This window comes from Malania oleifera, chromosome 13 (genome assembly GCF_029873635.1).
Source record: "Malania oleifera isolate guangnan ecotype guangnan chromosome 13, ASM2987363v1, whole genome shotgun sequence".
Lineage (NCBI taxonomy): Eukaryota > Viridiplantae > Streptophyta > Magnoliopsida > Santalales > Ximeniaceae > Malania > Malania oleifera.
Window position 1 is genome coordinate 75,480,996 of NC_080429.1, and position 144,179 is coordinate 75,625,174.

Here is a 144,179-nt window from a genome sequence, read left to right on the forward strand (position 1 = left end):
TCAATTATATCATGCATGTTTGAGGGTGAGGTTCTATATATTTTACTTAATTAACTTTGTTTGTCTGTTATATTTAAGGAGAATTATTGAAAGTCATTAACATTTTTTGTGGATGATATTTCGTTTCTCTGTAAAGATATGAAGACTTGTATGTTCTTTTATGTTAACAAAGAATTAGGCATGTGAACATAGTATGAACAATTGTGATGAACAAATCATGTAAACAAAGTGCATGTGCAGCCTAAAAGCTGTTGCTACAACCGACATTTGATAAAGTAGGGCATGGATTTGATGTTTTGTTAGACCATCAATTCTCCATTCATGAATTTCATTTCCTTGAAACACCTTTTGTGGTAGTATATCATTTGATTCTTCAAACAAGAGACTTGAAGGTGTTAATTTCTTGTAATAAGTCCTTTGACTTTGATTTCTCCAGTTCTTAATTTTATTTACTTCTAGGTCTTCATTATCTTTAAAATTTGATTCAAGGGAATTAATAGCTTCTTCTTTTGATAGCATATTGATTTTTAGCTTTTTAGTTTTATTGATAAGTTCATCAATTTTTTGAGTAAGTAATTCATTTTGCTTTTCAAATTTAAAATTTTAAGCTTTTATCTAAAGTATTTATTGGTATTGGTTTTTCTAATTTGAGTTTTGTTTTGCTAGATTCTCCAATCTCATAAGTGCTATTATTTTTTATTTCTGAAAGATTTTCTAAATGATTTTCAATTCTTGTTGATTGATCCACCATTGTTCGAAGTATTTGATTTGTATAGTTGTTTTGACTAATTAATTGATCAACTTCTGAGTTTCCTTTAGTTTCTTTGAATGGTGAAGCTGTAACTTTTAATCCTTTATAATGAATTTTAAAAGAGTTTTCAGGAGGATGTGTTGATGAAACTAAATTATTATCTATTAATTTCCAATTTCTCTTTTGATTATTAATAACATTAACTGATTGTTTTTGTTTGACAAAATTGAAAAACGGAATTTCTCTTCTTAATCGTTGCATTTCTTTAAACCATTCATTTTTAAATTTTTCTCTTTCTTCTTCATTGTAGTCTTCAAAAAATTTGTCTCTATTGTTTTTATTGAGTTCATCTTCTTTCTTAATTTTTCTAGTTTTGTAGGTTTTTTCTCTACTAATCAGGAAACACCATCGGGACCACCCTAAACGCTCTCTCGACTTGGCGGGTTGACCAACGGATTTTCACTAGCTTACCGACGCTTAGTGGAAATCAAACATGCAATTTTTGAAAATTTTTTGAAAGATCAATGAAAAAACATGGCTCTGATACCATTCATGCAGGATCGCAATTAAAAATGATAAACAGTATGAATCATCAAGATTAACTGAAGGATCCCATCACAACTTCATTCTACCCGATGTTATCCTAACGCCACCACAACAATGTGACTGGCCAGATTACCATTCATGTGGGATCGCAATTAAAGAATGATAACTAGTGTGAATCATCAAGATTAACTGAAGGATCCCATCACAACTTCGTTCTACCCGATGTTAGCCTAATGCCACCACAACAATGTGACTAGGCAGATTACTGGTTTTCGTTGTGAAGTGACTTTTAAAAAAAAAAAAATTTAAAGCAAGTTTTTGATGCAGAAGATCATCCGATGGACCAATTGCAGAGCATACTTATTTCTTACAAAATGTTTGAATAAAAGACAACTTTTATTAAGACTTACTTGATTTACACTTCGATAGAAATTCCTAAGGACGAATGAGAGAGAGAGAGAGAAGAGGGAGAAGAGAGAATTTAGGTGGAGCTCAAAACGTCTTAGGTCTTCTCTAGAAAACCCCTGAATTGGTGCGAGGAGTTACAGAACAAGAGACTCTTATTTATAATCAAGGGGGCTCGGACTTCAAATGGTTTGGAATCCGGGGTGAATTAGTGCCGGTGCTCATTGGGCCCCATCGATCACTAAATTCAACTTTGGATTCTTACAAGATAAGTCAGCTGACATAAAATACAAAAGATTAAAGTAAAGGTGATAGCACATGGACAGCTGCATTTGTGTGGGGATCCACCACCTTTAACTTTAAATAAAAGGATAAAATTACAACCTTGGCCGAAAGGTGGACAGGTGTAAAATAATTACAAACACAAAATTACAAGCTGGGCCAAATGGTTGCCAACTGCAAAACTTCTTGAGTAAACTTTGAATAAGGACAAGATGGCCTGTCAAATCTTGAGGGATGACCGAAGCCTTTGAAGCGGTAGCCGCAGTTTTTGACTTTGAGGGCAAAGGAATCATCTCCTTTTCTTTGCCTTCCCTTTTGCAGAGCTGGATTTTGGATCTTCTTGAATAAACTGATAGAAGTATGAACCGAGATCAAGATCAACGGTTCTATTTGAATCAATGCTATCAATTGAATATGAATCGTCTGATTCTTCAAGCTGTTTGATGAGTTTGATCAAATGGGGCCTTCATTTTTCCTAACTTGAAGGATTTTGACTTTCTTGAAGAGATTGATATAGTGTCATCATCTTCAAAGGCCTTTAAACTTTCTTTTGATTTTAATAATGATCCTCGCGAATTTGAAGGATGACAAACTTGTTGAACAAGCCATGAACGAACCTTCAAGCAAAAGATCTGACAAGAAAGAATTACAAATCTCTTTAGGAAAGATTGAAAGAAGACTAGCAAATTGGAATGGTAAGGACATACCGAATCAAGATTTAAACAAAATTTGGAAAATGTCTAAGACAAAAAGTCAAATTATCAAACAAAAAGGATCAATTGAAAATAATGAAGAATACTTTATCAAAGTTATTAACAAATCAATTTCTTTAACCACAAACGAAGCAAGACAACAAAAAAGTCTTTTAGACATTGAAGATCTGGAGTCCCTTAGTTCAAAATATGATAGAATTCATCTTGGAATGGTCCAAGTAGGACTATTTCCTCTTACAAGAGCAGGATTAAACAAACCAGTATGTGTTATCCTTTGTGATGCTAGGCATCATGAATTCAATGATTCCCTACTCGGGATGTTAGAATCAAACATAGCAGAAGGCCCAATATATTTTGAATGTTATCCAAACATAAGAGCGAATCTTCAAGATAAATCATTATATAAACTTTTAACTCTTGATATTCAAACCAAAGGTTATGATATGGATTCAAGGAGTTCAAATTTAGAAATGATTTACTATGTTTATTATAAAGTAACAACTTCAACAGTTCTTCCAAACTCTCTTCAAACCAGGGAGAAAGGTGAAACAATCATGCTTCAAGCAAACTTTAACAGACAATCACTTGTATGTCATCCCAAGAAACTCCTATGGCATGAGATTCAAGCTGGGGGAGATTGGAAATTCAATAACTTAAACGAAACAGATCATGAGGTTATTCCAAATATTCAAAAAATAGCTACTACAAAAATTATTCAAGATGAAAGTGGAAACGTTAAAATTAACTTTCAATCATTATTACCAAGAAGTAGAAGCGTTGGTCAATCCTCAAAATAATCAATTGATTTAGGAAGAAAAAGTATTTTAAGCCTTTATACTTTTACAGAACCAAATAAACATCTCAAACTTAAGGGAGTTGATTTTGGTCCAGAAATCCCTCAAGGATATTATCAAGAAGTGTCTGAACCACCTTCTCCAATAGAATCTCAAATCTTAAAAGAAGAACATCAAAGGAAAAACCTAATGACTATCGACAAAGCTTTTGAACCAGATATGGAAAAAATTAGAAGAGACTACAAGCATGAACTCAATAAAAACAATAGAGACAAAATTTTTGAAGACTACAATGAAGAAGAAAGAGAAAAAATTAAAAATGAATGGTTTAAAGAAATGCAACGATTAAGAAGAGAAATTCCGTTTTTCAATTTTGTCAAACAAAAACAATCAGTTAATGTTATTAATAATCAAAAGAGAAATTGGAAATTAACAGATAATAATTTAGTTTCATCAACACATCCTCCTGAAAACTCTTTTAAAATTCATTATAAAGGATCAAAAGTTACAGCTCCACCATTCAAAGAAACTAAAGGAAACTCAGAAGTTGATCAATTAATTAGTCAAAACAACTATACAAATCAAATACTTCGAACAATGGCAAATCAATCAACAAGAATTGAAAATCATTTAGAAAATTTTTAAGAAATAAAAAATAATAGCACTTATGAGATTGGAGAATCTAGCAAAACAAAACTCAAAATAGAAAAACTCAAAAAACAAATGCTAAATTTGATAATAAGTAGTGAATCAGATAATTCAGAAGCTACTTCATTATCAAATACAAAAAATGAATTTGTCAATGAAATTCAAGCAAGTTCAAACTCCGAAGATCAAAGTAGTTCTGAAAAATCTTGTCAAGAAGATATTGGATTTTGTACATGCAATAAATGTTCTAAATCAATTAACGTAATTTCAAAAGAAAATGAAATTATCTTTGAAAGGATTGAACACATTAATGACCTGGAAATTAAAAAAAAATATTTACATCAATTAAGAAAGAACTTAGAAAAAGATAAAACTCCAAAAATCGACAAAGGATTTGATATAAACGAAATTATTAATAGATATAAAAACAAAGAATTTAAAACAAGTATTGAACCAAGTATTCAAGACTTACAAAGGGAAATAAATCAAACTAAAGAGGAAATTAAATCATTAAAAGAGAAAAATGAGAAATTTAAGCAAGATATGTTTCATATACAATCAAGAATTGATAAGATTGATATCAAAGGAAAATCAAAGATTGAAGAAATTATTGATCCACCTAGTCCTCTGCTATCGTTAGGTCAGGTCCTCCAGAGAATGTCGGAAGATGCATGCGTGTGAACCTCTCAATGGTGCACCTCGCAGCAGTAGGAGAGCGCTCGCGTCCCCTCACATTCCGTTCGATCTCCCGTAACACCTGCCTCGTCAAACCTCGAGGCACAGAAGGGAACTCATCACTCGCAGTCTCCTCGGAGCCTCTTCCTAGGTCCTTATCCTTAGGCTCCATTCTACAGCACAATAGGAATCTATCAGCATTCCTACAACACATACAGTTAACACAATAATCAACACTAATCGTGTTAACTACTCTTTGCCAGGTCCAGGTCTATCCTATCGCACTAACACGAAAGTCATCAATGATCTGCCCTGCTTTTACTGGAATTATCATCCTAAGAAAAACACAGAATACCATCGACAAATCCCAGTATAGCAATCGAACAATCGTCAACCAACTCTACCCATATCCAACATCCTATACTCTGGTATGTACTCACAGCTAAGCCTAACCAAGTCTACAAGACCTAACAACCTGGTTAGCTCTGATACCAAGCTGTCACGCCTCGAACCCGAAAATGGGACCCAGAGGTGAAAATGTAAACCAATCAGTCCCTATATCATACAAAACATCCAAAGATACAGGACAAAAGATGAGGGTCCGACCCCGTAGGGTTCCCAGGCACCCTATGCACATCCAAACATAATAAAATATACGCAGCGAAATAAGGTCATTCTATATACATATGCAGTACCATACCAGAGTCTTTGCAAGAGTAGAAACAAGCTCTAACATACAACATACAACTGGGAGTCCAACACATCCCAAAATGGCAACCCATTAAAACACAGTCCTAGCACTTACCCAAGCGCTAACCGCAGTACACCGGCCACTACGCTCCCTACACCAAGACGCTAGTTTCGATTACTCGAAGGACCTGTAAAAATGTACGTACAGTAGGGGTGAGACACCTCTTAGTAAGAAAGAATACAGGTTATATCGGTGTGTGGCATTTGAGTGTTATCATAATGCAACATACACGCAGTTAAATGCAATTCAAGTACTAATTTTACACAGTGCATACACATACACACACACATGATCAGCAATCCCATTGTCGTCACACCCTTAGGCCCGAAGTCGGCTAGCGACATACGGTGTTGGCCCATAGCCAACCCGCGTAACATGGCGCCATCGGCACATGGTAAGTCCTCGAATCTTATCGCATCGTACCGGCGCTAACCGGTGGATCCGCACCCTTCGGCCTGATCTGCCAGAATAAGCTCACACCCTCAGATATAGAGTCAGACACTCCTCGTCAATGAGCCTCTGAACTTCGTCGACGAGAGATACAAGGCCTTCGTCAACGAACTCTGGCTTCATCTACTAAGCCTGTTCAAATACTAATTTTACCCCTCTCTTATTTATTTAAACCCATTTATCACGATTTGGGTTCTTACAGTAGCAGATTCTAGCGCATTTCTATGTGGAAACTAACTGATGATGGCTAAAGACCAGCTGTCGTATGAAGTAATGAAATGAAATGTTATGCAATAAAATGACGATGAAATGAAATGACAAATGTGAACAATGTAAATGGGAAAGAGTCACTTAAAGTGAAACGAAATGCAAAGTTAAGTTACGAACATGGATGAATGTGTATGAATGTATAATGATAGAAAGAAATGATGTATTATGATATTAGAAGTATGTATGTACGTAGAATCTATTACGATTGGGCAAGGCAAAACTCTTAACCTGAGGGCTTGCTGAGAAACACGAGTGCACTAGTAGCTTCAGATGTGGCAGTAGCTGCATAATGTACTAGGGTAGAGGGAACCTATTTGTGTGAGCAGGTAGATTTCCCTATCCTTAGGGCCTTTATCGGTAAACTATTGTTGAATGCGTGAGTACGAGATTAATCTAACACTTGAGGGCTTACTGAGTAAGGTAAGTGCCTTGGTATGCTTTAGTTGTGACCTTAGGGTTGCCTGAGTATCAAAGCAGAGGGGTGCTACTTGTATAGGTGGGTAATCACCCCTATTATTGAGTAATCTCGTGGGTTAAACCTTTGCATGTGATTGTTTAGGTTCAGAAAACGATTTCAGAGTTATGTTATTGATTTGAAAATGTATTAAAATGATATCTATATACCTCACGTTAACCAAATAGTGTTTTAATATGTATATTTCTTCCCTTACTGAGATGTGTCTCACTCGAATATGAATATTTTTTTTTCAGGACATCCTCGAGGTCGGGCCTAGAGAGCTCGAGGGTTTTTAGCATTTTTTAGGATTGTAGTAGAGAAAGGGTATATTATGATAAACTTTGGGGATGTAAATATTCTATGATTTACGTTTTATATTTAAAGGTTTTTTAGTAGAGAATCGAATGATTGTGAATACACTGGAATGTTTTGGAGAAGTATGTATCTATGGAAAATGCAAGTGATGGATAAATTTTATGGATTTTAGTTAGGATATAGAAAACTCTAGTATATTACGGTTTTATAGTATTATGTTTATGGAGATTATGGTTATGTTTTTCGTTGCAAATGTATGTAAGGATTTATGTTTTATCAGGTTATTATTAGGTATAACGCACCAGACCCGAGTTTAGGGGTTCGAGGCGTTACATCCAAGACCCATAATTTCTAAATCAATAATTATACGCTCAAATATAGTCAATTTACTCATTCTTTCCAAATCTACTCTCGCTTTGGAATGGGGCCTAGAAAACCCCAATTGGAAATTTACTCACACCAAAATGATGACAATCGCGACTAGGACCACGTGGTGGTGCTCGATCGTCTATTTAGCGGCAGATTTAAAGCAAAATTGAGAAATTAAGAAAAAAATTGCCTTACCCCAAGAATAGTGCCTAAGCCACTTCCACGACAAATCCACTCCAATAGAAATGTCGATAGCGAAACTAGGAATCTAATGACACCCTCCGTTTCCCGATCTGCTGCAAATCCGTCGAGAAAATGAGAGAGAGGGAGACAGAGACAGAGGGAAGCTGGAAAATTTTAGGGGGGGATGCAGTCTTCTCTGGATCTCCTGAAGGTTTAACCTTCAGGAGCTTTACACATATCCTTATATATATATATATATATATATATATATATATTTGTATTATATTATATTATATTTTTTAATTAATAATAAATAAATAAATAAATAATTTTTAATTTTTTTAAAAAATTTTAATTTAATTTATTTATTTATTTATTTTTAATAATAATAATTATTATTTTTTTCGGATCACTACACTTGATCCTCGCAGTAACGTCGGATCATCGATTCTAACAACGAATAGGGAAAAAATCTAAAGAGAGAGAGTGGAGCTCCGAGTTCTAGAGAGAGGGAGAGAATTTTGATAACTTAGCCAAGAAGCATAGGAAATGGATATTTATAGAGCCTTTGACTTGGCCAACCTCATCGACGAAGCAACGTCTTCATTGATGAGCTAGTGAAGGAAATTCGTCGACGTCGCGGTGGCCTCATTGACGAGCCTGAGATTTTAGGATTTCCCAAAATCTCTCGACTTCTCCTCATCGACGAACCTCTGCATTTCGTCACCGAATAATAGAAAGGCCCTCGTCGACGAAGTTTGCTCAAATTACTATTTTACCCTTTTCTTATTTATTTATTCCATATCTCACGGGTCGGGTTTTTACAACCTCCCCTCCTTACAAAATTTCATCTTCGAAATTTGTAATCTCTTATTTACGAACTCATCTACACAACTGAATACACATATCCGACTCTAGGAAGAGCCGACAACCACTTTTAACATAGCCCCGTCACAATACATACATACCTTCACTTATGGCGGAGGAATATCGTGGTTACATACATACATCAGCTCGGGAGATCACAATAACTCACACACTCCTAGAGACTAACCACATATCACAATACAATAGCAGAGTAATACACTCATACTCAACTGACTCTACTATCAAAACTACAACTTAGAACAACTATGGATACTTTCGGCATATCTTTGCTACCAATTCCCAAAAAGCTTCCTCAACCTCGTGATTCCTCCACAATACCTTCACTAACGGTATATCCTTGGTACATAGCTTCTGAACTTTACAGTCCAGAACCTAAATGGGTACCTCCTCATACGCTAAAGCTTCCCCAATTTCTAAGTTCTCCTAACCAACAACATGTGATAGATTCGTCACGTACCTTCTTAACATGGATACGTGGAACACATCGTGGATCCTCGAAAGCACTTGGGTTAGTGCAATCCTATAGGCTATCGGACCCACTTGCTCAAGAGCCTTGAATGGTTCGATATACCTCGGGCTCAGCTTGCCCTTCTTCCCGAATCTCATCACCCCTTTCATTGGAGCGATTCTCAAGAATATCTTACCCCCCCACCTCGAATTACAACTCATGGCAGCGAACATCCGCATAACTCTTTTACCGACTCTGAGCCGATTTAATCCTATCTCGGATCAAACCCACCTTCTCAGATGCCTGTTGCACGAGTTCAAGTCCTAAAACCTGACGTTCACCAACCTCATCCCAATACAGAGGAGACCGACACCTCCGACCATACAGAGCCTTGAACGGGGCCATCCCAATACTAGCTTGGAAGCTATTGTTATAGGCAAACTCTACTAGTGGCAGAAACTACATCCAACCACCACCGAAGTCTAACACGCAAGCCCGTAACATATCCTCCAAGATCTGTATTGTTCTCTCCAACTATCCATCAGTCTAGGGGTGGAATGTTGTACTAAAAGTAAGCTTCGTCCCCAGTGCTTCCTGCAAGCTCTTCTAGAAATCAAGAGGTAAACCTGCAGTCTCGATCTGACACAATGGACACTAGTACCCCATGCATTCTGACTATCTTATGCACGTACAAGTCTTTTAGCCTACTCAAAGGGTAGCTAACCTTCATCGGTACAAAGTGAGTAGATTTCATCAACCTATCCATGATTACCCAGATGACATTCTGCCCGTGAAACGCTAATGTGCTCCCATTTCCACTCTGGAATAGCTAAGGGTTGTAATGGCCCTGTCGGCCTCTGATGTTCAGCTTTCACCTACTGACACGTCAGACACTATTTCAAGAACCAAGCAATCTCCCTTTTCATACTACTCCACCAGAAGGAATCGCGCAAATCCCAATACATCTTCATGCTACTAGGATGTACCAAATATAAAGAACAATGCGCTTCTTCCAGAATCGTACTTCTAATCTCGTCGTAGTTTGGAACACAGAGCCTGGTTCTAAACCTCAACACACCTCCCTTAGAAATGTTAAAATCAGCAACCAACCCCTGCTGCACTTTCTCCACCGTCTTAACTAACTCCGCATCACTAGCTTGCGTGACTTTAATACGCTCAAGTAAGGTCGTCTGGATCACCAAGCTAGCAACGAAAGCCTAATGATCACCAACCACCAACTCTATGCCAAGGCTTTCTAGATCCCGCCTGATATGATGCTGAGCTACAACTGCAAATGTTGCCGCATGCTTCGATTTCCGGTTCAACACATCTGCTACTACATTAGCTTTCCCCAGGTGATAACTGATGATGCAGTTGTATCAACTCAAGCCACCTTCTCTGCCTCATGTTCAACTCCTTCTGTGTGAAAAAGTACTTGAGGCTTGTGTGGCCAGTGAAAATCTCACACTGAACACCATACAGGTAGTGTCGCCAGATCTTCAGCACATAAACTACAGATGCTAATTCCAGATCACGCGTAGGGTAATTCTTCTCGAATTCCTTGAGTTTTCGAGCAGCATAAGCAATTACCTTACCCTGTTGCATAAGCACACATCCCAAACCCTTTAGAGATGCGTCGCTATAGATCAAAAAACTGTCATCCTCAGAAGGAATGGTCAAGACCGGAGCAGTAACTAGTCACCATTTCAACTCCTGGAAACATTGCTCGCAATCTTCAGTTCAGTCAAACTTCGCACCCTTCCTTGTCAACCATGTCAGAGGCCCAAACAACTTATAGAAACCCTCCACGAATCGACGATAATAACCCACCAGTTCTAGGAAATTCCAAACCTCCTACACACTTTTTGGTCTCACCCATTTGACCACAACTTCAATCTTGTTAGGATCAACTAAGATACCGCCCTTAGACACGACATGGCCTAAAAATGCGACCTGATTCAACCAGAACCCACATTTCTTCAACTTGGCATACAACTTCCCCTCTCGCAGAATCTGTAGCACCATCCTTAAATGGTTTTCATTCTCTTCCTGACCCCTCGAGTATACCAAAATATCATTGATAAACACCACTCTGGTTTAAGTACTCATGGAAAACCCTGTTTATCAAATCCATGAACACTGCCGGAGCATTAGTCAACCTGAAAAGCATTACTAAAAACTCGTAATAGCCGTATCTGGTTCGGAAAGCAGTCTTCGCAACATCCTCATATCTAACCCTCACCTGATGATACCCTAACCATAGGTCGATCTTCGAAAAGACCTGTGTCCCCTGTAGCTGGTCAAAGAGATCATCAATACGAGGCAATGGGTAATGGTTCTTCATAGTCGCCTTGTTGATCTCACGGTAATCAATGCACATGCGCATCGATCTGTCCTTCTTTTTCACGAACAAAACTAGAGCTCCCCAGGGCGAAACGCTTGGTCAGATAAAATCCTTGTCCAATAATTCCTACAATTGCTTCTTCAACTTCTGAAGTTATGTTGGAGCCATCCGGTATGGAGCTTTAGAGATCGGTGCCTTTCCAGGCAGGAACTCTATCGTAAAATCCACCTCACGATCCGGAAAATAAATTGGGTAAGTCTTCTAGAAACACATCCGGGAACTCGTTAACCACTCAAATATCCTTGAGCTTCAACTTATCCCGCGGTGGTTCCTTCATCAAGCTAGGTACCCCTGACATCCGTCCAAAAGTAACCTCCTTGCCTGTAATGCTGATAGAATCTGTGGCGTCGAACGCACACACGATCCCACAAACTCATACTCCCACTCCCTAGGAGGTTTAAACACTACTACCTTTCCATGAAAGTTGATCATAGCATAACTGGAGGATAACCAATCCATTCCCAGTATGATGTCAAAACAAGACATATCATACACCACAAGATTCACTGGTAGCATCCTTCCCTGAATTTCCACTGGGCAGCCTTTTAACATCCTCCTACAGGATGTTACACTCCCAGACGATGTAGCTATAGATAACCCCTCATTCATAACTTGGGTCTCAACCCCACACAGCTTTACAAAGCTTACAGATACAAAAGAATAGGTTGCACCTGAATTAAATAAAACAACAGCTCTATTTGAAAGCAATAACAAGGTACCTATCACTACATTCCCCGCACGGTCAGCATCCGCTGGAGTAAGAGAATATATCCTTGCTGGAGCTATATTTGCCTGGATGGTTCCCTGAGGTATTTGATTACTACCCTAGTTCACACTGGATGCAGACATCTCTCTCTTCGGTGCGCGACAGTCACGAGTCATGTGGCCTGATTTTCTACAACTGTAACAGTTACCCCCAAATGACTGGCACTCACCATCATGCCATCTGTGGCACCTGATACAACGATTGCGCGACTGCTCCACCTAAGAACCCTAATGCTTGGTATTCTGGAGATAGCCCGAGCCATTGTTCCTCTTCTTCCATGATCCCTGATGAGGAGTAGATGGCATTGGCCTTTTCTTCGGTTCCTGATCCACCTCATCCTCCTAGATTCTGGTCTCGATCAAAGTGGCCTTATCCACCAAAATTGAAAACTTACGGACCTGCAGCATACCTACTAATCTACAAATGTCTTTCCTTAGGCCCTTTCGAACCTCCGAGTCTTCTCGTACTCGTTTGAAACCAGGCACGGCGCGAAATAAGATAGCTCAATATACCGAAGAGGACACCACTGCATCGTCATATCACCCTGTGTCAGAACAGAGAACTCATTCGCCTTAACATCGTGTGTGGAGGCCGAGAAGTATCTCTTAAAGAACACTTCCTTTAAGCGGCTCCACGTCATCTCTATTGGACGGACTCTCTACTTCACCAGCAGACTCACTATAGTCCACCATCGCCCAGCCTCACTAGACAGTTGGAATGTAGCATAAAGGACTCTTTGCTTGTCTGTGCAATGTAGAACCTCCAGAATCCTTTCGGTCTTCTCGACCCAGTCCTCCGATATCATCAGATCGGGTCCTCCTGAAAACGTCGGAGGGCACATATGGGTGAACCTCTCGATGGTACACCCCATAGCGGTAGGAGAACACTCACAATCCCTAACTTTTCGTCCGATCTCCCACATCACTTGCCTCGTCAAACCCCGAGGCACAGAAGGGGACTCATCACTTGTAGTTCCCTCGGAACCGCTTTCTAAGTTGTTATCCTTAGGCTCCATTTTGAAAATACAATAGGAATCTATTAGAACTCTCACGTTATGTACAGTTAACACAATCATTGACACTAATCATGTTAACTACCTTCTCAAGGGTCCAGGTCTGCTCTATCACACTAACACGAAACCATCAATGATTTGTCGTGGTCTTACTAAAATCGTCATTCTAGGAAAAACACAGAATACCTTCAACAAATCCTTATCTAGCTACAAGACAACCCTCGACCTAACTCTACCTATTTCTTACATTCCCATACTTTGGTACATACACAATTTCACACCTAACCAAGTCTACAAGACCTAACAACTTGGTTAGCTCTGATACCAAGTTGTCACGCCCCGAACCCGACAATGGGCCCTAGGGTGTGATGTAGTAACCTAACTTGTCCTTGTATCATACAAAACACACATGATACTATAATGAATAAGGGTCTGACCCTATGAGGTTTCCGTACACCCTATATACATTCACATACACGACATATACGTAGTGGAAAAGTTCATTCCATAGATACATCGTACCATACCAAAGTCTATACAAACAGAGTCTAAACTCCATATTACAAAACATAACCCAGGGTGTTAGCAATACCCAAAACGACAACTCGGTTACGATCTAAGTACTTACACAAGTACTCTACACAGTAAACCGACCACCACGCTCCCAACATTAGGACGCTTGTCCCGATTACTCGAAGGACCTAAAAACATATATGTATGATAGGGGTGAGATACATCTTAGTAAGGTAGATTCATGTTATATCGGTGTGTGGCATATGAGTGTTATCATGACATAAAACATAACACAGTTCAGTTCCAGTATTTCCATAATACAGTTCCAGTATAGTTTTCAACGCACACATCATCAATCAACCCAATGTCATCACACTTTTAGTGTAGAGACCCGAATAATTATCATAATTTAATAATAGGAGGAGGAGAGGAAAAAAGGAATTTAAACAGGGTCTTGTCGACGAACATAGGGAGTTCGTTGACGAGCACACTTGAGGGGTTCATCGACGGGGGCATGTGTCTCGTCGACGAGAAGATACCGAGAGGCTAAATTTTTGTTCTAAATTTCATATACGAGGAGTACGCATTCGTCGACGAATTTCCTTATTAACCTCGTTGACGAAGTGACGTGTCTTGTCGACGAAAGCCAGTGTATGAATAGCCTAAACTCAGAATTTTCCTCAAAAATCACTCCAAAATCACTTTCCCTCTCTCTCTCTCTCTCTTTCTCTCTTTCCTGTTCATCCCTTCCCCCTTTCTCTCTAAAATTTCGGGCCAGATTCTTGCCGGTTTGATGATCCGAGGCCACCACGACACTATTAGGAAAGTTCTTTTCAAGTTTGCTGGAGTGGATTATTGGTGGGGTTGCTTTGGATTTCATCCCAAATTCAAGGTAAGATTTTTTATTCAATATTTGGCTTTTCCATAGTTATAAAAAATGTAGTACACGGATAAATACTGAAGTTTTGTTCTGGGAGATGTTTTCAGGGTGTTGAATGGGGAACCCTACGGGTGTAAGACTAGGTATTATAGGGATTTTTTAGAAGTCAGGTAAGGGAGTAAACTAAAGTAGTTATTTTCTATGAAAGTTAATATTACTTATTAGCAAATTAATTTTCAGGAAGCATGTATTATAGATATGAGCATATTGGTAAAAATGTATATTTGGAAAAATACTGCTGTTATACAGGAAATATGATTTTAGAATGGAATTTATGGTTTTATTCAGCATTGTGAGCGATGAATATTATTTTACTCAAATTGTATTATGTTAAATCAAGTTTACAAGAAAAGCATATTTGCAGTTATTTCACGAATAATAGTGTGATACAATACATTATGATTTTAGAATACATGATAAATAATACATTTATTCATATCAATATGTATGATATGTTTGGCACAAGGCCGTGATTGATAGCTAGCGCAAGCCCGTGGATTATGTATGTTTTTGGCGCAAGGCCGTAGTTATGAATGTTTTCGGCACAAGGCCGCAGTTATGAATGTAATCGACGCAAAGCCGCATTTATTTACGTTATTACAGTATTCAGAAAAATGCTATCAATCTATTTATGTTTAAACCGTATATTATCATGTATTATATGTTATCAGAACCTGGATGATAGTTCAGATTAGTTTCAGGAGCACGGTACCGTAACTATATAGTTCAGTTCAGACTTGTGCTAACTGCCCTTGCTAGTAGAGGGGGTGGGAGATAGATAGTCGATGTGGCTTTCAATGTAGAGTTGTAGACGTCCACCTGACAGTCCAGACCAGGGTGTGGAGGGCCCATCGTACTTACAGACATTTTTGACTCGGCAGTGATCAGCCAACCATTGTCGGGTCCCATCTTCGGGCTACACAACTCGTCATGGGGGTAATATATGACATCAGCTAGCTATTTATCCTGGGTAAATTTCAGAATTACTAGTTATATCAAACGATTTATGAACAGTATGATCTAGTAGAATTATGAAATTATATGTTTACTCAGTAATGCTATTAACGGTGTTTTCAAGTATGTGACATGTACTGTATATCTATTACAACACTAAATATTCATGTTGCCACACAACTGTATTTAGTTTATTTTCCTTACTGAGAGGTGTCTTACCCCTAGCTTAAACCCAGAGAGACAGACGGATCGAGGCTGCCATTAAGACAATTTGTACTACCCCACTAAGAGGGTAAGTTTTTTTAGCAAGGATCAACAGGTTTTCTTGAAGATCCTTGATGTATCTTTTGATGTTTAGAGAACGGTACATACACAGTATATGGTGGATTGTAGATAACTCTGGTATTATGCACTTTATGGTTTGGAGATTGTAATGTAATTTATTTTTACTGCTGCTTAGGTTTCCGCTATGTATAACAAGTGTATCCTCGCTACCCACAGGTTCAGATTGATTTTATTATATGACTAATTAGTGGTATTAGGGTGGTAAATGTGATTAATTATGTGGTAAATTAAGTGGGTCGTTACACTTTGGCACTAAGCCGGCCTGCATTACACGGCGTCCCCGGCACATGGTATAGCCCTAAGCTCCCATGGCATTGTCTGGTACATTTGGTGGATCCACACCCTTCGGTGATTAGTCGGTAAGAGGCGATATTTCACGCCCTTGGATATAGAGCCAAACACTCTTGCCACTGGTAGGTGATGTTTCACACCCTTAGATATAGAGCTGGACATTCTTTCACAACCTGAAACAATTCGGAACACACATTTCTATATCTCGTTTCAGCATATCACAACTCAATGCATATTCATATAACAATTCATTCCACACTTATTTGGTAATCACAAAATCATGATTTTCAAAATACAGTTTAAAACAAGTCAAGGCACGACCATCTCCATAACACAACTTATTCAACAATATATCCACGATTTTCCAACGAAACAAGAGATGCAACCCGATGCCCCCCTTTTCCCCAAAAATACAACTTGAAAACCACGAAATTTTTTACCCATTAGATTTCCCCAGATAAGCAGCCAAAATAATCACAAGATTGTGAACTACAGTTCTACCGAATCTGATTTAAAAAATAACCAATATAAACAGAATCCTCTTAGCTTAACCCAAAAACCAAACACAAACTTTACGGCTCATAAACAGCGAACCAAGTTCCAAAAACGTATAACGGCTCCTAAACAGGGAACCAAGTTCCAAAAACCTATAAATCATAGTACAATACATACTTACAATTCCATTCTCCACAGATCTACCAAAACAAAAAATGAAAATCGGGTCTTACCTCAATTTTGGGTCAAAACCCAAAAATCCTCAAAACGAAGATCCGTTCCACAGAACACGTAGATATTCCTTCCCTGATCCTCACAGTAATGTCGGATCATCGATTCTAATGACGAAAGGCGAAGAAATCTAAAGAGAGAGAGAGAGTGGAGCTTCGAGTTAGAGAGAGAGAGAGAGAGAGAATTTTGATAACTTAGCCAAGAAGCATAGGAAATGGATATTTATAGAGCCTTTGACCCAGCCAACCTCGTCGACGAGCCAGCGAAGGAAATTCATCGACGTCGCGGTGGCCTCGTCGACGAGCCTGAGATTTCAGGATTTCTCAAAATCTCTCAGCTTCTCTTCGTCGATGAACCTCTTCATTTTGTTGCCGAACAATAGAAGGGCCTTCGTCGATGAAAACACTAGCTTCGTCGACGAAGCCTGCTCAAATTACTATTTTACCCTTTTCTTATTTATTTTTTTTATATCTCACGAGTCGAGTTCTTACAGTCTTAGGGCGATTTTGAACCTTTCATGGGTTTGGTCGACCAAGATAAGGGACGGTCGACTACTCATCTAGGTTCGGTCGACCCAGGCTAAAATGAACTACACATTTGGTCGACCGAGCAGTTAGGGGTCAGAAACTTTATGATTCAATTGACCTAGACCAAGGCATTTATAATGTCAAGGGTTTGGTTGACCGAGGCTTAGTTAATATTTTGACTTTTTAGCGAACAGAGTTTTCGGTCGACCGAGCTGATTATTACTATAAGGGTTTGATCGACCAGGCCTATTCAAAAACATAATTTTCCCTAATTATGACCCTAATTTATTTTGAAAACTTTTGTATGAGTCTTACCTTTTAATAAAAAGGATTTGACTTTAGGTTGGGTCCCCTAAGGTCAGGTTTGGATCCCTACGATCAGACTATGGTCATTTTGAGCATAAACCTATCATGCATGAGCTGCAGTTATTATAAACCAAAAAATCAAATGCAATTACAATAAAAATTAACCATCTTCTTCTTTCTTCTTTTGCTCATATGTCATCCATTGAATATGCCACACGAAATAAGCTTTAAGATCCGTTTTGGCTTCCATTTCCTTATCCCTTATGTGTGATCTCAAATATGGACATGCTCACATGCGAAACACATACATAAGTTCACTATGTTTCGTCAGCATCAAAATAGAGATCGGACTCAAAAAGTCAACAAAACAAACTCCGCAACAACGTTATGATCAGCGAACAACGAAATGTAGAAGGTATATTCGAGTTTTTCTTTGTTTTTCCGAAAAGCGGCCAGGATTTGCAAGCAAATTGCAAGATTGGAACAATCAACGGAGCTTGGTGAATAGTGCTTAGAGAGGCGAACATCAACTTGCACATACGAATCGCGACGATCTAAGACAACTTTGGAAAGAAGAGAGTCACGCTTGGACGGATCAAGCTCGAAAGACAGAGAGGAATCAATGATTTATACGATCCAATTGCCGAGTTTAAGGAGCCGAAGGATGAGCGATCTTCCGATGAAGCCTCGACCTCCGAAGACAATGCAGGTCTTGTGGCGTTCATTCCCGGTGACGACGAACGGTTCGTCAATCGCCATTCGCAAGCGAAGAGAGAGAGAGAGAGAGAATGCTCCGATATCATGTTAAATAAATAAAATGTATATTCTGGAAATATATTCAAAGAGAAGATTACAAGGGTATATATACAATAACCTATAACTGAACTTAATAACTCAAGAATCAAATAACAACTTTAACTAAACAATTAACTAAACTGACAAGTAAATTATACACATCTTTTAACATTCATATTTAGAAAATACTAAAATGTTCTATTCTGGGTTTTGATCAATTATAGATGTGAAAGCACAATTGATGCTTGAACTAGTAACAAGATTTTAATAGTTCCCTGCAAATTCTTTGTTATGGGTTTTGATTAGTTATAGTCGTGAAAGCATAATTGATGCTTGAATTGGTATTGTTGAATTTATTATAAAATTTGTTAAGTAATTTGGATTATATTGAAATTGTGGGCTCGAATGTTATTTTATTCGGTCACGATCTCCATGAATGGGTAAGTGATTGAGAGAATAAGAACTTAAAGGAATATCCATTACCAAATTGGAAACGGGCGAAACTTGCGTCTCAAGTATTTAATTGATTGTTTCTTTTAATTTCAATTTAATTTTTCCGCGTTCCCTTTTAGTTATTTAGTTATTGGTAATTTTAGATCATTAGATTCATCAACATCTTCAAATCATATTTGTGCGTGAACCTCATTATTTTTATCTTTCGTTTTCTTGATTTTTGTTTTAACCTGTTAGTTAATTATTCGTTTTAGGAATCCCTGTCACCATAAATAATGAATTGATTTCTTAGGTTATAATTGAAAAGTTAATGCTTACATATTTCCCATTGTCCCCGTGAATTCGATCTGAGGACTCATCCTTGTATATTACTTTGACGGCTTCTGCGCTTGAAAGTCAAAAACAATAAAATTAGCTGATCAAGAAACAATAAAAGTTTGAATTAAATTGTTGCGGAGGTGATACATGGCTTGCATAGGAAGCTCATAATAGCAATGAAAGATGAAGAAAACTGTGTGGAATGACCCATGTAGAGGCTTTGATTCCAAGTTTAACAAAGAGTTTTAGACAAATTTTGACCATTTTTCATTATGAATTGTCAAGTCGTAAGGCATTTGAAATTTGGAATAAAAATTAAGGTTAACATTATACTAACAAATTCACACAAAAAAAAAAAAAAAAAAAAAAACAAAGCAACAAGTAGCCGTATCTTCAACATCTCTCTCTTTCTCTCTCACACACACATCCACACAAAAAATTTTGTCAATCAAGCTTAATGAGAGTAGGTAGACTTTAACACCTTACATTTTATTCAACTAGTAAAACGTCGGGATTTTAGATAGTTATAATGCAATTTGCTCAAATGAGTACATTATTCAAAAACTATTCATCATTTAATGACGTGATTGATTGTTTAAAATATGACATTGTTGGTTAATTTAATCTAACAATTTCTTAGAGTTTAATTTGATAGGTGTTAAGAAAGGTAACTTGTTAAAAATTACTTATAATTTTGGAATAAAAGATTACCAAATTTATATAAACTCATTATGGCACTACCCTGTACTAGTATAATGAGTTATGCTTATTTTACACTAAATAAAGCTACAATAAAATATTTTCAATCAACATATTTTATGTTGAATGAAGGTATTTCAATGTCAAATGTCCAAATAGAAAAATATATATAAAATATTAAAACTAAAGCACTATTTGGGATTATGAATTTCAAATCTTAAATCAATTAAATAGGTATAAAATAATTTATCTCTAAATCTGACTCAAGATTTTCATTCATAATTTCAAAAGTATTTTTTATTTACATTATCACTATTATACCTTATTTATTTTTAATACGAAGGAGGAGTAGTCATAAAATCATTTCAAAAATCTAAAAATAAGTAAAAAAATTGCGATAATATAGTATTAAAAACCAGTAAACTTAATAATTCTTTTTCATACCTAAAATGGACAAGGAAAACACACATAAAATGAATATTTCTTGAAATCTATAATGCATTGATAAAGTTTAGTATTTTTGATACATTTTTATTTGTGACCCCAACGTAACGAGTTCAATTCCTTCTCGAGACATAACATCGGTGAATTACTAGAGGTGCGTCAATAGGTGGATGACTTTCACCTCACGAGTTTAGTGCCGCACCATAGTGTTCAAAGTGGCACGATGGTGACAGAAGTACCTAGATTATAAAAAGAAAATTATTTTTTACATAAAAAACAGAATCTCTCACTAGTTAAAAGTTTCATTGGAATTAAAAATGAAAGACCAATAGGTTCATTAATTTGTACATAAATTTGGAAAAGACCAGAAAAACAGACATAAAATGAATGCAGCACAGAATCTGCAATGTATTAATTAAATTTAGTATATGTCTTGAATAAATGAAAAATTATATTCTTTCACATTGAATAAAACTAGGGATTCACATTGCTTGTTTTCATAGAAATGAGTGTGGAGGAGTTGGGTTGGCTGGTGATAAATGCAGTATGCAAATCACAAGTTCAGTTTTGGACTAATGGGGTCGCTGCCCTATTAAAGCGCCTGTGATCCACACGCACTTCATCTCCGCATTTTCCGTATAATTTCCTACTTTCTCTCCATACACACCCTTCTCTCTCTCTCTCATAAGCACCCTGCGTTTCCTCCGGACGTCTTTCTTTTTTCTTGCTTGGACAAACTTGGACTAGTCTTCTTCTCTCTTCTTGGTCTATGATGGACTGGGCAGCCATGCATCTGGGTAGGGCTGAATAAACCCTAGGCTTCGAAAATGGTGTTCAAGGGCAGGTTTTTTTCATCTAAGAAATCTGGGTCTTCGAGCCCAGATGCATCAAACAGCCCCAGATCGTTTGGATCGAATTCCCCTGTCAGATCTGAGAAGAAGAAGGTTAAATCCGCCAAAGATGAGTGTCAGATTGCTTCGTGTAGTGCCGTTGGCTTGGGGGGTGGTTCGTGCCGGCAAACGCAAGTTAAGGTTAGTCCCAAGAAGAAAGATGGGAAGAGCAAGGACTCCCAGAGTCAACAGGCTCAAATTCAAAATCAGTCTAAGCCCAACTCGTCGGCCGCATGTTCAAATTCGAGTTCAAATTTGAAACCGCGGAATTTTGGGGATGCGAAGGAGCCAGGGCCGTCGGCCACCGCGGCAGCAGCGGCAGCAGCAGCGTCGCCCATTCTGGCATCATCCCTGGGGTTGAATAAGATAAAGACGAGATCGGGTCCTCTACCGCAGGAGAGCTTCTTTGGGTTTCGAGCCGGTGGCGGCGGTGAGAAGGGGTCGGGGCTCGGCGCAAGCAATCTTTCGAGGCTAGGTGGTGATGGGTGTTCGAGTTCAGGGTCGGCCAGCGGCGGGAAGAGTAGTGGGAAAATGAAGGAGGGATTGAATGAGAGGAGGGCGAGTATGCAGGAGAATCCTGTGTGCAGGAATTGGGCTGATAATGGGAATAATTCAGATAGTATGTCGACTGGGAGTGCACCATCCAGGGACCAGAGCCCAATTGTTCAGGCCCCTTCCCGGCTGCAGAATGGTGAATCATCTTCCAATGCGGGTATAATCCTCTCCAGCACTTTTTGTATCAATATTTTGTCTTTTGTATATTTTAGCTATCCTCACTACTGGCTGGCAGTTCATCCATATCATGGAAACCCCCTTGAAAAATTTCCCAGGTTCTCTATCATAAGTCTTTTCTAAGTCAATAAAAACCATTTATAATATGTATGCTTCATATTTCGCGATATGGTGATAATATAGTGATTTTGAATAACTCGTTTGTATCTATATATAGTTATCGAAATGTTCTCCTTCCATTTATTATACTTGTTCTAAGTGTTTGTAGTTTTGTCAGTATAAACTAGACAACAACATTGCCCCCTTGCCTTCTGTTCAGTCTCAGGTCTGAAGAGGGATTCAATTTGGTCCTAAACATTTTCTTTCATTCTTAATATAGAAATAAAAAATTCGTTATGCCAAAGTTAGATAAAATTACTATTTGAAAGTTTATTCTTTATAAGGTAAGGTCTGAACCGACGAAAGACAGTCCATTTAGTTAACAAAATTAAAGATAACAATATCCTAAATGTGAAATAAAAAGTTATATTCCAAAAAGAAATTAGAGTAGGTAAACCTCTTTGCCATCTTCCAAAACTATTGTAAAATGTCTATCATTTAAATGAATAATAATGTGACTTCTAAAAGAAAATATTTTGAATAAAATGATGAACTTAGAAGCATAGTTGTTAGAATCTCATGATTCGTGACTCCAATATTGCTATTGTATCAATTCCAAACCAAATTGTGTTGGTTTTTCTCTCTTTTGTTTTTTAGTCTTTAGGTTGTTTCTTTGTGTGTGTGTGTGTGTGTGTTTTTTCTTTCTAGATTTTCCAGACTTTGTTAAGGAGATGTCTTATTCTCCTAGCTGTATATTCTTATTCTATTAATGAAATTCTTCTTTTATCATCCAAAAGAAAAAAAAAAATTCCACACCAAGTTGATTTGTATCTTGCTAGAGAATCATAAAACAGTTGAATCATTGTCGAATCTATTGATTCACACCCCTAATCTAACAAATTGATTGATTCGCATGATTCTGAACCTATTAGATCTATTTAGACCTGATGGTTGGCCTTCCATTCATTTGTTATGTTAGTATTTCTTTGAGCTTTAGGTCTTCTTGCCTCACAAAATCATTCTTCCCTCTTGGAGGAGTATATTGTTCTGCCATTGAGATGAAGGGGATGAAGACTGGCCGGTTAAGGTGGTACTCACAAGTGTGTGAGATATAAACCATCATTTTATTTGAGTAGCATGTTCAATAATTTATTAGTTTTTTAAGTTAACTTTTTTTTTTTTGGGATTTTAAATTAGATTATGCATGAAACATGCTTTTTTTTTTTATTGTTTATAAACACTAAAAGTTCAGTTTTTTTTTTTTTAAATTTTTTTTTCTTGATTCCTTTTCTTAAACAACATAAAGTTTAGTTTTTATAATTTTTATTGACACCTTGAATTTTTATTGTTTAGAGAAAGCATACACATGAAATTATATATTTTTACTGTTAATTTTTAAATGTATTTTACTATTTTGTTTGTTGTATGTATTTCGGTATGTGCATGTCATTTGGGATAGATTGTGAAAATTTTACCGGATCACGATTCAGTTCGATTTTTAATGCATGATTCCTAAAATTTGGAATTTTTAATTCACAATTCAAATCTCAATTTAATAACTGTGGTTGGAAGTATCTTCTTGATTATAAAAACCAAATGGATTTGAGATTAGAAGAAACTAACTTATTGATAATTAAGTAAATAAAATAGGATTAATAACTATTTTAGTTAACAAATCACAATTATATAACTTTTAACTACCTATGTGTATAGGAATTGTTTTTCAAACCTACTACTTTAGTATTTAAATTAAATATTATTTTGAAAGTAAAAAACACGACTACATGATATGATAATAGTTAATTTCTATAAAATTTTTTAAATTTTACATGCGAATTCTATTTCACACTAATCCATATAAAAAAATTTAAAACTTAATTATTATATTAAAAAATTAACATGTCGTACGTGTGCACCATATAAAATTAAAATCTTATGAACTTCTTTAAATGTTTTATTGAATGACATTTAGATAATCATACCTTTGACTTCTGCAAAAATATCTTGCGCATGTCCATTGTGTAATAACATATTATGGCTACACATGTATATCCATGTTATTATTCTAATATCATACATTCATACTATATTTACTCATACTCATAATAATATGTTAAGACTAAATTTGTTTAACTTTTTCCATATCAATTAGTACTGTCCTATCTTTATATCTATGCTAAATGAACCTTCTCCTTTTCAATTTTAATTCAAAATAAAATGTGTTCTATTGATGAATATTATGAGTGTCAAATCAAAATAAGTATAACCACAATATAGTAGTATCAATTTGTGTGCGATAAATATATTAAAATTTTATAGAATTAAGGATTAAACAATTTCTTTAAAATTTATATGATGAAATTTTTAATATTTCTAATATTATAATCTGAAAAATATAGTTTTAGGATTATTTGTTTTAGATATTATATTTTAATTATTGCAAAACCATATCAGTACTTCTAGTAGCAGTGCCGTGTCTATATCGGTCATTCTTGGGACACATTTTTTGTAATACATATTTTTTTTAAAAATTTTTTTATATAAAAAAAAGAAACTTGAAGAGAAGAAGAGATAAAAAAAGGGGCTTAAAAAATCCTCCTTAGAATATGAAAAAAACAAACAATATCAAAATAGCACTGCCAGCCAATCATATGGTAAATCTGAAAAAGAGACCCCTTTTTGAAACAATGTGCTACAAAAGACCACAATGAGGACAAATACTGAATTTAATCCCAAAGCATAGATGAAGACGTCCTCTTTTCTGTGAAAATCCAAGCATTCCACTCCAACAAATCCCTCAAAAACAGAAAAAAATCACACATCTCCCCTAACCTAGCCCATCTTTATCTCTCCAGAAACTTGAAAATGAGATAGCCAATAAATCCTCCACCCAGACACTGAACTATCAAAACATAGAAAACATACATCCAGAGATAGAGCCTTAAAAGACATCCTACCCTGCAACATATTGTTAGTGTTAACTTGTTTAAGAACATTTAGTCGAATAAAAGCCTTAATCTTTGAGGGGACACTGTTGGGACACTTCTGTGAAACACATCCGACACTTCAAAATCTGTCTATAATTTTAAAAATATATTCTTAATGTTAGATACTTCTCCAACACTTCTTTGGCATTCCTTTGAACTCCATAAAAATGTTTTAAAATATGTTTGAGACATATAATAACACATGATAAAGTGATTTATTTTATTTTATTCTGTACATAAAGATTATAATTACAAAAGAAAAAGAGTACAACTTTGGGTTGTTTAAATATATTTTTGATGGAAAAAGAAGATAATTTATTAAAACTGGAAAGTGGAATAAACAATATAGAGGACAAGGAGTTTGTTAATTCAGGTGTAATCCCAAGAGAGGGGGTGAATTGGGTATTTTTAAAATTCTTTAAACTTATTTACCACTTAATCCCGATTTCTATATTCAACAAATTAATTGCAGGGGTTTGAAACTGATTCAAATTATTATCTCAATAAACTCTATTTTACCCAATTAATTATCAAGTGCGTGTGAGGTTATTCAACATAACACATGCAAGATAGGTAATGAAATGCGTTGCGGAAATTAAAAGGAGTAAAGGAAGAGAGAAGGCAAACACAGTTTTTACGAGGTTCAGCCAACTCGGCCTACTTCCTTGCCTTGAGTAACCTACTTAAGGATTCCACTAAATCCCTGCTCCTTTAGCCGGGACGGAGCTTCCCTTACATCCGCTGCTTACAAGAGGCACGACTTCCTCCTCACCTGGTTCACAACCCGAACTGTAACTACAATATAGAATTTCAAATCTGCAAAACAACTCAATATTGCTTCTAACAAAGCTAGTGAGTACAATTGAAAACCTAACACATATTCATATGATGAAACTTGAAGCTCAGTATGTATGTAACGATATAATCGTTATATGAATGATATGCTTCACAAAATTTTTCTTTTATCAAATCTCCCAAAATAATGATATAAGTAAATGCTTTGGAGAAATTAGGGTTCTAGTTCAACTTACTAGATGCACGAATACCAAATGTGATCTTATTAAAAGATTTATCTTGAATATTGTAAAGATCTCGATCAATAAGTTTTCTTCCAAATATCCAAAACACACTAGATCAATAAGTTTTCTTCTAAATATCCAAAACACAATATGATCTTTGTATATGAATATGTATATATATATGATATATATATGATATGAGTTCCAAAGATCAAAAACCTTATATAATATTTTTCAGAAAATATCCCACAATAATATATATAGTTATGAACTAAGGATATTTAATCAAGTGGTTTTGTAATATCGAAAATATCGAGTCTTTAACTGAATACGCGCTTGAATCAAAGATATTTAGCCAATGGCAAAACTTTTCTCAAGTAGTGATCTTGTCAAAACAATCTATATATATATAAGTACACTCAAGATCAATCTCTCTAATAATATTCAATAATAGATGATGAGATGAAAAACTCTTTGAAAATAACAAATCGATTTACCAAATCTCAATACCAAGTTGAATGCATTACAATTGCTAGAATGCTTTTTGAAGATCAATGTAGCCTTAGCTCAGATTTGAAGTATAAGCTTTGAAATCCCAAGCAAAAATTTTAGCAGTGTGTTCAATGCTCTCCCAAGTTGTGCTAAACGTTCAATACACTCAATTGTTAGCCAAAGGTTGTTTCTCTTCGGGGCACTAGGGTTTAGATGTTGATTATATAGGTAACCTTGCCCTTAGGATGATTTCTAATCGTTGGATCAACTTGATGTAAAAATAACTCGCGTGTTCTCTCATTAAAGATTAAATTTTTAATCTTTCCGCAGGTTTAGACGACTGAGGAGTAAGGCTTAGACGACTGAAGTTCCTTACAGCTTCGAAAAATTAACCTGGACATAGGATCAGACGTCTGAAGTTTGGGTTCAGACTACTGAAGTCAGGGTTTAGTCTTCTGGTGTGCTTCTGCCTGTTTCTGTGTTTCTCCAATAATTCTTTAGACGACTGAACTTAATCATCGGTCTTCTGAAGAAATTCTTTAGACGACTGAGCTTAAACTTCGGTCTTCTGAAGTTGAATCTTCAGACGACTGAGCGTACACTTCAGTCTTCTGAAGTTGACATTTCAGTCTTTTGGTCTGGGAGTTCGGTCTTCTGAACAAAACATTTTTTGGATTTTTCTTTTTAGTTTCAAAAATCTGTTTTTGCTCCCTTTCTTTGCTCTTTTATAAAATATTTTCTGAGGTTTTATTAAAAAACTCTTAAGTCCATAAATATCGCCTAAAGATGTTCATGAGATGCATGAGTCCTAAGGTCAGTCTAGGGTATATTTTGAGTTTCGAATTAAATCATATGAAATATGTAAATACATTCAGTTCTAAATACCCATTCCCATGACGATCTTGAACGTGCCGCTTGCATCTTCATTCTTCAACTCTTTTAGTTCCATGAATTTTGCCAAGATGTATATGCTTTAGTCTTTATGACTCCATGACTTTCTAGCCTTCCGTGCATGCTAAATATTGTTCCTGTTCACAATTTCAATGCATAGATCAAATACCATGTGATTTGTCATTATCAAAACAGGATTGGACTCATATAGTCAACAGAGTCCTCTCCAACCAGCTAGAAAAGCTATAGAAAAACTATAAACAAGAAGGAAGTATCAATATATGAACAACATAATACAATACAAAAAAGAAAAACCATTACAAAATGCTGCCTTCTAGTCTCTGACAAGGTCAATCGTTTGTTTGTGGCTAGATCTGTAATTTCAATGAGAATATAAATTTTTAAAGGTAATTTTATGGATTCTTACTTTAGTTTATGAACTTAATAATGACAATGTATTTACAATTTGTTTTAAAAAAACATATAAAATGTGTTAAGAATTTGGGGGTGACCTTCCTTGAGATTTGGTAAACAGATGTAGGCTTCTTTTATGGTTTCAAAAATTCCATGGACTTCACACTGGGTTGGCGAAAAGATGCCAACCTCTTATGAAGTTTCCAAATATCTCATGGACCTAGCTGTAGTTTGGCAAAGTTCCACTAATATTATGCAAAGAGACAAGACTAGAGGCATAAGTGCTCCAAAAATCAAATGTCCAAGGAGATTCGTGGGATTTTTGAAAGCCAAGGGGATGTTCATGTCTTTTTACCAAACTTCAGAAGAACCCCTTAAGATTTTTGAAACCTCAAAAGAGGTATATATCTTTTTGACAAACCTGAGGGAGATTAGTGGCTTTTGCTCTAAGAATTATATATATATATATATAAAGTTTAGTTTGGCTCCATATGGCTCGTGTACTTTGCCTGTGTAACACAAATTCTTTGCTCACACAGCCGGTCCCAAGCCCGGATAAAGAATCAGAGTTGTGTTAGGTAGCTGACAGCCAATGTAAAACTTTGTCAGATCTCATTATCATTTATTTTTACCAAATTCAGCTAGATCAAGGGAATAGACCGGGTCAGTATAAAAGGAAAAGGCTAATAAGTTAGCACAAGAAACTAAGATAAGATTAGCAACTTGGAATATAGGGACTCTTTACGCAAAAAAGTATGGAAATTGTGGAAATATAATGTTTAGAAGGAAAATTAACTTAATCTGCTTTCAAGAGACGAAATGGGTACGAGGTAAAGCTAGAGAAATTGAAAAATCAGGATTTAAACTTTGGTACACTGGTAAAGAAAAGCATAAAAACTAGGTGGGTAATATTGTAGATAGAGACCTAAAAGATAATGTAGTAGATGTTAAAAGTTTAGGGGATAGGATCATTAAAATCAGGGTAGCTTTATGGCTGGAAATAGTGACTGTCATTAGTGAGTATGCTCCCCAAATAGGATTAGTAGAAAATTTGAAAAGATAATTTTGGGAAGATATGGATAGTATTTTATAAGGGATACTAATGTCTGAAAAGACATTCATAGGAGCTGATTTGAATGATCACATTAGTAAGGATAATATAGGTTATGAGATGATACATGGAGGCCATGGATATGGAGATAAAAATGAGGCCGGTGATACAATTTTAGATTTTGCCTTGTCTTACGATTTGGTTATATTGAATACTTGCTTTATAAAAAGAGAAGAACATTTAATAACTTTCAAGAATGAGTACAATAAAAGTCAAATAGATTTCTTCTTAACTAGAATAGGCATCGTCTATCTTGTAATGATTGTAAAGTTATTCCAGGTGAAAGTTTGGCTACACAACATAGGGTCTTAGTATTAGATATTCATATTAAAAAATGGAAGAAAAGAAGTAGCATAAATCAACACAAAAAGACTGGATGGTGGAACTTGAAGGCAGTTAATATAATAAAATTTAAAGATAAAATGAACAAAGAGTGTGATTGGACAGTAAGGAATAAGATTGATTTAAATAATATTTGAAATAAAATGACAAATTCCATCGTAAGGATAGCAAAAGAGGTTTTAGGTGAGTCTAAAGGGAGATACTAGGGTTGTAAAGAAAGTTGGTGGTGGGATCAAGAAGTCTGAAAAATTGTTAAAAGCAAAAGAAATTGGTATAAAATATGGCAAAACTATAGAAAATAGAAAACCTTGAAAAATATAAAGAAGCGAGAAAAAATGCAGAAAAGACTATCAATGAAGCTAAACATAGAGCTTATGATACTTTATATACTAAACTAGATACAAAAGGAGAAAAAAGACATTTATAGACTTGCTAGAGTCAGAGAAAGAAAATGCAAAGATTTAGGTGATGTAAAATGTATAAAGGATGAGAATGATAATGTCCTATTTAGAGAAGAAGACATAAAAGAGAGGAGAAGATACTTTGATAAGTTGTTTAATGAAAACCAAAATGAAAGATTGAACTTGGAAGTGGCAAATGAAGTTGAGATTAAAAATAGGAGATTTATTTGCAAAATTAGAGTCTTTGAAGTTAAGATGACATTAAAAAAGATGAAAAGTGTGAACTCTGTAGTACCAGATAAAATACCAATTGAAGTTTGGAAATGTTTAGGGGATAAAGGAATTATTTGGTTACTAATCTACTCAATAATATTATAAAAACCAAGAAAATGCAAGAAGAATGGAGGAAAAGTATGCTAGAACCTTTGTATAAAAACAAAGGTGATAGTCAAAACTGTAATAATTATCGTGGAATTAAGATTATGAGTTATATGATGAAATTATGGGAAATAGTGATTGAACATAGAATAAGATTAGAAACGAAGATTTTAGAAAATCAATTTGGTTTTATACCTGGGAGATCAACAATAGAAGCTACTTATCTTTTAAGAAGTTTAATAGAAAATTTTAGGGATAAGAAGGACTTGCATATGGTTTTTATTGACCCAGAGAAAGCTTATGATATAGTACATATGGAAGTGCTTTGGTGGGTATTAGAAAAGAAGGGAGCCTACAGTAGATATATGGAGGTCATTAAGGATATGTACGATAGAGTGGTGACTAGTGTTAGGACTGTTAGAGGAGATTTTAGAGAGTTCCCAATCACAATAGGTATACATCAAGGGTTTACTTTGAGTCATTATCTTTTGTTGTCAAATAATGCCTCTCTAAACAATGCACAGCAAAATATGTATATTGTATAAAGGATCAAACATACACTTGCAACAATCTAAATGATAAAAACAGAATACTTCCACAACCATAGCAATATAAAGTAAAGATAAGAGCAACGACACTAGGAATTACGTGGTTTCGAAAAGCCTACATTCACGGGAGCAATAAGGAAAAATTTCACTATGAAGATCAAAGTGCACAATACAATGGTATTACAATGATCTTCTCTACATCTCTCACCCTTAAACCTTTTTGCAATATACTTAGGATAGTAAATTTAACAACCCCTTGGAGGCTTCCCTCCGAATCCCCAACCGTCACAACGTTCGCATTCAAAAATTGAAATTTTCCTCGCAGCCTCAAGAGCACTCGTCAATGAGCAGGGTACACTCGTCGACGTGAAGGGTCCACTTGTCAATTAGTGAGACCCACTCGTAGACAAGTCACTGAAAAACTGTGATTTGCTACTCTCGGTACTCCATTCTCTGAGATTTCTTGCTCTCGATATCTCCTTGTCGACGAGTGAGGCACACTCGTCGACGAGTCCCTGCTGCATAACACCAATGAACTCATCCTTATGCTTTTCTTCCTTTGTTTATGAACTCCACTAAGTATAGGAGCTACACACAAATACAACAATCTCCACCTTGGCAATTATACGACCCTTAGGAAAACTTGAAAAACATATCTAATTGCTCCACCTTGACTTTAGAACGTTACTGTCTCCTTTCTAGCACTTGGAGACATGCACCAAGTCCAAGCAACGCTGCTTGAACTTGATGGTAGTTTCAGCTTCTACCATCAACCCTGATACAATTGTAGATGCATCACCCGAAGACTTCACCCCAAACTTCCAACAAGACCTTTCCACAATAGAAAACACAAATCCTGCTGCAATCCTTATATCACTAAAACCCCCTACATAGTCTTCATCAAAACTGATAGCTAACGGTTCACTCTGTTGCCTGCTAAAACATTCCATTGCACAATCATGGGAGTACCTTTGACATATCCCGGATATCACAGTCCGACCTTGGGTACCGTACGGTAGACATTCCATATTGACTCTCCACAGAACCCCCTTGAGACAGCAAACAAAGTCTCTCTGCGGTTCCATCCATAAAGCCACCTTAAGATAACACAAATCTCCCTATAGCCTTGTCCACAAAACCACCTTGAGATAACACTAATTTCGTTGCAGTTCTGTCCATGCGAATAAGCAAACCAAGACCCATCTTGGCCGTACCCAGCACATTCATGTCAAAAACTTTCAACAGAGTTCTCAACTGATTAGCCTCAGTTAAAGCCTTTCCAGCCAATAACATGTCATTCACACACAACAGATACATCACTCAACTGCATACTATCACCCTTTTCCACACTGGAAGTCTCACCAACTCACACACCTGGTACATATGCTACAGTACATCCATTTTCCCTTTGCCATGCATTGCAACTTGAAAAATAGTAGAAACTTTGCTGCTGGTAGTAATGAATACATAAAACTCCAGAGTGTCAAATTTATACCTGAGTGGTGGTCTGATAATGCACCTGAGCCCACCGTGATTCTGCTGGTTTTCCCTAGCTGGAACTCCCTGCAATATGAACTATGTCATTTCTGTCTTGAGTCTATTGCTCCACCTGCAGCACATGCTCATTCATACTGTGATACTGTTGCCCCGAGATAGAACTCCTTGCATTTCTGCCCCGAGTCCCTAACTCCACCTGAATAACATAATTGTTGCTGCCGTAGTTTCTAACATTTGTTTCTCTTCTTTTACCTGAGTACACTGCTCCATTGCTTTATCAAGAAAAACCATGTCCTCGATCATCCCTTTGTTTGCCACAGGATCACCCGACTTGAACCCACCTTTTTTATATCTCAGAAAGATGTATTGTCCGGACATAACACCAAGTCTAGATCCTCCATCACTAGAATAGTGCACCAGTGGACATCCACTCACAATCGAGTAGTCTACCGCAAGACTTGCCCACAATTCACTTGCAACTTTCCCATCTAGTGATACCTTTGGCGTTTGGTCACACAAGAAACGCGCCATACTCACTGACTTCACCAAGAAGTACCTTGTAAGCCTTGAATATGATTTGCCCTGCTCACAACACTCCTTGAACAAAACCAGTGTACTTAGCCCCAATGTTTGACTTGAAAATCTCTCTCCCGATCTGGTTTTCCACCTCGGCCACTGCATGAAGTACACCAAGACCCTTTGTGATAAACACACGAAATACATATGTCTATCCCCTGATGCTATCATCATCGGTTTCCAAACATCTGAATACATGTAGTCACCCATATGCTTTAACCGCATATGTCACAAAATATCTGATTCAGATTCAATAGTTGCAACTCCGCCTGCAACTGTAACGTCCTGCAGTGCATAGATATTTCTCGCTACTTTTTCTCCTTTCATCACTATCGAGTTGCCTTCACACACTTTCATTTCTCCACTTTTAGACTTGTAACAATATCCATTACAGTGTAAAGTACCCAATGAAATAACATTTTTCCTTAGACCCGGTTCATGCTTTACATCACATATGGTTCTTACAACACCATCATACATTCTGATTTTGACATTTCCAATAACAAATATTTTGCATGAAATATCATTTTCCATCAAAATACAACCAGTATAAACTGACCTGTAGGTGTCAAACCATTTTTTAGGATAAAAGCATCCGACATCTAAGATCCAAGAATCACCCGTGAGGCACTCCGAACCCGATGAAACACATAGCATATCTTTATGACATTCTAAATATTCCTCCACTACACTTGCAGATTTTGATGAACCCTTAGACATATATCGGCATTCCAGTTTTCGCCAAACTAATGCCAGAGAATCCTCATCCATGACGTGATACAACAAGTCATTAGCTAAACAAAGTCGAATGATTGCTCCCAATTCATTCCAAGTCGTTGCATCCATGCTATCTGGTTGAATTCTATATAAAACTTTCACCATACTTTGCTGCACCTAGAGATCCTTCAATGCAGAGGCCATTACAACTTTGCTTTGATACCAATTGTTGTGAAATAATGCCTCTCTAAACAATGCACATCAGAATATGTATATTATATAAAGGATCAAACATACACTTGTAACAATCTAAATGATAAAAACAGAATACTTCCACAACCATAACAATATAAAGAAAGCAAAGATAAGAGCAACGACACCATGAATTACGTGGTTCGGCAAAACCTACATCCACGGGAGCAATAAGGAAAGATTTCACTATGAAGATCAAAGTACACAATACAATGGTATTACAATGATCTTCTCTACATCTCTCTCCCTTCAACCTTTTTGCAATATACTCAGAATAGCATATTAACAACCCCTCACAGGCTTCCCTTCGAACCCCCAACCGTCACAATGTTCACATTCAAAATTTGAAATTTTCCTCGCAGCCCTGAGAGCACTCGTCGACGAGAAGGGTCCACTCGTCGACCAGTGAGGCCCACTCGTAGATGAGTCACTGAAAAACTGAGATTTGTTGCTCTCGGTATGTCCATTCTCTGAGATTTTCTTGCTCTTGGTATCTCCTCGTCGACGAGTGAGGCACACTCGTCGACAAGTCCCTAATGCACAGAACCTATGAACTCATCCATATGCCTTTCTTCCTTTGTTTATGAGCTCCACTAACTATAATAGCCACACACAAATACAACATCTTTCTATAGTAATTGATGAAATTACTAGGAATATCCAAAATGAGATCCCTTAGTGTATGTTGTTTGCAGATGATATCGTGTTGATTGATGATAATAGGAGCGGAATGGAATCTAAGCTAGAACATTGGAGAACCACATTAGAGACTAAAATGGGTGGGCTTCTTTTAGCTCGTATATATATTTTGATAAATAAAGGAAAATTTAGTGAAAAGGTATCAAGGGGATGCTAGCTCATCGTACAACAAGTCAAGCATCCTGAAGGGTGTCACAAATAAGTGTGGTCAAGGGTTAGATTGGGCTTTAAATTCGAACTGACCCAATCTTGTCAGCTTGTCAAGAGGTCAGTCATAAGTCAAACCGTTGAGGATACAGTTTGGGTCGATTTGGGTTTACTTGAATATCAGATGGGTTGGTTCGGGTTGGCGGTTTAACTTGTTTTAAAGCGAAGTAGAAAAGAAAAAAAAAATGCAAAGAAATACGTGTGAGAATTTTTTTCAAACATAATAACATATGTTACATTGAAAACACTACTTAAACTAGTGTCATTCGAGTTAAATATATTAAATTAATAAACTTGTTATAAAAAAAACAATAGTATCTATATAATAGTATGAGTAACACACTAGGTACTTTTCAATTTTCAATTTTACATTGATAATACAATATAACGAAGGTTTTGAAACTAATAAAAAAATATCATGTCTGTTTTCTAACATGCATAACATTAACAACATAAATCAAAAAATGGAAAATATGTCAATTTTCCAACACGCATGTCATTAACAACTAAAATGACTAAAACATCATATCCATAAGCATTACTAGAATAGAAATAAAATTGAAAACATAAAAATTAAAACATTCCAAAATGCATGTGCCCATCCCATTGTCCATCTTATGCATTCTTTCATAAGTCTTGATTAATTGTAGGTATATATATATATACACACACACAAAGAGGCTCTTTGGGTTGGGTTAAGTGGATTGGATGCTAAACCCGCAAGCTGACACATACAATCGGGTTATGCAAAATAGAAAACTGTCACTGACTCGTTAACCATTTGAAATCGATTTTTTGGGTTGGCTTGTTTTGGATTGGTCAGGCTGGGCGAGTTGGTCGGGTTGTTAAACACTGCTAGTCAGAAAAATCAAAGATTACATTGTAGTCGTTAACAACAGTCCCACTATGCCAACTATTGACCGTAGTAAACCAATGCTCTTATTCATTTTGTCAGAATGTTGAATATTGTATTCCAAATAGCTAATGGTCAATGTTTTTAAAGGCTATTCTAGACCGTAACAAGCTAGAGAGGTTTACGGATTACCATAACTTTGATTTTGGGTTTAAAGATTAATGTCTTAAGAGTGGTTTTGTTATGGAATTATTGCCTTATGTTCTTTTGAAATTTTGCATGTTAAGTATTTTGTATGTTTTGTGGGTTTGGCCTTTAATTTATTTTAGGATTGCTCTAGGAGGCAATTCCATGCCTTTCCCATTTTGTGATTGAGTGGTCTAAAAGGTTTCTACTAGGAGGTTAGATGGGTTGAAGGATTTGTTCAGTGTTCTCCTTAGTTTGTTTTATTGTTGTTCATTCTTTGTTGTCATCTATCCCTCTTCATTGAGTTATTATTGTTTAAGAATTGGATCTTGGGTAGGTAGCTATTAGGATTGTAAAACGATGAAATTCTTTTTTGTTTTTTGTTTTTTGTTTTCTTTTTCTTTTTTTGGTTGTCCGAGATGAGGATCTCAGAAAAGGTCATTTAATTAGGTGGAAGGATGTTTATAAGCTTGAGGATGGGTCGGGTTTGGTGTTTTGGAACCATAATCTCACTCTAGTGGGGAAATGGAAGTGGAGTTTTCCTTTGGCATATGGTGATCTAGCTACGACCTCAAGCACAGTGGTTGGGATGCTAGGTAAGTTAATCCCACACATACAACTCCTCTGTAGTTGTTGCTGCTCAGCCATCTTATATTTTTCTAACCATTTGATAAAAGCTAGTCGATGGTAATATGGTTCACTTCTGGGAGGAATTTCAGCAAGTTTACTTACCCTTTTATTAAGAATTTTATTGACTTTTGTGTGTGTGCGTGCATGTTGGATAAGTTAGGGAGGGATTGGACGATTCATACCTTTTGAGGACATCATTGTTTCTTGGAATTTTCATTTTGCTTGTTATCTGAGCAAAAGATCGTCTATCCTCATTCATAAATTTATGTTCCCTTATGAAGTTAGGCTTTTATATGTTTTTTCCCCCTAAATTGGATTAATACTGCAATTTGTTGTAAAGGAGGCCTAATAATGCATTATCCTGGGATATATGTGTTATGTTGTTAGTGAGTTAGTGAGAATATCTTCTTGGATTGTCCTATTTCTTGGAGAGTATGCGATTCCCATGCTTTTGGAGAATGGTGTGTTCATAATCTTTGGAGAGTTTCATGCCTAAAAATTTTTGCATTTTGAAGGAGGATTGGTTGGCTTCCTTGGGGTTTGCTATATTTGTGGCCGTTTGGTGTCCTTTGGAGTACCTTTGATTTGCACAAAGGGATTAGAAAGCATTACTTAACTAATATCAACAAAACAACAACAAAACCAAGCCTTAGTCCCACTAAGTGGGGTCGGCTATATGAATCCTTTTCCGCCAATTTATGCGATCATGGACTATTTCTTTTGATAGATTCAAAGATATTAAATCCTTACTCATTATCTCCTCCCAAGTTATTTTAGGTTTATCCCTACCCCTTCTACTGCCCCACACAATAACTAAGTCACTCTTCCTCACAGGTGCACTATAAGGCCTACGTTGCAAGTGTCCATACCATCTGAGTCGTCCTTCCCTTATCTTATCTTCTATAGGAGCTACACCTAACTTACCACAAATATGTTCATTCCTTAATTTATCTTTCAATGTTATACTCCTTATCCATCTAAGCATCCTTATCTCGGCAACTTTTACTTTTTGGATATTATGTTTCTTCGTCGCCCAACATTCTGATCCATATAGCATAGCTGGTCTTATAGTTGTCCTATAAAACTTCCCTTTCAATTTTAAGGGTATTCTACGATCACATAGAACACTTGAAGAACTTCTCCATTTTACCTAACTTGCTTTAACTCTATGCATTACATCATCTTCAATTTCTCCTTCAGCTTGCATAATAGATCCAAGGTATCGAAATCTACAAGTGCTATTTATTTCTTCATCATCAAGTTTAACTTTGTCTCCAATATTCCTCCTATCATTACTAAAATTACATTTCATATATTCTGTTTTATTTCTACTTATCTTAAAGCCTCTAGATTCCAAAGCTTCTCTCCATAATTCTAACTCAGCCTCTACTCCATCCCTAGTTTCGTCAATTAATACAATATCATCTGCAAACAACATACACCATGGAACCTCCTTTTGAATACTCTTAGTCAATTGGTCCATCACTAAAGCAAAAAGATAAGGACTCAAAGCAGATCCTTGATGTACACCTATGGTAATTGGAAATTCTCTAGTTTCTCCATCTATAGTCTTTACACTAGTCATTACTCCATCGTACATATCCTTAATGACATCGTTATACCTACAACATACACCCTTTTTTTCTAAAACCCACCATAGAACTTCTCTAGGTATCCTATCATATGCTTTCTCAAGGTCAATAAATATCATATGCAAGTCCCTCTTCTTTTCCCTAAACTTTTCCATTAATCTTCTTAAAAGATAAATAGCTTCTGTGGTAGATCTCCCAGGCATAAAACCAAATTGATTTTCTGAGATCTTCGTTTCTAACCTTAATCTTTGTTCAACTACTCTTTCCCATAGTTTCATCGTATGACTCATAAGTTTAATTCCACGATAGTTATTACAATTTTGAATATCTCCTTTATTTTTGTATATAGGTATTAAAGTGCTTTTCCTCCATTCATCTGGCATTTTCTTAGTTTTTACAATTGTATTAAATAAATTAGTTAACCATATAATTCCGTTATCACCCAAGCATTTCCAAACTTCAATTGGGATGTTATCTGGTCCCATAGCTTTCCCATTTTTTCATCTTTTTTAGTGCAAACTTAACTTCGTTAACTCTAATTTTTCGAATAAATCTTATATTTTTAGTCTTTTCCTCATTTGACAATTCTAAATTTAAGCCTTCTATTTGGTTTTCATTAAACAACTTACTAAAGTAACTTCGCCATCTTTCTTTAATATCTTCGTCCTTAACCAAGACAATATCATCCTTACTTTTTATACATTTTACATTTCCTAAGTCCTTGTTCTTCCTTTCTCTAGCTTTGGCAAGTTTAAATATATCTCTTTCCCCTTCTTTTGTACCTAATCTATCATACAAACTATTAAATGATTTATATTTAGCTTCACTAACGGCCCTTTTTGCATCTTTTCTTGCCTCCTTATATTTTTCAAAGTTATCGCTGTTTTTACATTTTTGCCACGTTTTATACCAAATTCTTTTTGTCTTTATGATTTTTTGTACATCTTTATCCCACCACCAACTTTCTTTGCTATTTGAGAATTTTCCCCTTGATTCGCCTAAAATCTCTTTTGCTATCTTTTTAATAGAGCTAACTAATCTATTCCAAAGAGTATTTGAATCTATCCCATCCTCTAAGGTCCAATCCCCATCTTTGATCATTTTATCTTTAAATTTTATTATATTTTCTCCTTTTAGGTTCCACCATCTAGTTCTCCTACACTGGTTTATTTTATCCTTTTTCTTCCATTTTTTAATGCATATATCTAACACTAAGACTCTATGTTGTGTGGTTAGACTTTCACCTGGAATAACTTTACAATCCTTGCATGATACACGATCTACCCTCCTAGTTAAAAAAAAATCTATTTGACTTCTATTTTGTCCACTTTTAAAGGTTATTAAGTGTTCTTCTCTCTTCTTAAAGCAAGTATTCATTATACTAAAATCATATGACATAGCAAACTCTAAGATCATCTCCCCAGACTCATTTTTGTCTCCATATCCATATCCTCTATGTATCCTTTCATAATTTTTATTATCTCTTCCAACGTGTCCATTCAGATCTCCTCCTATAAATATTTTCTCAGTCCCTGGTATGCCTTGTATACTATCCATATCTTCCCAAAATTGTCTCTTAAGATTTTCTGCTAAGCCAACTTGAGGAGCATAAGCACTAATGATATTTATTATCTCTTGTCCTAATACCATTTTGATTTTTATAATTCTATCCCTTACTCTGGTTACATCCACAACACTATCCCATTTGCAAAATTCTCTTTAAGGAGGATGTCTCATCCCGAATCTTGTAAGTTGCAACTATTTACTTTTATTGAAAAGAATTCTTGGTTTTTTCTTTTTGATTGGTGATTGATTTTTCAGTATTTTCCTTACAGTCCTTTTGACTAACCGGTTGACCGACCTATCCAAGGGAAGGAGTTATTGAGTTGACATTTTGCATAGGAAAAATGCACATGATCACCGATTGCCTTACTATTGAGTTTGATAATGTCTTAAGATCGAGTATGATGTATACTTTATGCTACTAATTCCTTTTTGGGTTGTCTTGATTAAGGAAGAAGGCATAAAAGATGGATGGCGAAGTTACTTTAGTAAGCTATTTAATGAAAACCAAGTAGAAGGCTTGAACGTAGAATTCATAAACGAGGAAAATCCTAAAAATTTGAGATTTATTTGCAAAATTGGAGTTAACGAAGTTAAGTTTGCATTATAAAAGAAGAAAAATGGAAAATTTATAGGACCAGATAGGTTAACTAATTTTTTTAATGCAATTATAAAAACTAAGAAAATATTAGGCAAATGGAGGAAAAACACTTTAATACCTATATATAAAAATAAAGGAGATATTCAAAATTGTAATAACTATTGTAGAATTAAACTTATGAGTCATGCAATGAAACTTTGGGAAAGGGTAGTTGAACAAAGATTAAGGTTAGAAAATGAAGGGGATGGTCTTCTTTTTCTTGCCACGTTCTATATGATATTGGAAATGGGTCAAAGGTGAAATTTTGGCAAGACCATTGGTGTGGTGAGACGTCTCTTGCTGTTAGCTATCCTGATTTGTGTAGATTTTGCGGAGATAAAGAAGTTAGCGTGGCTGAGCTTATGAAGTTTGATAATGGAGTCTTGTTTTGGGATGTAAGTTTCTTTAGGCGTATGCATCTTCGGGAATTAGAGGCCTTGGCTGGTTTTATGGATACCATTTATGGTGCTTCGGTGAAGGGGTCTGGTGAGGATAAGATGTGCTGGAAATCTGATAGAGTGAAGGGCTTCTTGGTTAAAGGTTATTATGGTATTTTAATGGGCTCCAAAGATTGTGGCTTTCCTTGGAAAAGCCAAAATTCCTTCTAGAGTAGCTTTTTCGTTCAGACTGCTGCTTTAAGGAAATGCTTAACGATTGACAATTCACAAAAAGAAAGGTTTGGATATTGGATTGGCGCTACATGTGCAAGTGTAATAATGAGACGGTTGATCATCTTTTAATTCATTGTCCAGTTGCAATGGACTTGTGGGTTATGGTATTTGGTTTGTTTGGAGTGAGCTGGATTATGCCGCAATCTGTAGTGGGACTTCTAGCATGTTGGCAAGGCAGCTTTGGTCGTTATCGAAGTGGGTTTATTCTTTTGATGGTTCCTCATTGTTTATTGTGGTGTCTTTGGAGGGAGAGAAATAGTAGGTGTTTTGAAGATAAGGAAAGATCCATTTCGGACCTGAAGCTATTTTTCTTTACAACTTTGATGGATTGGTTGACTGCTTTGCGAAACCAATCATTTACTTCTGTTTTTGATTTACTAGATTCTTGTAATTTCTGCTTTTGATTTGTTTACCCCATGTGCACTCCTTGTGTAATTGGGTTTCATTTTTGTTATCAATAAACTTATTACTTATAAAAAATATAAGGTTAGAAAATGAAGGTCTGTGAAAATCAGTTTGGTTTAATGCTTGAGAGCTACTATAGAAGGTATATATCTTTTAAGAAGATTAATGGAAAAGTTTAGGGAAAAGAAAAGAGACTTGCATATGGTATTTATTGACTTAGAGAAAGTTTATGATAGGGTACTTAGGGAAGTTCTATGGTGGGTTTTAGGAAACAAAAAAGGTGCAAGTAATAGGTATATTGGTGTCATTAAGGATATGTATGATGGAGTAATGAATAGCATCAAGATTACAGGTGGAGAGATTGGGGAATTTCCAATCACAATAGATGTACATCAAGTATTTTCTTTGGACCCTTAATTTTTTTGCTTTAGTGAGGGATGAACTTACTAGGAGTATCCAAAATGAGATTCCATGGTGTATGTTGGTTGAAGATGATATTGTTTGGAGTGATGAAACTAGGAGTGTAGTAGAATTTAAGTTAGAATTATGGAGAGAATCTTTAGAATCTAGAGGGTTTAGGATAAGTCATAGTAGGAGGAATATTGGAGATAAAGTTAAACTTGATGATCATGAAATCAATAGCACTAGTAGATTTAGGCACCTGGGATCTATCATGCAAGTTGAAGGAGAAATTAAAGAAGATGTAATGCATAAAGTTAAAGCAAGTTGGGTAAAATAGAGAAGTGCTTCGAATGTGCTATGTGATCATAGTAAAATTAAAAGAGAAATTCTATAGAAAAGGGTATAAGACCAGCTATGCTATATGAATCGGAAAATGTTGGGTGACTAAAAGTTCCTGAGATGAGAAGGCTAAGATGGATGAGTGGTATAACGTTAAAAGATAAATTAAGGAATGAACATATTCGTGGTAAGTTAGGTGCAGCTCTTGTAGATGATAAGATAAAGGGAGAGATGACTCAGGTGGTTTGGGCACTTGCAACCTAGGCCAAATAGTGCACCAGTGAGGAAGAGTGAATTAGTTACTGTGGGGGGCAGTAGAAGGGGTAGGGGTAGATTTAAAATAGCTTGGAATGAGATAGTGAGTAAGGATTTACTAGCCTTGAATCTGTTAAAGGAAATTGCCCATGATTGCATCAATTGGTGGAAAAGGATTCATGTAGCCGACCTCACTTAGTGGGACTTAAGGCTTGGTTTGTTATTGTTGTTGTTGCTGTTGTCGTTGTCAAATTTCTTTATGCCTTTCCATCCTTGCTTATGGTTTTCAAATGGAATAAGGAATTTTTCCGTCTCCTGAAGTGTCTTACAAATGATGTCCACAAGGTTTGAACATTTTCATTAGTTATTATTTTGGAAATGGGTGAATAAGTGAAATTTCTGAGTCATTTTCCACTTCAATATAACTAGGACATTACTTTTGTTTCTGTATTGAAAAGTTGCTTTTGATATGTTGAATTACCTTGACAGAGCAATGCAATGTATCATGGGGGCATTCTGGAGGCTTGAGAAGTTCAGATGTTTGCACACCTGAGGTATGGGCTAGAAGTACTTTTTCTTTTTCAAGATTTCCTCCTTTAATGTTATTTATTTGTTTACACAACTTAAAGTTTCTGCATGTTGTTAATTCTTGTCACGATGTGGTTGGAAAATTGAATATTTTCTTTTCTAGACATCATATGATTGTGAAAACCCAAAGGAATCTGAATCTCCTCGTTTTCAAGCCGTTCTTCGTGTGACAAGTGCACCTAGAAAAAGGTTTCCTGCTGATATTAAAAGCTTCTCCCATGAATTAAATTCCAAAGGCGTACGACCTTACCCATTCTGGAAGCCTCGAGGCTTATATAACCTGGAGGTAATTAAATTTTCTTGATATGATGTTCATTGGAACTGATGGTTAGTGCATTATGAAGTGTCATTTTTTCTCCTAATTGCCTTGCTATTTTCCATACAGGAGGTGTTGGTTGTCATAAGAGCAAAATTTGACAGAGCAAAGGAAGAAGTGAACAATGATCTTGCTACACTTGCTGGCGATTTGGTTGGAATTTTAGACAAAAATGCAGAAAGTCATCCTGAGTGGCAGGAAACTATTGAGGACTTGTTGGTGTTAGCTAGGAGCTGTGCTTTGATGTCAGCTGGAGAGTTTTGGCTTCAATGTGAAGGCATAGTGCAAGAACTGGATGATCGGCGTCAAGAACTTCCTATGGGTACACTGAAGCAGCTTCATACCCGAATGCTTTTCATTCTGACAAGGTGTACACGATTGTTGCAGTTTCACAAGGAAAGCGGGTTGGCTGAGGATGAGCATGTTCTTCAACTTCGCCAATCCAGAATCCTTCATTCTGCAGATAAAAGAATTCCTTCTGGTGTGATAAGCAGTGGGAAAATTCCAAGTGCTGCAAAGGCCACAAAAGCAGCAATCGCAAGGAAATCTTATAGTCAGGAACAGCATGGCTTGGATTGGAAAGGAGGCAATGTTCCACAACCTGGAAATTTTCTCTCTCCTGGTACTAGTGACACCACAAAGAATTTGGAATCTCCTGCAAGCAGGGACCGGATAGCTTCTTGGAAGAAACTTCCATCCCCAGCTGGGAAAACCACAAAAGAAGCAGCTCTGGTGAAGGAGCAGCAGAATGACAGAAAGGTAGAATCTTTGAAAATATCAAATAACAGGGGACTAAGTCCTGATAGCGATCTCATTGCTGTTAAGTCTCCTGAACTTCCTCCTGGCAAAGATTCTCATGGACATCCTTCTGTTCCTTCCAAGCACCAGCACAAAGTATCTTGGGGTTACTGGGGAGATCAGACTAATATTTATGAGGAGAGTTCAATAATTTGTCGCATTTGTGAGGAGGAGGTTCCAACTTCACATGTGGAGGATCATTCAAGAGTTTGCGCAATTGCTGATCGATGTGATCAGAAGGGTCTAAGTGTGAATGAGCGTCTTGTTAGAATTTCTGAGACTCTTGAGAAGATGATGGAATCATTTTCGCAGAAGGATTTTCAACATGCGGGAAGCCCAGATGTTGCAAAAGTATCAAACTCGAGCATTACAGAAGAATCCGACGTTCTTTCTCCAAAATTTAGCGATTGGTCTCGCAGAGGCTCAGAAGACATGCTTGACTGTTTCCCCGAAGCTGATAATTCTGCCTTTATGGATGACTTAAAGGGTTTACCATCTATGTCGTGTAAAACTCGTTTTGGTCCAAAGTCTGATCAAGGAATGACAACATCATCTGGAGGTAGCATGACTCCTCGATCTCCTTTGTTGACACCAAGAACGAATCAGATTGACTTGCTTTTGGCGGGAAAGTTCTCTGAACATGATGATCTTCCTCAGGTATCTAATGTCTCATTTTGCTTAAGTCTCTCGTCCCTCATTTTCCATTTTTATTATCTACAAAAAATTGTGAAAATGCATACTGTTATCAAGAATTGCTGACTTGGAAAACTGTATTTTTCATCAATATCAATTTTCATATGTGCCATGCATCACCATTCCTTCTAAGTTTTCGAAATTCAACTCTTAGTTTTTAATTCTAGTGGTAGGATCCCCACCTGGCTTTAAGTTCGCGTGTCACGCCAAATTTGTCTGTATTGTCAATTTGATAAGGGGCTAACACAAAAGCAATATGTTCACAATCTATAATTGACTCGCCAAATGGAATTTGGGACAGTTTAGCTAGGCACCCGTGGTCCAACGTGAATACTGCGATTTGTGGTTCTTGATTTTCTACAACTTGCAAGAGAAGCCCAACCTTTGAGAACCTAATTTTTAAGTTAAGGTTAGAAAGTAGAATGAGGTGGTTCTGCTTTTTGCAGTTAGGACATTTGCATCCTTGTTAGTTGAATTTCACAATGGTTGAAATCTGAAGGCATTAGGTGAGATGTTTTACCCTTCTAAGCTAAGTTTTTTGAAAATTTTATTTTTTAGATAAAACATATGTAAATAAATTATTTATAATTTAAAAAATAAAGAAATAAACTTATGAGTAAAATTTGTTGGTCATTCTGACTTTGAGAAATCTATATTTTTTTATAGTGATAGAAAAAGAAATTTATTAAATAGAGAAGAAGCATATACAAATAGGAGGATAAGAAATCCTCAAAATGAGAAATAAAAAGTACATCCAAAGCAAGAAAAGCCTTAATCTTGGTGGACTTCTTCAAAACATATTCCATTAAAACAGGCTGCACTAAAGGCCTGAATGCCAAGTACTGGATCCTATCTCAAAGAAAATTTTAAGACAGATTCTTTCCATTAAAAATCCATGCATTGTGCTCTGAACATATTTTTTACATAATTCCAGAGACACTTTGATGAAGTTATATCATCCTTACTCTTTCCAAACCCAATAGAAGAAATACGCAAGATCTCATCTGCTGTCTTCAGGTGCACACTATCCTCTCCAAATGAACCAAACAATCTATTCCAGTCCCCAAGAAAATGTACAATGTAGAAATATATGAGGTCTCTAAAGTATTAAAGGACAATAAATAAATGTAGGAACAATGCTTTAAAGGGCCTCCTACTCTGCAACAAATGTTGGTGCTAACTCTATTAATGACGACCAACCAAACGACAGCTTTGATCTTGGAAAGAACCAATGACTCCCAAATATAATGATGAATGAAAAAGGAAACATTATACTTGATAAGATGGTGATAAAAGGACTTGCAAGAAAAAATTACGAGTCCAAAACCCACTCCCTAGCATCCCTGTTATTGGAAAACTGACAGCCCTCTGGCACATTAAGCAAAGAAGGAAGCTCCTCCAACTCGCCATCATTTGAACTCATTCTAAATAGAAAATCCCAAGAAACTCTAGAACCATCATGAATCATGAAAGAAATACTGGCATGATGGATACCACAGGTCATGAAAGGAGTGGATTGCTTTCGACCCATTCTGTTTGGGACTGGAAAAGTGGGAAAGGGAGATTTTTTGCTTGTTCTCAAATGTAACCTGGCTTCTAGCCAGTGAGTGAGGCTTCTGTCGTGGCGACAATTGGTTATCAGATGAATTGGCATCGGTTCTTGGCAGGCTGGGAAGGGAATTCCGAACTGTTAGAGTTGGTAGTGTGTGATATTGATAGCCGATTTGACCAATAAACCTTGGGAAGTTCTTGGGGCTAGCGCTAGGATGGAAAGGAATCCATTATTCTGTGTTTGTTTCTGGTGGATGAAAAGGGGATGGGTGGACTCGCATGTGCATAATAATTGAATTAGTTATTAATTGTATTAAGTTTGCTTTCTTGTAAGAGGTCAATATTGGCAGTGCACGTGGGGATTGGACATAGAGACACATGGTGGGGTCTTTATCAATCTCAATCTTGGGAATTTCTAGAGAGTTTTAGAGTTGTGGGCTCGAAGTAGGGTTCACTAAAGGGGCCTCTCGACCCTTTAGTCTTCTCTCAAGTTGCTTAAGCGTTCTTATGTCATTTGTGATGTGTATTTCTTTTTATTTGCTCTCATCCTAACCATGTTTCATGATCAATTTGGCTAAAATATCCATCTGTTCATTAATTAACATGGCGTGTCAATTTATTATTGGAAGACGACATCTTGCACCATTTTGCCCCTCTCATATAAATACTGCCAACTATTCTTCAATGGGGGAATCTTTTTGACACTTGAACAGTTAAGCCCTTAACCCTCCTCACCCCTTTTCTCATTTTGGATTCCACTAGTTTAGGGGATCCCTTCAGCCATCTAAAAACCTTCACCTGCCACAATCCACACTTGAGCTTCTTATGAATTGTTTCATTCTCTTCTTCGGGCCCTCTCTAGAACATCAATTATTTGTGTTAACCTCCTTCCCTCTCAAGAACCCCCTCCACAAGGTACAAGCATGAATAAGAGTGATGCTCCCACCTAAAGAGAAAAGAGCACCCTTCCACTCGTCCAAAGGTGTCTTTACTTTAGCCACTACATATCCCAAAAAGCTAAAAATTGAGAATTACCCCCCAAAGGGACTCCTTGGTAAACAAAAGGCCAATCTAAAACACCATACCAAGTGATGTAGGGGCAGCATCAAGGTTCTGCAGCCAGGGAGAGAGTAGAAGAAATAGAAGAGAGGAAGGAACAGGAAGGGAGGAGAGAGGAGATTCCAGGGGGAATTCACGTTCACAACTCAAATCAAACTCAACGTCAACTGTCTACAACATGGCTTTCACACATTACTTATAAGAAAGCCTCTAAGACATGAAATTACACATATGCTCCTAACATTTCATGAAACTAAAAACCCACCCCCACATCACACAAATATTACAAAGAATCCCCAAATACACGTAATCCTATACTAATTAATGCTAAACACATAGTAAACTACTAACTAAACCCAACAATCCTTGATCCAATTTTTCTCAAGTATTCTCCAACAAGGATCTATGCAAGGCCTTGCTTATCCCACATCAACTCTCTCTCAATTAGAAAAAATTCAGCTTTGAAATTTAAAATTTTGGAAGATCAAAAGTGAGAAGCAAACTTGGATTCTTTGAAAGCCAGTGCTAAAGTGATACAAGAACGACGTTCCATTGGCAATTCCATGGACTTGACTTGAGAATCAGCATCAGTGAACTTACCGGGGATGACAACTCTACAGTGAGAATGTTTGAAAGACTTTTGATGCCTTCAAACACATTCATTTCCTTGCTTGTAGTGTCTTCATGTTAAGTATCTCTAACAGATTCTTTGTCTTGTTTGGTTGGTAGTGCAGGCTTCAAGATAATCTTCTTACCATTATAGTAGAAGACATGTGTTCTTGTGTCCTTGAGTCCTTGAGTCACACCCAAATCACCCAACCAGGGAGAACCAAGCAGTAGATGGCCAATGTTCATGGGTATAATATTACACCAAACATTATCAAGATAGTCACCCATTTCTGTAGGAACCAAACATGTTTCACAAACATAAGGTAGTGTTATCAATCCAAGATATGTCATTAGGCTTTGGATGGGGTTTTGGGTGAAGTTGCATACGAATAACTCTGTTTCTAGAAATCACATGTATTGGACATCTTCCATAAAAAATGAATTTGCATACTTTTTCTCCAAACTTAAGAAAGGTGCGGACTGGCTTATTATTGTGCCTCAGAGTATGACAAAATCCATTCATTTTTCCAGTAAACTGTCACCCTATTGCTGGTTTTATTCATATATACTGCATCTATAAATTTCCAAAAGCCTTAACACAATTTGCCCACAAGCCTTGCTCCTAATTTCTCAAAAACTATCTCCAGTGCGCCTTTGGTATTGATTGTCATGCTGAAATGAAACAAATTCACAGAGAAAATTCACAAACACAGCGATGCAAACTGATTTGTTATTGCTAGCAGTGACAAATCCGCACTCAAAAGTGCTGATGTTACACTAATTCTTCAATTTCTAGAGTTTGTATAAAATTATCATGCTTGCTTGCAAAAAGCAGATCCACAATCAAAATGATCATGCCACAGATGAGAATATCTTGGAAGAAACCCAAAATATTGTGGCTGAAGGAGTTTTTTTGCAAGATTGGCAAACACAGCACTCTGGGAAATTTCCTCATGTGCGTTGCCAGCACATGGGGTGCGTGAGTCGCTGGTGGTGACTTTCCAGTGATGACACTTGGGTTGAAGGGAGATCAGGGGATGGAAAATGCACTGGTAGTGTGGGTGATGATAAAAGGGCAGGAGGTTCGGGATTCAAAAGGGGCTGGATTTTTTTGGCTGGCGTGTGGGGGTTCCTCCAGTGGTCGGATGGCAATGAAAATTTGAGGGGTAGGATTTCAAGGGGTTCCATCCACATTGGGAAGGGTGGACTTAAATTTTTGAAATTTTTTCAGAACTGCTTTTTGGTGGAGTGAGGGAAAATCATAGAATGAAAAAGAGAACAGAGAAGAAGATAGAAGAAGGCAGGAGTGTAGAGGAAGAAGAACAGGGAATCATAATAGAAAAGAGAGAGTTGAGATCAGCAAACAAGAAGGGAAAGATAATTGAGAGAAGGGAATTATGGGGAGGGAAATAGAAGAAGAGGAGAAGAAGAGAAGGAGAAGAGAAACAGAGAAGAATGAGAAGGGCAGAATGCTGCTGGGCAGCAGGGGATTAGAGATAGAAGAGGAGATTAGAACAGAGAAAAGAAAGCAGAAAAAAAAGAGGTGGAAAAAGAAGAGAAGAGAAGGGTGAGGGGAAATGGTTGGACTGAAATGGAAAAATGGAAATTGTGGTTGGGCTCTGATATCAAATGATGCAGGGGCAGCATAAAGGTTCTGCAGCCAGGGGAGAGATTAGAAGAAATAGAAGAGTGGAAGGAAGAGGAAGGGTGGAGATCCCAGAGGGAATTCACCTTCACAACCCATTCAAATTCAACGTCAACTGTTGACAACATGGCTTTCACACACTGTATACGAGAGCCTCTAAGACATGAAATTACACATATACCCATAACATTACATGAAACTACAATCAAACCCCTAAACAAGCCCCAAACACACATAATCCTATACTAATTATAGTAAACACATAATAAACTACTAACTAAACCCAACAATCCTCGAGCCAATTCTTCTTGTTCTCCAGCAAGGATATTTCCAAGACCTTGCTTCTTCTCCTACATCACCCAGCTAAATAACTAAACTCCAACATTCTATCATGACTAAGGTTAATAGCCCCAGTTCCACTCTTACTCAAATTTATTTTAAGATCATAGATCCTCTAAAAAATCTGCAAAATAGTAATAATGTTCCAAAATGACTCTCTATGATCATGTAAGAACGCACATGTTTGGGAGATTGATAGCTTCTAGGGTTTCTTTGGCAGATTATACAAAGTTTGTTTCGGAAACATCTCAAATAAGACAAATTGGATGCAGGGCAATGGCAGCAGCTTTACAGTGGGCTTGTAAGACTATTAATTCATAACTCCAACAGTAACCAGCGGAGAGTTACCCTGGAAGCTAATTTGGAAAACCCCTTCCCCAACAAAGGTTGCTTTTTTTTTTTTTTGCCTAGGGGGCAACTCTTGGAGAAATCCTCACAAAAAACAACCTGCAGAAATTGGGATTGCCCTTGGTTAACAGATATTATTTGTTGAAGGAAGATGCTGAGACAGTTGACCATATTCTACTCCATTGGTCTTGGAATTGGACCAGACACCACTGGGAATTGCGTTTTGCACTTTGAGGCATCAGTGAATCACTGGCATCACTGCTATAACATTGGAGAAAGAAATCTGAACTTGGAAAGTCTTTTGGTCAAGCAAAGAAAGAAAGACTGCTTTGACTCTTATTACCAGCTTTGACTCTTATTACCCTTACAATTTTTTGGATTGCATGGAGGGAAAGAAATATAAGAGCCTTTAACAGATCAGCTACACCCCTGAATACAATCATTGACAGATGGACTAGCGATATTACTAATTGGCTTAGCGGATTGTAGACATGATTGATTCCCATAATGTTCTTGATTTTTTTGGCATCCTGTATTATGGGTATATTTTGACACTGTTTTTGTACCTGGGTGGCAGCTTCTTGGTGCCTTTTATGAATTTTGTTTTTACTTAGAATAATATTTTCACTAGAAAACTGTAAATGGGGCGCTACCTTCCCCTCCCTTCCCACCTAATTACCCATACAAATCCCCTATCCACTGCCTGTCTGTTAATGTACTCATTACAACCACCACCATGATAAACAGAAAAAGGAATTACTATTTACTATAATCCAACCTGTCAATCACTGGCCTGCCCTCCTGTTTGGTTTGCAGAATGAAAAAACATAGGAATGGAATTAGAGTGGGAATGGAATCAAGTTGGAATGTCATTACTGCATTTGCATGCTCACACTTAATGGCTATGGGAATGGAATGAAAGATAAGATATTTTCTAAAGAGATGCCCTTTTAAAATCAAAATTTTGACTTTCATTACTGCATTTTGGTTTTATTTTTTCTAATTTTAGAATCTATTTTAAAAATAGAATATATAAGTAAATTTTAGTTATGGAAATTGCCCCCAAAATCAACATTGCTGGAGAACTAATTGGTTCTTGCCAGAAATAATGGAGGTTATTGGAGAAGTTTGCAGGGCCAGAAGAAGAAGAAGAAGAAGAAGAAGAAGAAGAAGCACACGTCCAGCATGTGAAAGCCTCAACTAAAAACTGTAAATACACATGTTTTGGTCAAATGCATCAGCCTAATTGCAGAATGCATTTGCCTTTCCAGAATTTGGTATTTTAGAGTATGCTTCAAGGCGGCAAGCCTCAAAGGGAGCCTTTAGAATGCTAGAATTACACAAACTAAACTAAGTCATAGATTTGATTAACCATTTTTTTATAAATAAAGAAACATATTAAGAAAGAAAGATGTGAGATCTAGAGGATAAGATGTCCTCAACAACTAAAGAGAAAATATAGTTGCTGAAGAGTTATCTGCTATCCATTTTCAAATGAAAGAAACAACCCAAAAATCCTAGAAGCCAAAGTCCAAAGAAAATCTTGAAAGATCACCCTATACCATAACAAGTAGGATGGTGCTGCATGGTCTATAAATATCCTAGCAGCCCTCTCTGTCCACTCTCATTTCAAATCAAATGGACAACCCAATACCCCAGAAGCCAAAGCCCAAAGAAAAACTTGAAAAACTACCCTATCCTATAGCATGTAAGATGTTGTGGAATCTTTGAATATCCAAGCATTCCTCTCTATCCATATGGTACAAAGAATGGCATACCAAGCTCAATTCCAGGACACTTTTCCCTTTCTTACTTCTCTCAAACGGTCAAACCCCCAAAAATTTAGCGACATAAAATCATCCACTGTTGCGAGTTATCCACATCTCACCAGCAAAAGAGAAAAGCTTACTCAAAAAGTGGCTACAAGACAATGAAGCAATTAAGTGGTCATTTATCCATGGAGTTCATCTCGCAAGTCTACCCTCTCTCTATTCCTTTAAGTGTAAATTGGGATATGGTTCTTGTGTGCGTTTTAAGCAGGATGTACGCATTGGGGTCTTCAACACTCCTAATACTTTTACTTGCCTCTATCTTTTTCCTTTGATCCATAACGCAAGTATTTCTTCTTTTATGATTCATTATGGTACTGGATTTTTTTTGATCGAAAAGAAGGTTTTATTAAGAAGTACCTGTACAACAAGGAGCATAATTACTTTAAGATACAAGAAGAAAGAAAAAATCGAAGTAAATCAAAACAGTAGCACAGCCAACCACTCGCTATGTAAATCAGAAAATGAAAACCCTTTGAAAGACACTGCTGCAAAAACCCACAAGGATTCCAAATACTGAATCCTATCCCAAAGCAAAACTGAACACATCTTCTTCCCTGTAAAAGTACGAGCATTTTGTTCCCAACCAAATCCCCCCACAAAACTGCAAAAAAAATTGCACACCTCCACAATGCCGAAGCATCCTTTTCCCTTCCAAAGCCTGAAAAATAGATAGCCATCAAATCTTTCACCAACTCTGGACACACCAAATAGGCTAAAAAGATTGTCCACACCCTCCAAGGAAAGGAGCAGTGAAGGAAAATGTGAGAAGCAAATCCTGAATTCTGAAAACAAAGAGAACAAGCATCCAGAGAGAAAGCTGTATGAGGCTTCCTACTCTGCAATTGATTGTTAGTGTTAACTCTATTAAGAATGACCAACCAAGTAAAAGCCTTAATAATGGAAGGGATTTTGGCCTTCCAATTGGATCTATGAAGTGGGAAAGACAAGCTTTTACTGGTTAAATGGTCAGAAAAAGATTTACAAGAATATTCCCTAGAGGAATCAAGAATCCTAGAACAGTATTTTCTCCTTTGGGAGAGGAGCCTACCATCCAATAAACTTAAATAAAGAGGCAAGCTCCAAAACCTCCTTATCATTAAGAGCCCTACAAAAATGGAAATAGAAAATTATTCCTATTAGAAATAAAGAAAGAAGAAATTGATTCACTGTGCAAAGAGGACAATATAAATAAAGGGGGAAAAGATTCATGATGATACTAGATTATCTTGGGATGTCCAGTTCAGAAGAGGTTTTAAATGATAGGAAATCTGAGGAGCTTGCTTCTTTGATTTGTTTGCTAGAGGGCTGTCATTTTTTCAATTGGAGGGATGCTGGGCTACGGTTTTGGACTCTTTGGGTGCTTTTTCTTGTAAGTTCTTTTATGTTTTTTTGCGATTCTATTGGGTCTAAAACTGTCTAATATGCCTTTCATTCTTGATTATTTTATTTGAGAAACAAAAGTACTTTCCAAGATCAAGGCTTTTGTTTGGTTGGTGACGCTTAATAGAATTAACACCAGCAATTTGTTGCAGTTTGGAGCACTTTCAAAAGCTTTGTCCTGAGACATTTGTTTCTTGTGTTTTAACTGTTCAAAGACCTTATCTCTTATTTATTTTTGCATTGTCTATTTCTTGGGGCATGTAGAAGGCATTGTTTGGATTATTTGGGAAGAATTGGGTGTGCTCGAAGATAGTGGATGAGTTTTTGGGTATTTCTCTCATTGTGTTTGGGGAGAGGAAGGGTGCTGTAGCTTTGTGGAGGTGTTCGCTATTTGCACTTATGTGGGGGATCTGGTTAGAGACTCAAAGTGAAATGCACATACTATGGAAAGAAGTTTTCTTTGACTTCGCTTTGGGAAGGATTCAGTATGTGGCCATCTCTTGGGCTTTTAATGCAGACTGTTTGAGGGTTCATGTTTTGAGGATTTCCAATGGGATTGGAAGGATTTATTGTTGTGATTGTACTTTATTTCTTCCTATTTTGAAAATTTCTTATGCTCTTCTCTATAGATTCCTTTTCTCTTTTAAATAATTTTCATTTTCTATCGAAGTATCACAAGTTTTCGGACTGATTATTAGGTCCTTGCTCTGATTCTCTCTCACACGAAACAACCCCACCCTCTGGTTCTCTCTCTCACACTCCTCTGTGGTTTTGAAAGTAGAAGGCAATGTCCAATACTCAATTTATATTGAAGGAAAGACCTTCAATGTGAGATTGGACAAAGTGGGAGAGATTTAGTTTTTGTTCGTGTCAAGAATAGCCTTTTTCACACACAAGATGGATTAGACTTTTAAAAGAGGCAGCTTTTTGGTTTGCTGATGATCTTTCAGATTTGGAAAGGGGTTCTTGAAAGGTTCGTATGGGAACTCTGCAGTACTGGATGACGATTAGGTGGATGAGGGTGGGGAAATATTTGGAGTTAGGGATGTGATGGAAAGGTAATAGTTTTTGTGTTTATTCTTGGTGGTGCAAAAGGGGTTGGTTGGTGCAGCTTTGCAAGCAAGTTCTGCAAATTAGCTAAAGAGTCTCATGTTCAATATGGAGGTGGAGGTGTTGCAAATTATTCTGTTCCCAAATTGTGGAGTCAGGTGGTGTTGGAAGGGAAGATAGGTGGAGGAGAAGGTTGCACGAGTATATTCCAACTAGGAAAGTTGAAAGCGGTGCATGGGAAAGATAGGTTGTGCCTCCAATGTGGGGGTGAGTTGCAGTCGAAGGTTCAGGAAGCTAATGCTAGAAGGTTTCTGTTGGACATATTACTCTCATACTGCTAAGGCAGTTGGGCTTGCTCAAACTGCTAAGGCGGCCAGGGTTCCAGAGGATGTTGTGATTCTAGTTGAGGTGGCTAGTGTTATGCTTGAGGAACAGGAGGCCAAGAAATCTGGGTCGGGCTGCTTCTTGTTTTGATTTGGGCCAATTATTTGATTAAGGCGGAGCCTCCTTTATATATAAATTAGGCTACTTAATTGAATAGGCTCATAATGTCCCCAACCTTATTTTGAATGATAAGGCAGGCTCACCTCATATGGGTTTCTCATAGAAGGGTCAGGCCCATCCTAGGGAAAAGGCTGATTGGGCCAATCAACTCAGGGATATTGTTAATGGGAAGTTGCTGGCCCAACACCAAGCTTCAATACTCAAAAGCATAATACGAGGAATGAGGATCTTCACCCATCTGGAAACGAAGTTCAAAGTATCTCTGCAGCTCCCCAAGACACACCTGGAATAGATGTAATCATGGAGCAAATCCAGGATCCTCGTTAGCTTGAAAAAAGTCTTTTGGCAACAAAGATGAAATAATCAGAGGTGTTAAGTGGTTGATGATTCTGGTTCTGCAGAGGAACAAGAGGCTGGTGTTGCCAAGGCTAAAAGGGAAGATGGTGTTTTGGGGAGGATATTTGATGTTTCAGGCCTAAGTCAAATGAATGTGAGGGTCTCAAGGTTTACACTTTTCGGAATGCTGCTCTGATGGGTGCAGAAATGAGGAAACTGTGCGAAGAGAAAAGAGACACTCTTGTGGGATAGTGCCAAAGACTTTAAAGAGAATATTAAAAGGAGAGTTAAATATTGTGGATGATACATATGCTAAGAAGAGTGGTGATGGGCTAGCAAAGCAAAGGAGGTAATGTAATGGGGGTATTTATACAATAATGATAGTGATGATCTAGTGAGTTTGATTGTGATGGGGTTTATTGTTGGATGAGATTAGGTAGCAATATGGATATGTTTATGATACCTATGATGTTCTAGCTAGTGGGTTTATCATATTTACATCCATCCCTGTTGAAGGGATTGGAGGGGGTTTCTCTCTTTGAAGATGATGGTTTGGTTAGTGAACTTATATATTTATTTAAATTTTAAATTTTATTATTTATTTTTTTGGGTGGACTTTCTATTCCCATTCATTGTAACTTCTCTTTCTTGTTCTTATACACCTCTTTTTTTTTTTAATAAGTAAAAAGAAGAAGAAATAGAAGGGCTTTCGTCAGCCATGTTGCTCATTATGCTGAAGGACAGATGGGTAACCACTTTCACATCTTGTGAACAACTGGAAAAAGCTGGGGCTCGCCTATGTAAAGTAGAAATGGGAGCAGGTTCAGGGGGGTGTTGTATGCTTGATACTTATGCTGTTATAGACTTTCTGGTTTTACATTGTCGGTGATTCATGTTTTGTTTCTTCTTGTGTACGAATAATACCCCCTTGGTGCCCTTTAATGGAATCTCTTCTTTACTGATTAATAAATAAATAAATAAATGCAGTGGAAAAGGTGTAGAATTGAATGTTCTTGGATTATCCTTGAGCCAAATTTGAGTATCCCTCATATGCATAACAAAAGAAAATTGCCATTAAAGGGGCGAGCTCATCAATTTCTCTTTTATTTAGATTTTGGAATGATGGAAAGATGGAATAGGAGTGTAATGTGCAGAGGAGAATCTAAAGATTTGAGAGCCAAACTGAAAGAGTTTTCACCTGCTCAAGGTCCTCCCCCTCCCTCCCAAAAAAAAAAAAGGGAAAAAAAAAACAAAAATTGACAGCATTACCATTACCAATCTTATAGAAAGCAGGAGGGAAAAACAACTGAGAAATTTGAGTGACAAACTTCGAGGAACGCATGCAAGTAGTATAAGCACTTTCTCTGAAAATGGCTTCCTTTGAAAACATGATTCATGATTCCTTTTTGAAAGAAAGCATCAGAATGATGTTGTCATGAAATTAACAACTGAAAAACAAGATATCCTTCTATGAGAAAATAGTGTACATACAAATCTAAAGAAGAAAGAGCTATGTTGTTCCTCTCTCGTGTAAAATGACTTCCTCTCTCTCTCTCTCTCTCTCTCTCTCTCTCTCTCTAAGCTCCCTATTTCTTTGAATGTAGCAAGTGATGTCAAAATTCATGACTCAGATTGAACGGAAGACCTTCGATTTGAGATTGGACTAGGGGAGAGAGATTCAGTTTTGTTTGTGCTCGAGAAAAATCTTGCTTGGAATGGATGGATTAAGGTAGTTCTCTGGTTTGCCAATGGTCTTCCAGATTTTGTTCAGGGGTTCTCAAAAGGTCTGAATGGGGAATATGCTATTTTGGATGTTAATTAAGTGGACTAGGGTGGGGAAATTTTTCGAGTTAGGGTTGGGTTATAATGGTAAGATGTTCTCTGTGTTTATCCTTGGTGGAACAAAAGGGTTTGGTTGGTACAAATTCATGAGCAAGTCTTGTGAATTAGCCAAAGTTTGGGTTTCAATCGCGAGGTGCAAGTGTGGCTAGGCCTTCAGAGCCTAGATCGTGGAGTCAAGTGGTGATGAAAGGGAAGGCCGATGAAGGAGAAGGTTGGGAAAGCAAGTTCCAACAAGGAAAACAGGATGCTGCGAATGGGATAGATGATATGTGCATTCGATGTGGGACTGCTTAAGTCAAAGATTGCAGGGGAGCTGATGCTTGAAGATTTGCGACCAAAAGCGCATGTTCGTATGCTTAGGCAGTTGGGTGTGCTGATACTATAATGGCGGCTGGGGTTTTGGATGGTGGTGCAGCTCTAGTTGAGGTAGCTAGGGTTATGGTAGGGGAAAAGGAAGATAAAAAATTTGGGCTTGGCAGATTGGATATTGTATTGGACTTGGCAAGTTAATGGAAAAAGGAGGCGCCTCATTTTTATATAAAATGGGCTTATTAATCGAGCATGCCCATAATTTGCAGGGCCCTATTTTGGATGGCTAGTCTAAGGGAAAGGACAATTGAGCCATTCACAAAGGGTAGGCCCAAGATTTTTAGGGCCCTGGTTTGGATAGCCAGCCTAAGGGAAAGGAGGATTGGGCCAATAATAATGGGCAGGCACAAGTTGCCCAATTTTCAAGCCCCAATATGCATGTGGAGAATATAGGGAAGAAGGATTGTCACCCATTTGTAAACGAAGGCCAAAATCTCTCTCCAGTTCCCCAAGATTCATGTGGAACAGATCATATTGCGGAACAATTACATCGGCAGCTTGATTTCAGAAAAGTTTCTTGATGACAATAAAGAAATAACTGAAAGTGTTGAAGCGGATGAAGATTTTGATTTTGCAGAGGGGCAAGAGGATGCTGCAGCAAGGTTTATAAAGGTGATGGTGTTTTGGGTAGGTTATTTGATGCCTCAGACATTAAGGCAAAGGGATCTAAGGGTCCCAAGGTTTATATTTGTCGGAAGTTTGCGCAGATGGGTGCGGAAATGAAAAAAAATGTTCAAAGATAAGAGAAAGCACTCTGATGAGGTTGTGCCAAAGGTTTTAAAGCAGAATTTGGAAGGAGAGTTAGGTATTGTGGAAGACATAAGTGCTAAGAAAAAGATGGGAATTTCTTGTGATAAGGTTAGCAAAGGAAAGGAGGTAATGAAATAGGGGGATTTATCAGATAATGAAAGCGATGGTCTAAGTGAGTTTGATTGTGGTGGAGGTTTATTGTCAGATGAAATTAGGGAACAATGTGGATATGTTTCTGATTCTAGTGATGTTTTAGGGGACTTATCATATGTACATCCATCCCCTTTGAAAGGATTGGACGGGGTCTGTATCTGAAAATGATGATTTAGTTAATGATATGCAGTCCGAGGACGATATTTTATCACCACCAATGGAGGAGATTTAAGGAAGGATTTAGAAGTTCAAGATCCCATGATAAATTGGAATTAAAATTTTGTGATCTTGTGGGAAATTAATTGCATTTTGATGGGTGTAAATATAGAGCTAAAAAGGGTCAAAGGGAGTTAGCTAACTTGAAGTGTTCAGTGAATTATGAAGGAAAATGATTGAAGAGGAGGTTCCTTCTTATATATATATATATATATATGTATATTTTTCACGGGTGGACTTCTTGTCCTCTTTCGTTGTAATTTCTCTTCCTCTATTTAATATACCTTATTTTATTATTAAAAAAAAAAGAATGAAGAAAGGCAATATTTTTAAGTGATAAACAAAATAGGGTACTCAAACCTATCTATTTCGACATGGACACTGAATTTTCAACACAATCCAGTTTTCTTTTGTTCCTCTTCTTCCAAATCACCTATAGGAAACAATTTTATTTGACTCCTTTCTGTTTGAGATTGAATGAGACTAATAGAGATGTAGAACAGTCTCTTTGGTGACAATATGGTATTATCTCTTATTCATGTATCCTCTTTTATCATCATGGTTGGCTGGCTTTGGCATACATACGTGTGTGTTTGTTTGTAAGTATAATATAATGTTAATAGTTAATACTTAGTGGAAGTTTGGAGGTTAAAGCTCATAAGTTGTGGCTACGATCAGTGTTATGTTTTTCCCAGATAATAAGATAAGCTTGTGGGAGTTTGGTGCATTTGGAGAAATTTGCTTATACATTGCATATTTAAGTTATAAGCCTATTTTTTCATGTATAATGCATGCTCATTATTAACTGATATCCATGAATTTTTCATGGTTAACTATTATTTAAAGCTATTAAATTTCGTCTGGATGGTGTAGATGAACGAACTTGCCGATATTGCTCGATGTGTTGCGAATGCTCCCATGGATGATGATCACTCCTTGTCATATTTAATCTCTTGTCTTGAAGATTTACGTGTTGTAATTGACCGTAGAAAATTGGATGCGCTTACAGTGGAGACTTTTGGTGCTCGAATAGAAAAGCTAATACGGTGAGTTCTTTGATGCGTTGCTTTGAATGTTTCATAAAAGAACATTGTAGTTCTCTCTCTCTCTCTCTCTCTCTCTCTCTCTCTCTCTCATCCTTACTCTTACACTCAATGTACTAAGAGTAAGAGCGATTATTGCCTATTTAGTTGTGGAAAATATTTTTTATTTTCCATTATGTTTTCTAAGAATGACAAAAATACTATCCTTGCTTTTTTATTTTCTAACATTTATGTAGGGAACCTGAAAGACATTTTTATTTTTGTTTACAAAAATCTATGTAAATGTTTGACACTCAAAAACAAGGTGGCATTTTTGTATTTTTTTGTAAAATTGGAAATTGAAAATGAAGGGTTTGTTTGGTATTGTTTCTGTTTTCTGTTTTCTATTTTTTCGTTTTTGTTTCTACACAAAGAAATAGATTATGAAAACACATTTGTTTAGGGGCTGTTTGGTATCATTGTAAAAAATTATGAAAACAAAAACCAAAAACGAAAACTAAAAACCAAAAACATAAACTAAAAACCAAAAATCGACAACCAGTTTGGTTAATATGTGTAAAATTAAAACAAATTAAAAAGTACTCATTTTTCGTCTTTAGATCAAATAATAGTTTAAAAAATGTGATGACTATAATAAAAATAAAAAAATATTTCAATTATTTTGCTTAATTGTTATATTTTCAAAATTCACTTTACAATAACAATATTGTACATTGCAATTGGAAAATACCAAAAATATTTTGTAGTTGACTTATTATTTTATTTTTATTTTAAAATTTATGTATATATTTTTTTTTATATTTAAATTCATATGATTTTATTTTAATTTTAAATAAAAATGTGTATAAAATGACTAATTTGATCCAAAACTTTTTTTTTTTTTGGATATTAAAATTTTCTGGCAACAAGTTGTCAAAACAACTATAAAACATAAAGTCTGGTTTTCAAATTTTTTGCAAACATCTAAAGACCAACAACAGAAACAGAAAGTTAACAACGTAAAAAAATGCGTTTTTATAATCCGTTTCTTCATTTTGTTGAAAAGGAAACTGAAAACAGAAAACAATGATACCAAATAGACCCTTAAGTTCAAGTTTTCTATTTCTGTTATCGGTTTTTAGTTGTTTATGAGATATTGAAAATTGAATTTTTTAATTTTTGTTGTTTTGGCTACTTGTTGCCAGCATTTAGTATCTATCATTAACTTTTTTGAATTAAATTCATTTTACACGAACTTTTAATTGAAATAAAAATAAAATGATCATACGAATTTAAAAATATAATTAAAATAAAAACGTCCATAAAATTTAAAATAAAAAGAGCCATTTACAAGATATATTTTTTAATATTTTTCGATCGTCATGTACAATAAGATTGTTCTTGTATGGTAAATTTGAAATATAATAATTAAGTAAAATAATAAGATACCAAGGAGGGTCTTAACAGCTGTTGAGGTAGCGAAGGAAACTACCCTCGGTTGGTGAATTGGTAGAAACGGATTCATGTAGTTTACCTCACCTAGTGGGACTTCCGGCTTGTTGTAGTAGTGGTAGTATTTTTAATTTGTATTATTTTGTAATTTTATTATTTTAATTATATTTCTAATTGTTATTTGATTCAAGTGCAAAAATAAGCATTTGTTTAATTAAGTTTTTAATTAGTTTTAGTTTTAGAAATATTTACCAAATTGGTTGCTGATTTCTGGTTTTTAGTTTTCACTTTTGGTTTTCTTTTTATTATTTTTTATGGTGAAACAAATTGCCCTAAAAATTGTTATCTACAACTAAGTTCCAAAATAGGCCCTTGGGTTTTTTGCTGAATTTTTTTATGGAAACATTGTCATCTTGAAAATTTATTTTCTTTTGATATTTGAGCCAAAGGTGTTTATTGCAACTCTCTTTTCATTTATTTTTTGTATTTTCTCTCTTTGCATGCTTCCATTCTAGGGAGAAGTATTTGCAGCTGTGCGAGCTAGTTGATGATGAGAAGGGTGACATAACAAGTACTGTAATCGACGAAGATGCTCCTTTGGAAGATGATGTAGTTCGTAGTCTGAGGGCAAGCCCTATACATTCTGCTTCCAAGGACCGTACCTCGATTGATGACTTTGAGATAATAAAACCAATCAGTCGTGGGGCATTTGGCAGGGTTTTCTTGGCAAAAAAGAGAACAACAGGGGATCTTTTTGCTATGAAGGTACTTTTAAATTATTACTATTTTGGTGGTTTCTTGTTAATTTATTCGATAGTAATAATAGTAAATATTAATATTTTTTTTTGATAGCAAAAGAAAATTGCAGAGTCTAAATCGTAGTGTTTTTACCCCCATTCCCCTGTTTAACCTCTCTTCTAGTAGGACCAGAAACATCAAGCCCAATACCCTTATTCACCTTGAATGACCTTGAACTAACTCCACCAAAAGCTGCAAGCTCTTAGGAATTTATTTCTTAGTATCTTACCTTTTCTTTTCTTTGGTGAAGTAGAAAAGTGGTAACAGGGGGTATGTTTTGGAAGTATTTGCTGATAGATGTCCCATCTTCTTGAGCTCTTGGAAGCTTCATTTTTTGAGGAAGTTGAATGGGAGGGAGGCTAGTGATTTCATCTTGTAGTTGAAGCTCTTGATTCTTTCTTCCTCATGTTGGGAATGATAGTGCAATTTGCCTGTTTGATTCTTTTGGGAACTGTTATTTTAGTTATTCCCTGATACATTTGATATGTGACCTATTGTTTGATATGTACACTTTTATATTGAAAGCTAACCAAAGGTAAGGCATTCAGTTGGTTTGAAATTCTTAATGGAATTAAAACTAATAATTTGTTGCTGAATAGAAGGCCTGATAAAGGCTGAATTCTTCTTTCATTGTGCTTTCTTCTTGAAAAATCTGTAATAATCTTATTCAAATTTTTATTGAAAAATGGATTTGTTGTTCTTTTCTAAGAATTTCGATATTCAGCATTTTAGGAGAAAAATTACTAAGTGATGTGAACTGAAGAACATCTCAAATCCTAATGATACACTAACAAATATATCCTGAAAAAAAAAAAAAAACATTACTAGAATTCTGTATCATCTGCACCATCTTCCACATGTGACATGGACAGCAGCAGCATATGAGCTTGAACTGTAGAAATAGTTACTGAGTTAGTGACAATGCTTGGAAGCAATATAGAAGGCTCCAATTTACCTCATAAAATTACAATTTCTCCAAGAAAAAAAAATCATTTAACATCCAAATCTGATTGAAAACCAAGTAAATGTGCAGGTGGCATGACACATTCAAAATCACATGAAAAATTTTATTAGATTTTGCTGATGAACATGTGAAAGGACAAGAAACAGGTTATGGGAGCATAGATTCTGTAGAAGGAGTAACTTACATCTCTGTGGTACCTGCAAAAATGTAGAAGTGTTGTCTAAACCTCCAAAATGGGTTTTATGGGAGTGAATTTTCCTATTGAATCCTTTGTGACTATGAATCTGTCATATCTTGTGTTTTGAGTATAATTTCAGCTTTTGATTCTCTGTCATTGTTTTGTATTACATGTTCAGTATCTTTTTTCTCGAGAGAAAAAAAAAGGATAATTCATTGTGAGGAAAGAATGCACTTGTTCTATATCTTGTGTTCAGAGTTAGTGTTTCACCTTGAAAGGATAAGTGGGTTACATTGAATGGTTTTCCAGGGGTTTCAAAAAAGCTTGAAAATGATTGCCCCTTGGATTTTATATCTACAAAAAAAAAAAAAAAAACCAAAAAATTGTAGAAGTGTTGTCTAAACTTTCAAAGTGTTTTATGGGAGTGGAACCTTTTAGCAACTATGGATCTCTTGATTATTTGTATCACTTCGAGCACGTGCTTGTGGGTGGCTTATCTCCTAATCCTTCACAGTTGCCTCTCCTTGTGGTGTCACTGTTTTGTTTATTTTTTATTGGCAAAAAAAAAAAAAAAAAAAAGTTTATCATCAACATAGTTTACAAAGTCAACTATCAGGGCTACTGCATAGACTAAGAGCTTTGGAATTAGTATTTGGCCTTGAGAACATGCCTATTAGGAAATTTGTTGGAATGCAAACAGGAGAAATAACTCTCCCTTTTAATATAATTTTTTCTTGCATTGATTTCAACTTGCACAGCAAATTCAATGGAGGACGCTAACTCCATATGTGCATCTAGATTGTAAAACCTGTTATTCTATTTTATTTTATTTTATATATTATGATATGGTTATAACCAATTTACATGATATTCCTCTTGGCCAACATATTGCTTATTGAATCTCAATTTATTTTTACTTTTTTGACTCCTTAGTGCATCTTCAAGCACTGAGAATGAAATCACTCATCTGAACATCAAATCCTGACTTTTTTTTTTTTACGGAAAATTGAAAGCTTACACTTTGTTTGAGAACACGGATTTAAGACCTTTGATTTGGATTTGGATTTGGATTTGCATTGATTTGATATTTTGAACAAAACCAGGTAAAAATTTTGTATTGTGTTTTCTTCATACAAAATTCGTAGTCCAAGTTCTAACATCCACACTCTCAAACAGTCAAACACTATATTAGAGTTTTCTGTGCTGAGCCTGATTTGACCTTGTTCTTCTTGCCCTGCTGGATGGAGCTTATTGGTCATGCATATAACTACTTATTAATAAGCATATTCCTAATAGAGAAATTCCCTTATTTTGTCTTACATCTACAGTATTTTTCCCTGGTTTTTTTTTTGTTCTTTTTAATGCCCTCTTTGTTTTGTCTTTGCTGGTGAAGCTTTTTGCCCCTTACTGCTGTTATGAGCAACTGAAGTATTGAAATGTCTTTTAGTGTCTTGCCACCCTCTTTTCTTTTAAGTACATTATTGTACTGAAGCCCCTTCTCTATTGGCTTCTTCTGTCATTCTGGACTAGTGTCGTGTCTCTAAATATTAATTTGTATTTTCTCTGACATATCCACAGGTTCTTAGAAAGGCAGATATGATTCGTAAGAATGCTGTTGAGAGTATTTTGGCAGAACGCGATATTTTAATTTCAGTCCGCAATCCTTTTGTGGTGAGCAGGTCTAGCTGGCTATTTTATGCTGTCTGAAGAGTTAGTTTTACCATTATAATTTTGTTTTAAATCATGCCAGGTCCGTTTCTTCTATTCTTTTACTTGCCGTGAAAACTTGTATCTTGTGATGGAGTACTTGAATGGAGGAGATTTGTACTCTCTGTTGAGAAATTTAGGTTGCTTAGATGAAGATGTTGCTCGTGTGTACATAGCCGAAGTTGTAAGTCGCAGTTTTCTACTTAGAGAAACAAAAATTTCCTGCTTACATTACAGTGCAACCCATGAATGTTTAATTTGCATACAGGTGCTAGCTTTGGAATATTTACATTCACTACGCGTGGTTCATCGTGATTTGAAGCCTGATAATCTATTGATTGCACATGATGGCCACATCAAGGTAAATATTTACTTTTCCCTGAGGATTTGAATTTAAATTTCAGATGATTTTGAGGCTTTGAAATCTGCAAATGTTTGGACGAACTTTTCATTTTGATTGTAAAAAATGATTGAAAGTTGTAATTAGAACATGGTAATTTCATTGAAGTTTTGCTCACTGTTTGTGGGCATAATAGTGCATGTTGTAGAATTGAAATATCAGAAAATGGGTAAATGAAAGTTTTGCAGGTTGATGTTCAGGCTGTCATTTGTAGTAATTTCTGTTTTTGTTCTTGGGTTGTGCACCCCTTGGTGCCCTTATGGTCTGTCTTCCCTTTTGCCTATAAAGATGCACTCATGATAGCTATTGCTGGAAGGTTTTAAACTATAGACATATTAGGGATCTAAGATTAATTTAAATGCCATTTATAAATCCCCTATATTTTTTTTCATATTCAAATTCACCTTTTATTTCGACATAAAAGGTTGAAGAAGAGAGGAGGATGAAGTAAGGAGGAAGGAAAGAGGAGAAGAAGAGAGAGAAGAAAGAAGAGAGGGAGATTGTAATAACTCGTACCGCTGCCAAAATAGGGTAGCTGTGGAATGGGCAGAGATATGATAAGGGAATGAGGCGGATTTTGGTATATGGTGAAACATTCAGGTGTTATTGCAGAGGCAGTTTCACAATGATTTGTTTTCTGAGGAGAATGAGTTAAGGCCAATGGTTGATGGATTAGGTTAAAGTCCTATTTTTGAGGAGCAAAGTAGTTCGTTAGAGAGGCCTTTTATAAGGAAATACTTTTTGGTATTAATGAGGATAAGGCAGCCTGTCGGGATGGTTTTAGCATGACCTTTTTTATTCATAACTAGGCTGTTATGAAGGATGATCTTTACAAGGGTGTTTATGAGTTTCATGCTAACGTCGTAATTGGAAAGTGTATTAATTGTACTTTCCTTACGATGGTGCATAAGAAGAACCATTTTCTTTATGTTTTAAGGATCCTCAGGGATTAGTTTGGTGGCCAGTGTTTTTAAGATTTTGATGAAGGTTTCATCTAGAAGATTGGTGTTTAGAGAACTACTGTTTCTCCATCTTAGGCAACAATTGTGTGAGTTAGTACATCTTTGATGTTGCATTGGATGTGAATGAAGCTGTTTAAGGATGCTAGGAGATAGGAAGGGGAATGCTAGTTGAGATTTTCTGGATAGGATTTTGAGTAAAGTGGCTTTTGGAGATGGATGGAGGAAGTGGACTAGGGGTTGCTTTTTTTTGTTTTTTTCTTTTATGTTCTTAGTGATTGTTAATGGTCATCCTGCAACTTTGTTTTCGCCTTTGAGGGTTTTGTGCTGAGATGATCCTTTGTCCCTTTTTTGTTTACCTTGCTGGTGGTCATTAATGAGTAGGAGGCTTTTTTGATGTTATACTTTAGGTTGCTTGGAGGGGTTTAGTGTAGGCAGGGAGTAGGTAGCTGTTTCCAATCTAAGTTTTCTAATTATACTATAGTTCTGAAAGATGGGTTTCACCAATGCTTGACTGTTTTACAGATTTTTAAGGCCATTTTGAATGTTAAAATTAATTTGTCCAAATCTAGTTTTGTCGGTTTGAATTTGAGCATGCAGGAAATCTCTTGTTTTACTTCTTTAGCTGCTTGTAAAGCCTTTGAATTAGCTAGGCCTTCTGTTGAGAGGTAATCATTGTGCTACTTCCTTCTGGGATCCTGTTGCTAAGCATGCTTCTGAAGGCTGAATGGGTAGAAGCATAGCTATTTTTCTTTATGTGGTCATATTACTTTGGTTTTAGCTTGTTTGTCTACTATTCCTATTTTATTGGTTTCTTTTTAGGATTCCTGTTATGGCAGCTGAGAAATTAGAAAATGGATGAGATGTTTTCTTTGGAATGGTATGAAATCATATTTCTCACTTGATTTCTTATGTTGATTCAAAATTTCATTCCATTCCATTCCGGGCCCATTCCATTTCTTAAAACAAACATGATGTGAACTGTACAAAAACATTTCTTTGGGTTTTTCTTTTTTTGGTGTTTCAGAGAAAGAGGGGGGGAAGGTAGAGGTGGGGGTGAGTGGGAGTGGGAGTGGGAGTGGTTTTTACATATTCTGTTAGAAGTTGAATCCATTTGGCATAAAGTAATCAAGAGATAATATGGGCACAAATGGTTGGGATGCTAAGGGGTGTGTTGGAGGGGTGTTTCTCATGTTAATCCAAAGCTTATTGCTAAGATTTATTCTATTTTTATTTCTTTGACCCGATAGAGGTTGGGGATGGTTCCAGAACTCAGTTTTGGGTTGTCTTGTGGACAGAATATTCCACTATGATGCATTTCCATGTTTATACATTCTACTATTCATGTTGATTCTAGTCTGCACTTCAGTGGTTGGATGGCTCTAAAATTTCTTCAAATCTTCGATTCTTGTTGATCTTAATGATACAGAAGTGAATGAATATAGTTCTACGAGTTCAATTTTTTATTTTTGTTGGTCCTTTTTTTATATGGATAAGAGATCTTGGAGTTTAGATAGTTCTGGCACTTTTTCTTGTAAATCCTTTTATTCCTATATCTTCAGATACTGGCAGCATTACTCTTGAATAATCTTATTTGGAAGGGCAAGGTTCCTTTTAAGGTTAAGGCTATTATTTGGTGCATATTTGTTTGAGATAAATAATAACACTTTTGTTTGGTTGTGTGGTTTGCTCGAAGTCAATGGATGTTGAGAGGCTGTGGAAGCGTGCTCTTTGTGCTGTTTTATGGCGAATTTGACCGGAAATGATTTCCAGAATATTCTCTGGAAAGAGACTATAAAGGGATATTTTTGGGACAGGGGTGTGGTGTTTGGATTCTCTTTGGGATTATACTGAAGGCTGTTTAAGGGGCTGTTTTCAGGATGTTAACCAAGACTGGGTGGCATTATTAAGACATACTAGTTTTCTCTTCTTATGTTTGAGGACTTGTTGTTGTCTTTTATTATATATATTCTCCTTCCTAGCTTTGATAAAGTTTATTTTTCTATAAAAAGTAATCATAACAATAATGATTGTTTGCAGAACAGGAAGCCTATAAAAGCTCTATCACCTGATTTGTGTTTTTGTGGAAGCAGATTAGTGAAATAGAGTTGTTTTACTTGCTTTTTTGGACACACGCTTTTGAGCTATTTAGAGGGTTGGGTTTTCTACATGACTTTTGCTTGAATATTTTGAAAATTTTTAATTAACGTTGTTGAGGAGTGTTGGGTTTGTTTGTGCACTGCAGAGAAGCTGTTTCTCTTTGATTTTTGGGGTTTTGGCGGAAGGAAAGATGCTAGGATTTTATGGGATTGTGCTTTAATAGCCGTGATGTGGTGCATTTAATAGAGAGTAATTTGAGAATCTTTTGGGACAAGATCTTTTCCATTCATTTTCTTTGGCACATGGTGGTTTTCTGTGCTTGTTTTTGAGTACTAGTGGCTGGTGCATTTGCAGGAGTTTCATTGTCTCATATTCAGGGCGATTGATGGTCTTTTTTTACTAAATTCTGTTTAGAACCCTGCCATCACAATTCACAGAACACTGCAAGTTTGCCTATACCCATTGGCCTTTCTTCGCATTTCTTGTGCCACCATCCAGATGAACTTCGTTTCCTCTAGGACTGGACGGCCATAACCCCATCTTATGCAGTAGTTGTTGGGCTTCTAAATTCTTCCTACTATTTTTTGTTCACAAGAATGAGCAAAATCCCACCCGTACGTTACTGCTATTTACCCAGTCCATCTTTCTCAAAAAGGGAATTCCCTCCAAACCCTCCATTGGAGATGGTGGTACACTTAGTTGTTAGAATCTTACGACTTGCAATTCGATTCATATGACCCATATCAGTTCCACACCAATTGATTTGAATCTTACTATGGATCTAAAAAGAACTGAAATGTTGCTGAATCTACCGATTCATCTCGTGCATCTAGCGAATCGATTTGAAACCATCGATTCACACATTCTAGATCTATCATATCCTGAGAGACCCAAATGGTTTAAAATCCCTGAAACAACATTTCTTTTTTATTTGCTGCTTTTATTTTTACACGATTATGTTCCATTCCTTGTCTATGTCAGTTTTGTGCTAAAAATGATTAGAAAATAGAATTTACGAGTCATATTGCCTTCACAAAACCATTCTTCCCTCTTGGAGGAGTACAGTTTTTGGCCATTAAGAAGGGGCAGAGCACTCATCAGCTAAGGTGGTACTCATGTTCTATTGTGTTGTTAAGTTCCAAAAGTTGGTCTGTTTAGTAGTTTATTCAATTATTTCCATTTTAAAGTTAATTATTTTTTCTTTTTAATTTGCAAAAGAATATGCATGAAATCTTATTTTTTTTAAAATTGTTGATAAACCCCAAAAGTTCAGTTCTTTTTTATTAATTTTTTCTTAATTCCTAATGGAAGAAAGTTCTTTTTTATTTTCTTAAATTTTTTATTAATATTTATTTACTCTTCCCCTTCTCATTTGTTTAGGGAAAAAACACTCATGAAATATGTATTTTTGAGTATGTAATATGTATTTTTTTTTTTTTCAAAATTCATATGTATTTTCACTATTTTTTTCGTGTCATTCATATATCAATATACGCATGCCATTTGGAATTGATTTTGGAAATTTCTTCTAAATCTTATGATTCGATTTAATTTGATTCTTGATTCTCAATTCCCAAAAGGAATTTCGATTCACGACTTGAATCTCAATTTGACAACTATGGTGGCTCGTACGATATGTAAAGAGCATTACGGTGCACAAATCCCCTATGTATGCAGGGTGTGGGGAATGAGTAGACCACAATGGGTTTGTAGTATGCAGCCTTACCTTGCATTTTTGCAAAGAGGTTGTTCCCACAGCTTGAACCTGTGACCTCCATTTTAAAGGATGACAACTTTACCATTGCACCAATGCTCCCCTTTGGCACATACAATATTACTCCCAATAATTAGATGATTCAGACACTTGCCCATATTGTTCCTGGAATTCATCCAATTATGAACCCTTGTCCAAATATGCCTATGTCATGATCCCACATCGGATGAGTATTGGGGAGATCTTGGGCCTATAAAAATGGTTCAAGCTCCAATTATGTGGGGCACATTTTATAGGACAAATTTGTGAGGCCAGTTGGACCAAAGAGGACAATACCTCATCATAATTGGGTTGAGACTGATACATTTGGTATTAGACCCACCTTGGGGTTACTGCCATATGGGTGGATCTTACACAAAAGCATAATCCTATAAAGATATGGGCCATTCTGAAGAGGGCGTTAGAGATTGGAGACGGTAGATCTTCTCACGATCCCACACTGGATGTATAGGGAGATCTTAGGTTTATAAGGATGGTTTGGACTCAAATTATGTGAGGGCGCTAGCGGACAAATCCACTATAGACTTCTCGACCAAAGTAGACAATTCCTCACCGGTGTTGGGCTGAGACTAATACACCAAGTTTAACCTAAACATCATTCCCACAAGATACCTGAACCTTCATATGCCTACCCCCATCAATAGATACATGACCACAGTTGTCACTTATTAAGGAGGCAATGACATCAGTTGAACTCCCATATTTGCCTAACATGGGGAGTGGTCAGATTTATCTTGACGGAACTAAAAGTGACAAAACAGTTTATAATGCTACAACATTTGGTATAATAAGCAAAATCATACGAAAAGAAAAAGGGGGATATGAAATAGTCATATTGGATACATTGAATGGACGTCAAGTGGTTGATATTATCCCTTTAGGACCAGAACTTCTTGTTTCAGAGGGGGAATCTATCAAACTTGATCAATCATTAACAAGGAATCCTAATGTGGGTGGATTTGGTTAGGGAGATGCAGAATTAGTACTTCAAGATCCAAAGAACTCTTTCTACCTGTCCTATATATTGTCTTTTCGTTCTATAGAAATATTAGACGAGATTTTACAAAAAAAAAAAATGGGAGAACAATTTTTTTTCTTGATACAAATTTTACACGACATAAGGAAAAACCACTTTATTTAATTAATTTCCTAATAATTTTTAACTATCATAATTTTATTATAAAAAATATTTTATTTTCCATTTTTTTGTGAACTCTGAGGGAATTCATCTGCGAATTTTGATTCAGTGGCATCCTCAGATTTTGGGCCTCATTACTAGTGGAAATAATGGGCAGTGAGTACTTCAGGCCTGTATGTGTTGGGCTGGCTGAAGCCTGCCCATTAAATCTATGCTGACTCTTTTCAAATCCCCAAAATTTGGTAGTTATCCCTCCCACACCCCTTCCCCTTGGACTCACATGCTCTACTTTTCACAAGGCGCAGTCCATTCTTCATCATCATCATCTTCTTCTTCTTGTTCTTCATACAACCATTCTCCATAGAAACCCTAGCTTCCCCTAGAATGATTGGCAAAAAATGCAGAGGATTAATGGCATGATGCACAATCAGGCATCACAAACAGCATCACACCTCCACATCATTCACAAATCTTGTAGTATCTGCCATCAGAAATCTTGTTTTTCCCTTGCTGATACTGCCGTTACCAGAATCCTTGGCCATCGTTTGAGATTTCTTAGCCAATACACGGAAGTCTTGCACAGCTCTTGCCACCCATCTCTTTTAGCCACACTTGAAACAAAATCTGAAATGCTTTTACCTTTCTATCCAGCCATAACTCCAAAAAGTTCCCCATCTTTATTGTTTGAATCGCCAACCAATACTTGATGCTACCAACCACATGCTATGATAATCTCGCCCTGACAAATTCCATTCCAAGAACCATTTTACGGAAGGTGAAGATAGCTTCACCAATCGATTATGATTTGGGTTATGCTACGGTCCAGCACAGATAAAAACACACCCTTCCTCACTCAGTCTAGTCTCAGATCGAATGTACCTTCGACATGGACTAATCTTCTGCAATTTCCTCTGGCCTACAATTGTTGTATCCATATTCTAAAGCACCGATGAGAGTGGGGAGGAGAGGGGGAGGTTTTGCGAGCCAATTTTTTGAGCGTAGGAAGTTCTCCATGCTTCATTGGATTGTTTTAGTTTTTTTTTTTTTTTGGGTGGACTTTGGTTCTGTGTTGTACATGGTTACCAAGAAACATTGATGCCTTGGCCAACCACATATTGGTACAAGTATTCAAAATCACGGTACAGTTTCGTTGCAGAACATTAAATCTAATGATCTAAAGTTAAAATTTAATATGTTTCAAATAGAATTTTTTTATTAGTGAAAATGGAGAATTAATGGAGAATTATTGCATTATAATTCCATTTTCAGTCATTATTAATCTATTTCACAAAAATAAAATCTCTTCTATTTTGAAACACTTCAACAACCTCCCCAGAGTACACAAATGTTGTTTCATATTTCTCGTCAATATGTCTATATAACTATGTCCCTAACACTCCACATCTTAGAGAATGAAATTTTAATTTGTTTCAAAATGTGTGACCATTACTTTCACGACATAGCTATCCAATATGTATACATGCTAGAGTTAGTGAATGATACATAATTACACATTAACCCCTAAATACTAAAAGTACAAAACAAGCATAGTTTTTCAATTTAACACATGTCGTATTTTCCAAAGCCTGTAAAATATGAGGGCCAAATAGGCAGCCTAAGTGGCAGTGGTTTTCCTGTGTCATAATTCCTTGAATGAAAGGGACTTCACTCTGGAGAATTTTCTCTTTTGAATCAGTGAAGAGAGTGGAGAGTTTGAATGCAGGTACCACTCTTATGAACATCATCCTCTGTCAGCCATGTAGCATTCAAAGTGCGTCAGCTTGTCCATTGAACCACATAGCACTGAATCTGCTGGAAAGAGGACAAACATGCTCATCATCGAGAATGGCTTCAGCCGAATTCTGTGCTTGTGAAATAGGTGGTGCCTAAGGGGTTGTAGAAACTACATGATCACCATAGAAAGACGAGGCTGGAAGCTCAAAAGTGCCTTAGTATTATGTCAAGTCATCCACATTGAACAATAGCTCTGAAGTTCACATGATCAAGCAGACCAATCCAGGTTTTCTAATGGTGGAAAATGGGTGAAAGGCACACACATTGATTTTGTTAATGAAATTTTGCAGATACTGTCACCTAAATTAAATTCTCTAGCCCTATGATGCACATTGGAAGCAAGTTTATAATCCATGGTACTCATGGCTGGTTTGCCCCTAACCACATTTGTCATTACTCATTCCAAGTTTTCTCTTAACATCAGCATGGAACTTATGGGTGTGACTGATAGAAGTTTTAGTAGGTTCTGGAATACGGGCATTAACTGGTAAAGATCAAGTTTCTAATTGAATATGCACTCATAAGTACTCTTAACCTTAGTTTGACCATTATTTTTTGGAATGACAAAATAGAAGTGTTAGATTACCACTTTACCTAAAATCTTAAGTTGTTAGGTAGTGGGCCAACAATGTATATCAAGCTTTAACACCACACCCCCCCCCCCCCCCCCCGGCGGGTGTGTAGCCCAATAACACATGGAGAGATAAATACATGATAAATAGCACCCATGATAGGGAATACAATAATTTATTAAACACCATACCACAAACGCGGGCAACAAGACTAGAACCTAGGACCTCCTAGAAACCAGCTCTAATGCCATGTTAGATTACCACTTTACCTAATTAAGCTGTTAGGTTGTGGGCGAACAATGTATATCAAGCTTTAACAAGAAGAAAACATGTGATTAGTGCTACATATTTTCCTAAGTGTGTTCCAAAAGTAACTAACAACTTGATGTTGGCAAGCAATGCAGTTTGCTAACATCCTCGGAGAACAATTAACTACATTTGGTGCATTGGAAGTTTTACTACATGGGATACAATTTCCATTTTGGTGAACCAATAAATTACAACAAATATGGAAACATGTCTTTGGACTGTTTTTGGGAATCAATGAACGAAATTCATACTCAAATCTTTGCAAGCCATTTGCTGCAAAGAAACGGGTGTAAAGGCTAGTGTTCCATCTAACCCACTTGCATGTAATTCACAAACTAGGAAATCCCTAAAAGAAATGGAAGACATGCATAATATAGTGCCCTTAAATAGGTAAGGCTCATGGATGAAAAAGTTAATATATTCTCTGTGAATCCTCATTCGCCTCTTGAAAAATGAGGCTAAGATAAGGATTGTCAAAGTACTATGCTTCGAGGACTAAAATTCTATGTTCTCAGCACTTGTGAATGACTACAACTGTGTTGAGGCCATTGGCCCGTTCTTCTCAACACTGATAGAATGTTTGAATACAAAAGTGTACAGTACTTAACATTCCACTTCTTCTGTGAACCCAAATATCAGGAAAAAAAGGGGGGAAAAGGATGGGCAAAAGTAAAGTACGAACTGTTGGGGTAAAATATATTGTTGTGAATCATTAGGGATCTCACCATAGCATAAGAAAACTCTTTATCATATGTGATGCATTTGTGTTTCGCCTCTTAGGGTTTTTGACTGAAAAATGGTATAGGGTGTTTCTTTGGACTCAAAACTCGACCAAATTTATTGGAAAGACTAAAACACAATAAATTATAAATAAACCTCTAAAAGATAACTACTACTAACAAACCCCACTTACACATGAACCTAGCTACAATTGTGTTGAGGCCATTGGCTTGTTCTTCTCAACACTGATAGAATGTTTGAAAACAAAAGTGTACAGTACTTAACATTCCACTTCTTCTGTGAACCCAAATATCCGGGAAAAAAGGGGGGAAAAGGGTGGGCAAAAGTAAAGTACGAACTGTTGGGGTAAAATATATTGTTGTGAATCATTAGGGATCTCACCATAGCATAAGAAAACTCTTTATCATATGTGATGCATTTTTGTTTCGCCTCTTAGGGTTATTGATTGAAAAATGGTATAGGGTGTTTCTTTGGACTCAAAACTCCACGAAATTTATCTGAAAGACTAAAACACAATAAATTATAAATAAACCTCTAAAAGATATCTACTACTAACAAACCCCACTCACACATGAACCTAACTACAATTGTGTTGAGGCCATTGGCCCGTTCTTCTCAACACTGATAGAATGTTTGAAAACAAAAGTGTACAGTACTTAACATTCCACTTCTTCTGTGAACCCAAATATCAGGAAAAAAAGGGGGGAAAAGGATGGGCAAAAGTAAAGTACGAACTGTTGGGGTAAAATATATTGTTGTGAATCATTAGGGATCTCACCATAGCATAAGAAAACTCTTTATCATATGTGATGCATTTTTGTTTCGCCTCTTAGGGTTTTTGACTGAAAAATGGTATAGGGTGTTTCTTTGGACTCAAAACTCGACCAAATTTATTGGAAAGACTAAAACACAATAAATTATAAATAAACCTCTAAAAGATAACTACTACTAACAAACCCCACTTACACATGAACCTAACTACAATTGTGTTGAGGCCATTGGCCCGTTCTTCTCAACACTGATAGAATGTTTGAAAACAAAATTGTACAGTACTTAACATTCCACTTCTTCTGTGAACCCAAATATCCGGGTAAAAAAAGGGGAAAAGGATGGGCAAAAGTAAAGTATGAACTTTTGGGGTAAAATATATTGTTGTGAATCATTAGGGATCTCACCATAGCATAAGAAAACTCTTTATCATATGTGATGCATTTTCGTTTCGCCTCTTAGGGTTTCTGACTGAAAAATGGTATAGGGTGTTTCTTTGGACTCAAAACTCCACCAAATTTATCGGAAAGACTAAAACACAATAAATTATAAATAAACCTCTAAAAGATAACTACTACTAACAAACCCCACTCACACATGAACCTAACTACAATTGTGTTGAGGCCATTGGCCCGTTCTTCTCAACACTGATAGAATGTTTGAAAACAAAAGTGTATAGTACTTAACATTCCACTTCTTCTGTGAACCCAAATATCCGAAAAAAAAAGGGAAAGGATGGGCAAAAGTAAAGTACGAACTGTTGGGGTAAAATATATTGTTGTGAATCATTAGGGATCTCACCATAGCATAAGAAAACTCTTTATCATAAGTGATTCATTTTTGTTTCGCCTCTTAGGGTTTCTGATTGAAAAATGGTATAGGGTGTTTCCTTGGACTCAAAACTCCACCAAATTTATCAGAAAGACTAAAACACAATAAATTATAAATAAACCTCTAAAAGATATCTACTACTAACAAACCCCACTCACACATGAACCTAACTACAATTGTGTTGAGGCCATTGGCCCGTTCTTCTCAACACTGATAGAATGTTTGAAAACAAAAGTGTATAGTACTTAACATTCCACTTCTTCTGTGAACCCAAATATTCGGAAAAAAAAGGGGAAAAGGATGGGCAAAAGTAAAGTATGAACTGTTGGGGTAAAATATATTGTTGTAAATCATTAGGGATCTCACCATAGCATAAGAAAACTCTTTATCATATGTGATGCATTTTCGTTTCGCCTCTTAGGGTTTCTGACTGAAAAATGGTATAGGGTGTTTCTTTGGACTCAAAACTCCACCAAATTTATCGGAAAGACTAAAACACAATAAATTATAAATAAACCTCTAAAAGATATCTACTACTAACAAACCCCACTTACACAGTAACCTAACTAAGAATTTTGTTTTGATAGGAAGAAAGAAGAGGAGGTTTTATTAAGAAGAAAGAGTGTGCGGAAAGGAGAACAAGGAATCCTACTAAGGAGACGAAATAACAAAAAATAAAGGATTGCACTCAGCATAATACAGCCAACAAATCACGCAGTAGATTTGCAAAGCACATCCTCTTGAAAAAGCATGCTGCACGAGCCCATAAAGAAGCCATATATTGAATCCTATCCCATAGAAAATACCATAGAATTTCTTGCCCTTAAAAATGTGAGCATTCTATTACAACCAAATGCTCCGCAAAATGCCCTGCAAAACACAAACCTCCGCAAGGCTAATGCATCTTTACTGAATAACTTGTTCCATATCCTCCATGAAAGAACAATGCAGTAAAAAACGAGAGGCAGATTCAGAACTATTGAAGCAAAGGGTGTACGCATCTAGAGACAAAGCCATAGAAGGCCTCCTACTCTGCAACATATTGTTGATGTTAACTCTATTAAGAATAATGAACCAAATAGAATCCTTAATTTCAGAGGGAACTTTTGCTTTCCAAATTCTATGAAGAAGTGAAAGATCATGTTCTCATGGACCAAATCCTCAAAGTAAGGTTTAACAGAATACTGCCATGAAGAATCTAGAACCCGCATATGCACATTTTCCTATTGGAAGGATGGCAACACTCCCAACAAACACAACAAAGACAACAGTTCATCCACCTCCCTATCATTAAGAGACCTACGATAGGAGAAGTTGAGAATGGAAATTCCAAGAAAAAATTTCCCCATTAGTGATCAAGAGAGAAGAAATAACCCCATTGTGCAATGAGAAGAGACGATACAGGTAAGGAAATGGGAAGTGTAGAGTTGCCAGCCTAAATGTGTTCCTAGAAGCGAGTGGTCAGCGCCTTAACCACAACAAATTTTATATATGGGATAAAAAGTAAGTATAGCTGCAATATACACTTCCAAGGACTCTCAAAAGAACATCTTATGCCCATATTTGCATCCCATCGATTTATTTGCATGCCAAATTTACTTATCACTTTGTGCCAAAGAGAGTTCTTCTCTAAGGAAAATTTCTGACACATCAAAGCAATGTTTTTCAACACCAATTTCCCATGACCCAAATAGCCTTCCTTTTTTGATCAACTAACCACTTCCCAACTAAACATGATCTTTTTTACCCCCAACCCTAAACCAAAGAAAATCTGTCGAGTTTCATTACCCCTAGCTATCCCAACAGGGACTCTAAAAATGGACAAAAAGTAAAGAGGGATACTGGAAAGATGGGCTTGAACCTAAATAAAAAAGGGCACCCTTCTACCCATCCAAACACTAAACTACCTTCTTCATTGTAGGAGCCCAAAAACTGGTTGACTTAGGATTACCACCCAAAGGAACCCCTGAATAAGTCAAAGGCCAATCTAGGACACCACACCCTATTGAAAAAGGAAACTCAAAAGGTTGTAAAATTGTGAGCACATTCAAAATGGACTACATATGGCCCTTTAAGAAAATGTTGAGGGTGAGTCACCACAACCTGTTTCAATTCCTCTTACAAACATGGTTGCTAAAACAGCAACGTGGATCATACGATCCTACGACACTACTTCACCCAAACAATCTTGATCTTATGTAGAATCACATAGTGGTTGTATGGTAGTAGGATCAGTGGGATTGATAGGATTGTAAGGTCCTACAATACATTATATTTTTACATTTTTACCAAAGCTAAGTGTTGATGTTTGTATTGTGTAACTTGTACAAATAATTGATTACTTAGGCTGTTTTTAGATTGACGTTCATGAAGTGGTTCAAACCTCAAACATCAATTTCTAGGTTGAGGATATATACGCATACTTAATACACTATGATGGTGACAATGGTTTTAATTATGGGCTTGATGAAGTCATCCATGTTTGTCTCGGCAATACTAATGAACCAAATAGCGGCTTGAATGTTAACCCTAATTTTTATTGACCTAGCTAGATATTTTTTCTTTTGTTATTTGTTTGCTTTATATATAAAAATATAAAGCTTATATATATATTATTCCTTTTTCATTGTAAGTTGCTTTGATATAGGAATGCAACACTTGAACATGTGATCTCATTGTTACATGAGGGCTCTAACATATAAGCTTCTCGGTATTTTCCTAGTCTTGAAGACTTGATAATTTTTTAGGGTTTGTTTGATATATTTCTTTTTCTCTGTTTTCATTTCTATAGAGTGAAGAAATAGATTATGGAAACGTGTTTCTTGCGTTGCTAGTTTTGGTTTTTGTTGAAGGTTTTCAACTATTTTTGAAAAAAAAAAAATGAAAACTAGATTTTGTTTTTAGTTGTTTTGACAACTTGTTTGTAGAATATTTAACTTTTGTGGATTAATCATTCATTTTATACATAATTTTTTATTAAACTTCAGATAAAATCCATATGAATTTAAAATTTAATTAAAATAAAAAGATCCATAAAACTTCAACAAGGAGAAAATATGTTTATCTAGAGACAGGAAGCTAGGAAAATTATGTGACATTGATCTATAGATTCTAGGTGAAACCATTTGAGACGGGATTGGAAACTCATCTCTCCACTCACTACAAAACAAGAACCTATCTAAGCAACTAGCAACTGATTTCTACTCCCCACACACTCGCATTATACAACTGAAAATCCCTAAACCCACACTCCATAATAAACCTGTAAAAATTTTGCATACTCTTAATAGATCCTGCCTTCCCTTTTTTCTGCAAAGGAAACCATGCCACATTAAATCTCCCCTACTAACCACCTAGGATAACAGAACCCATACACCACAAATAACTCATATAAAAAATAGGACCTATGATCTGGTCTAGTAGGATGGTAAACTGACCCACTGCTGGCCCCTTCTTCGTCCCCCAACCCTCCCCCAACCCAAAAAAAAAGTGGACCCCTGAGAGGGAAGATCCCTGCATGGCACTCTTAAGTTTAATTTCTTGAATAAAAACAGTATCACGAGAACTTGTTAGTAAAACTTTCGTACTCAGCACCCTCTTTCTCATATCTCCTAGACCTCTCACATTCCAAATATTTTCATAATTTAACTACTTTACCCCCCTTAAACCTTTACTACCTCACCCCCACATAATTAATGAACCAACTAGCTTATTCAATTCTTTTTGCGTCCTCTTTTTTTTACCTCTCATATGTCCTATGAGTAACCACAACTTTCATTTCCTGCCCTATGGGACTTGGTACCCAAACCCTCAAGGAGATTCTGCTGGTCACGATTGTGTCTCTCACTTCCTAATGGATTAGTGGTTCTAGCCCACCCTCTGACACATTGGAATATCAGTAACTTTCAGCAATTAGGATTGGGTAAGATACCTTTTTTGAAGATTTGAATCCTATTGATTCTACCTTTTAGGTTCATGCATGGCACTACCCCCCTATCTATCAGAGGCAAATTCATTCAGGAAATATGTATTCTTCAAATGGCAAGCACCAGCCTGTGCTTTAGAGGAGCTCCTAAGAACATTATCCCCCATGTACTGCTACCCAAACAATTAACATTCACCCAATCTGACTCTACAACAAATGAACCCTGCATACATTTGCGTGGAGTTGTGAAGAACTCATCCTCCACTTCAATTTTCTGCCATCAATTGATAACAAATCTTTATCGTTTTTGCATAAATTCTCCAAATCATCATATGATTCTAGGAATTCTTGAATCATAATGTATGCAAATTCAGTTCCCTCCACATTCTGTTTTGTTACTTCCATAGCAGCCAGCAAGGAACACATCGCTCAAACTGGAACATTTGCCTCTGCAACTTGAAAGCCTGTCTGATCACCTTCAATAGCTTCAGCCATAACCCCCTTCATGACCATATCATCATTTCGCTTACCTAACTACAAATTAAACTAATTGCACATAATAATTACCTGTTAACTAAATACACTCGGGTTTCAAACCCACCTTAACCCTATTCTTTGAAATTGGTTTCCTAATTGGGTCAAAGTGATCCATCTGGTTACCTGCTTCCCATCATACATCACTTAACTTCTTTGCCTCATTCCATATTCTATGAACTTATTAAAATTTCCAGTTGTGGTCAAAGCTTGTAAATGGAGTTTGTGATTGTACAAGCACTTTCTTGCAATGAAAGTAGTAGCAAAGCAAGACAGTGGAGGACCAATGATTGCTGTTCAATCAAGCCTATTCCTTGAAAAATGTTTTCCTCTTACGCAACCAGTTCATCATATGTTTATGATTATAAGGGAATATTGTGTCCATGTCAAATTAATAAATGAGCTGCACACGCTGACAACGTAATGTTTGGATATTTCTATTAAAGAAACCTCCTTGCAGCTTTATAGTTCGATTGCATTATCTGAACTACATTTCTAGTTTCAACTCATTCAAAAATTTTAGCAAAGGCCACACAATATTTGAGCATTTGTCACAATGTATGAAACATCTACTGATAAATGAAGGATATCCATATACCCTTAGGTCAATAAATGAAGAAACTAAATGAGGGTTTGTGTCTAGAATCAATCCAACTGTCCCCCATGATAGTTCAACTTGTCTCAGCTTGATGAGAGTTGACTCGCTCTAAAAATGAGTAGCGCGAAGGCTATTTAAAGTATAGGAGTTTAGTCGTGTAATAATTAGCCCAAGGGCCAGATCGTCTCCTCAGGGAATGTATTTTAATTCCAAACTTTGTGTAAATCCAAAAGAAAAGAAAAAAGAAAAAAAAAAGAAAAAAAGAGAAGGTTTATTGAACATAGTTCAGATTCGGTTTCTTAGATTGTTGAGATTTTGTGACGACATTAAAACGAAGCAAAACATAAACTATATTACTCAACTTAAATGCGGAAAACAATCCTACGTTAAACATTCGGACAAGAAATAAATCCTACGTTTGAAATTTTGGACAAAAACCTAAAGACGAAAACTTTATTACTCTACTTAAGCATTCAATCATAAAATTAAACACCAACTTAAAAATTGAACTTAACCAAATCAATAACGTAAACAAAAACTGAATTTAATCCGACGATTGTTTCACCGAAAACGAACTTGACTCTTCAACAACTTAGATAATAAACTAAGCTAAGATCTCAAACAAACCAAACACGAGATAAATAGAACTTAACAAAATATTAAAATTCTAAAGGAAAATTTTAACAAAGACGAGCCGAATTTAAGAATGAAAATAATCCCAATCAAAATTCCTTCCAACAATTATATTAATTAAAAAGAAAAGACAAACTGAATTTAATAATGATAATCCAACAAAAAATTAAGATTCCAAGACAAAATAAAAACACAACTGAAAATTAACAATAATGATTTAACCAAGTATTTAAATGCAAGAAAAAAAAGAGAGAGAGATGAGAGAAGAAGAGAAGAAAGAAAGAAAGCAAGCCGTGAGAGAGAGAGAGAGAGAGGAGTGTAGCCGTGATAGATGGGCGAGTTGCTGCGGCTTCTCCTCCCCAAAAGCTCCCTGCTGCCGCACACCCTCTCAAAGCAAAAAAAGAGAAAAAGACTCCCCTTTTCAACCCTACAAAGCCATCCTTTTTAAAATAATACCTAGCCTCCCTTTTACTTTACATTAAATGCTAACTTTTCCAATTCAAAATCCCCCCAGCACATCCTTTGCAATTCAGCGCAATTCCTTGGAGCTCCAGCACATGCATGTGGGCCTAGCAGCCCACTCACCACATGGTCACATCATGGGCCTCACACATTGGCTTTTTCTTTTAATTCAAAAGCACACAGTCTACCCTGCACTTTCAAGCCTGATTTTAACCTTCCTACAGCCCGTATCACTCAGAACTCAAAACATGAAAATTGTAGAGCTTTTTCTTAGCATTCCACAGCATTTTGAATCATCTCAATCGAAGTTTGGATGAGAAAGTTATGTCCAGATTACGAACCAATGTCGAAACTATCCATAATCGTCCAATTAGTTTCGTTTTGCACTTAGCGCCTCCATTTAAATCATTTAATTCTTTATCCTCCATGAATCCCACATACGTGGCTTTTTCAATGAAAAGCTACGACCCTCACATGCATCGCTTTTGCGTGTAATTTAATTTCAACTTTGATTCTTGAAAATCACTTGCAATAATAAAACATGAATATTCATCAATTTATGGATAAAATAGAATAAAAATTCAAACATTATAAATTGAGCTCAATGTTAAAATATTGAACATAATTAGGCATTTAATTGAAATTGTAATATTTAATTAACAGTTTTAAATGCCTAATTACGCAATTTTGATGCGTAACCAAGAGTCAAAATTAACTGCACTTACTGCTTTACGGGTTCAAATTAACTTACTCACAGCATGATATGAAGGGCTGCTGTATATGTAGCCGATAGATGCTATTTTACTGCAGGCTGATAAAAAAGTAGAATTCATCACATATGTTGCTACGCATCAAAGAACCAGAAGGCAATTGGCAGGTTGCCATCATCATTGTAATATTTATGCACTTCCACAATATGGATTTACATTGCTAAAAGACGCATTCCTCTCTTTGGATTTTTTATCATTCTTGGGGCAATGATCCTTGCATACATTTTTTTGTTTCAAAAAAAAAAAAACCAAACTTTTTGAGGAAATTTCTTACATTGATCAACATTGCTCTTTGTATAAGGTTTCTTCATTCTGTTGATACCCTAACATGCAATTTCTTTTGGAAAATCCAAATATACAGATCTTCTTCCCGTCAGAATTCTGCCTCTCAGTAGTATACCTGCGTATCACTTCTTTCGTTGTCGAATATTTTGTGTGCTAGAAGCTTGTTCTACATACTGCACGTCTGAGGATGGTGTTGAATGTAAACCAATATTTCTGTTATCTCAAAGATGGAAAAAGCAAAGGCAATCACATAATAACAGCTTAAAAAAGTGTTCAAGAAAAGGGAAAAAAAAAAATACAACAATAGACGGATGTGTGCTTTCCTTTATAAATGCAGCAGTAGGCATCGTTGCTAAAACACATGCAAAACCATGAAATTCTCATAATTGTTCAATACTACAACTGCAACAATAAAAACAAAACCAAGCCTTAAGTCCCACTAGGTGGGGTCTGCTATATGAATCCTATTCCGCTAATTTATGCGATCATGAACCATTTCTTTTAACAGATTCAGGGATATTAAATCCTTACTCATTATCGCCTCCCAAGTTATTTTAGTTTTATCCCTACCCTTTCTATTGCCCCCCACAGTAACTAGCTCACTCTTCCTCACTGGTACACTAGGCTGCATAAAAAAGCATTGCTAGAAAGCTTTGTTTGGTATCTACAAAGCATTGTTAATATTTTTTCCCTATATTTTATTACAATTTGAATGCACAATTTCACCGTCAGAATATCAAAGTCTGAAGAGCATGAGTTGCAGAGAAGGCTTATGATTAACATTTTTAATTTGACAATGTTTTCGCACATTCTGAGCAGCAATGGTAGCACAGAACATCAAATCTACCATCAGAAATTTCTAACCTGTAATTGATAAATGATTTAATTTGGAGTTTAATTAATCAAAAGGAAAACCAAGTCTGAATAATGCAAAGGAATAAAAAGTGCAAAGCATAATGAGTGGGCTGAGTGGGGGCCACTTGGCATAATTTCTCAAAATTTTCTAATCTAAAATGGGATCATGCATTGCCAAAGTGAGCCAAGTTGCTGCACAAGGGCATGTGAATGGGCAGAGAGGATGGTGGTGTTTGGAAGAGAAAACAATATCCAAGCGGCTGCAGAGGATGGCAGTGATTACTGGCATCTGCTTGCAGAGATGTGCGCCCTCCTCCAGTTCTCTGTGGACTCTGAGTGTGGCTCCACCTCATCTCAATTTTGGGTGGGTGGTTGAAATGAGTTCCTTAGAAGTAGCATTTATTTATATATTTGGTTGGGGACGAGCATTTTGATGTTTAGCTTTTTGGACTAAAAGTTTTTCCTGGTCGATTTGGGTTTTATTTACAAATTTGGGGGTCAACTTGATGTCCAAGAGAAAAAAATAGAAAAATAAAAAAAATCAGAAACCTGTTCATTTGAGTTGGTCCATGTTGACCAGGTCATCAGTTTTGTCCAGTTTTTGATAGGCTGTCTCTCTCTCTATACATACATATATATGCATACATATATATATATATATATATACATACATATATATGCATACATATATATATATATATATATATATACATATATATATATACATACATATATATATAAACCAACTAAGGTGGTTCTTATCTGTTCCGGTCCGGTGTACAAAACATTGGTTCAGGGTTTGTGCTCCTATTCATAAGGATAGTCAAATTTACTATATCTTCCAATCTCTTTGTTATACAGTTGACGGATTTTGGGCTTTCAAAGGTTGGTCTCATCAACAGCACTGATGATTTATCTGGTCCAGCAGTTAGTGGCACAACGCTACTTGGTGAAGAGGAACCTCAGTTATCTGCATCTGAACATCAGCGAGAAAGATGTGAGAAACGTTCAGCTGTTGGCACACCTGACTATTTGGCACCCGAGATACTCTTGGGAACAGGGCATGGTTAGTTGTCCTTGTTTGGAAATTTGTGCTTCTAGTTATGCTGACTAATTTCTGGAAGCTAAAAAAAAGTTCAATTAAAAATATTGGCCATGGAAAAAAGAAAAAAGGATTTGTCCTTTATTTATTTATTTATTTACTTATTTTGTGTGTGTTGGGGGCATGGTCTTAAATTTCCACGAAATTGTTGAAAATTCCATCGAAATTTACGGTTTCCATCATCCTCAAAATTGAAATGGAAATTGATATCCGTATTGCATAATTTCCATCAAAATCTCAACGAGTCATCTCGAAATTTATCGAAATCTCGAAATTTCAGCGAAACTTGTCAAAATTTTAATTATACAATGAAATTTTCTTGGAATTCAAATAAGAGATTTAGGAGTGAAGTGAAATTATCTTTTAATTTAATTTTATTTATTTTTGTCGAAACAAAATATTATTACAAATGCTTTTGAAATTATATGAAAAAATAAACTTACAGCAGCATTTTATTTAACCATTTGTCTAAATTATCATTATTTGTATAATAAATAATATTTAAATTATTTATAAATTTTATTTGTATGGGCTAAATATGTTTACTATACGTTATCTTACAAATATGTTTGATACACATAATATAGTACAACTTTTCCACCTCATACACAACATAGATGTATTTAACTTGTAATATATTAGTTCTAAAACTTACATTATTATGTTTGTTAACCATTTCTAAAGTTTCACAAAGAATTCCATGCTTTACTACTGATTTCCTTTATTTTTTCAAATCGAAATCGAAGTTGACATTGAAACCGAAATTTCTGTCGAAATTTCCGTACTTTTGGAGATTCAAAATTTGAGTCGAAATCGAAATTTAAGACCTTGGTTGGGGGGGGGGGGGGTTGGGTCTGCCTGTATTTGGATTTTACTTTTTAAATGGGATTAATTTGCTTTAATTTTGAAACCAAAATGGCACTCAACTACCAAGGTCCTTTGTATTTAAGCTAATTATTCTTAGTGATTTGTTCTTCATGCTGCTGAATTAACAGTAAAATCTTTTATTTTTATTTCTCAGGTGCAACTGCCGATTGGTGGTCTGTGGGCATTATTCTATTTGAACTGATTGTTGGTATCCCGCCCTTCAATGCTGAGCATCCTCAGGTAGAAAGGAATCCATTTCTTTTTCTCCTCTTTTCTTCTTATCTCTTTTGCGAAACAGAATTTTAGCTACCGGTTAAAGCTGTTTGGACTTAGGTCATATTAATCATAGGGGCAATGGACAATAAATACAGCTTACAAATAATGTAAAAAACAACCATTCAACCATAACATCATAAAATGCACGACACCACACCCATGTAAGGTCATATTAATCATAGGGGCAATGGACAATAAATACAGCTTACAAATAATGTAAAAAACAACCATTCAAGCATAACATCATAAAATGCACGACACCACACCCATGTACACCTCCTACTGGTCATTACTCCATAAATTGCACAACACAACACCTTTTACTCATACTGGTCATTATAGTTGTTACAGAATAGTCCAAGAGATAAGGGAAAATTATGTTACGTTAGGGTATTAGCATTTGATTTATCCTGTTGAAAAATCCTATATTTATTATATTCCAACAAACAACAGACCAAGCCTTAAGTTCCACTAGGTAGGATTGGCTACATGAATCCTTTTATGGCAATTTACACGATCATGGGTAATTTCCTCCAACAATTTTAGGGTTATTAAATCCATACTATCTCATTCCAGCTTATTTTAGATTTACCCCTGCCCCTTATACTGCCCCACAGTAACTACACTTTTCCAACATTGAGTTTAAATTTCTCGTAATTTTCTACTTACCAATTGCCATTGGGTATGTCAGTTTTGAATTTTTGATTTCATTGTGCTCCTACCTAACTTGAAAATGATGCAGGATCAGCTAATTTGTTGTAAGATGAGCGATTCTTCTGACAGAAGTCATTCTGTGACGCTTTCTTATTTTTATTTTTGTTTTTCTTCCAGATAATATTTGATAATATTCTCAACCGCAAAATACCTTGGCCGGGGACACCAGAAGAAATGAGCGCTGAAGCACAAGATTTAATAGATCGGTAAGAGGCATTGTGATCATTATCACATTTGGGGTGTTGCTTTGTAGATTTTCCTGATATCTGAGATTAATATTATTAGGAGTAAATTATTTCCTCTGTTTAGTTTTTTTTATTGTCTATTTGGTGGTGGAAATATTTTTATATCTTTTAACGTTTATTGTTATTTGCAATCTCATTCGGGGTTTGGTAGTATCTTATGTTTAGTCACTATTAATCTTCTTTTAATATATGCTGACAGAGCATGAACTTGAAAAGCCATTGCTATGATGAATGTTAAATGTGAAATTGTTTATTTAAGTTAAAAGTTATGAACATGTCCCAGGAGTGATGACATTATTGTGGTGACATTATTTTTTTTGTGAAATTTTAGGACTTCTAAATGATAATTTTTTTATTGCAGTGTTTTCAATAGAAAATTTCTAATTTGATGCTTCTTTGTGTGTGTGTAGTGAAAAACCTAGTGACATGCAACACAACAACAATAACAACAATCGCCTCCATCACCACAACCACCACCACCACCATCAAACCTTAAGTCCTACTAGGTGGGATAGGATTATTACCATATCCTTGGGGGCCAGGGGCAACATCCTTTGACAATGGAGGGTTGTCGAATCCTTACTATATCATTCCAATTTATTCTAAATCCACTCTCCTGCTCCTATGGCTGCAAGTAGGTGGAGTTCAGAAATAAAAACTGAGATTTCATAATTGTATTTTAGCAGACTTCTTTGACTCGAATAACTCCTCGAAATGATAAACAGATAACGGCTTGGAATTTCAGTCCAGAAAATAGGGAAGTTTCTAGGTTTGACAGTAACTTAATCCTCAGATCAATACCTGTTCTGGCACTGTTTCAGGACAGTTAACAGTGGCTTTCTGCTAGCCTCTTGTGCCTTTAGTAGCGATGGAAGGACTGGTAGGCACTGCAGGGTTGAATCCACAAAACCCAAGCCTCCAAATCTTCACAACCCTAGCTTAGGAACTGAGCTCTGCAGAGAAATCTTCACAAAAGATGAGCAAAAACCTTCTGGAAAAGTGGCTGAAGGTTCCTATTTATACCAGCCCTACGGTTTCCAAGAGAATACAACTCCTACTTTGCAGATAACCCCTTTGAAAACCACTTATCTTCAAAGCCACACAAAAAATAATTCCCATCACAGAAATACCCCCCTGAATATTACAAAATGACCCCCCCTCCAAAAGATAATTTGACCAAAATAAATCTTAAAAATCAGAAAATTAAACAAGGATCTGAATTGCATCACTTATTGCCACCAACATTAACTAGTTCACTTTCTTGCCATATCTTGTATTATGTGTAACTGCAAAGGTGTTCAGTCCTTGATTTGTCTTTTATAGCTATTCCACTCATCCACATTAGGATTCTCATTTCAACAACTTCTACTTTTGCGATAAGTTGTTTATAAGTTGCCACAGCCGTCCTACAGATTTTTTCCATTTAATTTGAAGGTATTATACGATTATATAGCATGCCCAGAGCACCTCTCCATTTTTACCGAACCTGCTTTTAACTCTATGTATCACATCTTTTCAATTTTTCCTTCAACATACATAATGGATCCAAGGTATTGAATTCTTCTAGTGCTATTAATTCCAATATTGCTCTTAACAAAACCAAACTTACATTTATTATATTTTTCCTTATTTCTTCTTGTCTTAAACCTCTAGATTTATAGCTTCTCTTCACAATTCTAACTTAGATATACTCCACCTCACGTTTATTCAATTGAGAGAAAAAACCCCAGTGAAAAATTGCTATTTATGGAGTTTCATTATTAAATTATAAAATATGATTGATGGATGTGGTTTAATATTGAAGATGGCTTATGATAAGTGTGTTGATACTCATTTGATGAAGGGAGGAATAATAAATGTTCCTCTGTAAATTTTGCGGGACTAAGTTTAATGGATGTGCTACCTTTAGTTAGATTTTGTTTCCGGAAGGGTGTAAATTGATATTATTTGGATGCTTGGGTTAAATTGAAGCTTATTTGTGCATTGCTGGCTGCTAAGTATCCATATGTGGGTTGTAGATAATTGTGCAAAGAATGTGGAGTCAATTGTCTGAGGTGTCTACCTATTGGGTATATGAGTCTTTTATAAATTATAAGTTAATTCTTGAAAGGCAGGGTCTTTTGAGAAACAGGCCCATGACTCTTAAAATGTGCTACAAGATGAAGTATTGTTGTGTGGGCCTATGCTCCTCTCCAATATAATTCAGGGATCCAATATACAAGTGGAGTTCAGAAAACACCAAGAAACAGGATATCAGACACCGATGGCTGCCGAGTGATGTGAATGTCTTGCATTTTCGCAGATCTGCTTCTGGACAGGTGAGATTTCTGGTTTTGACTGGCCACCACTGATTTGATAGGTGGTGATGTAGTCACTAAAAGTTTGCATCAAAGTGGAGTTCCTGAAGTTGCAGCAATTGAATCTTCTAACAGATGATGTTCTCCTACAATCTCATGTGCTGAAGGTATTTGAATCTAAGAGTGCTCTGTATGATAAGAAATTCAATGGTAGTGGAAGACTGAAAGTGATTGAAATTCGTGCTGCATTTTATGGTTTTTATGCAACAACAAGGTGCTGTGGCTGTGGTTCAAGTTCTCTCTGATATGAAACGTGATGTCAGACAGCAGAGTAGGGGAGGGAGGGAGGTTTTTGATTCAATTTCAAATGGACAAAAACATGCATACAGAATACTTAAACCACCCTTTAGGTAAAGTGAAACTTATATTTCTTTTGGTTAGTCCCTAAATAATTAAAATCTGCTAAATAGGCATGGTTCCCAAATATGATATGCAATCCCTAACTACCCAAGCCCATGACAGAAATAGGTTTGCCAACTGGGAGGCATAAGTGGCAGTCCTCTGTCTCTTAGAGTTAGGATTTTTTTTATCTAATTAGTAGGGGCTTTGGTCGTTTTCTAATATATTATGGTTATTTGGGCTTGGATTATTTTTGAATGCTTAGTACCTGGTTCTTGATCACCCAAACAGCAGAGTGAACAAACACAATAAATCCAACTGAAGCAGAAAACTAAAACTCGTTGAATTGGCAGACATTAGCACAAAGGGATTAAGTGAAATTTGGCTTACAAGTTAATATATTGGATGGAAATGTGGTTTAAGGTCTTCTTTTGAGAGTCTTTGGAGATTTATATTACCGCTTTGCCTATATCTGATTCCACATACCAACTCATACCAAATTTCAGGTTGGCAAAGGTCTTCTTTTTGAGTCCTTGGAGATATATGTTACAGGCCAGTGAGCCAAAGTGGCAATATCTTGTTGGAGTTGTACCAAGACCATTACATTTAGTATTAGAGCCACCTTGGGGGTACTATCATATGGGTGAATCCTACACAAAGGTGTGGACCATTCTGATAAGAGCGTTAGAGATTGGACAGGAGTGCATATCATAGCCCAACATTGGATGTGTACTATGGAGATTTTGGGCTTATAAGATTCGTTAGGCTCCAACGTTGTGAGCTGCCTTTTATAGGACAAAACTGCTACCAAATTTAGGGTGGGCAAAGGGCTTCACGTTCGTTTATAGGAAGACCCATGGGTGGGTGATTTGACACTTTCTCTTGCCATTTCCTCTTGTTGCCTTTATTCATTGCTATTTTTTGTGGGTCTCCATTTATGTAGGTCTCTTTTGATAGAGGTGGAGGATTATGGTCTTTGTGTTTGTTGGGAGGCATGCTGCCCTTTCAATAGGGAGGATATGTGAGAGTGCCTAGTCAATTCTTTAGGGGACTTTTCTTGCAAATCTTTTTTTAGAGTTTTTGATCTGGGAGAACATGACCTTTTTGCTCTATGATAGTATTTGGAAGGCCAAAGTTCCCTCCAAAAGTAAGATTTTTATTTGGTTGGTTCTTCTTAATAGAGTTAGCACTAACAATCAGTTGCAGAGTAGGAGGCGTTCTAAGGTGTTATCTCCAAGTCTCTGAGTGCTCTGCTTCTGTAGTCCTGAATCTGCCTTTCCATTTGTTTATGCATTGTCCTTTCTCATGGAGCATATGTAGCAGGTTATTTGGTATTTTTCTTTCAGTTTAAAGTTTTGGCAGGAGTAAAGACAGGTCAGCTTTATGGAGATGTGAGTTTGTGCTGTTTGGATAGGATTCAATGTTTGGCTTCTTTATGTGCTATTGCTGCAGGTTGTTTCAAGGGGGTGCGTTTTGAGGATGTTCAATTTGATTGGTTGGTTTGATTTTGAATGCTGTCTTCTTTTTTAGCTTTTCTGATTTTCTTAAGAGGATCTTTCGTGATACCTTCTTTCTTCCTCAATAATGTTTCTTCTTTTTCTATCCAGAAAAAGAAAAAAAGAAAAGAAAAAGAAACTCAACTCTCCACGTGGACTTAAGAGAAAATTTTAAGAGCTATGGGAGAAGTATTCATTGTATTAAACACTTAAGTGGGAAGTGGGAAGAACACTTATTTGTTATTTGATAATTGGCATCTTGTTGGGTCAACTTTCCAGTATTATGATGCTCGGGTGATTCAGGACTTTGGGCTGCAGAACAAGGCCAATGCAGCTGATATAGTGTTGAATGATAATACTTGGCTTAGGCTTGATTCCTCTTCTGTTATTCAGGATTTTTGTTCTTAAAAATCCAGATGAGCTTATTCCTAATTTAAGTGCAATTGATAAGTTTTCTGGGACGTTGCTGCTGGTGTGTTTACTCTTGATCTGCTCAGAATTTTCTAGGGATAGGAGCTCCCATGATCTAGTTGAAGGGTACCCTATGTTTTAAAAAGATGTCCTAAGACATGTTTTTATATTTTGGTCAGCTGTGCTCAATAGAGTTTCATCCTAAGCCTGTTACTGCTTCTGGTTGTTTCGCTCTTTAGTGATGGAAATTAGTCTAGAAAACATCTATTTTTCAGCTGTCAATTTTCTACAGGGGTTTTACAACAAAATGTTCAGTTTATGCTTTGTGAATAAAGAGAATGCTACTTGGAATAATGAATTTAGCTGGATTCTTGGGATAAGTTCCACCAATTCTGTTTTTCCTCATCTTTATAAGCTGATTTTGGTTGCCTCTACCTACTATGTTTGGAAGGCTGGGAATTTGAGAATTTTTTAGAATGTTCAGCTTAATGTGAAGCAAGTTGTTCTGTGTGTTAATTATTTAAGGGGATGTTGATAGGCTCTAAGAAGGTTAGATCTAATTATTGTGATCGTATGATCTGGGTTTAACTGGGGCTTTTGTTTCTGCCTGATCTGTGTATTTTTCCTGTGTAAATATATTCTAGTGATTGTTCTAGAAAAAAGAAAAGGTAAAAAAAAGTATAGGTTTCTCATACCTAGGCTTGAAGACATGCTCGATATGTTAGCTTCCTTAGATTTTCCTAGTAGATACCACTAGTTATACTTACGCCAGGAGATGTGTAAAAAAGTGCATGTAAGATGACCGAGCAAAAAAAAAAATCCATTGAAAATCCACAATGGTCTATTGTGTGGTTTTTCATTCCCTTTAGACTTTCCAATGCCCCTAGCACATTCAAGGTCTATGGCACGTCATCTTGTAGACATTCATATGTAAATTTCTAGAGGTATATTTTGATGAGATTCTGTAGTATGGCTAGGGATGAACACCTGTTTCATCTTTGTCAAGTTTTTGTTTATTTGATTGGAGCTAGGCCAGATGTTAACCTCAGGAAGTTTACATTTTTATAGTGTAGTGTTCTGGGTTTTGTGGTTTTTGTGGCAGCAATAGCTGATCAAGATTAAAATGAAAGCCCAGGGAGTAGTGCCATCATGTCTCCCTGAGCAGGTTGCCTCAAAATTGAAGATATGCACATGTTTATATAATCTTAAAGTTTCTAACAGAAGCTTATGGCTTAATATGTGTAAATTTTTTAAATTGACAAATAAATAAATAAAGGAGCCCAAGTAAAAAAATATATATTAGTGTGGAAAGTAAGTCTTATGGACTCTGCTACATAACTAATGATTAGTTCTAATAAACTATTTTTGTTTTAATTTTGAAGTTTTCGTTGTGCATTTCCAGGTTGTTGACAGAAGATCCTCATCAGAGGCTTGGAGCTAATGGAGCATCAGAGGTGAAACTTGGTTAATAATATAAAATGTTGTCAGTTCTTCTTTGAGTCCTTTTTACGTGCTCCCAAATCAACTGTGATAATAATTTGATGCATAAACTTTGAAATAGGTGAAGCAGCATCCATTCTTCAAAGACATCAACTGGGATACACTTGCTAGGCAGAAGGTGTGGCTGCCCCCTCTATATTCTTATGATCATGAAGATTCAGTGTTATCATGTGTTTTCAGAAATTGATAACATTTGAACCTGCATTGTTCCACAGGCTGCTTTTGTTCCCTCCTCAGAAAGCGCCTTTGATACCACTTACTTCACAAGCCGTTACTCATGGAATCATTCAGATGACCATGCTTATGCAGCCGATGAGCTTGAGGATTCTAGCGACACTGGCAGCAGTGGTGGCAGTAGTAGTTGCTTGAGCAATCGCCAGGATGAATTGGTATTGTAACTCAAAACGGTTAATTAAAAAAATAGTGAAATGAGATGAGATGTTAGACATTTTTATATTAATTGGTGTGTTGTGGGATTGATTTGCTTTCTTGGTCACAATGATATACAGGGTGATGAATGTGGAGGTCTAGCCGAGTTTGAATCTGGCTCATCTGTCAATTATTCATTCAGTAATTTCTCATTTAAGGTATTTTGATACTGACTTTAGCCTTTTTTGGTCGTTTCTTCTTATTGAAATACAGAGGTTTAGCTCAACCTTCCTTTACAAAATGCACAAAGTAAAGAGAGATTACATTTTTAATTACCCTATAAAAGATTTTTTTTTTTTTTACTTTCTTGTCTCATTATATTTCTGTTACTTTCTTTTTGTTCCTGGTGTGAAAATTTCATCTTGTTTGCTGTTATTATATTTTTTATCTTTTGGGAAGAATGAGACTGGTGAAGCTTGATATACTTTGTTGGTCTACAACCTAACAGTTTAAGCTTTTAGGTAAAGCGGTAAACATGGTGTATCAAAGCTGGTTACGAGGAGGTCCTGGGTTTAGTTCTCGTTGCTTGTGTTTGTTGTGTGCTGTTTAAAAAAGTATTTCCCTGTAATGGGTGTAATTCATCGTGTGTTATCTTTCCAACATAGATAACCTGGACGGCTGCACTGCTGTGGAGCTCTTCAAAGATGATGACTAACAAAAATATTGAATATATATATATGGAAAGTGTGTGTTTTTTATTTTTTTGATGGTGGGGTGGGGGGGGGGGGCGGGGAGGGATTTGTTTTTACCTTTTACTGGGAAGGAATTTCTGGTATTTCTTTTGAATCGTTTCTGGAAGAAAAATGATGTGTTTTGTTGAAGATGTTCAGCATAGGAGATTAAATTTTTAGAACTATGGGAGTGGTTTGACTTTTTGAAGCATTGGTGTAGTCTTGATTTGATGAATGTTCGCAGATTGATGTTTGAAGTACGTACCATCAGATTTTTGTTCTAGCTTCTTTTGTAAGAATTGACATGAACACATTTGTATATATATTTTTGTGCTACAACACAGCTATTGAGAATGATCCTGAGTTTGGTGTGAAGAGATGGTTAAATTAAATCTCATCAATTTCTTCTCTGTGATCACCAGAATCTCTCTCAGCTAGCATCAATCAACTATGATTTGCTTACCCAAGGGCTTGAAGGAAGATCCCCCAGAAAATCCTAATGCGTGACTGCCCATCTCCATCAAAACCCATATTGAATTTGACATTTGATCGATCTTTGGGCATATTGGAAGGCCCAAACACATCGGTGTTGTTTGTGTACCTTGTATATGTATGACTCGTCTGTTTTTGTTTTTTTCCCCAATTCTGTTTACTTACATTTAGTATGTAAATTAACACCCTCTTTGTTTTCTTGATGTGCTAACTCGCAGAGCAAAGAAGTTTTAAGACCAAAACGGCTCCAAGACATTCTTTTTCCTCTTGTGGGCAACAGCTTTGGCTTTGAAGTTGAAAACTTAAGGTTGAGCAATGTAGTTTGGTTTGGGGACCTTCATGTATTTTGATTAAAGATTGTGCCATTTGGGGGTTCAACCTCTGGCCTTTGGATGTACATGCATGGATTCCAAATATATCAATGAGAAACGCTTCCTATTTATTTTTTCCCTGTAACGAGTTTTGTTCTACGTCTACCTTCTTGGAGGTTTCTCAGCTATTGTGAACAATCTCCATGTAAAATGTTTCCATTGGTCCGGAGCCTTGCTTTTTCTTTCTTTGGTTTTTGAATTTTCATTTTAAATACAAGAATGCACAAAGAAACATGAGGAGTCGAACTCGAGACCTTGGGGGAGGTTGAGAAATCGCAAGGATCAAAAGAATGACAAGTTCATTGAGAGCGTTAGTTGCAGCTATATTTCATGAATTTGAGGAAACAACAATTCCATTCCTCTGCATAATGTGTTTATCTTGGGTGGTCTCTGCTTTGGATTTGGATAAAACGATTTAAATGAAGTATAACATTATTTTGAGTTCCTGTCAAAATGATCAATTTATACAAACTCAAAAGTTGGAAACCCATGCTGTCAAATTTTACTTTATTGATGCGTTCGTTCATTCTGGTGTGAATTCAATAATTTGCTAAACTAGAAAGACAAGCTTTGCGTTTTGAGCTTTAGTAAATTTTATTGGACGTATATATTTTTTCTAATCAGAAAAAAGAAAATTTATAATAGTTTAAGCCACTATTGGACATGTTCTAGCCTTTTAAATTCTTATTTTTTGTATTTTACTTTTTGAGCATATAAGATCAATTGATTTGTGTAGTTGTAAAAGGTTGTTTAGAAAATATTTCACATCTAGAAAATATGCTCTATTATTTTTCAAATTTTTATATAGATATTGATACCTAAAACCACATCATAATTTTACAAGAAAGTAAAAATAAAAATTTTAAATTGGTTTTAATGGATAGAAGAAGATGACACATTAATGTTCATGTCTTTTTTAATTTTTTTTCCCTTTGGTTGGTCGTGTTAGTTGAAATGATCCTATTTAAAATAAAAGGAAATATCTTTTCTGTTGAGTGTGATTTGTATTTTCTATTATGTTAAAGAGAGACACTGACAAATTAATAGGGAAAAAATATTGGCCTCTTATCATTGATACATTGAAATAGAATAATTTGAGAAAATTATAAACACAATTTTATTTTGTTCTTTTCTATTCTTGTGTACCAAATAAATCATTTTTATAAATGGTCTCTTCAATGCAAAATTTATAATTCATCAATCATAAAATATTGGGTCACTATTTGAATCGAGATTTTTAATATAGATCTAAACTCGGAGTACTTCATATTTTTAACCACAAACTGTCATATTAGTATTACTTGTTAGTAAAAAAAATATAATAGATTTTATCACATTAATTTTTGATGTCATATAAGCGTGAGAGATGTGTTCTAAATTTCAAAGAGATATTATTACCCCTTATTGGGATGTATCAAAACATACAAGAATTTCAATGAATAAATAAATAAATAAAGAGGCTTAAATGGAAAAAAACAGAGCCAAATTATGAATGTGGTTGGGAGTGGGGAGTGCCATTAACCATAATGCCAATGAGACAGGAACACGTGTATGTAAAAAAAAAAAAAAAAAATTACACACTCAAACCAAGGTGGGGAAAAGGGTAAAGGTCTTGGTTGGTTGGGTGCATATCTTTTTTGTAAAACCATGTGTTTCTTTCCCACCTTCTCACCCAATATTTATTAAAAAACTTCTACTTAATAGAGATGTGCACGAACATGTATGGTTTGGTTTAGAATAGGGGAAAAGGAGATAAAAGTAGATGGATAGGTTAAAGAGGGAATGAGACAAAGAAATCAAAGATGAGGGGGATAAAAGGTAATAGGGTCTCTTCTGTCATTGGACTATTGTGTTTTGTGTATTGAATTGATGGAGAGATACTCTTACAATAATCATTATGCGTATTAATACCATTCTTGGAATTGGTGTGATCTCTTGGGTTAAAATTTTTTGTCTGATTTAAATATTTATCGATTCACTACAGTTCATATTTCATTCAATATTAAAAGTGTGTATACGATTAGACTATCCGTGCAAACATACACTTGTGAGCATATCTCATTTAAATTAAATGTGTGCACGAGAATAATTATAATAATAAATAAGCAAGCATACACATATGAAAACTAAAGTGCAGTAATTAAATGAGATAAGGAGAGAGAGACACATGATATTTGTTATCGAGATTCAGTCAAATCAGCCTACGTCCTCACCTTAGGCATCCCCCCAAGGATTCCACTAACCCTGCTCACTTAAACGGGTGGAGTAAAATCCGTTACAACCTCTCTTTACGGGAGCGAGGTAAATCCTAGTTCAATTACCAGACTGAATCCAACTGGTCTCCCTTGACACCCTAATTCAATTTTCGGGTTGAACCCAACCGGTCTCTCTTACGGAGCAAAAACTCTCCAGTTCAATTAATGGATTAAACCCAATTGGTACATTAAAAACATTTTTATACATATTAAAAACAATAAGTTAGAATGTACACATTTAAGCTTATAAAATGCACACTCTAATATGATATGAAATATGTTTAGTAGAGTAAGGGTGTTTATCAAATAATTTTTGTACAACAAATATATATGTGTATAAAAGATATAATCTCTAACAAAATTTTTTGCAGATAAAAATATTTAGAGAATCTGGAGTTTAAGCTCAAGAAAAATATATGTGCAATAAATAATTTCTTCTAAAATTATTTATCATGAAAATAATCAGGAGAAACTCAAGCAATACTCTAAAAAATAAATACTAAGTGAGAGTATATGCATGTGAGATGATAAAATAAGTGCCTAAATAAAAATACTCTATTCAAAGATGATTTTTGAAATATATGAATGAAAAAGAGTTGGAGAGATTTGTTTGAAAAATTGTCATAAAGAAATGATTATAGTAATAAAAATTGGTTTGGGGGAAGTTTGATTAACAAAGGTTTAAAGAGAATTTGGAGTTAATCAAAATAGCTAATCTGACGTTATGAGGGGGTATTTATAGATTTTTCGAAAATTATGACCATTAGAGACACTCGGTATTTTCCAAAATTGTTTAATTAAAAAATTAAACATGATTAGAGCTATAAAATAACCCAACCCAAGAGGTTTGGTTTACCGTCTTAAAGGGCCGGTTAGCTGAACACTCACAGCGTATTTTGAATTGCAAAGGGGTTTGGTCGGCCGAGCTAGGGGTCGGTTGGCCGAGCAAAGGTGATTTCCTTTCCTTCGTCATTTTAGTCGCCTGACCTTAAGTTCAATTTGTTGATTTTTAAAGGTCGGTCGAACGAGGCATATTTGACCTGAAGGATCGGTCGCTCGGGGACGGTAGAGAAGTCAAAATTTAATTGTCAGTCAACCGTGGATAGTATGTTCATTTTATGGTCGATCGCCCGAGGCATAGTCAACAATTTGACTTATGGCCAACAAATTGGTCGGTCGACCGAGGTGACTATAACTGAAATGGGTTGGTCGACCAAGACTTTTTAACTAAGCCAAAAATCCAACGTCGATCGACTGAAGTCTTTGTAAACCCTAATTTGACCCTAAAGTTATTCAAAAAATTTTGTATGATTTTAATCTTTTTAGAAAAAGGTTTTTGGTAAAATGTTAGGTGTCTTATGGCCAACCTATGGTCATCTGAGCATTCAATTATGTCATGCAGATGCATGCATTATTACAGACCAAAGATAAAAATTTAAATGCAATTCAAATAAAATTAAATGTATTATTTATCTTCTTTGCTCATCTTCATGGAAAACGCTAGATGTATGAGCTTTATGCGTCTTTATACTTCTATTTTTGTTCCCTTATGTGTGTGTTAAATTAATGAACCTATTGACGTGCTAAATACATACATAAGTAACTTGTGTTTTGTCAGCATCAAAATAAGGATTAGATTCAAAAAGCCAACAATAAATCTTAATAACAGAAGAAATTTATAAAACATTTAAAACTTAGTCATAATCTGAGACTATTTCATAACATTAAAGGTCCAACTTATTCTAGTTGACATGTCTGTCCAATGCTTATCCGCCTTGTCACCTAATGATGGGCGACTTCCGCCTGATGAGTAAGGTGACCATCATCACCTAATGATGGGTGAACTTCGTGTGATGACTTATGCGGCCATAATCACTGATGACTTATGTGATAATTGTTGCCTTATGATTGCATGTTATCTGTTTTCCAAGTGGCTACTTACAACTTTTGTGTCTACTCAGTGATAAATGATTTCATTCCTTAGGTGATTTGTGTTTCACCTACAATATTTGAATTATGCATCTTTCAAACGATTTTCACTTAATCACTTGGGTATTTAGACGACAAGTGATTCATCTTGCATAGGTGACTCTTTTTTAAGACAACTATCTTGCCTAAACAATTAGCATCACATTTCGAGAAGGTGTATAAGGATGACACAATCAATTTCAAGTCTTAATGTCATATGATGCATGTTCAGGTGTGGGATATGTCATGATCGAAAGGGAATCATGCATGATACAGGGAGTTGAGTCGCATGCTATGTCCAATGCCAATGATAAAGGCAACAATTTTTGACATGTTAAATAGTCAGGGTAGTTACTTAACATATTTCCTTGTAGGGGTTGATGTGATGTATGAAAACATTACTAGCAACAAATATGTAGACATAGTCATTATGCCTTGTAGGCAAACATTGGTTGCGTCCAACACAACCTATACATTTGGTGTGATAAACTATTGGCCCTAAATAGTTAGGGATGTCAACAATTCCCAATTTTCATTATAGGAATTGTTTTTATCCTATTCCATGTTCCATAGAATAATACTTGCACGAGTAAAATTTTAAAAAGTTTACATTTCTATACAAGTTTTACCAGATTTCTATTTTATTTTGTTTGTAGGATGACTAAACACTCCACAAATGAAACGTAACCTTAATACATGATTGCGTTAGAATAAGATGAGGAAGACCTTTGATTTCTCACATTAACTTTTCTATAAATGATAGTTTAAATTTTTTTTAGGGGTGTTAAGAATTTATTTCACGTACTTAACAATTATTTCCTTTAAGTCAAATGATTACTTTTAATTTGACAAAGAAGGTGTTTTTTTTTTTCTTTTTGTTAGCACAAAGACTTCCAAACTAGTTAGATTCTCTCAAATCTCTATACCAAGGATTCTCTAAAATTTCTAATTAAAGTGTGAGAAATCCAAAGTTGAATAAGCATTTGGGATTACATGAGGATGTTTTAAGAAGGCTTTTCTCAAATTTATTATTAATATATATAATTTTGGGTATAGTTTTCAAAATAATAAAAAAAAAAATGTGTGCTTGTCCTATATTATAAACTAAGGTAAATAAAAGTAATCGAATTTATAAATTCATACTCATTTGCAACCATAATTCCTAAAAATCGCTCATAATTATGTGTAAGTCATTGTGTTATTTGAAACCTATAGCTTTTCACAAATTAATTCTTTGTGCACAAAAAATAGTTCTATGATATGAAAAATGATTGCAAAAATACTAAATTCATGTTTGGCTTGTGTATTTCTTATGATAATGTAGCTCTAGGTCCTAAATTTGTTTTGCATGTGTGTGATATAAGCTCTCTCATATGTGCACTTCCTAATGATGAGTGGTGATAGAAATCGTTGTGTTATGCTCTCTCTCTCTCTCTCTCTCTTCTTATTTTTTCTCTTTTATTTATTATCGCCTCCTTTTATTCTCACTTCTAGATCATAAAAATTTCCCTATATTATTCGATGTTCGCAAGTAAATTTTTCTAAATTATTATATTCTTGTATAATTTTTATGGTATTTTCATCTTGTTTCACTGAATTCGTAAGGATAAACATTCAATAAACCAAACATGACTTTAATAATCATTAAGCTAAGTTGATAAGAGCTATTATTTTTAGCCATTTATTTTTCTGCAAACATTAATATACTTTCTTTTTTGAATTGTTAGGAATTTAGTTGAAGTACTAATTAGTTATTGCCTTAGGTCTAGTGATTGATATTGATTTGACAAGGTAGGTCTGCCTTTTTTTTTTTTTTTTTTAACAAAAATACTTCTAGAACTATTAAAGATTCTCTCAAATTTCTTTAAGGCTATTAAAGATTTTCTCAAATCTCTAATTGAAGTAAGAGAAATCCAAGAGTAGACTAAGCATTTCAGTGGGAACATTTCAAGAAGGATTTTCTCAAATTTGTTACTAATACAATTGTTAGTAAATTTTATTAAAATGAAGAAATGTGAGCTTGTCCCACATTAAAATTTTATATGTACAGAATTGAGTTTGTAAGTTCATACTTGCAACTACAGTTCTCGCACATAATTATGTAAATGTTTATGCATATATTATATTCTTATTAACTCTTTATTAATTATTTTCTTAATAAAGCACTAGTCTTTGAATCACAATATCATTTAAAGCCTTGAAATTTTCTATAGATTAGTGCTTTGGTGCATATTAAATAATTCCCTGATGTGAAACATTATTGCAAAAATACTACATTCATGTTTGGTTTGTGTACTTCTTAAAATGATGTAGCTTGGGGCTTTAAAATTGTTTGTATGAGTACGATGGAAGCTCTATCCCATGTGCAATCTTGAATGATGAACACTGCTCTCTCTCTCTCCGTGCCCCCCCCCCCCCCCAAATTTTTTTTTTATTTCTCTTCTATTTATTTTTCTCTTCCATCCTTCTATTTTTCCCTCTTTTTCTCTTCTTGTTCTCTCCCTTTTTATTTTCTCTTTATTTTTTCTTTGTCATGTTTTTATGCGTACCATGTAATCTCTCTTAATTTCAAAGGTACCTTAGTTATGTTCTGAAAATTTGTTGTTAGAATTTGTTGATTTTGAATCTAACCTTTATTTCGACGAAAACTAAGTTACTTATTCATATTTCCAAAACATGGTTATGCATTAGGTCTTCTTATAAATTTTTCCTTGTTAACAGGGGTGAACCTAAGAACTTCTCGAAGTAGCCATGTAGCAATCCTAAGTTGTTTGGGGATCACTTTTCACCTCTCTATTCCCTACATTAATTTGGAAATTTATAACCAAATGGTAAATGAAGGAAATGGCCCTTACATGTTAAATATAAGTTGGGTCAAAATCACCTTGTACTTTGAGCTTTCCATAACAACATGATAATTCATAAGGATGGATATTTTATCTTGGTTGCTCCCTAGTAATGATTCGAAGAGCCATTATACCTAGAGGCCTTGTGGTTTCCCCAACCAACTCCTTGGATATGTGTAGCTCATCAAGGTTCAAGACCTTTCTTTCAAAAACCTCATAAAATCACACACGTGTCATGCTGCCATTGTTTATTAATTTTCATGTATCCTCATAGTCTTCAATGGCTAGAGAGACACTAATACATCATCCTAAGGAGAATGAATTCTATCACCATTAGAGAAAAAAATAATATCATCACTCTATGGCATGCTGGATACGACTTCTTCCACTAGCACTTTTAATATTTTACTCTTCTTGGCTATATTGTTATCTCCCCCTTATAAGCCTCCTAAGATGATATGAATGACTCCATCTATTAGTCTATTGTCTTAAGGTCAATCATCATCTCGAAATATCTATGTCTTCTCTTTTACCTACTAACCTCCCTAAAATCCTTTGCATTTCATGCCCTCAATCTAGTTTTAAAAGTCCTTACACTCACTTGAGTATGGTCCTTGTCGAACTCGTTGCACTTCTCTCAATTCCTCTTGTGAGAAGGTTTTCTCGTTATCAAGCTCTTGTAAAATTTGATCATGCTTGATCTGTATAATGATTTCTCTTTGAGGTGCATTCAAAGGGGTATAATTCTCAAATTTTTGAAGCAAATGCCAAGATAGGGTGGTGAGGCATCCATAGTTTTGCTCTTTCACTTATCTCTAATTAAGGTAAGAAAAATCATAGCAAGGGATCAAGGTCTAATTTTTCACTCATATAAACTATTATGACAATGTGATATGGATCCTTCATGTAACAACCTGCTACTTCTTTAACATTTTCTTTTTTCTATGTACATATAACGCAATTATCCTCTATCTGAAATACTACTGATAATACCCCCAAGCTCAAAGGAGCACTGAAGAAACTCTGTGCATCATACATATCTAAGCAGCGGTATACAAAAAATGGGGAACTACTACATACAATACCAGAAAACTACCATGTTCTCAAACATATTTACAATACCAAATACCTAGTGATGTCACTATAATTTGAAAGCTACCCCAAAACACTGGTATCTTATAAACACCTACCCTTCCAGCAAGGGCAGCACAAGACAACCTCTACCCGCGAGCTTGATCTGCTCGCCTAGCTAGATCTCCTGAAAAATAGAAAGTTACTGGGATGAGTCGACGACTCAATGTTCAGTAAGAGGAAATATGCTATTACTAGTGTGTGGCGGCTGAGTTACACATTTAAAATACTGAAATAATACTGATACTGTAATTTGAGTAAGCTGATAAACTGTATAGAATATATGAAATATAATTTAAAATATAGTTGTGTATCTGGGTTTACTATTTGAATGTGCTGCTAATATAATAATATAAACTATTGTTGTGAGATATATCTGTACATAGAAACTTCTGCTATACCCCAGGATCTGTATATCATGATATATCCCCTCATGATAGGGTTGTGTGGCCCGTAGGCTGGACTTACTCTGGTTGGCATACCAGGCAAGTCAATCTGAATCTCTAACATCCGCCAATCTGTATCAATCTAGCACACTACAATCACTCCGGGCAATCTCTAACCTCTAGCTCGTCTAACCGGCTACCTCAACCCAGCATATTGGGGAGACTGCAATCTCTCCTCGCACGGTTAGATGAAATCCACATACTATCTAAGTTATGTGCTTGCACGTGTCTGATATAGCAACGGTACCGTGCTCTGCTGTATATATCTATCTGTAATTTCCACAAGGATCTGATATCATATAATACTGTATACATATATAAATATATATTTATCTTGTTGCTTTTAACATGATTTCAAAACAACCATAATACTATAATTCTGTACTGTAAATACTGTAATATCTGAATAACATAACTGCAGCATCTTGATGCTATAATTGTATATATGACTATATAATTTGTCTATATAAACTGTCTGTAATATCTCTGATATCTGTGTATAATATCTGTAATATCTGTTTGAACTATCTGTAATATCTGTGTATAGTATCTGAAATATCTGTCTAAGTGTTATGGTTTAGAAATCACGTTATTCTGAGAAATACTATAAGTCTCATTTTATGCTGATAAACTGTATATTTGGGTATCTATAAAATTGTATAATCAATATACTATACTATAATAAACTCATGCCACACATTTGATTAATCAAAACCTCGTGCTTCATATATGTAATTTTACTAAAATAATAATACTTATGATATACTGGAAAATAAAATGATCATCATGCTTGTAAATATACATACATATTATGCTGATAAACATTCTAAAAATGTCCTAGCATATCATATTTCCCTTACCTAAATTCTGGAAAACCCCTACTGTACTCTGACCCTATACCCGCAGGGTTCCCTACTCAACATCTTGAAAACAACATCCCCCTGAACAAAATATCAGTATTTCTTTGCATACAACATTTCTCATAACTGTAGGGAAAACAAATACCGAATAAATTGTCTTACCCTGAAATTTGGATGATTTTTAAACCAACTCCACCAACGATCAGCTCTAGAAAACTTGCAGAGAACTTCACCAAGAGCGTCGTGGTGGCCTCAAATCTTCGATTTGGCAAGAAACGGAGCCGGGATTGAAGAGAGAAGGTGAGGGGAACGTTTTAAAGAGAGAGAGAGAGAGAGAGAGAGAGAGAGAGAGAGAGAGAGAGAGAGAGAGAGAATAGAGAGAGAGAGAGAGAGAGAGAGGGTGATTCTATGCTGAAAATTCCGTCAAAATCATATTTTAGAAGTAGTTATAGGCCCGGATTCGTTGACGAGTCCTTGAGAAATTTCGTCGATGAACCTACACCCCTCGTCTATGAGATTCAGGCTACTACAAACCCTCTCTTGGTATCTTCTCGTCGACGAGATCCTCATGTATCCTCGTCGACGAATCCCCTGTGTTCGTCTACGGGGCCCTGATTAATTTCTCGGTTTATTACACTTCAAGTCCATTGTATGAGCAATGTCGTGTTGGACATACTCATACAGTGGCTCATTTTCCCATTACTTCACTAAAAGCATCAACTACTAGGATTAAACCCATTGGATTCATGGTACCATATCATGAACTTATATCAAGCAAAGGATCCTCTCTTAGGGATCCTACTCATCCTCAAGTTTTCCTACAAAGATTACATCCATTTTTAAGGTATTTTTTGTTCTATCAAGCTCTTTTGGAGCTTGTAGTTAGGAGGGCACTTCCTAAATGATTATAAACCATTGACCACAAGTTATTTAGCTTTTCTCTTTGCCTTTAATTAGCCATGTTGTCCTCAATGCGTAACTTAAGAGTTCAAGTACTTTCTACCTTTAGATTGTGAGTACCCATTGAGCAATTTTTTCCAAATAAAGTGAGAACTTAGCCACCAATTTTTTTTGAACAAGACTGACATGCCCAAAATAGCCTAACCAATAAGAGTAGGTCAACACCTAGCCCACGCCTCCTCCGGGTCAAATGTTCCAACGAGCAATCAGCTCTAGCCCAATAAAGAGGAGGAGAGATCCATGCTAATGGCTTAAATAGTTGAGTGATGGGCGCAAATACTTTATGACCTGGGAGAGATTCATGCCCCCGCGCAATAAAGACGAATCAACCAAGGGTCAACTCGAGCCCCAATAAGAAGGGATTTAGGGAAGAGGCCAAGGTAAGTCATTCAACTCATTCTACTGTTGCATTCAGCCTCTCTAATAGAATTTTCCTTACTTAGGCATCGGAATCCACCTCGGGTCCTCCAAGCCTTTCTTCTCTTCCTTTTTAGGTCAGCGAAAGTCGAAAGAGCAACCCTACTAATTTTGCCCTTCAACAATTGACGCCGTATGTGGGAACCTACTTTTGAGAGGCAATCATATCTTGCTCTCGACTTTCCACATTCAGGCAATGCCGACCTCACACAGTTCTAGTTCCACCCCTGCTGCGAGAAAAGAATCGTTCCAGTCCTTCCACTCCACACCTGCACAACCATCGAGTGTTAGTAGAGAGGGATTCCTTGCTTTCCAAAAGGAAATGAAGGATATGCTCAACCAACTCTTACAATAAAAAAGTCAGGAAGGGCACGTCCTTAACAAATGGCAAGAGAGCCCAAGTACAGACAAAAAAGTTGACAAACCAAAGGAGAACGAGGAAAAAATCTACCTCAATAAGAAGGTAGAGGATGCAAACAGCGTGGATGTCAACCAACAAAGATCCACGAAGCTCGAAGAAAGGATCAAGAAAATAGATCACATAGAAAAGATGATGAAAGAGGGCAGAAACAAACCCTTCTACGGGGAAGCGTCCCTAAGGTCCTCAGAGCCGCCATTCAACAAAGAGATCATGGAGGCTCCACTGCCAAGTAGATTCAAGATGCCCACCTTCGAAAGGTACGAAGGTCTGTCTAACCCAAGTGATCATCTGGACACCTTTAAGATGCCGATGTAGTTGCAAGGTGCTCCAAGCGCTATCATGTGTCGAGCTTTTGCAACAACCCTTAAGGGTACTACCAGAGACTGGTACCGAACTTTGCGACCCGGATCAATTGGTTCCTTCTCAGGGATGGAACAAATGTTCATTGGCCACTTCCTTAGTAGCCGGAGAATTGCTAAAACAATAGGCCATCTCATGAGTATGGCGTAAGGAGAGCAGGAGACTCTAAAGAAATTCATGCACCGTTTCAACACGGTAACCCTAGAAATTTGCAACCTAGACATGGGGGTGGCTTTAGCAGCCTTGACAATGGCTCTTCAGCTCGAAAGTTTCTTATACTCTCTAGGGAAAAAGCCGCCGATGGATATGGGAGAGCTAATGGCTCGAGCACAGAAATACATCAACTTGGAGGAGATGATGGACATAAGAGGAAGTCGCATAGAACGGAAAAGGAAAAGTAGTAGCAGGGAGACGGGAGAACCCTATAGATCCGCGAAAATATAAGAGACTAGTACACTACACCCAAGCCCAAAGATAAGAGGGCAACCCAGTAAGTTCTCCACCTACACACCTCTGAATGTACCGCGCTCTAAATTACTGATGCAGATCAGAAAGAAGGACTATGTCTCGTGGCCCAAACCCATGCGAACACCTCTTCACAAGTGAAACATGTCTAAGTTCTGCGCATTCCATAGGGATCATGGTCATGACATAGAGGAATGCATCCAGTTGAAGAAAGAAATCGAAGCCCTAATAAGAAGGGGATACCTGTCAAAGTTTATAAAGAAAGAAGATCCACAAAGGGAACCTCTCGAGCAGAGGAGGCCCAACGTAAAAGAGAAGGAAGAGCAGGTCGTAGGGAAATTACAGTGATCTTCGGAGGATCCACTAGCAGAGGAGATAGTGGGGGTGCTCGCAAAAGATATGCTAAACAGGTGCTTTTGATGGAGAAGGGGAAAACAAGTAGCAAGCGAAACAAAAAAGATGACGACATAACCTTTGACAACGAAGATGAAGAAGGGGTACAACAGCCACATGATGATGTACTGGTGCTCTCCCTACTAGTGGCAAATTACAAAGTCAGACGCGTATTGATAGACAATGGGAGCTCAGAAAACATCATGTTCTGGTCGGGTCCTGGTTGGAATGAAAATCGGTAAGGAACGATTCAAGCCAGTCTCAACTCCCTTGGTCGGATTCGGTGGAGACATTGTTCACCCCTTGGGTACAATCATGCTACCGATGACAATGGGGACGACCCCACAACAAGTTACTATGCTGACAGAGTTTCTTGTGGTCGACTGAATTTCGGTGTACAATATCATATTGGGCCGCCCTTTCCTTAATGCAGTTCGAGCTGTAACGTCAACATTCCACATCAAAATCAAATTCCCTACACCACACAGGAGAGGGTTTGTCAAGGGAGATCAAGCAGCTGCTCGGAGCTGCTACGTAATGGCTCTGAAAGGAAAGATGGAGGCAAGAGAAACCCTAACGATGGAGGACCTAGAAGTAAGGGGCGAGTATCCTCAGATCAATACAGTGGATGAAGACATCATGCACATACCCCTAAAGGGCCACCAAGAGAGAAGTGTGCAGATCGGAAATCTCCTGCCAGACACCTTGAAAGCGGAACTGAGTGAACTGTTGAACGAATTTGCTGATGTGTTCGCTTGGTTGGCCGCAGACATGCCAAGCATTGATCCTGCAGTCATGAAGCATAGGTTGCAGGTCGACCCTAACCACCGACCTGTGAAATAGAAAAAAAGGAGTTTCGTAATGGAGCAGATCAAGATAATCGATGAGGAAGTGACGAAGCTGGTGCAAGCCAACTTCTTCAGGGAGGTAGACTACCCGGATTGGCTGAACAATGTGGTTCTAGTAAGGAAGCCGAACGAAAAATGGCGTACTTGCATAGACTTCACAAACCTGAATAAGGCGTGCCCAAAGGACAACTTTCCTCTCCCTCGAATCGACCAGCTGGTGGACTCGACCTCTAGGCACGAGCTCCTCAGCTTCATGGATGCCTACTCGGGATATAATCAAATCCCTATGAGTTGAGCGGACGAAGAAAAAACATCTTTTATCACGGAAAGGTGCCTGTATTGTTACTGGGTAATGCCTTTTGGGCTGAAAAATGCAGGAGTCATATACCAGAGATTGGTGAACAGGATCTTTAAAGATCAGCTCAAAAAAACAATGGAGGCGTACGTGGATGATATGCTGGTAAAAAGCTTGGAGGCGGGGAAGCACTGTAAAGACCTGAGGGAAACGTTTGAAATTCTTCGCCGGTACCAAATGAAATTGAACCCATCGAAGTGTGTGTTCAATGTTTCTGCAGGAAAGTTCCTTGGTTTTATGGTGACCCACAGAGGCATAGAAGCCAATCCGAACAAAATAAGAGCGCTGCTAGAAATGGAGGCTCTGCGGACGAAGAAGGAGATCCAAGTTTTGACAGGGAGGATAGCCTCCCTTAGTAGGTTTGTCTCCTGCTCAGGAGACAAAGACTTACCTTTCTTCAGAACACTAAGGAAGAAGGGAGGATTCGAATGGGGGGAGGAACAGGCCTAAGCCTTCAAACAACTCAAGCAGTACCTCAGTTCCCTACCCCTTTTAATGAAGGCAAAGACAGGAGAAGACCTCTACCTATATATAGCATCTACGAAAATGTCATCAGCTCGGTCTTGGTTTGGGAAGAAGGCAGGAGGCATCAGCCCATATACTATACTAGTAAGGTTCTGAGTGGAGCCGAAGAGAACTATTGTACGGCGAAAAAAGCGGCCTTCTCCATCATCTGTGTTGCATGAAAATTGAGGCCCTACTTTGCCCACAAGGTACATGTGTTAACAAACCTACCAATGAGACAGATTCTGCAGCGGCCAGAGAGTTCGGGAAGGATGACGAAGTGGTCAATTGAATTAAGTGAGTTCGACATACAATACCAACCAAGGCCCGCTGTCAAGGCCCAGGTGCTCGCTGACTTCATAGCCAAAAGACTCCCCGAGTCAGCTGCTAAGTCTTATGTATGGGCGCTACACGTTGATGGGTCATCTAACACGGCTGGAGGGGGAGCTGGATTCATCCTCCTAGTCCCGGACGGCAGTGAAACTCTTTTCGCACTAAAACTAGAGTTCTTGGCAACCAACAACGATGTGGAGTATGAAGCTCTGTTAGCAGGTCTACGCTTGGTAGAAGCACTAGGGGTGGCACAGATCAAGGTATCAAGTGATTCCCAGCTGGTGGTAGAATAGCTGAAAGGAGAATTTGAGGCTAGGGATCAAAAAATGAAGAAATATCTTTCTAAGGCCCAAGAATATGCAAAAGCGTTCGTTCATTTCGATATAGGACACCTACCAAGGGCCGAGAACAAAAAGGCTGATGCACTCGCGAAATTGGCCTCAGCAACCAGCTCGGAATGGAAGGACGCTATTTATCTAGAGCGGATAAGGAAACCCTCATATGAGGAGGATAACATTAACTCGTTGGAATCTGAAATCAGCAAGGAGGACTGGAGGGTGCCTCTATTCCTGTACCTCTGGGACGGATCCCTACCAGAGGACAACAAGGAATCTCAAAAAATAAGAAGGAATGCAGCAATATATACGCTAATAGGCCGAGAGCTATACAGACGATCCCTAACACTGCCATACCTTCGTTGTCTAAGCAATGAGGAAGGGAAATACGTACTAAGGGAAATCCACGAAGGAGTGTGCGGAAACCACCTTGCCAATAGGGCCTTAGCCCACAAAGCCATGCAGCAGGGATTTTACTGGCCCACGATGAAGAAAGACGCGCTCAAACTCATCAAACGATGCGACAGGTGACAGAGATGCGCAGCAGTACCACACGTACCATCTAATCTCCTCTCCCATCTTACCAGTCCCTACCCCTTCGCCCAGTGGGGAATAGATATCCTGGGACCTCTACCGCAGACAATTGGTCAAAGAAAGTTTTTGGTGGTAGCGATTGACTATTTCCCTAAGTGGGTAGAGGTCGAACCCCTAGCCACCATAACAGAGCGAAACATTACGCGCTTCGTGTGGACATCAGTGGTTTGCTAGTTCGGAATCCCATGGGCAATAGTTATCGACCATGAGAGGCAGTTTGACAACGAACGCTTCAAAAAGTTATGTTCAGACCTATCTATTAAACTTGTTTTTGCATCAGTGGCACACCCCCTAAGCAATGGACAGGTAGAGAACATGAACCGGACGATATTGCATGGTCTGAGGACACGACTCGAATCTATGCAAGGCAGGTGGACAGAGGAACTGTCGTCCATCATATGGGCATACCACACCACCAAAAAAGTGGCAATAGGGGAAACCCCATTCATGCTCATCTTTGGAGCAGAAGCAGTCATCCCAGCAGAAGTAGGGATCCCCTCCTGGCGAAGGCAATACTTTAACGAGCAAACCAACAATGAAAAGCTCAGATCTGAAATAGACTTGCTGGAGGAGAGACAGGATCAGGCTAGTCTAAAAGTTGCAGCATACCAACAGAGGGTAGCAAAATACTACAACAATCACGTCAGAGTGCGGAATTTCCAGCTCGGAGACTTGGTTATAAGGAAAAAGTGAAAAAACCCAACAGAGTCGGGGTCGCACAAGCTGAAGCCAAACTGGGAGGGTCCATATAGAGTTACAACCGAGATAAAGCCGAGGACATACAAGTTGGAGGATATAGAGGGGGAAAAGATTAATAATACATGGAACTCGGATATGTTAAAAAAAAAACTATTCTTGAGTGTTTCTTACAACGCAGTAATAAAAGTTCTGATTACAGCAATTGTACTACGTCAATAAAGTTTAAGAATATATATATATTACAAGTGAAGTTCCAGCTAACTAGCTTGCCTTGCTCCCCTCTCCAGCTTCCTCTTCCTCCCTATCTTTTTCCTCGTTCAGATCTTCCCCGGATTCGAGACTCTCGTTGCCATATCCGTGTGAGCTCACACCGTCCAGGGGAAGGTCAGGGTGCTTGGTTTTGACCTGCTCCCGACACCTCCTGAACCCCACCTTGTAAGCTTTGGAGGTGTCCATAACGAGTTGTATGGAGTCTTTATACTCCTTTACTATGGATCGGGAGGCATTAGCAGCAGCGGCAGCCACTTTGGCAGGTACCTCCTCCTTATGAATAAGCTCAATCTCATCTTGTAGGGCGCGCTCATGGATCTCGGCATCACGAAGTTCATTCTGAGCAACGACGTACTTTTCCCTAGCATCCAAGGTCTGCTGATACATCTCGGCAACCTTCTCTTCTTGGGCTAAGGCCATCGTCGCTAGCTGAGGAGAAGTACAAAGGGCAGAACAGATAGTAAAGCAATGTCTAAGGAGAAAAATAACCCAGCTGAAAAGTATACCTGGTAAGAGGTGTGGCGGATCTTCGCTAAAAGAGCATTAGGAAGAGAGCACTGAGCCTACACATAGTCTTCCACATGTACCGCCCGACGTAGAGCAGAGGCAAAATAGGTCGGCTTATGAAAGATTGCCTCAGTATAAGCTAGGGGGATCGGAGGAGGAGCAGCGATGTTCTAAGCAGCACGGGCTTCAGTATCACCTACAGCAGGTGCGTCCCTATGAGATGATTCTCCCTTGAGCTCCCTTCTCTTCTTCCTACTCCAACTCGCCCTCTGCTTCTTAGCTTCCCCCATGAGAGATTCATATCTGTTGAAGTCCATATCTGCAAAGACAGAGATAAAAGATAAAAATGCCAACAATAGAGGGAATATTCGAACACATATATAGAAATCAAAGGCGAGGTAAGACTTGGGGAAACGGGGCTGATCCCCCACTGCGCGAGGACACGCTCTTGGAGCAACTCCTCGTGAGGGACAATCCCCTGTTCGCCAAGGGTTTGCAGCTCTTTTAGGATGGCCTGCTCTTCGGGGGAAATTCTTGGAAGAAGGTAGTGCACCCGAACTACAAAAGAAAAAAAGGTCGAAAGGAAAACAAGTGAGTCAGCAGATAACCTACTTGCAGCCTTGCATAAAAAGGTAGAGAGGGATAGATAACGTTACCATCCAGAGGAGCAGACCAGACAAGAGAGCCCATATAGTTCAACTCCCTTGAGGCAAAGAAGTACTAGAACTTCCAATTATGTATGGAAGAACTGCCCGGCGTAAAAAGCTTATAACCTGGTAAAGAGTTGAAATAATACAACTCTTTCTCTGCAGAGTGCGTTCGCATCTGGAAGCAACTCCTAAAGAGAGAAACTGTAGGCTGATGGCCCAGACGAAGCAGAAGGACGACAAAACAGGTGAGCGAGAGGTAGGAGTTTAGAACCAATTGGGAGGGCACTATTCGGTAAAATTGTAATACATTAGAGATAAAGGGGGAAAAAGGGAGCCTAAGACCCAAGTCCAAGTAATCCGTATACAGGTAGAGCTCCTCGAAACCCGGATCAAGGGTTGATTCTGAAACAGAGGGTAACCTAACAGTAATACTCTAGGGGATGGCAAAAAAAAAAAAACAAACATTCTGCAGATCGAAGGGGGTGAGGTCGCAATGAGCACTCCTCACTATAGTAGGAGCCCACAAAGGCTGCGAGGAAGACTCCATCAAGAACACAAAGAGTGAACGAAACAAAACCTTTACAAACGAATCAAATGAGAGAGCCCCTAGCAAAAACAAGGAAGGAAAGATGCCAAAACATATCAAACCAGTAAAATTTTGCGTGAAAACAGTAAAGCTACCATACAAGAAAAGATCAAACAGACAAAATGAACGCAAGAACAGTGAAGAACAACAAAACAAACATGCAATTGAAAGGGAGAGCGTACCTAACAACAAGTAGGGGGCCTTTAGACTGAAGATGAAAAAAGAATGAGGGGGTCTGACCTTTATAAAGAGAGGGCAGCACGAATTCCCAAGGAAGCAAGAATCTCAAAAACTCTGGTCTACAGAAAAAGGATTGCGTCTCGAGAGAGAGAAAAGACACAGAGAATCCATGTACGTACAGAAAATCATTGACACGTGCACAGTCGTGGCTTCCCGAGGACAGACGGCGCCTCGAAAGGACCACGTCGCCTAAAAAATAGCGTCAGATCGACAACCCATAAATGAGAATGTTTCATTTAAGCCACTTCCCAAGGTACGACACATTTAAACATGCATTTATCACATTTCCGCAAGATAGACAGGATGGTGACGACGCCTTAGAAAAAGGGTTAGATTGAAACCCTTAATAAATGAGCACGACTCACTAGGCGCAGAGGCCAAACTGACGCACATGACTCGTAAGACCAAAAACAGCCCAGCAGATAAGCACGACTCATTAAGCATTAAAGGCCCAAACTGATGAGCACGACTTGTAAGGCCAAAACCAGCCCAATAGATGAGCACGACTCATTAGGCACAGAGGCCAAACTGACGAGCACGACTCGGAAGACCAAAAACAACCCAGTAGATGAGCACAACTCATTAAGCATCAAAGACTCAAATGACGAGTACGACTCATAAGGCCAAAAATAGCTCAGCGGATGAGTACGACTCATCAGGCATAGAGGCCAAACTGACGAGCAGGACTCAAAAGGCCAAAGCCCAGCAGATGAGCACGACTCAGTAGGCATAAAAGGCCACGAAGCAGCTCGGTAATATTAGGTCGGCAAAATTCGCTCCATGAATTAGTTCGGCAAGAATTGCTTGGCAAGCCCTACCCCGAAAAATTGCTCCACGAAGCTGCTTCGTAAAATCAGTTCAGAACATCAGCTCGGAACATGAGCTCGAAACATGAGCTTGAAAAATGTCCTCCACCACTCAGCTCGAAACATGAGCTCAGAAAATGTTCTCCACCACTCAGTTCGGAACATCAACTCAGAACATAAGCTCGGAAAATGTCCTCCACTACTCAGTTCGGAACATAAGTTCGGAAAATGTCCTCTACCACTCAGTTCGGAACATGAGCTAGAAAAATGTTCTCCGCCACTCAGTTCAGAACATCAGCACGGAACATGAGCTCGGAAAATGTCCTCCACCACTCAGCTCGGAACATGAGTTCAGAAAATTTCCTCTACCACTCAGCTCGGAACATGAGGTCGGAAAATGTTCTCCACCACTCAGCTCGGAACATGAGCTCAGAAAATGTCCTCCACCACTCAGTTCGGAACATCAGCTTAGAAAATGCTCTCCACCTCAACTCGGCAAATTAGTTTGGAACTTTTAAAAAAAAAAAAAAAAAGGAAAGGTGGAGGAGCATTATACATATACATCTGGGGACTAGGAGTGCAGATATAGCAATTTTTCAAAATTCCGTCCAAAAATTTGAAACTGAGGGGGGGGACAACTGATACGCCCAAAATAGCCTAGCCAATAAGAGCATGTCAACACCTGGCCCACGCCTCCTTCGGGTCAAATGTTCCAATGAGCAATCAGCTCCAACCCAATAAAGAGGAGGAAAGATCCACGCCAACGACTTAAATAGTCGAGTGATGGGTGCAAACACTTTATGACCTGAGAGCGATTCACGCCCCGCGCAATAAAGGTGAATCAACCAAGGGTCAACTCGAGCCCCTATAAGAAGGGATCTAGGGAAAAGGTTAGGGTAAGTCATTCAACTCATTCTACTGTTGCATTCAGCCTCTCTAATAGCATTTTCCGTACTTAGGCATCGGAGTGATCCCCCGGAGTCCACCCCGGGTCCTCCAAGCCTTTCTTTTCTTTCTTTTCAGGTCCGCAGAAGTCGAATGAGCAACCCTGCTAATTTTGCCCTGCAACAAAGACGAATGACACACATTCATCATGCTACAATTATATCCTAATAAGGGAGGAGAAGGTAGGGAAACAAGTGAGTCCTTATTTATATGGTTTTCTAGCTTTTGATCAGCTTTGGGTGTCAATTTTCTAATTCTAACTATGGCTCTTATTTGTTCCATTCAACAATCCATTTATGTAGGTTATGGAATATAAGATTAGGCAAACTAACTTAGTTGTCCTCCTTCGTGATTGAGTTGTAACCCACAAGTAATAAAAAATATACTTGGGTGAGAAGTAACATTGCATGTTGGTCTTACCTTTCCTTCTTGGTTGTTCATCTTTTTATAGAAAGAGGTATATTGTTTCCTCTTTCTAAGCTATAATAGGGGAAGATAGTTAGTTGAATGGGTAGTTAAGACTACTTGGACAAGTCATAGCTTGTGTAGTTTCCTTCACCTTTTTTGAGCATTCTTAATGGTGACCATAGCAGGTTGCAACTATTTTGGGCAGTTGGTTTTCCTCATTTATAGACAATTTCTTCCTCATTTCCTGCTCTGCAAAATTCAATCAACTAATGCACTTCATTGTATTGTTGAGGCACAGAGCCGTTAAAAAATACGATTTAAATTCCTTTCATTGTTTTTAAAGTTGATAATTTCCTCATCAAAATGAAAATCCTAAATATTCTTCTCATACATTATTCCAAGATTGTAACGCAAGTGTCTTTTTCTTCCCATTTTTCTTGTACATGAGAAAATTTCAAATTCTCTTGAGGCCTAGGATGCTAGAAAGTTGAACAAGATCAAGAACAAAGTGTCAGACCTTAAACACCCTGAACCCAGTGGGCTTGGACCACCATAAAGCCATTATCATCATGCCCTGTCGACTGTCACCCATCTTTTTGAATTCTCAGAGACTTTACAGAAATCCTCACAAGTACTTCCCACAACCACTCCCAGAAACTTGAAAATTCATCAAGCATGTTGTTGCAGAGACTTTTTTTTAGGTCACATGGCTGGATGCTTGGCTGTCCTTCCCCTCCCTTCCCTCTGTCAGATCACACAATTTTTATCTCCTCATCTCTAATGCTATCCTTACAGCATCATTTTCACTTTGAAAAAAATAAAAACTCAAATTTGACCCTTGTGTAAATATTTTTTTATTACATATTCACGATTACAATGTAATGATTTCCCTAGCTTTACATAATCATTTCACATAATCATGACATGTGCCCCTTAAAAACAGAGTCCAGTGCACAAAGTTCCACATAGTCATAGTATGTGCTCATGCATAAAAAAAATTAGGCGTCTGTAGGGGTAAAAAAATAGAATAAATTACACGAGTCCCCAAATTTCGCTGATTTCACTTAATAAAGCTTAAGTTGTGACAACATATTGCCTTTTGTAATATAGATTTTTAGGATATGGCACGTGTTCAAATTGTTGGGCTGGCCAACATATGATATTTACCTCAACCTCGCGTGGATGTATTGCTTTAAAGATCCACGAGCCATTGCTACGAGCTACGAGAGTAGATACATCTTCGTCTTCAGCGAGGTAGAGGCTTCCCATCTGAATCCAACCCACCCACTGCAACAGAAGAAAGATGTGGGGGGTACTGGTCCAACTAAAGAAACATCACAACCAAAATATCCACTGCTCAATGCTTACCAGACATCCCAATCTCAAAAGATCAAAAGTTGTGTCAAAAGCAAAAGCAAAGCAAAGCAAAGCAAAAGCAAAAGCAAAAGTAAAACATAGTAATCACAGCAACCATGATCCACCCAACAATAACAAATTGGACAGATAATCAGCCCCATAGAATTGAGAAAGAGGGGGGAAGGGGGGGAGAAGATGGGGAAAAAAAAAGGCTGCTCAAAGGAAAACAGGAAGGAGCAAGAACAGTAAATTCTACATGAAAGAAATTTAGGCACAGAAAACAATCATAAAAAATTTAAGAAAGAGAAAGCAATTCATCATGCTAAAGATGAATGATAAAATGATGATGATGCTTCTTCAATAGTTCAATCCATATACATGAAAATGGATGGTGCCCAATCAACCCACTAGGAAGAAGCATCATCCGCATCATTGACTGCATCGATCTGAGGGTCACTTTCTTCTCCCAGGCTAGAACGACGGAGCTCTGTGATCTGCCTACTCACTTCAGACATTGATGGCCGTTTATCGGGATACTGCGCAGCACAGTTTATAGCAAGCTGCAAAAGCTGAACCATCTCCTCCTCCACATTCTGGTACTTGAGGAGCTCAAGATCGAAAACCTCAGAAGTCCACTCCTCTCGAACTACAGACTGCACCCACCTTGGAAGGTCAATCCCTTCCTCGTTTAAGAAGGCTTGGGAAGGGGCTTTACCAGTTAGAAGCTCCAAAAGCAAGACGCCAAAGCTATAGACATCAGCCTTTTGGGAAACCTTGCGTGGGTCAGTCACCTCCGGAGCACGGTAACCAGGGACTCGATTAGGTGAGGATGGGGGTCCAACGAGGAGAGCTAGGCCGAAGTCCGATACACGGGCATCATAGGATGTGTTGAGGAGAACATTGGATGATTTGATGTTTCCATGTGAAATGTTGGGGCCTTGTGAGTGCAGGTGTGCAATGCCACGGGCAGCTCCAAGGGCAACACGGGATCTGATTTCCCAATTCAATGGAGTCCTGCCCGCTACCTTGTTTCCTGCAAAGATGTAAGTGACAAGATGATAAAGACAAGCTTCTGAGGCAAAATAGCTGGATGCAAGTGACACACGTTAAGACAAGCATTTCAGGCAAAATAGTTTAGTTCTGCTGGTGCTCCAACCGTCTGTTTATGTGGCTTTAGAATAAAGAACACTTGCAACGAGTTTGCTGTAACATTTTTCTTACTAAATAAAACCAGTTAATGATTGAAAAATATTCACTTGGTTAAACAAAGGCAGTAAACAGTATGGCAAACAAGCTCTTCCCTACTAGTATTTCAGGGATACTAAAGAACAAAACAACTTCATCTATACAAACCAGATCACTGCACGAGTACAAGGAAAATTAAACACCATATACAATGAATTGGGAAAATTTATAGAGAAACAATGACAAATTACAATATTTTCCATTCATTAAATCATAGCTCTTAGTTGACCAGAAAGAACAACAAAATCAAAGCAGACCCACGACCAACAAGTGCAAGGGAAGAAGGAAACAGTAAGAAAAATATTGCCTCGTGTGTTTTTGTAGATGCAATAAAATGTCGGTGCACAAGGTAAACGCAAAACAAAAATAAGAACAATAAAGAGAAAACAAGACAATTGAAGGCATAATTCAGCCTGTTAATTACATTAGTATTGGAATTTGAGTAAAACAAGATCATCCCTAGAACAAAGAGGCAAGAGCAAACAAAAAAGTAACTTAAACGGGGGGAAAGAATAGGCATCTGCAAGAGATTGTAGACACGATAGCATTCCATAATCAAAGCGAAAAATTTGAAGAAGTAAATCTACAACTACAAGCAATCTAAAAGGCAAACATTATATAGGCAAAAAGGAAGCATAAGGAGAAAGGCTCACCATGCAAGAGTGCAGATAAACTCCCTATGGGCATGTAATCATAGACAAGAAGCTTCTCATCCCTGCTGTAGTAGTATGCCCTGAGAGGGACCAGATTCTCATGATTCATCTGTCCGACCAGTTCGATCTTTTCCCTGAATTCTCTCTCTGAAAGGGTTACATCCCTCAGCCTCTTCACAGCCACCACCATGCCAACCTCTAAAACTGCTTTGTACGCAGTCCCAAATGTCCCCTTCCCCAAAACCTCCGCCGAAGCTCTCAACAGATCCTCCAAATCGAAAACCCGAGGCGCATTGCCGAAGAACACAAGCTTCTTAGCCCCTCCATTGGTAGAATCCCCCTTCCCATTTGCCGACATTGCAGCCGCTGCTGCGGCGGCCACTGAATACTCATTACTCAATCCACCGTTCTCAGCTTCCCCAATAGGCTTATCGCCCGGAATCTCCACTTCGCTTTGCTTAATTGTAGCAGTATCCACCGACCTTGTCCTGGTACTCTTCTTCCGACAGAAAACGAGCAAAATTACAACAATTAAAGCAAAAACTACTACGCATGCGATCACAATTCCAGCAATGGCTGCTCCAGACAACTTTTTCTTCCCATTCTTCTTAATGTCATTTAAACCCAGGGACTTCGGAGATGCTGCCGGCTCAGACCCATTTGAAGAACAAGACTCAAGAGGGCGACCGCAGAGAGAATTCCCCAAAAACGCACTCACAGGCAATGTTCTAAGAGTCGCCGGTACACTACCATTTAACTGATTGTAAGACACATTGAACTGCTCCAGATTTGGGAATTTCAACTCCGGTATAGACCCAACAAGTCCATTATTCTCCAAAAATAACGTTCTCAACCTAGTGAGATTGTTGAAACCAGACGAGATCTCCCCTGAAAAGTTGTTCCAGGCAAGATTAAGGCGAACAAGATCACGAAGACCGAACAGCATTGTCGGAATCTCGCCGGAAAATCGATTACCCTGCAAGTAAAGATTCCGGAGGTAGGTGCAGCTGGAGAGGTCCTGCGGCAGCCGACCGGACAAGGCGTTGAAGCGGAGACTGAGAGTACGGAGTCGGGTAAGATTGCCGACAATGCCCGGCGGAACCTCTCCGGCGAGGGCGAAGCCAGGGAGGCGCAGGATGGTCACGCGGCCGTCCTCGCAGCGGACCCCAGCCCACGCGCAGGGACTGGGCTGCGTCACGTTCCAGAGAGTAGTGCGGCCGCGCATGGCAGCGCGTAGGGCCAGGAGGGCGGCCCTGTCGGAGGCCAGATCTGAGTCTCCGGCCGGGAGCAGCGGGAAAAGCAATGACAGAAAGAGGAGAGAAAAATGAAAACAGCGTTGAGACCCCATTGGGTAGCTCTGGCGAAACCCGCTTCGTGTGTGCCGTGTAGAGACTAATGGAGTGAGGGATTTCGTATGCTTTCTATTTTGTCAGCATTTGTTTGAGGATTGAAGGATTCGTGAGAGACGGCGACGGAGACATGGGTAGACGACGGTCGCTGCACTGCGCTTTCTCCCGCATTGCATCCCACTGCGCCGTTTAAGAGAGAGAGAGAGAGAGTCCAGCCCTAGCTGGACTGCGAGGTCGTTGATATTATCTTTATTTTGTATTTTTTATATTTTATATTTTCTATTTTCTATTGTCATTATATTTATAACTCAGTTATAGGCTTTTTTGTACGGTTAATTGAAAATAATAAATAATTTTATGCAGTTTGTATAGCTTTTCAATAAATGTGATTGGTCCAATATAGAGCTGATTGATAATCTTCATTTATCATAGTTCTTGACTTGGTTGAGTGCAATCAGAATAATTTATCATTTCAAAAAAGTAGAGGTGCCAGTTTTTTTAAATAATTTAGCATAGCTATTAATTAAAATATTATTTAAAAATTAGATGATTTATTATTTTTTCAAAAAATTAGAAATTTCAAATATACTTTTATTTTTAATTAAGTTTTAAATTTGCAATGTCATTTTATGTATAAATTTATATTATAATATTTAAAGACATTAGTATGTTCTCACAGGTTAATTTTTCTGAAATTTCGATTTTTTTTAAAATTAATTTTAAATTTTTTATGTTGATTTTTTATAACTAGAAAACTTATTGGCTATAGTTTTAGAATGATTATCCCCTTTCCCTCAGCCTCCCTCCCCTTCCTCTCTTTTATCTCTCTCAATGCCCATCATCAACACTCATGAGTTGTGTCTAACTAGCATCCCTCTCTCCCTCTCAAACTTTCCCTCCCTATTTCATATTCTTTTTTACAGCTTCCTCTTTCAACCAGACATAAAGAGTGTATAAAATTTTTTGCCTTTTTATTTTATCAATTTTTAGAGGTATTGAACAAAAATATATATATACAGCAAGAGATTAACAACTCTATCCTTGACTATACATATTTTATGACCATAATCATGCTAAAATCGGATTTTAGAAATCATAATCATGGTTAATCCCTTGATGGAAGAGATTTTTCAGTTATGAATATTCCTATAATCTCTCTAATTGGTTTATTCTTATAATCTCTGTGATTTGTTTAACAACTCACGCCAACAGTCCCCCTTAAGTGGAAGCATACAACTCTTCAATGCGCAACTTGTCTAGTGAGTTGTAGAAATTCTTACTTAATACGACATTTGTTAGAATATCTACCAGTTGGTCTTCAGTGTTCTCAAATGGAAACTAATTTATTTTACCTTCGAGATTTTCTTTGATAAAGTGTTTGTCAACCTTCACGTGTTTGGTCCGATCACGCCGGATAGGATTGTGAGCAATGGCGATAGCTACCTTGCCATCGCAAAAGAGCTACATCTCGGAGGTAGGATCAAACTCAATTTTAGTTAGAAGTCTTTTGAGCCATAGGAGTTCACAAAGTTCTTTAGTCATTCCACGAAATTCTGCTTCAATTCTTGATAATTCCATCACCTTTTGCTTCTTACTTCTCATGTAACAAGATTCCCCCTAACAAACATGAAGTAACCCGAGGTGGATCTTCTGTCCGTGGCATTAATTCCCCGCTCAATCTTCGTTTGTATAACCATTAATTCTGAGATGATTATTTTTCGAAAGCATAAGCTCTTTTCTCGGAGAGGATTTTAAGTATTGTAAAATCCAGATCACTGCTTCCATATGATCCTTGCTAGATTGGTACATGAATTTACTTACTACACTTACTACGTAAGCAATATCTGGACGAGTATATGAGAGGTAAATAAGTTTACCAACTAATCTCTAGTACCTTCCTTTGTCCATTGGCATTTGGCTTGGAAATTCATCGAGCTTGTGGTTCTGAATGATTGGAGTGTCTGCTGACTTATAATCCAACATTCCAACCCTAGCTAGCAAATCTAATACATATTTTTCGCTGAGAAAGAAATATACCTTTCTTTGATCTAACTTTAGGGATTTATACTGAAAGACATGCTTTATGTAATCGGTTTTAGTATTTATTAATAACTTCAGTTATTCCATTTTAATGAGAATTTTTGTGAGCAATATTTGCCTGACATTATTTATTTAATGATTATACATGTGTGTATTTTATCTTATATAATAGGTGATCAAGTGTGTAGAGTATGAGTTATACACATAAGATTAGATCATCAGTTCTTATAGAATATAAGTTTATTGTTCACAGTCTTAAATAAAATTGGACACGCCATTGGGAGGACTGTAGCACATGGTTTTAATAGGTCTGTCTTAACTATTGGGAATGGTACGGTTCAAACTCCTTGTGCTAGTACACTTTATGTGTATTGAACAGGATCATCTTGGGGTAATTGTTTTTATACTGACTATATCAAACAATTATGTAGAGACCTGAAAAATATAATATTGAGAATAAATAAGAAAAGGAGGATTTTTGGGTTGGTGAAGAGAAAACTGGAGACAGTTTGCTTAACTGTGACGCCCCAATTTTCATACTTTCTTTTTAACAAATGATAAATATTAATCACATATCAGCCACGTCAATACCTCTGATACCATTTAAACATAACCCAACCCTAAGTGGGTACTGGGTAAATAGTCATTCTCATTCAAACAAACCTAACAGCAAAAGTCAATATATACAATCCATCCATAATGCAAATAACCAGAGTTCTATACATCCATATACATCCCAAAAATAATTCAAAACATACCCCAGTGAATTACACAACACATCCCTTAACGTAAAACACTTACCCTAACTATCAGGGCACCAGCTCTCCTCTATCTCGGAGCTCTATCTCCTGGCCTCTCACCATTCCCTAAAATATTTAAATGATTGGGTGAGACATATCTCAGTAAGACGGAATAAATTATATACAGCATGTGACAATATGAGTTTCATTATATCGTAATATATTCATTTCAGTGACAATACCTTCTGAGAGAATATATACCAATTCCGCATTCATAATTATATGAATATAAAATACAGGATTTTATAAGCATTATTCCATTTCTCAAATTCATTCACATGCAACCCATATTTATCAGCGAAGGTTCCCAATGATAGGGGAGATTATACGCCTATACATGTAACTTTCCTCTACTCTGATATTGTTTGTAACCTTATTCGAATAATTCGGGTACAACTACAACTGATATTTATTAGGGCACTCATCTTACTCAGTAAGCCCTTAAATAGAGAGTTTTACTTCGCCCTAATTATTTATGTTATTAAACTTACGCTCTTTCATTTTTCATTTCCATTTCACATCTAGCTCATGAGTGTCCTTGATAACCAATACATGTGCGTCTGTAACTCATGGCTGCTCTGAGGATATTCTCCACGCCATGCTTCACCCCATGGTCAAGGTTGTGTTGCCTTGAAGATATTCTCCACGCCATGCTTCCCCCCATGGTCGAGGTTGTATGACCCGAAGGCTAGATCTAACCACGGTTGGCTTACCCGGTTAGATCAAAATAGGAAATCCATCCATGCGTCTGTAGTACGATTGACCTACCATAATCCCGGTTCGGACCCAGGGGCGAAACTACCCTTCACGCTAGATCAATTGGCTACCCACATCACACTCATCATGAGACCGTGTGGTTGCACTAACACCTCACTAGCAACGGTACCGTGCTCTATATCAACAGCCGTTCATCAGGGTTCTCATTTCCACTTCCCATCATTCACATTTTCTGTATTCATATTGCAGTATTTACATTGCAATATTCGCATTTCATATTCTAATTTCAGTATTGTTGGCTTTGGTGTATTCCCAAGAGGGGGGTGAATTGGGTATTTAAAATTTATTCCTCCTAGGTTAAACTAGATTAGCATTATTACGCGACCTAGGGTTTGTCTATGCAATTATAAACCCAATCATTCACAATAGTAAAATATAAATATTCATGTGCAGGAATTTAAAATGCAGAAATTAAAAGCACGCACAAGAAATGTTATCAGGGTTTAGCCAACTGTGCCTACATCCTCGCCTTTTACTCGCAAGCCCGAGGATTCCACTAAATCTCACTTAACGGGTGGAGTGACACCGATTAAAACCAGGTCAATTAGCACAGGGCTAACCTCAACTTTAATAAATTCTCCTTGTGGCTCGGAAAAGGTCATGCCGATCCTTACGGGCTAGATCATTGCCTCCTCAGGCCGCACTTGGAATACAACAGATTTACCATATATAAATTTTGTGTACAATTTTAGTGCTTCTCCAACAAGCAGATTCGTACCAATACGCGCATGCAATAATCAATGCACTTTCAAGAGATAAGAATTATAAGCTTAATGAAGTTTAATGTGACTACTCTTTAAACAATGTCAATATATCAAGCAGTATGTGAGAGTATATGTGTAATGATCTTTGTGCAAGTAAACACTTAGCAATGTATAATCACGTATATGCTCAAGAGTGTTCTAACAAGCTATTTCTTTAAAACAAGTTATAATAAATCTCAATAAAAAATCAGAGTTTCAAAGATGTTAATCAAATATTCAAACTAACTCAAAATATTTTCCTTTAATGAAATAAGCACATGAGTAGTTTGAAAATATTATAGCTTGAAAAAATATTTGCACACTAAAAATTATAGCTATAGGAGTCTTGCAATGATAGTGCAAAGATTCTCAAGCTTATGAGTTTTTCTCAAGACTAGATTATCGAATTAAATCAGTGGGATAACTCTTTGCTTAACTCTCAAAATATCAACAACAAACTGCAAGCACAATATTGAGAGTATTAAGCAAGCTACAATAAACACAATAGAAACTCTCACAAAGCTTGGTTAATCAAGAAATTCGAAGTATGAGAGTGTATGGAAGTAGTATGTGAAAAATAGGCTTGGAAAATTGAGAGAATATTTTTCTTAATATTTTTCCTAATCCCCTCCTAATCTGGACAAATGAAGACATATATATAGAAGAGATGTAAATTATAGCCGTTGGGGATACACAACGTATTATTAGAATCGTTTTAAAAATGTTTAAACACAATTAACCCTATTTAAAAAATTTTAATTGTGGTAAAAATTATTGTCCAACCTGAGAGCATCGGTCGATCGAAGGTGAGGTTCGGTTGACCAAGTGACCAAGTTCGGTCGACCGGGTAAAATTTGAATTGGAAGTTCGATCAACCAAACTAGGTTTCCCAAAGGCAAATTTTCATTTATGAGTGGTTTGGTCGATCGAGATACTTTGAACTAAGAAGTTCAGTCGACCAGGGCGTTGAGGCATCTCCCGAGGATCTTCGATCGATCGAAAGGCCAAAAGTGTTGACCAGGGGAAGTTCGATCGACGAGCATAATTGAAATGGTCTAGTTCGGTCAATCGAGCCATGGTCAAACTGTTGACCCAGGACGGTTCGTTCGACCATGAGAAATTATGCTTTTAAGTTCGGTTGACCGAACATACATTTCGGTTCTAAGTCCCTTATTATATTAACCCTATTCGTGTGAGCATATATATTTAAAAATGATAGGGCATGTTTTTATGAATTATAGGGAGTCCTAAGGTCAGTCTAGGTCTTCTTTTAGGACACCAAAAAAATTTGGCATCGATCGACAGAATCCTTAAAGTCAAACTACGGTCTTGAGCTTATAGTCCCTACCATGCATGCCATGCATTCATTATTACAGACCTTTGAATTATTACAGATCCGAAATGAATAAAAGAAAATATACTAATACAACTAAAAATAAAGATTGGTTTTCATGCGCTCCTCCTTTGCAATTCCATGGAAAATGCCGGATTATACTTATTTAAGTGCTTCTTGGCTTCCATTTCTCATCTGTCATCTGTACTTAAAAAAAATAAACTTGTTCAAATACTCAAAGCACACAGATGTGGTACTGTGGTTTGTCATAATCAAAACAAGAGACGGACCCAAAAAGTCAACAAGTATTCACATTGCAGAATTCTCATTGCAATAATCAAATTTCAGGATTCATATTGCAGCATACACATTGCAATATTCACATTTTCACATTTCCATTTCAGTATTCACATTTTCACATTCATATTCCCATATTCACATTTTCAATATTCATATCTCATCATATCAATGATATTTTCATCATTTTAATACACGTTTTGTAACGACCTGAAAATCTATACCATTTTTTTTCATTTAATTAAACTTTACTATATATTGGAACTTAATTTACTTTGATACCTTTGGATTATCTACTATAACATCTCAAGTCCCAAATGAACACTGAGGAAAGCCTGTTTATTTAACACACCTACGCAGCGGCAAACATAAAACTGTACATCCATATTTACAATACCAGAATTCCATAATTCTCCAAAATATACATACACAAAAACACATCTCCCAGTAACATCCACCAAAGACACTAGAAACTACCCAAAAACACATCTCCCTGAAAACACTTACCCCACAACCAGGGCAGTGCAACAACCCCTCTATCGGCAAGCCTAATCTGCTCGTCTAACTAGATCACTTGAAAAATGTTAAATCACTGGGATGAGACAACGCTCAGTAAGAGGAAATATGCTACTACTAGTGTGTGGCGACTGAGTTCCATAAATACTATATTGATAAATATCTGAAACTATAAAAGCTGATAAAACAATATACTGTACAACTTGTATCTATTATAGTTTAAAAATACAACTGTAATATCTGAGTGTTCTACTTTCCCATACTTCTAGTATCATAATATATTTGCTGATATTCTGTAAATCTGTATACATATACATAACTGTGATATATACCTTGGAAAACTGTACGTCATGATTTAACCCCTCATGACGGGGTTGTGCGGTTTGTAGGCAAAACTTAACTTTGGTTGGCCTACCAAGATAAGTCAACTATAACTCTACAAATCCTCAGCTTGACCATCTGCAATCCCTTCAAGGCACAGTATTGGTATCTACCTCGTCAAACCGGCCACCTCAACCCAGTCTTCTGGGGAGCCTGCAATCTCTTCAGGCATGGTTGACGAAATCCTCCACACACTATCTGAGATGTGTGGTTGCACTCCGATCTGTAATAGCAACAATGCTGTGCTCTACTGATATTTGAACTGATTCATCAGGGTTTGATACTGTATAATATTATTTTCTATATATACATCTTACTATTTCATTATGATTCCAAAATAACCATAACACCGTAAACTGTTCTGAAAATACTATAATAATTGATTTGTAATATCTGAACTGTATAAATTGTAATAACTTATCTGTAATATTTGAACTGTATAAACTGTAATATCATAGTGTTATGAATTTTCAATTATGGGAATCATGGTAATCTGTAAATGCTATAAAATATATGTCTGTATATACACTGCAATTCATATTTCTGCATAAATACTATAAAACATAGTAATCTGAAAACTGTAAGATTTTTGTACTGATATGATAATGTCTTATGCCACACAACTAAATAAATTAATATTCCATATTTTGAAAATTGCATCCTCTAATATATAAATAATTTACGTACTGGATAATAATCTGGAAAACATATAATTTACTGATAAACATTTCTCAATTCATAGCATAGCATATTTCCTTTACCTATCTGACTGGAAGGCTTGCCTCCAATTCAACCCTCACGCCCATGGCGTACCAACCTCTAAATCCTGTAATTACATATATACAAATTCCCCAGTAAAATACTGAATTTCCCAAAAAATCATCATACTCACATTTCCTAAATTATAATTTACCTGACTTCCTAGAAAAATAACCGCTGAGGTTCTCAACGCATGCCTGTAAGGTCCCAAAACACCCTAACCCTGAAATCATAATACCCTAATTTTACTTCACAAAACACCAGTATATTCTCATATAACACAAAATTTGGGCTCAAATAAACCTAATAATACTGGAAATACCAAATAATCTATTTACCCTGAAATTGGGATGGTGCCCAAACTTCTCAAATCAACATTCTGCTCTGGCTAGGTTGTAGAGAATCTCCCCAAGATCACCATGGTAGCTTTTAATCGTCGAATTGGGGAGAAACGGAGCTGAAAATCTAGAGAGAAGGTCGAGGGTTCAATTTCTAGAGAGAGAGAGAGAAAGAGAGAGAGAGAGAGAGAGAGAGAGAGAGAGAGAGAGAGAGAGAGAGAGAGAGAGAGTGAGTGAGTGAGTGAAATGGGGCGAGTTTCTTCACTGAAAAGTGAATTTTCGGCTATATATAGGTGGTTGGCCACATGGCCTCGTCGACGAGCCACGACACCTCGTCGACGAGTCCAAGAAAGAGGTTCATCGACAAACACATAACCCGCAACCCTCTCGATAAGTTTTCGTCGATGAGACACAAGTCCCCATCGACGTGCCCAAGAAGACTGCTTGTTGACGAACGCTCTACGCTCATCGACGAGATCCTGTTGAGTCCCCCTTTGAAATTTCCTTTTCTCTCATTCCTTTTATTATTTAATTGCAATAATTTTTCGAGTCTCTACACATTTCATCTCATAATAACATATATATATATATATATATATATATCTCATTTCATGTTATTCAACATTTCTCAGTAAAACATTTCCATATTTCATATTTCATCATTTCTCAGAAGATACTCTTCAGTACATATCACTTTCAATGTTTCTTAATAAAACAATTCTCACATCTTTACAGTTCAGTACATAAGCATCACTAGGTTTCTCTTATATTCATTACTACACAAAACATTTCCATATATGTTTTTATCATATTCTCATTATTCTCCATGCAAATTACACAACCTAATTTCAAACATGTTCTCAATATAAATCATATGCCACACAATTTCATCTAATATTTATATCATAATATTCGCAAGTAAAATATCATATTTTCCTTTTTCACATATTCATTCAACTAGTAATTTTATAAAATACTGTTATAATTTATTCTTCTTACCTAACTTACTGAGAGGTCCTCTAAAAGCCCAAATCCTATGCCCCACGGCATCTGAAGCTGAAAAACCTGAAATTCATATTTTCCCCAAATCATTCAACTAAACTTCCAGAATTTTTATCATTCAGCAGTCCCTAAACTCTATATACTCCAAATTACATTAAAATTCTAAAATTCCCCACTTACCTAGTTTTGGGATGGTGCCCCGAAACCACAAATTGAAAATCTACTCCAGTTAAGTTGTAGAGAATCTTCCCACGAACCTCGTGGTATCTTCTGATCACCAATCTGGGCTAAGGTCAGAGCGAAATCGTAGAGAGAAGGGAGAGAGAGCCGTAGGTTTTAGAGAGAGAGAGAGAGAGAGAGAGAGAATTTTGTTTTGCTTAACAAAATCAGCTCGCGTGACTTTCTTATAATCGGCACTGCAGAGAAAACCATCACCGGTTTTCTCAGGCTCTCAGGAAACTGTTGTCGATTTTCTCTTTAATCGGCCCAGTTTTTACAATCCTATTACTGGTCCGCGGTAAAACCATATAACCGTCGACAATTTTCTTAATGCTCTAGAAAACCATCGCCAGTTTTCTCTTCACCAATCCAAAAATCCTTCTTTTCTTATTTATTCTCAATATTATATTTTTAGGGTCTCTACAAATTAATACCTAATGATTATTATGAGTGCTTATACTCTTAATCCCAATATGATTATTGGACACGTGCATATAGTGTTTATTACTTTGATTCATAGAAGAGTGAGATTCTTTATGGGTCAAAAAACTCAGTGAGTTGGGTGATGACATTATGTGTATGGTGAACATTAATTATTGATGGAATCTATGTCTTGTTATCAAGATTGATGATACCCCCTTGAGGAAACTTATAAGTTTTGATTGTGTCAAGCCTTACAAGTGGATTTTGAATCCGACACATCAAATAAGTTAAGTGGAAGGTCTCAGGGAATTAATATGTCAATTAATTAAATTGTCAGAAATTTAATTTAATAGACGGGTATCTATAATCTTTACGTGAGGAGATAAATAAGCATTTAATAATAGGAGCTCGAAATTTAATTTTGAATATGACAGAGAGTGCAATTATAATTATTTAGTGGTATGAATTATAATTAACGTAATTAAGGATGAATTGGGGTTGGATTAGGAATTTTTAATTACGTGGGAAGCCCTAGTCATATTTTCCTAGAGGTCCATGTTGTAGCCTATATACATGCGCTCCATTTAGCAGCTAGGGTGAGACAAGTGAGCTCTCACGGAGGCAGACATTTTTTGTGAGAGAAGAAAACCCTAGCAGCCGCTTACGAGCCCACTCTCTCAGGAGCAAGGCGTGTTCAAGGAATATAGTAGAAGATTCCTTGTCATCTTCAAGAGCTCGTTTTCGTACTTGCAGATTTAGGATCAAACCAAATAGATCTCACAGGTATAATCCTAATCACGTAATTAGGGTTTGCATGATCAGATTATTTTTTTTATCCGTATGCACTATGGCCAAATCTTAGGGCTATTCCGCAAGTCCCTTCACTAGCATCTATTCTCAGGAAATATTTAAGTCCTTCTAGATTTTTGATCTCAAACTCAGTTGCCAATTGTTTTTGAAGCTTAGCGATTTCCTTCGTATCATCCCCTATGATGATTATATCTTCGACATATACAATTAAATTTTTACCTTGCCCTATTGGTGCTTCATAATTAATGTATGATCTGCATTACTTTGGCGGAAGCCGTACTTCTTCATTGCCAGATTGAACCATCCGAACCATGCTCAAGGTGATTGTTTTAGTCTATATAGTGCTCGTTGCAATTTGCACACAACTTCAGCTTTTGAAGATGTTGTGTAACCGCTGGCTTGCCTTGTGCTAAACTAAAAAATCAAATTCTGCTAAGAATTCTTGCCAATCGGTCTGCTAGAGTGATAACTTTGACTGTGTAAAGAAGTGATTGGCAGTTGAGTTATCTATTTTCACCACAAATTTCAACCCAAGTAGGCAATGCCACCACTTATGAAGGCAAGGTATCACTGCTAGCATCTCCTTCCCTTGAGCTATGTACTTCTGTTATGCTTCATTAAGCTTATGCTCTCATAAGCAACAAGATGCCCATCCTATAAGAAGGTTCCTATAAGGGCATAGCTTGATGCATTTGTCTATACCTCAAAGGGCTTTATCAAGTTTGGAAGTAATAGATCTCGCATCATTTCCTTCAAGTTGTTAAAAGATCCCTAACACTTATCTATCCAATTCGACCTATGACCTTTCTTTAACAATTCGGCCAATGAGGCAATTCTCTTTGAGTACCCCTCCACGAACTTGCAATTGTAGTTGGCAAGTCCGAGAAAGGAACACAACTCCTTAATTGTCATTGGGATCTTCCAATATTGAATAGCTCTCACCTTTTCCATATCCATTCAGATATGACCTTGCTCGATCACATGACCAAATATCCATGTAGACTTCCTCTTCAAGATCACCATGGAGAAATGCATTCTTTACATCAAACCGACGCAGTGGCCAGTCCAAGTTGGTTGCGATAGATAATAGGATCCTGACTATATTTAACTTAGCTATCGAAAAAAATGTTTCTTGATAATTCATGCCATATGTCTGAGTGTATCCCTTTGCTACTAGCCTCACCTTGTATCGTTCTATAGATTCATTTGCCTTATGTTTGACAGAGAAGACCCACTTGCACCTGACTGTTTTCTTTCCTTTGGGTAGTGGAACCAAGGTCCATGTTTGATTCTTTAGTAGTGCCCCCATTTCTTCCTCTATTGCTTGAGTCCACTTGGGATTGGTTAATGCTTCTTAAACTATAGCGGGAATATGACATGTGGAAATCTTATGTGTAAATGTATTGAGAGGTTCAGGTAGCTTTTCAGTGGAGACATAGTCAGCAATTGGATACCTCAACAATGTCTGGGGAGTATCTTTTAGATGGCTTGCCATGATTATGCATAAAAGGTAAGATATACCCAGCAGAAGTATCGATGTTATTCATAAATGAGAGCGTAATGGAATTGTTTACCAAGGGAATATTCTCAGGAGATGAGTTTGCAGGCACTGAGAGATAGGGAATTGTGGTTCATCTCCTGATGGTGTGGGCTCAATTACTGAAGGCGCTTTAGATTCAGAGGATATGTCGGCCCTAAAGATGTATTTGTTAATTCCTCACCAATTATTGGTGTGTCATTCCAATCTTTAAGCCAATCAAAACTCAGCCAATTCAACTCTTCATCTAGTGTCTCCCCCCGAAGGCAAGAACTGGATGTTGAAGAAGGATAGAATAGTTCGGACTCCATAAAGGTGACATCCATAGTCACATAGCTTGGTAGCAGGATCATAGCAGGGGTAACCTTTTTTATGCACATCATAACCAAGAAAAGGTAACGAATAGCACATAGGTCCAATTTGGTGTGCTAGTTCTTAGGGAGGTGCACATATGCCACACACCAAAATATGTGAGGAAGGAGCATAAGGGCCGTAGGTAGGGAGATCGAGGCCGACAGGGACTAGAGTAGGGTTTTAAATTTTAAGATTCTTTATGGAATTTAGTTGATTAAATGCACGATAGTGATAACAGCATCGGGCCAATGTCGTGCGGGCACATGAGCGCCTAAGAGGAGAGCCCGTGTAGTTTCAAGAAGATGTTGATTCTTTCGTTTAGTAACCCCATTTTGCTAAGGGGTCTAGGGACATGAGGTCTTGTGGATAAGACCATGATGTTGAAAATAGGAATGAAAATGGTGATTAACATATTCACCACAATTTTCCTAGCGAAAAATGCGGATCTTAATGGAAAACTGAATCCGAACCATAACATGAAATGGCTGAAAAACACGAAACACTTCCTCCTTATGTTCATTAAATATAGCCAGGTCATTCAGGTGCAATCATCAACAAATATCACAAACCAACAAACACAAGAGACAGTGGATACATGGCAGGGTCCCCATACATCAGAATGAATAAAAGCAAATGGTGTATCACTTTTATTCATGCTTAATGGACAAGTAGCACGATGACTTTTGGCTAAAATGCAAGTATCACATTTTAATTTAGAAATATCCACATTGGAGAATACATTAAGAAACAAATGTTGTAAGTAACTGACTGACGAATGTCACAAACGACGATGTCACAGCCAAACCTATTGAGCTTTGGAACTAGGTGAAAAAGACATATGATGCGCACAACCTAAATTGAAATCTTCCATGTTGTACAATCCCCCCCTTTTAGTACCATGCCCGATGATCTCCTTGGTGAGAATATCCCAAAGAAGACAAAAATCAAGATAAATTAGTACCACACAATTTAGATCTATAGTAACTTGGCTAACATATAATAACTTATGGGATAAAGAGGGAACAAGTAGAGTGTTGGATAAATGAAGAGAGGGTGATATGGTCACAGATCTAACCCCTATGACAGGTGAGACCACTCTATTAGCACTCGCAATACTGGTGTGCCTTGGAGATGAGTGGTGGGAGAAATCTGCAAGGTCAAAAGTTATATGATCTGTGGCTCTAAAGTCGAGGAGTCAAGCACCACTGTTCACATCGCAGTGATGGCTAAGTAAGGCATGACCAAGGTTACTTGGGGTCACAGGAGAGAAGGTATCGCCACCATAAAAAAAAGGTGGTAGCAAGAGAATCCAAAACCAGTTTGGTTGTGGGAAATCTAATGAAATTGTCGATTAACGCCAAATCCATATAATTGATCAGCCAGCCTGTGATAATGGCGTTGTTAGTGCACCACCTGTGGAAGGACAGGTTGGTTGGAGATGGTGGAGGTAACTCGCCATTAATGTAGCCCAACTTGTCTTTGCCGGAGATGTACATCTTGACAACTTGGGACCATAAAGCATAGTTGGAACCATCCAACTTGATGCCAATCGGGACAGTCGTAGGTTTAGGAGGCATGGTTGGGGCTTGAGCTTTGGATAGAGCTTCGACCAGAGAGGAGTGTATTAGGATCGGTGGTAGAGTCACCAGACTTTGTCAGAATTTCGTATTGTCTCCTATATGAGAAGGGGTCGGGCAGAAGGAGGCTATGAGCTAAGGGTCGACGTGAACTGAGAGCCAAATATCATGTTGCTCTAATTCCATGTCAAATTTTCTATCTTTTTATTTCATCAATTTTCAGAGGTATTGTACAAATATATATAAAGAGATTAACAACCATATCCTTGGTTATACAGATTTTAGGGCTATAATCATGCTAAAATCATATTTTAGGAATCATAATCATGGTTAATCCCTTGATGGAAGAGATTTTGCAGTTATGACTATTCCTGTAATCTCTCTGATTAGTTTATTCCTATAATCTCTCTCATTTGTTTAACAAATCATGCCAATAAAGTGCATACTCAAAATTGTCTTTTGTAAACTCGCCCCCTCTCTTAATCTCTCACTCTCTCACACACTATTTTTCTATCGCACCTTCTTAGATAGTCAACCTTTTCCACATATTTAAATCTCTTTCCATAATTCAAAAATTGAATTGTCAAAAAAATTTCCCAAAATCTTACTCTTACCAAATTCACAAAATAAAACACTATTAAGTAAGATTCCATCATGCCTTGAACTGGAAATAGTTTCTTTTACATATTGATTCTTCTGTTTATGTTTTTGTTCTAAATTTATTTTATTTTCACTATTATATGCTGCGATTTGTGTTCTCAAAACTTGTATTCTCATGATTTTTATGTATTGATTTGTGTTTTTACTTTGCTTTACTTACCTAAACATAATATTGGCATAATCATTTCAATGATTGTTTCTTGAATTTAGCATAACTCATGAGTTGGGTAATGCTTCCTATAAGTATTCATGCAATATGAGATTCCAAAATATATATCACTATTTTTATGTCTTTGTTGTACCCTAACTATTTTTAAAATTTACCTTCTGTTACGTTTTCTCCTTAATCTCAGTTTATAACCTCCTATTTGAATTATTGTTGGAGTGAATCTTCGTGATTAAATTTTCCATACTACTCTAAAAATTGAAATAAAATTTATCCAGTGGAGTTTAATGTTTATTAGGAAAAAGTCGCCTTCAAAATTAAAACTAAGGACCAAAAATCCATACTCTTTGTGTCTTTTGATTACGTTTTTTTTTTGTATTGGTCTAAAAATTTTTAAATGAATTTTATCTGGTGAAATTAATGTTTTCTAGGAAAAAGCTACCATTGAAAATTTTATATGTTGGTTTGTTGGTACATTTATTTTGAATATTTATTTTAGGTTAACAAAAAATGTAAGAGATATGGGCATAATCTAAGCATAATGTGTTGTCTTTTATTGTGTTTTATTTTACTTTATTTTTTTTTTGAGATTTTATCTTCTATTTTTTTTTTTTAGTGTTCAATGTTTCTTTTAATCATCATGCTTATATAAATTTGAAGAAAAAAAAAAAAAACTATCATATGAGAATAACATGCACAACAAACTTAGTTTGCTCTCGACTGCCGCTGCTAATCCGCTACCATGTTAGTGTGACATCAAAATTTGCTAAATTAAAATTATTGACACTAAATTTGCATTAGAATTACTCTCGAGACTTGAGTAAGATTGATTTTAGAAATAGCTTTCTTCTTTGAGGAAGGTAGAACAATGAGAAACATAAAACAAACAAACAAACCAAGAAACAAAATGGAAACATTTATCATAACATTTAGTAGTCGCAAACAAAATATTGAAAATATTATTATTATTATTATTATTATTATTATTATTATTATTATTATTATTATTATATATTTCAATAAGTTTATATGTTTAAGAACACTCCCCATTAATAATTGAATTAATATTTTTAATAATTACTAATAATTGATATAATTTCTTTTGTAAATAATTTAAATTTGTGATTTATTTTTCTCTTTGCTATTAATAATTTAATTAATAACTTTTAGAACCACGGCTAACAATTGAACTAATTTATGAAACAATAAATCAAAAAAATTAATATTTTCAAATTCGTCGTAAAAAATTATTAGTATTTTTAACAATAGTTGAATTAAAAAAAATTATGTAACCATTGATAATGATTGAATCAATAATTTAAATTACTTAATGAAATAATAGATATAAAATTAATATATAAAGCCATCATTTAGATAAATTGATTTCTTATAATTTTAAAGTATTATTTTTAGTTGCTAAGAATATTAGAAGTAATGTGATGCAATAATTATTTTGATTTCTCAACAAAAAATTAAGTTATTTCAAACTAATGTTAGATTTTTAGGTCATCAGATTTATCAAAATAAAATCACTCCAATACAGAGATCATTAGAATTTGCAGATAAATTTCCTAATGAAATCAAAGATAAAAATCAATTGTAAAGGTTTTTAGGATGTCTCAACTATGTTGCAGACTTCATTCCAAATATCAGGATTTTAGTCAAACCATTATTTAAAAGACTCAAGAAAAACCTTCCTGCATGGTCTGATGAGTGTACTCAAATTATCATTAAGGTTAAAGTTCTAGTTAAAACCCTTCCCTGTCTTAGTCTCCCAGATCCTATAGTTTTTATGATTGTTGAAATCAATGCTTCTGATGTTGGATTTGGGGGTATTCTTAAACAAAGAGTAGATTCAAAAGAAACTTTAGTAAGGTTTCATTCAAGAGCTTGGTCAGGACCCCAAGTCAATTATTCAACCATCAAAAAAGAAATTTTATCAATAGTATTATGCATTCAAAAATTTCAAGATAATTTATTCAACAAAGAGTTTTTGCTAAAAATTGATTGTGCAAGTGCAAAAAACATTATTGAAAATGATGTTAAAAATTTGGTTTCAAAACAACTATTTGCAAGATGGCAAGCAATATTGTCTGTATTTGATTTTCAAATAGAATTTATCAAAGGGGTTTCAAATTCAATTCCAGATTTCCTTACAAGGGATTTTTTGATAGGTCAAAATGCCAAGAATCATAGCTAAAGACCTTTATTCAAAACCTCAATCTTCAAAAGACTCAAAAACCCAGCCTTCGAAATAAATTCCTATTCATAATAGGTTCAATCATCTTTTAAAGCCTCAAACTGCTCAAATTCCTTCTTTTAAAGATGTTGTGGAGAATCAGGCTCAGTCCTCGTTGGCCCAAACTCAAAAGGTATCTGTTACGAAAGGATATTTTCCAAAATGCTTTGAAGATCTCATTCCTATTGAACCCGAATGGGATGATTCCACTCCCTTTGAAGTAATCAAGAACTATTTCTTCACTGGGTGCCATTTTGACACTCCTGACCCATTGAAGAATAGGAAATTTTATGAATTAATTCTAGTAGAAACTAATTCGATCGTAATCGATCATAATTACGATCTTCAATATTCTACTAAAATTAACTTTTCGAAATTCAAAATTTTCAAAATTATTTCTCCCTATGAATGGGGAACTCATCCAAGAAATTCAAAACGTTTTAAAGGGGTTTTTATTCCACAATCCTATGACTACAAAGATTATATTGACGCTTGGTCAAACGTATGATTCCTACGCAATTATTCTCATTCTTGGTTTTTGCATTTCGACCCAAAAATTTGCAAAACTTTCCCAACTTGATTTCTCAAATGGTTTAAAAATTTTGGTCTTGAAAAAGAAATTTTCCCAGAAACAATTCAAGATGATCATGATTTGTTTCAAAAGAATTCCATTTTCCCTCAAGACCAATCTAACCCTTCTTTCAAGCTCTTACAATTTTGTTCAAACTTTGGAATTACTTGGATTTTCTGCTGAGATTACATTTTTGTTTCTCCATAAGAAAGTACTTTATGTTTTTCAAAAACTGTAAGAAGAATTTTCAAGGTTCGTTGGTGGGAGAAATTTACTTTACCTCAAGGACAAGTTTGTTCATGGCTTATCCAACAAATTAATCAATCTCCAATTTCTCAAGGTTCTCTTTTAAAATCAAAGGACAAGTTAAAAGTTCTCGAAGACGATGACATCATTTCAGTCTCCTCTTCAAGAAAGTCAAAATCTTCAAAGTCAAGAAAAATGAAGGCTCAATTAATCAAAATGATCAAGCTGTTGGAAGATTCAGGGGACTTAGATTCTGCTAATAGTTAAGATTCAAACAAAATCATTGATCTTGATCTCGGTTCAGATTTTTATCAAATACTTCAAGATGATCCAAGAACAATCTCTTCAAAAGGAAAGGCAAAGAAAAAGAAATAATTCTTTGCTCTCAAGTCAAAAACTGCGGCTACCACTTCAAAGGCTTCGGCCACCCTTAAAGAACTGATAAGCCATCCTGTCTTTTATTCAATAGCTTCAGACATGATTTACCATCCACCACTAGCTAGCTTGTAATTTAATTATTGTACTTCGAGTGATTGTGAGTTGAGTACTTTTACAATTGTCCATTTTTGGCTAGCTTTGTAATTTTTTATGTCGTTATCAGCTTTTCTTCATTTTGTTTGTTTGCGTCAGCTCATCTGTCTGTATGGATCCATTTGTTGATTTTAGTGGTTGATGGGGCCCATCGTGCACCTACACTAATTCCCCGAATTCCAAAATATTTTAAGTCTGGGCCTTTTGTTGTATAAATAAGGGTTTTAAGCTTCATTGTAATCATACCAATTCAGGGGTTTCTCTTAGAGTAAACCTAAGACGCCTTGAGCTCCACCTGAATTCTCTCTTCTCCCTCTTCTCTCCTTCTCTTCTGCACTAGGAATTCTATCATATGTATTACAAGTAAGCTTTCAATAAAATTTAAAGCTTCGTGTTTAAAATTTTAAGTATGCTCTGTACTTGCAGTCTTTGAGTGATCCTGTACATCAGAAATTTATGTTGTGGAAATACAGATTCATGTTGTGTTGACAAGTCTTGGTGCAATGCCTTTAAGCTTGAATACTAAATTAGCTTTTTTGAATACTAAATTACCTTTTTTGATTTGGATTCTTTATTTTTTGTATCTTTCAATGATTTCGTTACTATCACATCCTTTGTTAACTTTTGGATTTTTATCCTTTTCCAATTTTTTTAATTGAAGTAAATATTTATTTTTGATTTCAGGATCACTAATATGTTCGATCATTTCAAAAATAACTTCATTTTCTTTTGAAATTACATTAATTGACTTTGAGCTACACAAAATCTAATATCTTCTTGACATGATTCTTCAGAAGACACGTCACCATTTGAAGTTTCAGAGCTTCTTTGAATTTCATTAATAAATTCATCTTCTGATTCTAAAAATGATGTTGTTTCAGAAATATCAGAAACATCTGATTCACTATTAATAATTAAATTTAGCATTTGTCTTTTGAGCTTATTTCTAATATTCATCTCTTTGATTTCCTGTTTAACCCTACAATTTCTTGCATAGTGACCCTTTTTCCCACATTTGAAACAAGTTTTTTGACTTTTGTCTTTAGTTGAAGGTTTTGAAGATTTTGCATAATTTTTCTTTTTCTTTTATAATAATTTTTATCGTAATTTTTGTAATAACCTTTTGATAGTTTATGTCTTTTGTATGGTTATTTTTTATGATGTTTTCTAAAAAGTGCTTTGATTCTTTCGTACCCATACTGAGCACATAAATCACCTAATTCTCCTTTATTCCTTTTAAACTTATTTTTCATTTGAGATTGGATTTTTAATTCATTACAAAGTTTTAATCCTTCGTGATTATTGACACAAACAATTTGACCATAAGTAATTGATTCATAATTTGAACCCAAAGTTTCTTTAACTCGATCTCAAACTCTCTGAGCAAATAATTTTGGTAAATCACTAATAAATTTTTCTTTCCGAAATCCACATCTTCCATCTGGCCAGCTCATTATTTTTTACAATAAATAATTGCTATTAATAACTCTCTGAGCAAATAATTGCTATTAATAATTGAATTAATAACTTTTAGAACCACCTCTAACAATTGAACTAATTTATGAATCAATAAATAAAAAAATTAATATTTTCAAATTCCCCGTAAAAAAATATTAGTATTTTTAACAATAGTTGAATTAAAAAAAATTTATGTAACCATTGATAATGATTGAATCAATAATTTAAATTACTTAATGAAATAATAGATATAAAATTAATATATAAAACCATCATTTAAATAAATTGATTTCTTATAATTTTAAAGTATTATTTTTAGTTGCTGAGAATATTTGAAGTAATGATTTTTTTTGTAATATATACTAATAGCTAAATTAATAAATTTTGCAACCCTGAATAGTAATCAATTTAATTCCAATCTGGTTGACAGTTACAGAAAATCTTAATACATATAATTTAATTAATATTTAAGAAGATGATCTACGCTCGTGACATGTGTAAGTAATATATAAAGAATGTGATTATTTTGAAACATTTGCTCTTATTTTATTAATAAGTTAAATATAATATGCAATAGAATGTGATTTTATATTGTAGGGGCATTATTGTCTAAAGGTACAATAGTGAGGGCAATTTGGTAACACAAAAAAGTAAGACTCGACTAAGAATAAGACGATCATATTTAATAGTAGTCCTTTCATTCTTAAAAATGAGAACATGCTTGTTACCCCAAAATCACATTCTAAAAAAAAAAAAAAAAAAAAAGTGAAAATAAGATGTTGTGGACTTTACATTTCTAGCAATCTTAAAAGATGTCGCAAACGAAACGCTCCTTATGGTTTTTACTGAATTTGAGAAAAATAAAAAAATTATAAAAAAATTTGAGACTTATATCTAATTATATGGTTAAATTTCATAATTTGACATACATAATTGATATTATTTAATAGCTATTTTTGAAATCATACTCTGTCCATAGCACATGATTTTTATTAGTAGAAACTTATTAATGGGAACAAACGTGTTTTAGTAAACTTTATTTTGTCATAAAAAAAGTAAAAATAAAAATAATGCATAGAGATGTTTAATTTATTATATTTATAAGATAAAGTTCTTTCCTTTTCATCTTTCCTTCTTCTTCTTCTCTCTCTCTCTCTCTCTCTCTCTCTCTCTCTCTAAATTCTTATGATTCTCTCTTTTCTTTCCTTTCCTTTTTTTTTTTCCTCTCTAACTTTGTGCCATTCCCTTTTCTAAAATCTATGTAATTTTAGATTACTTAAATGAAGGATTAGGAATGAAAACGAGAAAAAATTAGGTCCTCTAGAAGGACCACATCAGACCCTTATGTCCAATGAAAACACATCAAATGGTGGGTCTCATTAGATTATACATGGAGCCTACTATGTGACATTCATTGGATGGAAGGGCCTGACGGAGAACTACGTTACCCACTTCGTTTTTTTTTTTTTTTTTTCAAGAAGCTTGTAGTCAACCCATATAACATTCGTGACAATACATATATTATTTTTGTGTTTTATTTAAAAATTGTGACTATGAAGATTTTTTTTTAAAAAAAAATTAGAGTTGTTTTCCTTAGTCAAATATATTTTTAAAAATAAATTACAAAATGTGTAACACAAATGTATCTCATTTGTTAGATGATTATTATGATTGAGGAAAATATGGCATAAAGACTTAATGTGCACTAGCTCCTACCAAGTAATGAAGAAGTTGCTCTTGAGGTGCAAGGTTGGCACAAGACACTCCATTTAATTTAATTTAATTTGTAGAAACTTCCTAAAAAAGTGTGATAGAATCATAGTAAGTAAAATTTAAAGATCAAAATAAAGTTCTCCCTCCCTCAACACTGCTAACAAAACTTATAAAGAAAAATAGATCAATTGGAGCAATTAGCAAAGAAGGATAATTGAAGAAAACATTAAGAAGTAAGGAGAAAGCTGCAAAGAAGTTAGAGGGAAGTAACTAGTGTTGGTAGCGTGGTTGGATAGTATCCATATACTAACATATATGTAAACAGTAACAAATTCAGTTTTATCTGATACCACTTATTATATACCCAATTCAAGATCGAATTGATATAGATAGAGGCAATGAAGAACAAGTCATACAAATACAATACTAAGAATTTTATGTTGAAAACTCTCCAATTTGGAGAGAAAAACCACGAAGCAACTAGAAGCAATTCATTAAATCAAATGAGGGGAATACAACACTACAAAAGAACTCTCAAATTCTCTCCACACTCCAATACAAAATTGGACAACAAGCCTTCAAAATACAAAGAATTCTAAGTTTTGGGGGGATGATTGAAACGAGATGGGATAAACCTATTTATAATCAAAATACGAGTATTGTAGTAGTACCGTGCAGTACGGTAGTAGTACTGTGCGACACTATAGTAGTACTATGTGGTACAGTAGTAATAACAACTACCACCCCTTTTTGACTAAATTTACACCATTTGCCACCTTTCTTCAATCTTTGTTTTTTCATCTTATCATTCTTTTGATGTGGGGCCCATAAATTGGTGGTGGACTCTACTTATCTCACAAATCTCCCCCTCACTACCAATTTTGGGATGTTTCTAATCTTTAAGACTTTCTTTCAAAAAATCAAACTTTTGTGTTTCTTCCCCTCCAATTCAAGCCTCTCATTGCTCTTCATTCTTTATCAGACATTTACAACATGGGCTAAGTTCAAGCAATGGTTGAACTTAGTTCCATTTACTACCTTGGTCAACATATTGGTAGGACTCTCCTTCGTGTCTATTTTCTGATGGTTGAAATTGTCCATTATTCATTATATCATGAAGAAAGTGATATCTTACATCAATGTGCTTAGTTTTTGCATGATATACCTGATTCTTTGCTAAAAGGATAGCACTTTGATTATCACTGTACACCATCACCTTTTCTTGGTGAATTCAAAATTCTGCAATCAAACTTTGAATCCAAATGGCTTCTTTTATAGCATCTCTAGTTACCATGTATTCTGCTTCTATAGTAGATAATGCAACTGTGGGTTGCAAAGTAGACCTCCAGCTGACTAGTCCCTTTGCCAAAATAAACAAATATCCTATATTATATCTTCTATTATCTAGATCACTTGCATAATCTGAATCTACATATCCAACAAGAAAGTTATCTAAACTAAAGGATATTTTCCAAATTTCAAACCAATATTCATGGTACGTTTAAGATACCTCAAACCCCACTTAGTTGCATCCCAATGCTTTTTACCTGGATTGTGCATATATCTACTAATTATACCAACAACTTGAGAAATATTAGGTCTAGTACATACCATCAAATACATGAGACTTCCCACTAAACTAGCATATGGTATTCATTCCATATCTCGTCTTTCTTTATTAGTGCTTGGAGATAGTTTTGCACTGATCTTAAAATGGAGAGTTAGAGGAGTACATGCTGCTTTAATATTTTCTTTCATGCCAAATTGTTGTAATACCTTCTTCAAATATTGCTTCTGGGTTAGGCACACAACACCTTTTTCCTTGTCACGAGTGATTTCCATTCCAATAATTTTATTGGCTTCACCGAGATTTTTCATCTCAAATTTCACCTTTAATTTGGTCTTCAATTCTTTAATCTCCTTTGTACTTTTGGCTACAATCAACATACAAGAGCAAATATATGAAAGAACCATCATTCAATTTTCGAAGATAAACACAATGATCATATTGGCTTCTTATGTAGCCATGGTCTTTCGAAAA

General features: G+C 36.4%; 3 protein-coding genes across 4 annotated transcripts; 2 read left to right on the forward strand and 1 right to left on the reverse strand.

Moving 5' to 3' along the window:
* Positions 1-21,006: 21,006 nt before the first annotated feature.
* LOC131146639 (probable serine/threonine protein kinase IREH1) lies at positions 21,007-95,519 on the forward strand. 2 transcript variants are annotated; one of them, XM_058096367.1, is made up of 17 exons: positions 21,007-22,040; positions 42,716-42,780; positions 42,918-43,100; positions 43,200-44,585; positions 59,478-59,650; positions 61,594-61,843; positions 64,597-64,689; positions 64,769-64,909; positions 64,994-65,086; positions 85,035-85,239; positions 86,297-86,382; positions 87,250-87,338; positions 93,383-93,434; positions 93,542-93,598; positions 93,696-93,869; positions 93,990-94,067; positions 95,003-95,519. In XM_058096367.1, the coding sequence occupies exons 1-17, from the start codon at positions 21,266-21,268 to the stop codon at positions 95,078-95,080; spliced, it is 3,978 nt and encodes a 1,325-aa protein (XP_057952350.1). In that variant the 5' UTR covers positions 21,007-21,265; the 3' UTR covers positions 95,081-95,519. The 2 variants fall into 2 exon arrangements, with proteins under 2 accessions (XP_057952350.1, XP_057952349.1); XM_058096366.1 differs by having other exon boundaries at positions 95,291-95,519.
* Positions 95,520-110,331: 14,812 nt separating this feature from the next.
* On the forward strand, positions 110,332-111,627 carry LOC131145910 (uncharacterized). The gene is made up of 3 exons (XM_058095086.1): positions 110,332-110,867; positions 111,038-111,099; positions 111,215-111,627. The coding sequence occupies exons 1-3, from the start codon at positions 110,332-110,334 to the stop codon at positions 111,625-111,627; spliced, it is 1,011 nt and encodes a 336-aa protein (XP_057951069.1).
* A 5,913-nt stretch (positions 111,628-117,540) lies between these two features.
* LOC131146640 (probable inactive receptor kinase At1g48480) lies at positions 117,541-120,922 on the reverse strand. Its single transcript, XM_058096368.1, has 2 exons — positions 119,300-120,922; positions 117,541-118,434 (listed from the first exon to the last, which is right to left on the reverse strand). The coding sequence occupies exons 1-2, from the start codon at positions 120,645-120,647 to the stop codon at positions 117,809-117,811; spliced, it is 1,974 nt and encodes a 657-aa protein (XP_057952351.1). The 5' UTR covers positions 120,648-120,922; the 3' UTR covers positions 117,541-117,808.
* Positions 120,923-144,179: the final 23,257 nt, after the last annotated feature.

Coding starts and splice junctions, on each gene's coding strand:
- LOC131145910 (XM_058095086.1), top strand. CDS start 110,332: ATGAAGAAATATCTTTCTAAGGCCCAAGAATATGCAAAAGCGTTCGTT. Junction 110,868..111,037: donor CTCATCAAACGATGCGACAG/GTGACAGAGATG, acceptor CTAAGTGGGTAG/AGGTCGAACCCCTAGCCACC. Junction 111,100..111,214: donor GCTTCGTGTGGACATCAGTG/GTTTGCTAGTTC, acceptor TTTTTGCATCAG/TGGCACACCCCCTAAGCAAT.
- LOC131146639 (XM_058096366.1), top strand. CDS start 21,266: ATGGTGTTCAAGGGCAGGTTTTTTTCATCTAAGAAATCTGGGTCTTCG. Junction 42,781..42,917: donor CAGATGTTTGCACACCTGAG/GTATGGGCTAGA, acceptor TTTCTTTTCTAG/ACATCATATGATTGTGAAAA. Junction 43,101..43,199: donor GAGGCTTATATAACCTGGAG/GTAATTAAATTT, acceptor TTTTCCATACAG/GAGGTGTTGGTTGTCATAAG.
- LOC131146640 (XM_058096368.1), bottom strand. CDS start 120,647: ATGGGGTCTCAACGCTGTTTTCATTTTTCTCTCCTCTTTCTGTCATTG. Junction 118,435..119,299: donor TTTATCTGCACTCTTGCATG/GTGAGCCTTTCT, acceptor ACATCTTTGCAG/GAAACAAGGTAGCGGGCAGG.